At 41.5% G+C, this 129,717-nt stretch overlaps 2 protein-coding genes across 4 annotated transcripts; one reads left to right on the top strand and one right to left on the bottom strand.

The window, feature by feature from the left end:
* The first annotated feature begins 8,968 nt into the window (after positions 1-8,968).
* Positions 8,969-58,535, top strand: TRIM55 (tripartite motif containing 55). 3 transcript variants are annotated; one of them, XM_030938118.1, is made up of 11 exons: positions 9,078-9,505; positions 10,381-10,553; positions 17,396-17,561; positions 19,480-19,575; positions 32,804-33,037; positions 33,371-33,393; positions 33,496-33,620; positions 35,828-36,072; positions 37,490-37,777; positions 39,062-39,149; positions 57,514-58,535. In XM_030938118.1, exons 1-11 carry the CDS (start codon positions 9,338-9,340, stop codon positions 57,522-57,524), a joined length of 1,617 nt encoding a protein of 538 aa, XP_030793978.1. In that variant the 5' UTR covers positions 9,078-9,337; the 3' UTR covers positions 57,525-58,535. The 3 variants fall into 3 exon arrangements, with proteins under 3 accessions (XP_010369877.1, XP_030793978.1, XP_010369876.1); XM_010371574.1 differs by lacking the exon at positions 39,062-39,149; XM_010371575.1 differs by lacking the exons at positions 37,490-37,777; positions 39,062-39,149 and having other exon boundaries at positions 8,969-9,505.
* A 900-nt stretch (positions 58,536-59,435) lies between these two features.
* On the bottom strand, positions 59,436-61,622 carry CRH (corticotropin releasing hormone). The gene is made up of 2 exons (XM_010371576.1): positions 61,305-61,622; positions 59,436-60,546 (listed from the first exon to the last, which is right to left on the bottom strand). The coding sequence occupies exon 2, from the start codon at positions 60,530-60,532 to the stop codon at positions 59,942-59,944; it is 591 nt and encodes a 196-aa protein (XP_010369878.1). The 5' UTR covers positions 60,533-60,546; positions 61,305-61,622; the 3' UTR covers positions 59,436-59,941.
* Between the last annotated feature and the right edge of the window lie 68,095 nt (positions 61,623-129,717).

Raw genomic sequence — 129,717 nt, 5'->3', positions numbered from 1 at the left:
GTGTTCAGGGGAAAGTAAAATGTGTTCATTTTTCTAACGTTTCCTCAGAGATCTTTATGATGAAGTAAAATTTATAAACAACAGATTTGAAGGAGTGATTATCAAATGAACAAAAGATTTCAAGAAGTTGGCAAACCATCTAATGAAAGAAATGCCACAGTGTTAGCTGCTGTTAAGTGCTTTTCAAGTTCATTTCTCTTTGATTTTGGATTTTGTAAGATGTTTCTTTTCATTAAAAATTTAAAAATCACGCCAGGCGCGGTAGCTCACGCCTGTAATCCCAGCACTTTGGGAGGCCGAGGCGGGCGGATTACGAAGTCAGGAGATCGAGACCATCCTGGCTAATACGGTGAAACCCCGTCTCTACTAAAAATACAAAAATTAGCCGGGCATGGTGGTGCGCGGCCTGTAGTCCCAGCTACTCGGAGGCTGAGGCAGGAGAATGGCGTGAACCCGGGAGGTGGAGCTTGCAGTGAACCGAGATCGTACCACTGCACTCCAGCCTGGGTGACAAAGCGAGACTCCGTCTTAAAAAAAAAAAAAAAAAAAAAAAAATTAAAAATCACATATCCAAGCTACTTATTGCCAGGTAGACAGCTAAATAGAAAAGACTGATGACGCAGGCAGAGGGAAAACATGAAGTATTTTGTAGATGTCATGGGTCAAGTCCTCAGTGCAAAGGGATGGCAAGAATCTCTGTAAGGAAAGAGAGTTCTGGGTTATATTTTTTGGAATAACTTTTAAAGTTGTTACATGGAGGGAAATTTCTAAACCAAATAATGGTTAGAAAGTGCTTTATTTGGGCCACACCCTGAGCTCTAGGATACCAAAGGAAATAACATTATGTCTTCTGTGGTCAGATGGGTTATATCTGGCAGGACTGATAACCGAGCCTGGTGCTTGGAACACCAGCTCATTGAAATCCCAAATTAAGTGTGGCCTTCTCTCCGCTGGTCATGAGTGGAGTTCTCACTAAAAAAGGGAGGGAGGGAGGGACAGGTGGATGCAGACATGCATGTGTGAATATTGCAAGAAAGAATTAACAGCCTCACTGGCTTAGTTTAAGAGGACCTGGTTTGCACAAGATTAAGTGTTGGCCTTTGTTTTGGCATGGGATTAAAATAATTCTCAGATTATATTGGTGCTGGAGTTGACCTGAAAGTTTTGGTCCACTGTTGCCCTAGTGCTCCAGCCCAACTAAACTTCCTTCTTCAGCAATCACCAACTCTCTGCCTTCACATCCACATCGTCTGATGTTCTTTCCCTGTTTTAATTCTTTAGTCAGTTACCCCCTTTCTCACTTGCAGTGGGCACAAGAAAGCAAGAATACTTCCTTTCTACCTTAGAGGCTGAGCCAGGAGTAAGATCAGTCTTCCGACTCCTCTTGTTTTCTCTTTCATCAGGACTGCACTCTCTCTGCTCACTGTTTTGCTTCAAACCATATCTGTTTTTTATTTCCTTTTAGCTCTACTCTCCATCTAACCATAAATTCTCTGTTCTGTTTGATGAACAAATGGCTCCTTAAACTAAGGCTGGATTATTTTCAAATACCTGGAATTGCAATTACTTGCACCAAAGACACAAAAGAGAACATAGGTAAATGAAATGCTGAGGATGTTCTGAAATGTTCAGGATTCTTTGGGATTTTCTAATGTCTCCTGTTCACAGAATACTCTGACCTATTTTGACAGTTACAATGAAGAATCGGTGCTCCTCTTCTGACCACACTGGGGCGAGTAGAGATTCATATCACTCTAACCAGAGAGTACAAAATCACCAAAAGACGGTGGGTGACCCAGTTCTTGCTGGAGAGTCCTTCATATGCATTTGAATTTGCCCCCAATATTTTTTTATATCTCATGTTCTAGGACTGGTTGTCTAGTATAATAACCACTATCCACATGTGGACATTTAAATATAAGTTTAAATTAATACAGTTTAAAATTTAGTTTCAGAGCTGCACTGTGCACATTCCAAGTACTCAAGAACCACAAGTGGCTAGAGATTGGACACTACAGATATAGAACGTTTCCATAATTAGTGGAAATTGTTATGGACAGTGCCCTTCTAAAGCATGGGTGTGGTGCAGCTTAGTGGGTGAGGTCATGGGCTCTGTACTCAAAAGATGTGTCTCTTAGTCTGCATCACAGTTTCAGCAGCCACGTGACTCAGGGCAACTACTTAACTTGCTCAGCCACAGTTGACTCAGTGGAGATAATAATACCAGAGACAGGGAGCTATGACATGAAGTAATGGGTACTCAGTACATATTTATCATATTTGTTGTAGTGGTATAGTAGTAAAAATAATTTTAGCATCCCCTCCTGTCTTCCCTAGATGAAAAACACACTGAGCTCTTGCTGTATAATAAAGAACTTAGCTGGTCTTTGTCCCAAGTCCCTGAGTGGGAACCTCTAAATCCTTAGAATTTCTCGAGTGACAGACATACCTTTGTTATTCATCGCGGGCCCTGATAGTTTATGCTAATGAGATAAGTGAGGATGGGGGCCAGCCATGTCAGAAAGAACAACCATGAGATGAGAATCTTGGGGCTTTGAGCCACATGATGTCAGCCCAACCTCCAGGGAGGCAAGGAGAAAGCTGAAGATTGAGATCAGTCACATAGCTAATGATTCCATCAATCATGCCTCCATAATGAAGCCCCCATAAGAACTCTGGACACAGAAGCTCGGGTGACCTTCCCTGGTTAACAGCACTCTGTGTGCATTGTTACACATTCATGTGCCAGGAGGGTGATGCATCCTGACTCCACTGGGAGAGGACATGGAAGTTCACATTTGGGACACCCTGCAACCTTGCCCCTATGAATTTCTTCTTTTGGCCAGTCTTAATTTGTATTCTTTTTGGCTCTAATAAAACTGTAATAATAAATATGGTTTCCTGAGTTCTGTGAGTCATTCTACCAAACCAAGGAGGTAGTGGGAACCCCCAAATTTGTAGCCAGTTCGTCAGAAGTGCAGAATCTGGGAACCCCAGAGTTTGCTGCTGGTGTCTTAAGTGAGGACAGACCGTGCCCTTTACTTGTGAAATTTGGCCTAACTCCAGGTAGGTCATGTCAGAATTCCATTGCAGATCTACATCTCATTCCTGGGCCCTGGCCCCTGAAAATGCCTGGTTCCATTTGGCCCGGCAGCTACAGGTTGAAAGAGGTCAAAAGCCTTCTTTTTCTGTTGTTACTCTTCAGTGTCACATCCACCGTTGGGTGCACACTCAGTTCCTAGGGACCCATCTAATTTCCCCAGATGTGTCTGGGAGACTGGAAAACTGTTGAAAGAGGGGAGGGTGGTGGTAACTTTGCTTCAGTTTTTCAATGTGTCTAAACATACTCCAGCCCCAGGCTGGTGGGACTCAGAAATGAGGGGCAACCAGGGCTTCCAACCATGGCAGCTCCCTGTGTAATTCCTCCTGATCAGTTTCTAGCCTCTGTCCTGATATGTGTGGTGAGAGTGGGGGTGGACGTGGAGGAAGCAGTGCACTCCTTCTATATAAACCAAAATACTTTCAGGAGACTATGCTTTGTTAAATTAAGTTTGACCTAAAGCTACCTTCATATATATTTTAGGTTTCACCTAAAGGTTTCTTGTACATAGTGAACTGTCACCCAATTGGGTGTCTAAACAGACTGTAACGTGCTCTTGTAACAGGTTGCTGAGTCTCAGCCAATCCCAGGTGGTCAGCTGTTAAACCAGGTTCAAGTAAGGCAAATGCTGAGCTGTCACCAGTCCACCTAACTCTGTGCCTCACTTCTGCTTTCTGTACATCACTTCCCTTTCTCGGTCCATAAATCTTATCCAACCATGGGGCAGCCCTTGAATCTCTAAACCTATTCTGGTTCTGAGGGCTGCCTCATTTGTGAATCATCCTTTGCTCAGTTAAATTTTGTTAATTTCAATTTGTCTAAATTTTTTCTTTTATCAGTTGGTTTTCATGTCCAGCACAGGCTCAGGTCCACTCCAAATCCCAGAGCCTGAAGATGACTTAAATTCTGATTCAGGTCCAGAATTTCCCCAATCTCCTGGACCCTATGAATGATTTGGGAGTAAACAAAATGTTCTGATTTCTCCTTAGAGCAGAGCACTCCCTCCTGTGTCCCATTTCCAGCTCAAACACCCACCCCATGGACTGGTGTCTGAGAGCAGGGAGGAGCAAGAAATGAAGAAAAGAGAACGCAGAGAGGAAGGTGGTAATTATTCATGTTGTGAAGGGAAAATAAATCTTGGGGCCCCCAAATCACTAAGCTAAGGGAAAAGTTAAGCTGGGAACTATTTAGGGCCAATCTGCCTCTCATTCTATTCAAAGTCGCCCCTCTGCTCACTGAAATAAATGCATAAATGGAGAGGCTAACTAGAAACTGAAGAGAATGCAACCATTCTTCCTCTTTTCTACCTATGACCTGGAATCCTCCTCCCCGCTTCGAATCTTCCGCCTTTGCTTCGAGCTGTCCCGTTTCCAGACCAAGCCAATGTTCATCTTGCATATGTTCATTGATGTCTCATGTCTCCATAGAATGTATAAAAACAAACTGTGCTCTGATCACCGTGGGCACACGTTGTTAGGACCTCCTGAGGCCGTGTCACAGGCGTGCATCCTCAACCTTGGCAAAATTAACTTTCTAAATTAACTGAGACCTGTCTCAGATTTTCAGGGTATATTTTGGTAAACCAAAAATATAATTCTAAGCCCCCCAACTCACTGATGGATGCCCCTTCTCGGCCAAGGTCGTTCCAAAGTAAACCTAAAAAATGATTTCAGGCCATCATGGGAAGATAGAGTCACACATTCCTCCTTCTAGCTTCTTTTAGAATTCAGGCTCAGCTGACCAGCATTAACACTAAAACAGAGATCTTAAGACTGAAAAAACAGACTCTTTGTAGCAATAAGATACCAAATTCCAATCTGATGCTAGTATAGCATTATATGACAGATAGCAGGCCCTGAAAGAAATTAAAGTATTTTACCCCAAAATATATTTCCTTGAAATATTTTGAAATGGCCCTGTAACACTGTCTCTTGTGAGGAAAATCTATATTCTGTAGAGAATCCCTTGCTTTTCCAGGTCTTTTCCCTGATCCGAGAGAGATTTAACTAAGATTTAACTTCTATTCTCGCTGAAGTCTGCTAGTTGGAAGCATCTTCTGCACAAGAACCTTGGTGTCCACAACCCCTTATCTAAACCCAGACATACCTTACTGTAAATTGCAGGTCCTTAGGTAATATCTTAACTCTTTTAACCAACTGCCAATCAGAAAATCTTCGAATCTACCTATGACCTGGAAGCCCCCACTTTGAGCTGTCCCATATTTCAGACCAAATGAATGTATACCCCCACATATATTGATTGATGTCTTATGTCTCCCTGAAACTTATAAAACTAAACTGTAGCCTGACCACCTTGGGCACCTGTTCTCAGGACTTCCTGGGGCTGTCACAGGTCATGGTTCTTACATTTGGCTCAGAGTAAATCTTTTCAAATATTTTACAGAGTTTTACTCTTTTTCATTGACATTCATCAACTGGGCTCTTAGTCCTGTGGGATTCATGCTGGTTTCCTGTGTAGCCTCCAGGGACAGTTCTAAGAAAAAGTAAAAGGCAGGGAGCAAGAAAGAACAGAGAGAGAGAAAAAAAAAAAAGAGAAAGGAAGATAGAGATCAGCTCTGTAATCCCAGAGCTTTGGGAGGCCATGGCAGGAGGATGGCTTGAAGCCAGGAGTTCAAGCCTGGGCAACATAGCAAGACCCTTGTCTCTGCAAAAAAATTAAAAAATTAGCTGGGCCTAGTGGTGCACACCTGTAGTCCCAGCTACTCAGGGGGCTGAGGTGGGGGGATTGCTTGAGCTCAGAAGTTTGAGGTTTCAGTGAGCTATGACTACGCCACTACACTCCATTTTGGGCAACAGAGTGACCCTCGGGCTCTTAAAAGAAAATACTGTTTCAGAGGTTTTTGTTTTTTTCTACGAATGCTGCTGAGCTAGGTTATGAACCCCACTCACAGAGGGCAGAGCTGAAATCCTCCTAGGTGAGGTCACCTTCCAAGACCACAAAGCGAGGTAGATGCAGAAGTTGAGAGAAAGCCTGACTGTCTCTGACTCACTCTGCAGCCTCTCACTACATCATCGGTCACTCAGGCTCACGCATCTGAGTCATCTCTGTGGATTCTACTTTCATAGCAGCCCCAGGGATCATTTCCTTCTTTCCTTCCCCACTGCCATGACCTGTGCCAGGGCTTCCCAACCTCTCACCTGGACTATTGGCAACAGCCTCTGATCTGGTCTTTAGCCAGTCACCTTCATGCTAATCTAACCCAATTCTCACTGAAAGATCAATCTAACCAACCACTGCTCTCACGGAAGTGAGAAACTTTTAACGACTTCCTGCTGCTTAATTTATTAAGTGTTAAAAACTCTTTGCAGTATCCATGGCCAGCCAATGCTTGAGCAGCGTGCCTGCCCTCCAACTCAAGCCACCATGGCTCGGAGATCCCCTGCACGCCTGTGCATGCCCATGTTGCTGCTTCTGTGCCTTCTCTTGGAAAGCCCCAGCCATGCCCCACCTAACTACACGTCCATCCCTCTGAGATCCTCAGTGCAGCAGTTCAAACACTACCCCCACCCATGAAGCCCTCCTGATTCCTCCGACCCTGAATTGCTGTAGCTGTTGTGAAAGGAAAATAAATCCTGGGACCCCAAAATCATAAGCCAAAGGGAAAAGTGAAGCTGGAAACTGCGTCAGGCAAACCTGCCTCCCACATTATTCCTAAATAAGATAGCTACAAAGATTTAAAAGCTGCATACCTGCCTTACAATTTGCACACTGGGAAATTCCTTACAGGCCCCAATATCTTTACCTTAAAACAGTTTTGTTGAATTTTACCCTGACAGTGTAAATTGACAGCTTATCTTCACAGGCGTGGTACAAAGGACAGAACTCTAAGTCATCTCTCTGCTCACCTGAGACAAATACATATCTGCTTTCTTCCTCTGATGTAAAAATGCAGACTCACTGAGCTAGAGGAAGACATAAATGACTATTATTCCTCTACCTACCGCCCAGCCCCAACATGTAAATTATGTATTTGGTGAAAGACTGATCAAAGACTCGAAAGAATGCAACCATTTGCCTCTTATCTATACCCACAACTGAGAAATTTTTTTTCTCTTTCTCCAATATCCATCCTTTTCCCTTTAAATATTAAAGCCTCCAAAATCTTCTTTGGAGAAAGGCACAGACCTGCCTCCGGGCACGCGCCCTTAACCTTGAGAAAACAAACTTTCTCGATTGAGACCTGTCTCAGGTACTTTTTGGCTTGCACTCTTTATCACATTTTATTTTGTACTATGTTGTGTGTGTGCACGTCTCAGCTCCACTCTTCGACTGGGCTCCTTGAGGACAATGACCTATGTCTTGTTCATCTTTCAATCCCCAGAGCCTCACACAATGGGGACACACTACACATATCCAATGAATATATTTTGAAGGAATGAATTCCTTCTACAAGAAAAGACTCTGCTGCAACGTGCATGATTAGTTTAAGTGCTTTTACTTAGATTGCAAGGTCTTTGGCAGTAGAAACTTAATCTTTCCTAGAAAATATCTCACATATTGTATTCAGACCTCCCCTCCACAGCCCATGAATTGATAAACACAATTAACTGTCTAGGCTAGGTGAACCAAAGTAATTCAGTAAAAAAATTTTACCAGTCCCTGTCCTCACTGTAGTTGCTAAATATATATTGAAAGGACTAAGATAATTCTCTAAAGATCCCCGATATGTTTATGAATACATATAGCGTATTATTAATTAAAAGAGCTTGTTAGATTCTCAATAAGCTCTCTGTGCACACAGCACTAAGACCACACATAACCAGTCACACTGACCTACACTTCACTGGTAATGTAATTCACACCAGGGATATGTTAACAAAACGTGTTCATTGTCCCAGGTTTTTAAAATCAAGAAGAAAGAAAGCCAAATATCACATATAAACAGACATGGATTTCTTTTTCATTTTTGATCTGATTTAAAAATTTTTAAATACAATATATATTGGTTAAACTGTCGCTTCACAAAATCCCAATGAATGTCAGAATCGATGTTTATGACTCAAGAGCAGACCAAGAATATTAGAAATGACCAGGGAAACCATGGTTTAAAAAGTCACCTTGGAGGAAGGGGAAATGCAAGGGAGTATAGTTATTTTGGAGGCAGATGAAATGCAGGTATGGAAATAGGACTCCATTTATACTTCACTTGTCAATGGCACTGGTAACTGTCCCCCAAGGGATGACAAAATGAAATAATAGATTTGCCACCCCCAGGCCCCTGCCAGTTGCTACCACATTACTGATTATTGTTGCAAACTATTATATAATTTAAGAATTTAAATAATCAGTAAAAGACCATCAAATTTGCTTTGTGTTTTTGGGTGTGTGTAGGAGGTGGGGCAGTATAGGATGAAAGAGGGCCAAGGAAGAGGAAAGCAATGCGGAAGAGCAAACAGCATACTAGAGTTGTTTTATCATATAACTTTTTTCTCAAATAATTAGATCATTCACTGGTTTTGAATTTTTATTTATGCATGTATTTATTTATTTATTAGGTGGATACCTTTATGGTGAAGATTTGAATTTAGCTTTTAAATTGTAATTTTTCAAAGACCACAACCCCAGCTGACAAAGGTGAAATACTTAACATTAAGAAAGTCTTTTTGATGATTGCCCTTGTGAAGCCAGGATAACAATTTTCAAGACATGTTTTGTTCATTTTCACCTAAGAAAGCTCCATTAGGCTACTTTCGGTGACTCAGTTCCTACACTCTCAAGACAGGGCTGGCATTAGTCACACAGTCAGACTCTGTGCTACGTTCTGCCCCTTCCTGGAGAAACTGTCGCCAAATTCTCAGTGAGTGTTCACAGAGGGCATGGTTCAGTGGCTAGGCATGCACATTTGCATTTGTTGTTGACAACTGTCAGCTTTGACCTCCTTCTCTTCACAACCCTGTCTAAATGGGGTTTGTAATCCTCCTTCCCACCCACTCTCTTCACTCCCTGGGGCAAGAATGTTGACTCCTGCTTGTCACCTGTCAGGATCCATCCTCCTGTCACTGGCTTATATGGACAAGTCAGCCCACATCACGTGACTGCAGGTTGCTAAAAACAGCTCCGGCACCCACTCCAAACCAGGGCCTGAAACAATGTCCTCCACCGAGAGAAACGTAAAGGACACTTGATCACACAATCCCTGGAATAATATCCAGGAAACACTTGCTGGAGCCACTTGCAGCACCCTTCCCTGGCAGCACACTTGGGGACGGCGAGGAGATGAGCGCATCTCTGAATTACAAGTCTTTTTCCAAAGAGCAGCAGACCATGGATAACTTAGAGAAGCAACTCATCTGTCCCATCTGCTTAGAGATGTTCACGAAACCTGTGGTCATTCTTCCCTGTCAGCACAACCTGTGTAGGAAATGTGCCAGTGATATTTTCCAGGTAGGTTTGTTTGGAATTTGGTTGGGGGGAGGGGGTGGAAAAGATTCCCTTCTCTTGGAATCAAGTGCTTAACATTGAGGTGAAATCCTTTAAAAAACTTTATAAGGTTGCCAGGCGCGGTGGCTCATACCTGTAATTCCAGCACTTTGGGAAGCCAAGGCCAGTGGATCACCTGAGGTCAGGCATTCGAGACCAGGCTGGCTAACATGGCGAAACCCCATCTCCACTAAAAATACAAAAAAAAAAAAAAAAAAAAAAATTAGCTGGGCATGGTGGCGGGCACCTATAATCTCAGGTACTTGGGAGGCTGAGGCAGGAGAATTGCTTGAACCCAGGAGGTGGAGGTTGCAGTGAGCCGAGATTGTGCCATTGCACTCCAGCCTGGGCAACAGAGTGAGACTCTGTCTCAAAAAAAGAAAAACAAACAAACAAAAAAAACTTTATAAAGTTGCATTTACTTTCAAGAAAATCATGTTTCTTTTAATGATTTGGTTTGTGTCCTCTTTACTCCCAAATCTAGTTTTATTTTAATAGTAAGAATCATATATTTTTAAAAATCAAACCATTTAATGTGTTTCAAAACTATAAATAAGTAATTGCTGAAGACTTTAATGTGGAGTTTCTGGCTGGAACTTTTGGTTCTGAAAATGTTGAATGGAAAAATATCTTACGTAGACAGTGGTATGTTCGCATATGACTGTGGATAAGGTCTGACCCCGTGTTTCAGGACCACTTGCTGAGAAAGCCCTGAGGGATGATCTTATGGCAAGCTTAAAGTAGTTCATGTTGTTTGTAGTAGCAGAGAGTGAAAATAAGTCTCAGAGAAGCTACTTGTGGCATTACCCAATTCCTTTTTTCTTACTTGGCAAGAACAGGCCTCTAACCCGTATTTGCCCACAAGAGGAGGCACCACCATGGCATCAGGGGGCCGATTCCGCTGCCCATCCTGTAGACATGAAGTGGTTTTGGATAGACATGGGGTATATGGACTTCAGAGGAACCTGCTGGTGGAAAATATCATTGACATCTACAAGCAGGAGTCCACCAGGTAACACTCTTCCACTCTTCCATGTGTCAAGGCCATCTGAAACTTGTTTTTGTTTGTTTGGTTTAATGGGTTGCTACATGAATGCTTGTTTATCAATCACAGACTGTTTTATGGAAAAATGGTTTTCCGAGTCAGTCCTTCCCAGTGAGACTGAGAGTTGCTCACAGCATGAGACAGGGGAGTTGGTGCCCATGCTTTTGTATCAATTTAAGAATTAAGTGACTCATTAACACTAATCCATTCCAGATGGGGATGTTGAAAGAGACATACTGCTGTCCCCCTACACCTTAAATCCTGGTATTACATCCATTTTACACATTTTTGCACTTCATAGGTCCTTTGTAGCTCCAGATCTCTACAAAGCAAAGAAAAAAAATCTAGTAAAAACTTAATAGAAAATTAATAGAAACGGCATCTTCCAAAATAGCCCAGTTCCTAATTCAAACAGTCTTGCCTTAAGATTGTTTGGATGGTAATAATAAAAACAAAATCCTCTAACATAGGTTGTCACTGTATTTACTCTAAGGGAAGTCACAAAGCAAGGCAAAACCCTGGCCTTTAGGGACTTAAAGTTCAGAGACATGAGGAAAAAAAGATGAAATTCAGGTTATGTTTCCCTATTCCTTATACTGTATTTACTGCATGGTCAGCATTCACTTGTTGATTGCGAATAGCATTGTGATAGCATTATATATCATCCATTCATTTAAAAAATAACAAAAAAGGCTTCTTATTCACCAAACCACATTGGCTATAGAATTCCTTTCCTAGATACAACTCTGTGGGAAGCTTATTCCTAGAAGGCACGATGTGAAGAGCCCCTTTTCAATTGTGCACAGGTCAGTCCAGTCCACAAAGCTTGATAGCAATATTGAGACCATCTAGAAGTGGCCTCATTGTGATTCCATTAGGGGACATGTATTTATGGAACATCTGCAGAGCTCTAAGAGGCTTGTGCTCTTGGAAGGAAAGCTGTTCTATAAATCTAACATAATTATTATAATTATTATAGCTATTAATTTCCGCAAAGATCCAAAACTAAATTAGATAGTACCAGGATCTAGATGGGTTTGGGGAAGAATTGCTGATGACATATTGCAGAGATTGCAGCTGGCTGTTTCCCTTGCTTCCAAAGTCTCTTGACAAGAACAAAAGTACTATTGCTGTTGCTGTTACTTTACAGATTTGATCTCATTGTATTTCACTACTTTAAAATACAAATACACACTGTCTCTTAAAAACTTAACCAATCAATTAAAAACCAATTAATTATGAGATTGATGCAAAATTGCGATTTTTGCAATTACTTTTCATGGCCAAAACAGCAATTACTTTTCCACCAACCTAATATTAAGAGAGTTTATATTAACAAGAGTTTCAGTGCTAGTCCAGTGCCTTGCACAGAATAGTTGCTCCATAAAACCCAGCTGATTAAGCAATACCACAAATATTCTTACATAACAAATTTCAGAGCTAGTACAGTGCCTTGCACAGAATAGTTGCCCCATAAATCCCAGCTGATTAAGCAACACCACAAATATTCTTACATGTTCTATTTATTGCAATAAATTTATGTTTTGTTACTTGTCACAGTGGGAATATGAGACATGAAAAATAGCAATACTTGTTATGAAATCCAGAGAAGAGATGTTAAAACTTGCAGTATTAGTAAAACTACAAAACACATCTTCACCTTAACTATGAAGTTGGCTTGGTGCAGCTGCCAAAAATAGTACCCAGGGCTGGGAAGTAAATTGCACGAAAGCAATGAACGAAATTTCCAACAATAAAGCTTATAGTTGAGTGGACTAGGGATGCCTTTGTGATATTCTGTGATTTTGTTATGCTGTTTTTTCTTGAACTTGAGACTTGCTTGTGGGACAATTTTACTTGGTAGCAGAACCACAAGTCGCACAGAGCACTTGGCCATATGTCTGGGAAGAAACGCAGGTGTCCCCTGGGGGCAGGTAGCCTTACTAGACCAGAACCTTGAGCCTCAGGGTACATTAGGTAACCTTGGAATGACCTTGGATACACAGAGTGAGAAGAGTTCAGCTGTGGCCATTGGAAGGGGGTGGAGGGGTGACCAGTCACAGACTGGGATGTTATTGGTCAACTCTGACCTCCTCCAGAAAGGCTGGAGACTGTAAGTCCCCACCAAACCTAGCATTCTTATTTTATTTTATTTTATTTTATTTTATTTTATTTTATTTTATTTTATTTTATTTTATTTTATTTTATTTTATTTTTTTGAGATGGAGTCTCGCTCTGTCGCCCAAGCTGGAGTGCAGTGGCGCAATCTTGGCTCACTGCAAGCTCCGCCTCCCGGTTTGCGCCATTCTCCTGCCTCAGCGTCCCGAGTAGCTGGGACTACAGGCGCCTGCCACCAGGCCCGGCTAATTTTTTTGTATTTTTAGTAGAGATGGGGTTTCACTGTGTTAGCCAGGATGGTCTCGATCTCCTGACCTGGAGGATCCGCCCGCCTCGGCCTCCCAAAGTGCTGGGATTACAGGCATGAGCCACCGTGCCCAGCCAAAACCTAGCATTCTTATCCAGAATTCTGCATGGTGCCAGACTAGCCACAGTTGGGAGTGAGAGACGGTAAGAGAAGGTACTATTTTGGCTAATATTAATAATTATTATAATAATAATTAACTTTAAACTATAACAAGTAAAACTACTATGTGCTATGTGCCAGACACTGTTCAGGGTGCCTAACACACGAATCGTGTGCAATTCCTTTTTTTTTTTTTGAGACGGAGTCTTGCTCTGTCGCCCAAGCTGGAGTGCAGTGGCACGATCTCCACTCACTGCAAGCTCCGCTGCCCAGGTTTACGCCGTTCTCCTGCCTCAGCCTCCCCAGTAGCTGGGACTCCAGGTGCCCACCACCAAGCCCGGCTAATTTTTTGTTTTTTTTTTTTTGTTGTTGTTGTTTTTTCTTTTTTAGTAGAGACGGGGTTTCACCGTGTTAGCCAGGATGGTCTCCATCTGCTGACCTCGTGATCTGCCCACCTTGGCCTCCCAAAGTGCTGGGATTACAGGCGTGAGCCACCGCGCCTGGTCCATATGCAATTCTTTAATTCTCACAATAATCCTGTGAGGTGTTGATTATTATAATTACTGCTATCCTATTAAAGTGTTTAGTGTCTTAAAGTAACTAACATACACACTTTTTAAAATTCGGTATACGAGACCTCTAAAGAGAAATGCTATCTCCACCCTATTGTCTCTTTACCCCCAAGCCTCATTCACCAGAGTCAACCACTTTTAATTCTTTTAGCTGTTTTTCTGCTATTTATCACCAATGACATGTGCATACTACTGGTATGCTCCTATTCTTTGACTTTTCAATTTTAGACATTTCCTATTGACTTTCGGCTGTAGACGATTAGGACTGAGCCCTCACATGGCTAGACTTTACCCTCTACTGGGGAATTCTTTTACTCTCCCCTGGGTTGAACCCTTTGCTTCCTGGATTCCAGGTCTCCTTGTTTGGTGGCTTACTCTCTTGTTTCTATGGAGCACATCCTCAAGTAATCTCTTGAAATGTGCACAAAGTCCTCCTCTTTTCAACCTCTCCCACTCCCTCACTGCCTACTTCTGCCTTCAGGACTCCTGGCTCCTGCAGTTCCAGAGCCTTTCCAGGGTTCCATAGCTCAAGTCAGCTTGCTTATTGTAAGCTTCTCACTGCAGGAACGTAACAGAACTAAGATGCAACTCAAGTAGGTCATGTCCCTTCATCCGGATGTTCCTAATTTCCAATATTTGGTTGACATCTCTCATCTGCTGTCATCTGTGCTCACTTTTTGTCCTTATTAATTTATGCCCTTTTATTTCCTTATCCTCCTTTCACTGGGATTTCAGCAGAATAAATACATACACATATATATAAATACATAAATAAATACATGCTTGTGTTCATTCTGCCACATTTAATTAGAAGACCCTTAATCCGATTTTTGATACGAGTAAAAACTGAGACCAAAAGAGGTTAAGTAACTTGTCTAAGGCCACACAGCCACTACATGGAGAAGCTGAGCTGGAATGAAGCTTTAAGATCAGTTTGGCTGGGTGCGGTGGCTCACACCTGTAATCGTAGCACTTTGGGAGGCTAAGGTGGGCAGATCACCTGAGGTCAGGAGTTCGAGACCAGCCTGACCAACATGGTGAAACCCCATCTCTACTAAATACAAGAAAAATTAGCCGGGTGTGGTAGCAGATGCCTGTTATCCCAGCAATTTGGGAGACTAAGGCAAGAGAATCACTTGAACCCGGGAGGTGGAGGTTGCAGTAAGCTGAGATTGAGCCATTGCACTCCAGCCTGGGCAACAAGAGCAAAACTCCATCTCAAAAAAAAAATCAGTTTGACTACAAAGTTACTACTTGAACTGCCTCACCAAGACCAGATGCCCACTCCTCAGGAAACTTTAGGGTGGCCTCAGGAACCTCAGAGACCAGAGACAGCAGGCTACAGACTCCTCAGTCCAGCCTACACTGAACGGCGAGGGGCCACAGCCAACATTTAGCACTGGGCCCTGACCACAGCTGTGAGCTTGGCTGCTCTCACCTCATAAAAATGTATTTATGTCTTTTTTTTACATGCCAAATCTGTCCCAAGTCTGTTACATGTTTTAAGTTGTACAGAGGTCTCATTATATGCTCATCTATAAGTGGGTGGTGCCTCTGGGGCTGGGCTACAACCTAAATAGGAAATCAGTGTATACAGCACCATGAAAAAAATAAATAAATAAATTGAATCACAAACAAAACTAAATGTAGAGCCTTATGGCTGTTTTCACATTTTCAATATTTGCATATACTGCATAGACCCGTGTTCTGTGACACTATCTCTGGTCACAGTTATTGATATCAGAACAGCATGTGGGACCCAGCTGCCCACTCTTGCTTAACCCATGTTAATAATAAGGTGGAGATACCTAGGAGGGAATGATTTAGAGGGGAAGATACCTTTGACCAGGAAGAGACCAACTTGCCAGTCCAAACCCCAGAGGGCACTGTCATTTACTAAAGGAGTAATCAGGAAGTTGTCTGGTCTCTTCCTCTGCCACTCAGGAGTGCCAGGTGATCACAGGCTTTCCCCATATTTGCCATGCCTTCTCCAGCTGGGTGGTGTTACACTAGAGCACAGAGAATACTGTCCATTAATAGGTCAAATTCCCTTTCGTTGTCTCACTCATTTGTGCAACAAATATTTACGGAGTCACTGCCTCTGTGCGAGGCACCGTTCCGAGTACTGGAGATGCAACAAAAAAGAAGACTCATCATGGCCCCTGCCCTCATGGAGCTGATTTTCTAGTGGAGGAAACAGACAGACCTGAGAGGGGAACAATTTTCTCAATTGTGGAGGTGACTTTCCTTATTTGAGTTCCAAATATGTGGTCAAGTCAGAAGGTCATAGACTTCAAGGAAAGCATATTGCTGCAAAACTAGACAGAAATTCCTTTTGCAACAATCAGATTCTAATATTTTGAAACTGGAAGTCCATGCAATTTTCTTATGAGACCCAGGGATTCTCCCAATGTTTGTCCTAATCTCAAGTACTTGACATCCACCTAGCAACTTATAAAGGAACATTAGTGTCTTACAGAGGTACATCAGCATGTTCTCTGCCTTTCTCTGAGTTCTGGGGCTGCAGCTGCAAGATACCACACATCAGAAACAATGGGTTTCAACACCTGTATTCATGATTCACAGTAGGAAGTGCATTTTACATTGTAATCACTTACATATATGGATGGATATATATATACACACACATACATACATATATACACACATACACAAACACACACACAAACACACATATACTTTTGTTTCAGTCACATATATACACATGTACACCTGAAACAAAAGTTTCGAATAGCTATACTTTTTCTTACTACATGTAATTCACAGTATTTGCTATTCCTTTCTATTTTTATTTTAACAATGCGGATCATAGCTCCGTAAATTGATTTCATGGCTCATAAAAACCTGTAGTTTTTAAAAATTGGATCTGTATAGTAACAAAAAAAAATGTAGTCCCAAATCTAAGATGTTGCTAAATAACTATGTGTTTCGAAATTTGAAGAAAGCTTCTGGATTTGGATTTGAATTTTTTTAATACTTCTGAAAACTATTAGCAGCCTCAGTCATTAGATAGGATATATCAGAATTCCTGGGGTTTATATAAGGAGGTACACCCACACTTGCCTCTCATACACAGTTGCATCCAACCAGTACTTGAATTAATAATCAGAAGATTTCGGTTCCATGTGAGCCACGCCTATCCTCACTCCTTCAAGTGAAAAGGGTGTTTCCTGGGGCCAGAGGCTGGAGGGGTGTGACCTAGCTCCTCCCAAAACTTGTGCAAACTTGACTTTTAGTTCATCAACAACTTCCTGTTCTTGGTCCATAATGGGAAAGTGTCCCTTGAGAAACTCGTGAGCGTGTGGACACAGTGCTGGACCACATTCCTGACGGCTCACCAGGGTCCGATGTTCAACTTTCAGTAATTTCCCTAGCAGATTCTTCAACCTTAAATAACTTAAAATCGGCCATGTGGAAATACACCATGGAAATGGGCAAATGGTACAAATCAGGGTCTCCACGTCTCTGTCCCTACCCCAAGCAAGTTGTTAGAGATTTGCCAGCACTCCCCTGCTACACCTGCAGGGAAGCTGAATTTGGTGAACTCTGAGCACGTAAAAGGGCCCCTGGGGATCTTCTGGAATAGAGTTGCTGGGCATACAGGGACAAGAAGGAATTTGCAAGGCAGAGCAACAGTCTCTGCTCTGGCCCAGTGAGAGGTGATGGACATTTATCTGCCTACTTCCTCCCAGGCCAGAAAAGAAGTCCGACCAGCCCATGTGCGAGGAGCATGAAGAGGAGCGCATCAACATCTACTGTCTGAACTGCGAAGTGCCCACCTGCTCTCTGTGCAAGGTGTTTGGTGCACACAAGGACTGCCAGGTGGCTCCCCTCACTCATGTGTTCCAGAGACAGAAGGTAACAGAGCTGCTCCCTCCCTCCCCATCCCCATACCTCAGGGCCTTGCTGGGGCCAGTGTGAGTGGCCTCCTCTGGTGGAGGAGGAAAGCCAAGCCACACAGGGCCAAGGGACACTGGGGGCACACAAGGTCAGGCCAAGGGACACTGGGGGCACACACATCTGCAGGAAGATGTGTGCACAGTTGTGCACGAGGCACACACCAAATTCTCTGGACGGTGGGGGGAAAGGCGAGACAGGGCAGGGGTGCCCAGGTTCAGGAAGGGGCGCAGAAGGGCAGGATCCCTGTTTTTGTGCCCTTTGGAGGTTGCTGAAGATGAGCAATGTTAGGGGACCCAGCAAAAGCTCAAACTGCTCAATATTATGTGAAGTTTAGAGTACAGATAAGAAAAGGACAGCTTTTTACCCTAATCACAGAATACTTTTCTTCATCCACCCATGAAAGGTTTCTTTGGTCCTCCTCAATGCGTTTTCTCTTGCACTCTTAGTGAGGGAGGGTTACACTAATGACATACAGTTACAGAACAGCTTTAAAACACAGACTTGTGCTGGCCCTCCTGTCACTGGGGCCAGTTGCCTAAAGACCCCTCTGAGTGTGGTGCATCCCCCTGACCCCAGGGCCTCAGCCATAGCCCCCTCTACACTTTACCAACCTGCCAACATGGTTTCATGCACGAGCAGGTCAGAATTTATCCATTTGTTGCAGATAAAAGCGGAGTTGGGTACTCCAATAGGTGCAGCCACTCCAGGCACTGAGAATTTGAGCAGTTCCACCGCTCAGTTTCTTCCATTTAGAATCATCAGCTCCACATTTGATCAGTGTTTTACTGTGAAGATCAGCACTGGAATCAAATCTGGAAGTAAAACTCTTGGGCAACAGCAACTACAACTAGTGGCCACTAAGTGCTAAAGCCAGATTTTGCAAATTATCCAAAACATTTGTTTATTTTTCAATCCAGTTACAATTTATTCCCCCTTCTGTTCTGCCCACCTCCCACAAAGTCATAGCATGATAGAACTGGATGGTAGCTGTTTCACAGTCCTTCCTTCAGAGCCCATAGACTCATGTGAGATGGACAGAAGGACAGACTGGTGGGACCCTCACCCTTGCTCCTGATTGGCCAAAGTAGCTTCACCTCCATATTAGCTTTCATTTGAAGAAGGTTCTGCAGCTTTAAAATATTTTATAATCACTGTTCTGGTCCAGTCTTCTCCTTCTAAATGTGAGAAAATTAGGCAGAAATTGAATATATGTTTTGCCCAACATCACAGAGAAGTTGGGGGTAGAGCTGGACCAAGTACATGTGTCTCCCAAGTGCCCATCTAGTGCTCCCGGTGGCTCCATCAGCCAGCCTTGGGAAGGGGGTAAATAGGAACAGTAGAATCTCTTGCTAAGTCAAAAGAGCAAAGGAATTTCAAAGTTGACATTTCTCTCCTAGAACCAGTTCTTTGTTTCAGTGTGAAGTTTGTAATGACTTAGTCTAATGTGTGTTTGTGTCTATATACACTACATTCTTATGCCCATAATAAATGTATGTTGAATAAATGAGATTTACTATACACATTTCCCAAGTAAAATTGACCCTTAGTTCCACTAGGTAAATAATTCCATTTAGGTCCCTGAAATCGCATATTTGTCTCCATGTCATTTATGAACAATACTTGTAGTTCTTTAGCTTGAACATATTGATCTCAATATTAAGAATGTGATGAAAACTGTGAAACCTCTCCCTGCACAAATGTATTCATACACAAAAGTTTGCCTGCAATATCAGGAGGTCCACAGGCCTCCCTGTTAGTCCTTAGGGATTGCATGTATCCTAAATTAAGAACCTGTAAAGACAATATTATGACCAGTTCACAGTTGGGGTGACTAGGAAATCCCTAAGATATTGGGTTCATGTTTTCTCTTCATTAGTCTGAGCTCAGCGATGGCATCGCCATCCTCGTGGGCAGCAACGATCGAGTCCAGGGAGTGATCAGCCAGCTGGAAGACACCTGCAAAACTATCGAGGTGAGTCAGGTGATTCTCACAGGGTCTCAACCAAGCCTGCAATACCCGGGGTTTTGTGGCTTTCTCAGTGCCACACTAGGCATCCCTGTTCTGACCTTTCATTCTTTGCTTCTAGAATGGCCTCCTTCCTGATATGTCTCTGAAATATTCACCTCCTGCACAAAAAGAGACATTACCGCATGAGTCACTGAGGCAGATGTTACCACAATTACTAGGGCTATTGTTGCATGTGTTGTTCTTTCTTCCTTTTGAAAGATTAGCTACAAGAAAAATAAATCCCCCATCATGGAGATCAGTGTTGTTGCTGTTACAGCAAACTTTCTTGGTGGAAATCCAAACTGTCTTAGGAAATGCTCGTCGGTGCTTTAGACAGTCATAGGCAGGTCTGAGCTGCACTTCTCCACTCTCACAGCAATACTGGGAAGTGGTTGTCAGGAGGAGAAAGATCTGCCTAGCTATAGTTAGAGAATGGCTCGGGGGCTGTGAGCTCATGGAGGCCAGAGTTCAGGCTCATTCATCACCACTTGCCCTCTGCCTGGCCCAATGCCTGGCACATAATCAACACTCAAAAAAAAAAACAAAAAACTAAAAACTAAAAACAAAACTTGCTGAATGAATAGATGAGTGGCTGGTTGTTTAGCTCATGTATGTGCTTGCCGTATAGTAAGTAGAGCAAATCTGCTTGTCCCTCAAGATCAAATATAAAGTATGTCACTACTGGAGGCCTTTAAAGTGTGGAAGCCTAAAGAGAGTTAGCTATGTGGCAGATATCTTTTCAGGAATTGAAAATTCACTGACTAGTTACAGCCATGTTGCTCTGGGGCAGGTGCAAGATATCTGGGTTCAAGTCCAGGCCCTGGCTCTGTAACCCGGAGCAGTCCATTACAATCTCCCTGCTCTAAGCTTTGGGGTCATTGTTTTTGTAGTTGGACCTCTGTGCAGAGGGTGGAGGTATGATGCTGTTCAGTTCATGGCATATAGTTCTCATTGCTGGGTACAAGCCTCTCTTGTTATCTATTTATTTCCCATTATCCTCATTTCCCACTCTTGTTCTCCTCCCCATAGATCACCACTCTAACATGTTTGATGTTCTGTTTGTATTCTTATAAAATATGTATTGTGTTATATGCATGTCTTTTAATTTTATAAATGGTATTGTGCGGTATTTTTCATTCTGCTTCTTACTTTTTAAAAAACTTTATAAATGGTATTATGTGGTATTTTTCATTCTGCTTCTTACTTTTTAAAAAACCAAGCCTTATGTTTTTGGGGTTTTTGTTTGTTTTTTGGGATGGAGTCTCACACTGTCACCCAGGCTGGAGTGCAATGACGTGATCTCGGCTCACTGCTACCTCTGCCTCCCGGGTTCAAGCAATTTTCCTGCCTCAGCTCCCTGAGTAGCTGGGATTACAGGCTCCCACCACCATGCCCAGCTAATTTTTTGTATTTTTAGTAGAGGCGGGGTTTCATTCTGTTGGCCAGGCTGGTCTCAAACTCCTGACCTCCTGATCTGCCCGCCTCGGCCTCCCAAAGTGCTGGGATCACAGGCATGAGCCACCAGCATTATGTTTTTAAGATCCATTTGTGTTGCTACAAGGAGGTTCCGTTCCTCAGTTTTCTCCTCTGTAAAAATGGGGCAATCATGGTACCTACCTTATAGAGTTGCTATGAATAATTAAATAAGCAGAAGCAAAATGCTTAGCACAGTGCCTGGCGTGTGGTGAGTGTCCAATAAATACTATTCTTATTATTTTGTCATGAGGAAGGCAAATTCTATTGAAAGCTAAAGGTCATTTTCTAAATGAGGGCTTTAGAACATTAGCTATACTTATCTCATTTTAAATTTGCACATTATTAAAATCAATCTCGTTTCTTCTCCACACTCATATTCCTGAAAAGATCCATGATCAGTCTGGGATCCATTTATAGGAGGAAAGTTTTCTCTTGGTGAAGAGCCAAAAGAGATTCGGAAATAGACAGTACAAACTTTTTTCTTTGCACTTATTTACAATAAAGGCAAAATACAATTCAGTTATAATATCGTGAATCAGCACTCCAGGTAGTACCAACGTGAGTCTTGAGTTTATAAATAGGGGCATGTTGCTTGTGGGTGAGCGAGGTGATCTCAAGGCTTTATTGGAGATGTCTGTTGGAAGGAACAGGCTTTCTGTCTGGGATGGAGAAGCTGGAGGACGCACAGGAGAAGAGCCCTGGAGGAGTCCATCTGGGCCTTGAACAATTTGATTCTTGAGCAAATGCAAATGATTGGGGCTCCCTTTAGCCAACATCAGAGGACACCGAGTGGGCCATAGAGATTTGACAACAGATTTTCTTCATAGAAGCCAGTCAGGGGTGCGGTAGGAAGTGCTGTTTTTATTCACCGAAATGACAAGAAGGAACAGGTTTGAAGTTAAATCAGCAGTAGGGATTAGTGCAGATGTCAGGAAGAATGCCTGGCAGGGAAGGGCAGGATCATTACCCCCATTCTTATTGGCAATACCATTCATTGAACATGACACACTTTTCTAATAAGCATTTTCACAGGTGGCTAGGGGAGGGTATGTAATCACTCTCTGCAGGACTTTACGATGAAGCTGCAAATTGTCAGGAGTCTTAAAAGTCCATCTTTTTATCTGCTTATTTCATTTCTTTCATTTATTTCATACCTGTTTTTATAAGATGAAAAAACATAGCGAGTATACAGTCTTATTTGTTGTTTAGGATGTATATTCATATATAACAGTATAGAAAGTATAGTCATGCACCATGTAATATTTTGGTCAGTGATGATCTGCATATATGATGGAGGTCTCGTAAGATTATAATATCATATTTTATCATATTTTTACTGTACCTTTATATGTTTAGATATGCTTAGATGCACAAATACCATGTATTACATTTGCCCATGGTATTCAGTACTGTAACATGCTGTACAGGTTTGTGGCCTAGGAGCAATAGATCGTGCCATACAACCTAAGTGGGCAGTAGGCTCTGCCATGTGAGTTTGTGTAAGTACATTCTGTAATGCTCACACAATGTAACTGCCTAAGGATGCACTTCTCAGAACATACCCCATAGTTAAGCAACACGTGACTGTGGATATTTACATATAACTTCTATACATTCATGTGGAGAAATCAGGAATGAAAAACATCAAAAGCTTAAGGCCTGTGAATAGTGGGACTGTTAATAGTGCCTCCCTTTTATATTCCTGTATTCACATTTTTATAAAGTGAGTCTGACATTTTTACTAATCAGCAAAATAAAGAATGAGTGAATATGACTCACATGAGCATAGTTCTTTCAGATCAGTTAAGGTGGCTCGTCTGGAGATGTAGAGATTGTCTCAAAGCCCCATGGAGGTCTCTGACTTTATGATTCCCACTTGACACATTAGCCTTCATTTGAAGTGTCCCTGAGGACAGGGACGCTTCCAGATGGCCACCCTACGCATCTGTCATTGCTGGGGTGATCTCCCAGAGCTGGTTCCATATCAGTGGGCAAAGCCCAGAGGCTCAGCTTCTTGCCAGCCTGCAAGGCAGGACAACATGGAGCAAACCAGGTCCTCGGCTTGCAATGAAATGGTCCTAGCTTGAGAGCCGGGTGGATTCTCTACCGGGGTCAGGGCCACAGAGCTCTTGTGTCTCCTGTTCTGCCTGGAGTTCATTTCCTTTTCTGGCTTTACTCACCACCTGCCCAGAAACATTTTCTGAGAAGCTATGAGTAGTTCCTGGCCAGGGGGTGGGGAGCTGTTGTTAAAGAATTCTGTTTTCTGATTGGTGAAGATCTCTTTAGGGATGGAAATGAAGTAGTCCCTGGGGTGGGTATTATCCTTTCATAATTACACAGCCTCTCCCCGCCTGGGGCCCTGACACCTGCCCCAGAGCCCTTTGGTGGCAGTGCCTTCCTTGCCCATGTCTAATGTTGTCCTAATCATGTAATATTGCACAGGACTGGGCTGGGGAGGCACCTGTCCCAGGACCCGCCCTGGAGCCATGCTGAGCTTAGAGTAAATTACATTGTGGACTCCTTGTTATCATTTAAGAATAATGTCTGCAGTTAACATGAATTTACAGTGATAATGAAGAAGGATTTGAGAATGACTATAGTTGCAAAAGGGCGGTCTGAAAGGGGGAGCGGCATTTTCCTTCCGTGCTGTGGGCTGACGGTGAGTGAAGGAGCCATGAGTCTTTTTACTTCTGCTTCTTGAGAGTGGCTTGGCCTAAGACGGTCCCTGAACTCTGGACTGCAGGTTAATGGAGGGCTTCTGGGCTGTTCTATGAGCCCAGCATGATGTGAATATTCACTTGCCTTTCTAGGCCTGGAGATGTTCTGGACAGGAAGGAACTGGATGGGGGGCTGCCTACAGGCAGTGGAAATGTCCATGGGGAGCTCTCTGCTTCCAGGAAAACATGCTTGACTTTCACTCCTCATCCCTAGAGAACATAATCTACCTCTTGTAAACTTTACCAATGGCACTTATCCTATGTCACTGGATACTTAAGGGCACAGGCTGTTAATACTAGCCCTCCCAAAGGCAGGCTGGCAGGCCTAGAAACATCCCTGTTTTGTATGGCCTGTCTAGGGAAAATTGTTCCAAGTTGAATAATAAATATTTGATATTGAGCATTTTCAATCTCTGAAAAAGGACAACTTGAATAAAACCCTCCAATGACTTGTGCAGTGAGAACAAATTCATTGTGTTTCCAAAGCAGTGATTTTACCCCAAATGACCTTTTCTCATCTCTGAGACATTGTCCATGCCTTTACAAATATGAAGTATGAATGTAATTAAAATTGTTAAAATAGCTTTCCAGAATTGTAAAGTCAATATAGCATATGTTTAAAAGAACAGATTTCAGAGTTTGAGTTTTAGCCCTGTTGCTTAATTACATGACATTGGGCACGTTACTTAAGCTTCCTGCCCCTCGGTTTCCTCAGTGTTACAGTAGGAATGATAATATCTTCTTCACAGCATTGTCATGATGACGAAGTTGAAATAAGAGGTACATGCCAGGGGCTTGGTAAATGTCACCTAACAGCCTCAGAGTTAGCTTGGAAGCATACACTTATTCTGATGATGTGACCCAATTGGAACCTCTGACGATTCTGGAGCATGTTTTAAATGGTGTCGGAAGACTGTCAGGTCCTAATTAACTGTGATGGCAGGACTGAGCAACTTCCTCTAGAGGGAAATGTTGAGAATGAATGGAGCTAGACATGACTTCCATTCTGTATCAAAGAGGCTTTGTGGCAACAGGAAATACTGGCAACCAAGGGAGACTGAGCCTCTTCTGGGAAACGTGGTGACTACCCACAGCAGACCAGAGTGAGATAAACATCTGCTCAGCCTGACAAGTGGCTTTCGCTTAACCATGGGGCTCCACTCAGAACAGGCCCACCTGGCCCTCAGCCCTCATAATGTCTACTCAAGAAGATTCTAAATGATCTGGCCTAGCCCAGAAAAACCCAAATGCCAAGAACCCCAAGATTAAGTGTTAGAAATCCCTCAAATTATGGCATAATTATCCTTTGAACATGGAGTGGCAACATAAAGTAGTAGAAAAGAGCCTGAGTTTGGAAGACCCAAGACCCCAGCCACTGAATGGAGTTGTTTGCTGAGCACTACACAAATGGGCCGGCTGATGGAGAGCCGAATCCCAGTCTGGGTGCCCAGAAGATAGTGTCTCTCTAGTTTATCTGTCCTCTTTCTAGGGACATCCTAGTCTGTACTCATGGGACTTCTCTAAGTGCTTGTAACTGGAGCTTTATAAATGAAAGGCTGGATTTGATTTTCTTGAAAGGAACTTCTTACTTTAGTATAGTTCTTTTTTCAGTATTATTAATCTACAGGCTGCTTTTCTTTTTCTTTTTTGGAGGATTAGTGGGAGGAAATCCTGTTTGCTTAATGAAGGGAATTTTGAAGTTCCTTATTTCAAATGAAGGTATAGCTCTGAACAAGTACGTCTCAATGAATGTTGGAGGAATGTGGTGGAGATACAAATGGGCCTAATCAAGCCAGTTGCTCAGTGACAAGTGGTGGGGCTAAGAGCTTATCTTCAGCTCTATTTTGGTCACAGAGCTGTATTCCTTACATGGTAAGAGCAGTGGTCGTTGTTGCCTTAGGATTTTTCCTATTGTGGCCGTGACACATGCACAAGCTAGTGCTGAGCTTTCGGGGCTAGGACTTGTAATGTATGTCTTAATGCTGTCAATGGCACAAGACTTGCCAGGAACAGAGGGAGGCACGTCATAGCCTAGTGACTGTCTGAAATGTCTTCACATTTACCTGAAATTAGAGAGTCTTGGAGCTGTAGAGTCAGAAGGGACCTTAGCAATTATACAATTCAATCGTTCACTGTAGAAATACAAACACGCTAATGACTGTCCTGAGGGTCAATGGTTTCCCAAAGATTGCATAGCCATATTTTACTGGATTTTTTGTTTTTTGGTCTTTTTTTTTTTTTTTAACATTGAATGAAGCAGAAGCATGGAATATCCACTTAAATACCTATTTCTTTGGAACAGAACAAAATTGAAGCTTTTGCATGAGGGCTGAATGTTTCTAGACGCAAGTCATCTTTCTTTCTTTCTTTCTCTCTCTCTCTTTCTTTCTTTCTTTCTTTCTTTCTTTCTTTCTTTCTTTCTTTCTTTTTCTCAATCTATACTTCTCAAGTGTGCATGCGTGCCATATTTCTGTACACATAATGCTGGGAACTAGTGATGAGCTAAACATAAAAGGTCCTGTTCACAGGCAGTTTTTATTCTAACAGAGGAGTTAGGCAATAATCGAATGAATAACAAGATCATTTTAGAGAGTGATAATTACCTGAGAGAAAAGCAAACCAATAAAAATCTAGCCATTTAAAACAGTGGTAAGATAGTGTTATGCTTGGAAGGCTATCTTCTCTTCTAATGTAAGGTCATCTACTGTTGATTTTTTTTCCATGAAAGGTTCTCTTTGCAGTTGCATATTCTGTTTTTCTTATTACTACTAAAATATAAAGGTGACTAGAAATTGCAGTCTGCCAATGTTAACATTTCCATGATGGCAACAGTTAAACAATGGCTTTAGATCAATGTTACATGTTACCTACTCACTTCTAAGGAAACAAGCCAATGACCATTTGATTTTTTTTCTTTACATCCAGAAATGTTGGCATTGGTTAGGAACAAATATCCCACCCATCATCATCTTACCATTTCAATATAGGAAAGATAATCTTCACTTTGTAAAATCATCCCCTTTTCGTATATTGCATCCACACTGCGTTTTCCCTAGAAATGGGATGAATTTTATTTTCGTTAAAATATTATAGACAACTTTAAATTCATTCCCCCAAGAAGCCAAGAAATATAACTGTCCCAGCAGACCCAGGAGGAAGGCTGTGCAATAGCCAGAGGCTTTGCATCAGAGTATGCCTGGAGGCCAATACCTACTGCATTTATGGCAGAGTTATACTTCACTTGCTAAGCACACTTACACAGGGGCACACACACAGAGGATGTAGGAACCACAGACATCAAAAGGGAGAAAATGGAGACTATTTGAAAAGATAAACTCGAAAGCTCAAAAAGTGTATATCTTGATTGAATTACTGTCCAGAGAAGAGGGGAGGTATATGGTTCCGAATTGGTCTTAAAGATGCATACCTTTTTACTCAAGTAAATGAAAGAAGCATGCTAAAAGCAAGGAGCCTTCTTGGAAATGAGGAAGTGTTTGTGGAGAAGAGACAAATATGGTTACTTTCATGCTTTTGTAGGTAACAGCAATCCTTTAAAGTGTGCTGTCTGCAGACATTTTCACAATGCAAAAGTCCACATTTTTTCCTATTCCATTTTTCAGGCTGCTAGAAAGTTACCGCTGAAAGTGTTGCAGATTCACATTAACAAAGGCACAGTAGGGACTGAAATTCACAGTCATCACTGTCAGTAGCTAGGTGGCCTCTGAGAACGTTTTTTTTTTCATGGCACATATCTGTTCCCTCGTCAGCTTAGAGGGCAAATTGATAACCTGAGGTGTTTATTGTTCCCTGACTTTCACAGCACTTTGATGTTAGGGGGCACCTAAGTTAGTCTCTCGTGTGTGGGTTCTACCTCAAAGAGTGTGAAAAAATAGGAGACTTCATTTCATGGAGTATTTCACATTTGAATATGACGTTAGGTTAACCTGAACATTTTGAGTTAATTTCTAAAAGTCTGTAAGTTCCAATTTCATAATTCCAAGGAAGAGGCATGTATTTTTGCCGTTTCAGAAACAGATTTATCTAACTCTTACCCTTTTTTGCATAGAATTATATTAAAAGCTAATTAAACAAGAGAAAAATGTTTTTTCCATTAGGAATTAGAAAATATAATTTTATATTTATCATTTATGATACATTGTTTTCTTTATTATTCTCCACAACATTGAAAAATGATGGCAGGTTAATAGATCATACAATACCAGGTACAAAGTGAGTAGCTGGTGAATTTTGTTGAAAGAATGAACTAGTGAATATAATTCTGAAACAGTTTAAGATGCCTCGCCTTTAAAAAACCTACCTTAAGCATAGTGAATTTGCTTTTTTGGTTTTTCTTTTTTGGAGGTGGAGTCTCGCTCAGTCGCCCAAGCTGGAGCGCAATGGCGCGATCTCAGCTCACTGCAGCCTCCACCTCTCAGGTTCAAGAGATTCTCCTACCTCAGCCCCCAAGTAGCTGGAATTACAGGCACGTACCACCACACCCAGCTAATTTCTTGTATTTTAGTAGGGATGGGGTTTCACTGTATTGCCCAGGCTGGTCTTGAACTCCCTAGCTCAGGCAATCTGCCTGCCTCAGCCTCCCAAAGTGCTAGGATTACGGGCGTGAGCCACTGTGCCCAGCCAGTAAATTTGTTAAAAGGCATATATTTCATTTACAAGCACTTCATATAATTTTTTAAAGTTACTTAAAATATGGGCCCAGCTGGGTGTGGTGAGAGTAGCAATGACCCAGGAGCTCAAAGACCTTGACTCTAGGCCAGGCACCAATAATAAATAATCGGATGGCCTTGAGAAAGTGACATCTCTGCTGGGTTTCAGTTTCCACATGAGTGACATGATTGATTTGGAGCAGGTTACTTCTAATATTCCATGCAGCTTCAAAATTCCACAACTACATAATTCAGATTAAGGAATTTGGACCTAAATTTAATAGACATTGATCCAGTACCAATATATGCCAGGTAATATTATAAGCACTTTACAAAGTATTTAATGATATAATAATTTTAATTGAAACATAGACCGCATATGGGGTAGTATTTCCTGCACTATAAAGTATAAACAAATGATAATAATTGTACTAACATTCAATATAAATTATTTAAAAAACAGAATAGAAATAAAATAATGCTTGGAATTGGAAGAAATATAGGAATGAAATTAGTTATTCCTTTTTTTTCCAAAAGATAGCTGAGTAATTTAATATCAGATAAAGTAATATCAGAGCAAAGAAATTACCAGCAATAAAGAGAGGCATTACATAATGATAGAAATGTCAGTTGAACAAGCTATAGCAGTATTAAATGTGAGTTCATTTAATAACATAACTTATTTTTTAATTTTTTAAAATTTTTATAGATTCAGGTGGTATGTGCAGGTTTGTTACATGGATATATCGTAGTGGTGGGGTTTAGGCTTCCATTGTACCAGTCACTCAATTAGTGAACACTGTGCTCAATAGGTAATTTTTCAGCCCTTACCTCCTGTCATCCTCTCTGCTTTAGGAGTCACCAGTGTCTGTTATTTCCCTCTATACATTCATATGTACCCACTGTTTAGTCCCCACTTATAAGTGAGAACATGCAGTATTTGATTTTCTGTTTCTGAGGTATTTCACATAGGGAAATGACCTTCAGCTCCATCCATGTTGCTGCAAAAAACTTTAAATTGGCAAAAAAAATTATATGGTCAAAATAAGTGATTTAATCTTTATTTGACTTGAGAGAGTACACTAGATTACACATGACTTCACATCCGTCTCATTATAAATGACTTGGCTGCCATAAACTTGAATGTTCTCACATATTAAATCACACAGGAGAAAACTTTTGTGAATCAAAGACCTTCTGCCTGTATTACATCTTGATATAATACTCATTATGTTATACATGTTTCAAGTGCACGACTCATTTGGGAGAAACAAGCTGGAAACCATTGTATGTTCACAGTAGAACTTCTAAATATCGGAGAGGCTTATTTCATGTATACAGTGGGCACATGGTTGCCTGAAGGTTGGAACAAAAGATAATACAGTGAAAGAGAGTTTGGAAAACTACTAATAGGTTTCAGTTTCTAGGCCTGGTTGAACAGTCCAACTCTCAAGCTAAAGGACTGGAAATGGATGGAAATTTGTCAAGCCAGGCAATTTCCACATCTTGACATGCTGCATGGACCATTGTTTCATTACTTTGACAACTGCCAGGACTTCAAGCATTTTCATCCCCTCCCCAACCTCCTTTACTCCTACTCCTCCTTAAGGTCAAGCTCAAGAACTAATTCCTCTGAAAAACTCCTCCTGAGTCAACATTTCTGGCTCCCCTAAAAGGTCTTCCATCTTCACAAAGGGTTGGACAAAGATTCCATAAATGCTTCTAAAACACCTGGTATAGATCTCTAAAATATTTACATTATTCAACCTAACATATCAAATTACATTATTGGTCTATAGTCTTTCTCAGTGAACTGTGAGCTCCTTGAGAATAAGAGTGATGCTTAACTCTTTTTTGGATCCCCAGCATCTTGCATGATACATGACACAAATGACATGCATTGTTTGTTAAATCCATGAATGCATGGGTGGATGACAGTGGTAAGTCATTTACTATTAAAATGGTTGGCACCACTGGATCTCCATGCATTATAATTTGGTTAGGAACTGTGATGAGAATTGACTGTGCTCCAAGAAAGGCCATGGAGTGAAGGATGTATTTCTTGCACATTTGCAGAGTATCTTCATAATCAACAATTTGGTTTAGGTCATTCTCCCCCACTCCACACTGAGAATAGTAGAGAAATTGAGAGAAAATGAAACACATTAAAAAAAAATCTATTCCGCCAGGTGCGGTGGCTCACACCTGAAATCCCAGCACTGTGGGAGGCCAAGGCGGGTAGATCATGAGGTCAGGAGTTTGAGACCAGCTTGGCCAACGTGGTGAAACCCCATCTCCACTAAAAATACAAAAATTAGCCTGGCAAGGTGGTATGTGCCTGTAATCCCAGCTACTCAGGAAGCTGAGGCAGGAGAATCACTTGAATCTGGGAGGCGGAGGTTGCAGTGAGCCGAGATCCCACCATTGCACTCCAGCCTGGGTGACAGAGCGTGACTCCATCTCTAAAAAAAAAAAAAATTAAAAAAAAAAAAACCCACAAAATCTATTCAACAGATATTTTCTGAACAGTTACTATCCAAGGTGCTGTGTGTCCTAGGCAGACCCAGATTCTAACCTCAAGAAAAATATAGTTTAGATATTTAAGAAATTCACGTAAAGGAAGAAAGCAATACATGACATAAAAGACTTCAATGTTTACCAAAATGAAAGAATATGTAATAAAGGCTATAGAATGGTCAGAGATGTCAGAAATAAATTTGCTGGATTCCCAAGAAGCTCTCACTGTGCAGGAGAGCTAGGTTAGATCTTTATGGCTCACAACCTGCTCTCAGCTAGAAAGCTCCTGGATCCAGAGACAGTCAAGTCCAAGGAGATTGGCATACATGCACACCAAGCTTACCAGGGATTGAAAAACCAAAAGGCCAATGACTATGTGAACTGGATAATTAATCATGATTTAAAGATGGACCCAGAGTAAAGGGATCTGGATGGTACTGGAGATACTTCAGTCACACAATACAAACGTGCAAGCCAGACTACCAACACAGCCTTTCTCTCCAAGAGCATAGACTGGATGCAATATTTCCCATTCTTAGACAGTATTGGATAAATAAGGATCTGGTAGATACAGATATATGCTATCAGTGGTAACTATTATGAGATTTCAGAAAGTTAAAAGGTTGCATTCAGCCATAAACATCAAGGGACACTTTATGGAAGAAGTGGTAGTCCGACAATGTCTTTGAGATTGCTTAGAGTTTGCAGTGGTGACTTGGGGAAGAACATTGCAGACAGAGGGGAAAGCATGAACAAAGAAAGTGAGTGGTTTATTTTTGCTGGAATTCAGGGTATACAATGGAGGATAGTAGAAAGTTATGAGAGAAATTGGAACCAGATCATGGAGGGGTCTTGAAAGCTAGTTATGAAGTTTAAATGTTATTCTTTTTGTAAAGGGGAGTCATCATAGCAAAAAGCATGATTAAGGCCGGGCGTGGCGGCTCACGCCTGTAATTCCAGCACTTTGGGAGGCTGAGGTGGGCAGATCACTTTTGGTCAGGAGTTCAAGACCAGCCTGGCCAACGTGGTGAAACCCCATCTCCACCAAAAATTCAAATATCACCTGGGCGTGGTGGCAGGTGCCTGTAATCCTAGCTACTCAGAAGACTGAGGCAGGAGAATTGCCTGAACCTGGGAGGTGGAGGTTGCAATGAGTCGAGATCGCACCACTGCACTCCAGCCTGGGCGACAGAGCTAGACTCTGGATCAAAAAGAAAGAAAGGAAAGAAAAAAAAAAAAAAAAAACATGATTAGAACCGTACTCTGAGAAAATTAACTTGGTTGCAGCGTGTGAGTTGGCTGGGAGGAGGGAATCCTAGCTGCAGAGGCCCTTGGGAAGCTACAAAATCTATATAGGAGTACTGAAACTAGGACAATATTGGTATAGGTGGAGCAGAAAGAGACTTGAAGGTACAAACCAGGAAGTATCATAGCATTTTCCTTGCACACACACACATGCACACACACTCCAAAGCCAAATATAACCTATAACCTATGTAACCCAAATATAATATAAAAGAAAATCATTCTTTATTTCTATGAAATGCTCCATTTATAAAGAACAGAAGATTGGAAAACCATTGATTCATGTAGCCAATTTAATTGATTTTTAGATAATCTAAATATCAAATTTGTTAAAAATGGAATTTCCAAAGCACCAACATAGTGGGTATCCATACCTAAATGGACAACTTCAGGGAAAAGAAAAAAATATCCTACATAAGTAAATGTTTTTCTTTCCCAACATGACTAGGTGATTTCTCCAAATTGACTTTCTTTTAAATAGTTTCTAACGTTAGCTAACCCAACTAATAGGAATGTTGCAGAAAACAGAAACAGGAGCTTTGTGAGAAGTTTGATTACCTGTACGGCATTTTGGAGGAGAGGAAGAATGAAATGACCCAAGTCATTACCCGAACCCAAGGGGAGAAACTGGAACACGTCCGTGCTCTGATCAAAAAGTATTCTGATCATTTGGAGAACGTCTCAAAGTTGGTTGAGTCAGGAATTCAGTTTATGGATGAGCCAGAAATGGCAGTGTTTCTGCAGGTAAGTCTCTTTTTGGTACCAAAGTAACAACCCAAAATGTGGGTGCTGGAAAATTAGTTATCACATTTTTATTATTTTATGTACATTTCAGTTTTTATTTTACCAGCTAAAATATAAACCCCATATACTTATATATTCATCTATCTAACAACTTAAAAACCATGTCTATGATACTGCTTAAATCTAAGAGGGTTCTGGTATAAGACAGCAGTTATTTGTGACATTTAGAAACTAAGCTATGAGATTCTCAGAGTCAACAAACGAAATAATTGTCTTACCACTGTCTTTTATGGAAATAATTTAAGTAAGACTATCTTTTGTTTGCTTTCACAGAATGCCAAAACCTTGCTACACAAGTAAGAACTTTTTATTTTATGGAAAAATGCATATTTTCACCTTTACCCAAGGCTTTCCAGTTCTAAACAGTGACAGAAAGTGACAACTTGTCTTTGTTGCAGAATCTCCGAAGCATCAAAGGCATTTCAGATGGAGAAAGTAGAACATGGCTATGAGAACATGAACCACTTCACAGTCAACCTCAATAGGGAAGAAAAGATAATACGTGAAATTGACTTTTACAGAGGTTTGTTATTCTTTTGACCATTTGGCCAAAGCTGCAGGTGTGTGAAAGCTGCCAAAGAGTCGGGTGGGAGGAAAGCGGGGATTCAGAATCACCTCCAGAATCAGTCGACAACTTTACAAGGATCATATCCAATGTGAAGCTCTATTTCATTACAGGATCACATCGTTTGTTGACAGTGTTTATTTAGCTTTGCATATATGGTGCCTTTTTGTGTGTGTGTGTGGACTTTCACTCTGTCGCCCAGGCTGGAGTGCAATGGCACGATCTCGGCTCATTGCAACCCCCACCTCCCTGGTTCAAGTGATTCACCTGCCTCAGCCTCCTGAGTAGTTGGGATTACAGGCACCAGCAACCACACCCGGCTACTTTTTGTATTACTAGAGAAATAGGGTTTCTCCATGTTGGCCAGGCTGATCTTGAACTTCTGACCTCAGGTGATCCACCTGCCTCAGCCTCCCAAAGTGCTGGGATTATAGGATGAGCCACCGTGCCCGGCCTGGTGCCTATTTTAATGTCAGGTTGAGTATTTGACTCTGGATGAGCAAATGCTTCATAATTGATGATAATGATGATATCTCAACTTCAATCCTATGCACAGCGTTAGCCAAAATGATATTAAGTGTCAGCAGAAGCAAGGTTAAAGATGAGATAAAAACAATACATAAGAGGCATCTGGGATAGATATTGCAGCACATCAACCTAATCAAACTTCAGAGGATAAGAACAGTAACAACTCATAGAATGAGTCACGGCCAGGTGCGGTGGCTCACGCCTGTAATCCCAGCACTTTGGGAGGCCGAGGTCAGCGGATCACCTGAGGTCAGGAGTTTGAGAACAGCCTGGCCAACATGGCAAAACCCTGCCTCTACTAAAAATACAAAAATTAGCTGGGCATGACGGCCAGCACCTGTAGTCTCAGCTACTCGGGAAGCTGAGGGGGGAGAATGGCTTGAACCTAGAAGGTAGTGGTTGCAGAGAGCCGAGATTGTGCCACTGCACTCCAGACTGGGCGACAGAGCAAGACTTAGTTTAAAAAATAAATAAATAAATAAATAAATAAATAGAATAAGTCACAACCTGGACATAAACCTGGGTCTGTGTGATCAGTTATACTCCATGAGCTGTAACCACATTCCTACCTTTTGGCCCAGAAATCCCATTTCTGAAATTTTGTCCTGATTAAATAATTGAAAAGTGAAAAATAATCTTGGAGCTGACCAAAACTTTGATCACCTTGACTCATGCTAGTCCATCTAGATGTTCACACCCCTCAGCTAGACCACTAGTAATACTATGAGGCTGCACCAACATCCACAGACAAAATTTTAAAGGCAAATCTTCAGGACATATCTTTTTTAAAAATCGCTTAATATTGTCTGTCCTTAATGTCACCTGAGGGAATATTAAGATCAGTGGGTCAGGAAAAGAGTCACGGCGTTCCAGCACTTTGGGAGGCCAAGGCAAGTGGATCACTTGAGGCCAGGAGTTTAAGACCAGCCTGACCAACGTGGTGAAACCCCATCTCTACTAAAAATACAAAAATAATTAGCCAGGTGTGGTGGCGTACGCCTGTAATCCCAGCTACTCCAGAGGCTGAGGCAGGAGAATCACTTGAACCCAGGACGTGGAGGTTGCAGTGAGCCAAGATCGCACCACTGCACTCCAGCCTGGGCGACAGAGTGAGACTCTGTCTCAAAAAATAATAAATAAATAAATAAATAAATAAAAGAGTCATGACATTAATTATGGCAAAAGTTAGTATTCACTGAACAACAGAGATAGACAGCTAAAATGACAAAAGGGTTTTGTATGTTTTCTAAGATAGGGAAGAGAGTTGCACTTCCATTTAATGTGACAGAGATAAATAAGTGGCAATCCCAGGCCTCCGGGAGCTTGTAGATGTGGCAGACTGTAATAAAAATGTGGACGGGCTCTGGAAGGTGAGGGGCATGATGCACAGCAGAGGTGAAGACTTTGTATTGGGGAGGAGAACAAGGAGGATGGGGATGGTTCCTTCACATTTGTCCAGTCCACATTCCACTAGAAGCCCAAAGTCCTGGCATGGCACACTTGGACCACTGTCAAATGTCTGTGGGAGAGAACTTCCCTAGCCTTGACCTTAACTGGGGCTATAAGCACTGGCCATTAACTATGTCCATGGCTGCAGGGACAGTTATAACAATTTACAAGATACCTTACCTTACCAGAAGATGAAGATGAAGAAGAAGAAGAAGGTGGAGAAGGAGAAAGAGAAGGAGTAGGAGAAGTGGGAGGAGAAGCAGAAGTGGAAGAGGTAGAAATTGTTCAAGCAGAGTTTCCAGAAGATGAAAGCCCAGAAAAAGCTTCAGAGTTCTCTCAGGTGGAGCTGCAGGCTGCCCCTGGGGCACTTCCAGTTTCCTCTCCAGAGCCACCTCCAGCCCTGCCACCTGCTGCGGATGCCCCTGTGACACAGGTAACCCCCACTGAGTCTCTTTCTGCAGGGCACATTGGTGTGTCTCCTTACTGAATAGCCTAAACAATTTACCCTACTCTGCCTTAAGAAAAAGATAACTATATGCCAGACATCTGTATGTGGTAGATAAAAGATTTCAGGACAGTCCCCATGTCGGGGAGAAAAGTCCTCTAGGTAATTCAACAGGTTCTTCGTTGTTATTGTTAGTTAACAAAACTTAATTTAATACAACTTTCCCACCAGTAATGCCCTCAGATCTAAGGCAATCTCTGTCTGAAAATCATGTGTGTGTGTGTGTGTGTGTGTGTGTCCATGTCTGTGTGTCATATTAATTCATTGAAAGCTGATATCATGGAAACTGGGTCTGCTCTTTGCTACTTAGTGAATGTAGATGTAGGGTATAGGATGAGAAATAAACAGCATATAGGGTAAGAAATAAAAGTGATTACACTTTCAGAACTTTGAATTTTCTGTAGATAATTGAGGGGGTAAATAGAGAAACTACACTAATTTATGTTCCTATTACTTACCCTGAAATACAATTTATGTATTTTTCCTTCAGTGAGCAAACAATGAAGCCTGGTTTTCTATGGATTTGTCATTTGGTGAGATTGTGTGTTGACAGAATTGTTTAAAACATATCTTAGGAAATAATCTCACCCACATGCTGCATCTAATTGTTTGACCTCGTGTTTCTAATATGTCACTGTCCAATTTTCAAGCCCTTGTGCAGACTCCATGACACTTCAGCAGACAGGATCACAACCTGTTGAGTTTGCAGGTGATGCAGACTCATCAGAGAGGAGTCCTGCTTCTACTACTGCTTTTGAAGTGGATTGAAACTCCAGAGGGGGATCTCAGAGATGGAATTGTATTTCCATGCTCTGTCTCCACAGGAAACCAGGCTAAAATGACACTTATAGTCTAGAATTTTTCAATTCTGAGCATTCCAGTTGTACTAAAATTGAAAAAGGTATAGTAACTAAGTGAGGGTTGGACTTGATCAATAAGATTAATTTTTGTTTTTTTATAATGAGGCTTTAGGGACTCACATATAATGCCAACAAATTATTCTAGTCAATAGTTTGACCCTTTTCCCATATCTGATATTTTATAAGCAACATTCACTGAGGTTTCTGCTTTCTGCCTGCCTGGGCTCCCAACGAGTGAAAGACAAGCTCAGAAAAGAAGAGGGCACACATCCAGATGCTGGACAGAGGGGCACTGTGGGCACCATTCTGCCCTTAGCGCTTCCGGAGGGTGGGATGAACTAAAATGGCCACCAAGGCACTGCATGCAGGGAGCGCGCAGTGTTCAAACCCAAAGGGAACTAAAATCGACTGCTTTTTCTTCTTCTTCTTCTTCTTCTTCTTCTTTTTTTTTTTTTTTACTTTTGAATTTATCTGTTCTGATTAAGGGGGAGGTTGTGCCCACTGGCTCTGAGCAGACCACAGAGTCTGAAACTCCAGTCCCTGCAGCAGCGGAAACCGCGGATCCCTTGTTTTACCCTAGTTGGTATAAAGGCCAAACCCGGAAAGCCACCACCAACCCACCTTGCAACCCAGGGAGCGAAGGTCTGGGGCAAATAGGGCCTCCAGGTTCTGAGGATTCGAATGTGCAGAAGGCAGAAGTGGCAGCAGCCGCAACGAGTGAGAGGGCAGCTGTGAGTGGTAAGGAAACTAGTGCACCTGCAGCTACTTCTCAGGTTAGTGATGATGCACTTGTGTCTGTGTTTTCCCGTGCCCCCTAGGGTCCCACTGAAACAGGCCACAGCAAGAAGAAAAAGGGCTTTCAAAGGGGCAGAGAGAAACCTCAGCCAGGGGAAAAGTACAGAAATGACTCATCCCCCAAATGTTGGCTTGTTTTGAGCTCTACATAAAAGAAAACATAAAACAAAACAAATTTGAGTTCACTCTGCTGGTGCGTGGTGACCTCACACCTGGCTTCCCAGGGGAGGGACGCAAGTGAACCTGGCCCTTAGGCATGCTGCTGAGCGCTGCTTCATCTGCAGTGACTGGCTGTGTCCCTCCCTAGTCCTCCTTACCAATGGCCACTTGCCTTTGCTCAGCCTTCCCTGTGTCCTCCTTGGGCTTCCAAAGACTAATCCCCTGCTTTTGTGTCATTCCCAGCAACCCCCAAGGAGCACACTTGAATTGAGTTTTAAGTCTGTTCTGGAGAATAACCTCTGGTTCATGGATTCTTGGAGTGTGCTTGCTACAGCTAGACAGAGACAGTCTTGACTTGATTAAACCTGTGCTTCCTAAGCATGTGCTCCTGGAAATGGAAAAAGCACAGGTGCTCCTCCATAGAGATTTTTTTCAAGAGACTCTTTCTTTACATAATGAGTTTGAAGTCCATGCCTTCCCCCTAACACTTGGTTAGATGTTTGCATGTCTCGAAGAGTCCACAGAAGAACTCTTTTACAATTTCTTCACAAGGAAGAATGTTCATGGTGACTCCATACTCATGAGCATTCTTAAATGGTGTGTGAATGTTGCCCAGGCAAGAGGCTGCCAGAAAGCACTCTCCAGTTCCATGCTCCTGGGTCATCAGGTGATTGATTATGAACCACAAATAACATGTTCTCAAAAATCAGAAAATGACTTATTATTTTGTTTGTATCTGCTCAAGTAGACTTCAGTTCCAGGAGGTAATAATTTTGGAAAATTAAAAGTGACATGGTTTGGGGTTGGATGTTTATTTTCACAGATAAAAGTGACAAAAATAAATGTTTGGTGTGAAGAAATCTTTTGAGGTAGTTTTTAGGTAAAAGATGCAGTAGACTGATTATTTCTAGAAAATGTATGGCAATTCTTATTCATGGTGGTAGAAGCTGAGTGTGGAGGGGCTGTTTTCTGAAAACAGCAGTGCACTACCCCATGAAGAGCATGCAGTAGGGCTCAAACCAAAATGAAAAGTCCATTGAAATAATGTTGAAAATAATTATTTGTGATAATATCAGTGAAGCTTTCTTCTTGTTTTCTCACAGGAGTTAGTAATCTGCCTAGCGCTTTTGGCTTTTCTTATACTTCACTACATCTGGAGTCAGATTCAGTGCTTGATTTTTACTTTAATGGGTAGGAAATATTTTATTTTCCCTTGACTAACATTTCACATAGTTTCTTCCATAATGTTCCTCTTCTGTAGGCCCAGAGATTAATTTCTCCCCAAATCTTGAGGCTCAGTCCTCCCAAAATAACATTGCTCTCAGATTATACTGGAGTTCTCAAGCTCCCACAATGCAACCGCCTCAAGACCTCTTCCTGAGGAGAATTGCTCCATTATCTATTCCTGCATGGAGGGGAACCTTGACCGAGAACAGTGACTCCATGGGCAATTATTCAGTAATCCAGCAGGAGCAAACCCTCCAGAATGGTCATTAGGGGAGACCAGTTTCAAATGTCCATAATGCCATGAGGACTTACTGCTCGTAGAGAAAGGAGCAGCAAAGGACTTCTGCAGGAAAATGCAGGTTTCCATAGATTAAGAAGAAGCATTTCATCTGCTTACACCAGAGATGCTCAGGAGGTGGCCAAGTGACTCCTGGTGGGATGCTGTTCTAGGCAATTCCTATGCAGGTGAGCAGGTGGGTTCTCTTTGAATCCTCAGACTCTACAGAATTTCTACTGGGAGAGGAGGTCCCTGAGAGAAAGATGCCCTGAGTGAAGAAGTATTTGGGGAATTGCAACCACGTGAGACCTGAAAGAATTAACAGCCAGAGGATCAATGTGTACTTACCAGCCATCAGGAATTAGAACCAAAGAACTAAGCCATAAAGTCATCAAGCAGTCTGTGTATATTATTTTCTAGTCGCCCTTCTCATAGCGAAGCCTTTGCTTGATTGCTGTTATGAGATTTGCTTGAGGACTGACATCCTAATCCTTTAATACCCTTTTGAAAGTTCTCAGTTTAATTAATAATATTTAAAGAGCCCAACTTCCATGTAGTTTTGTGTAAATGACTCTGCTAGGCCTGAGACCCAGCTCCCTGTGCCTGTAACTCACAGGCAGTTCAGGGTCAGTGGTGCTCAAAGGCCTTGGCTATTTCTGGCTTGCTGACTTTTCCCTGGGTTGACACTGACTCTTCTGGAAGCTCCCATCATAGACTTTCTGCCTCATTAGCCATGTGCTTAGCAATGGCGGTGGTGTCTCCATTGGTCTCTGCCGTGTCTGCAAATGTGTGTGAGCAGGACCTGCCCGCAATGTCAGCTGGAAACCTGTGCACCCTAGAGTGTCCTGAGTGTCCTTACAGTCTGCTCAGCTGCCCAACTCCTCCAGACATTATCTTTGGTAAAGAGGAGTGGGAGGATGTATTGGCCATGGACTCAGGGGGGCAAATGGTGAGAGAGAAAACTCCATGCTTTATTGGAACCAGAACCTAATTGTGGATCTGAATAATTGTCTGAAGGGTTCTGTTTACATTCCAAGAATTCGGGTTTGGGGCTTTGTCACTACATATATGTCTTGTATTGCTTCTCTGAGGCTGCAGAGGGAGTGTCATGCTTCAAGGCTGCCATCCACTGAGCCCATGTCATGTATGCTGACATCCACATGCCTGCCTGGGGAGAGGAGGGTGGGTCAGGTGGAGCAGGTGCGGGGAGAGTGTTGACATCCAGTATTGTAAAGAACCTTGCTGTATAGTTCTTGGTGTTTGAGGAAGGGCCTTTCACATAGAGAAGGACACCTATTCATGATGGAGTACTACTCTTTGATCCCAGAAATGGGATATGGGCAGGTTGATAGAGACCTCGCTATAGCAGCAAATTCCCAGCCTCTGAGAATTTTTTGCAGGCCTGATTCAGCTTCACCACTTCAGAACCCAGTTTACCTGATTCATATTTGTCCAGTTCAAGGTTAGAGTGTTGAAATTTCACTTTTCATCACTAGGCTTACCTTGAACATTTAGGATGTGGTAAGAGTTCTCCTTGATTCAGTGGTGGTCTTACATCTCTTTACTAGGTGGTCCCATGTCAGAGTAATGTTGCCTTTAAAACTCAGAAGCATCTCAGGCTCACTTGCTGACGTGTAAACTATATTCAGCCCACAACAGCTGAACTGCAAACCTTTTAGAAGTAAATGCTCTCTTTCTTGGTGCTTTACTCATATCTATGTACACAGTGAAACATGCCCTTGATTTTACTGCCTGTGGTTTCTGGTGCTGAACAATTTCTACTTTATCATGTACCTTCTCTCTTCACCCAAGTACACAGGCAAAAAACCTTTCATGGCAAAAAACAAACATCAGCTTCCTCTACCAGTGATGGACAGGACCACTACTTCTTGTTAGATCAGAAGAGTGTTGTAGCTCCCCTTGGGCATTCTCTAAGAAAAAGCAAGGTTTGGATTCAGTCTTGTGGTGAATTTGAACTCATTAAAGGCCCCAGTTTCCTCGGGCTTCTACAGGATGCACTTGGAACCTCTGCACACCCCAGTCCTCCCAGAAAACTGTGCAAAGCCCTCGCTCATGAACTGATCTTTAGCTGCAGAGTCATCCTCTCAGTTTCTGCCCTTCTCAGCCAGGCCTGCTGTATTCTCAGTCAATGCAAAGAGAGTTTGGTAGAAGTAACCTTTGATTTACTTCATATGTTAATTTTATAATTTATTTTGAAAGAATTACACCGTGCCCTAGTCAACCTCAGAAAACAAGGCATGAATACGGTGGGAGAAGGATGCTGTGAGACGGGTTGGCTGCCTTGGAACCAGTCTCTGTGAGACCTTTTCTCTTGGGCATGACTTCTTATGGCCATTGCTTTTCCAGTCTGCTTCCACCCCCCACCCACTCCCCATGGACAGTTGGGCATTTTATTGGGGCTATGTGTGGCAATTAAATTGTATAGAGGTGGGAGCAGCAGCAATGAAAGCCCCCTCCCAGTTCTCCTTCCTCCCTTTCCAGTGCAGCTTAGTGGCCTCACCTGGAAGAATTTGCCCAAACCATTTAATGGGAACTAAGCAGGGAACAGGTGTTTCCAGAGAAATGTGTCTTTATTTGGTGGATTAACTCAGCAGCTGCTCTGGCTGATACTTGAGCTGGACACAGCAGCTGCCTCAAGGTAAGAGGATCTCCCCACCATGCGCGCGCGCTCGCGCGCGCACACACACACACACACACACACACACACAGACACAAACACTCCAGCCAGAGCCAATTGCTTTGGAGATGGGGACTTTGAAATCTTTGCAATTTCTGCCTCTATATAGAACCACAGCTCAGTATTTCACCAGAACACAAAGTTGCTGTGATAAGAGGCCCTAAAAGCTTTACTATATCATAGCGATTTGTTGTTTCAAAAATATCCACTTTTCACATTCTATTCTTCAAGCCTGAAAAATAGACAAACAAATTGGGTAGAAATTTTGCCAAAGCTCAAGACTGTGGAAGGATCCAGAAGTTAGAAGAAAGGACTTCAGATCTGGTCCTGGAGCTGCTTCAGTGTCTGACTCTGGGCATTTTAGTTCTTTGAGCCTCAGTTTTCTCATCAGGAAAATAAAGAGACTACTCAATGAATAGATTCATTTATTTTCACATGGGGCAGTGTAAAATCTACTACTAGGAATTTTATAATTGGTTTCAGGTATTTTCATTGGGAGGGTTATGGACTTAGGCCTGACACAAGTCATTATGAGTGACAATAATTACAACAGATTCTCAGTGAGATAGAGAGTCCATTGCATTTCTCAAAGTACATTTCTTGACTTGAAGCTCTTACATAAATCCCAATTTCCCAAACCATTTTCCAGATTTCTCCCTAGGCACTCATTTAGCTGAGTGTTTACACAGCTGCTATTACCTCCTTCAGATTGCATGAACTCCCCATCCATGATGACTCTACTCTGAAGTCACCTAAAGGTACTTACAGACCTCACTGCTCAGTATAGCAAAGACAGGATGTACACAGCAGAGACAGACACAGAACATTCAATGGATGAAGAAATGAAAGATGTAAAAAAAAAAAAAGAAATGAAAGATGTGATTTTTAAAATCAACTTTATTGAGATATACATACACTAAAATTTACCTTTTAAGTGTACAGTTCAGTGAGTTTGGACAAATATGTAGCATTGTATAGCTACCACCACAGTTAAGATGTAGAATATTTTCATCACCTCAGAAAGTTCCCTCATGTGTCTTTACCATTATATCTCTTCCCTGCATCCTTGCCTCTGGCAACCACCGATGCGTTTAATTGTCATTATAGTTCTGCCAGTTCCAAATGGTCCTGTGAATGAAAACATACAGTATTGTATGCTGTTATAACTGGCTTTTTTTTTTTTTTCACTTAGCATAATGCTTCTGAGATTTGTTTATTTTGTGGCATATATAGTGTCTTAGTTCTTTTTATTCCCAAGTGGTATTCTATTGTGTGGGTATGTCACTAGTTACTTATCTATACATCACTTGATGGATGTTTGTGTTCTTAGCTGCTTTGACTATAATAAATTAAGCTGCTGTGAACACTCACATATAGGTCTTTGTGTGAATACATGTTTTCATTTCTGTTGAGTAAATGAAGGAGTGGAATTGCTGGATTGTATGGTAAATTTGTGGTTAACTTCATAAGAAACTGTCAAACTAGTTTCCGTAGTGGTTATTCAGTTTTTTCTGTTTCCACCAGCAAGGTAAGAGAGTTCTACCTACTCTACGTTCTACCAGTGCATGGTATTGTGTCAATCTTTCATATTTCAGCTATTCTGGGTGGATGGTTATGCATGGTATCTCTTTATGGTTTTAATTTGCATTTTGACAAAGACTAATGGTTAGCACCTTTTCTTGTACTCATTGGTCATCTTTATATATTCTTTGGTGAAGTAACTGTACACATCTTTTGCCCAACTTTTTATTCAGTTGTTTATCTTCTTAGAGAGAAGTTCTTTATGTGTTCTTGATAAAATTTCCTTATCAGATAGATGTTTTGCAAATAATTTCTCCCAGTCTGTGGCTTTCCCTTTCATTTCTTTTAATTTTTAGTTTTTATTATTTCAGTGTGTTTTGGGAGAGCAGGTGGTGTTTGATTACATGAATAAGTTTTTTAGTGGTGATTTCTGAGATTTTGGTGCACCCAAGCAGTATACACTGTAGCCAATGTGTGGTCTTCTATCCCTCCCCAACCCCTACTCTTTCTCCCAAGTCCCCAAAGTCCCATGTATTATTCTTATGCATTTGCATCCTTATAGCTTAGCTCCCACATATAAGTGAGAACATATGATGTTTGGTTTTCCATTCCTGAGTTACTTCACTTAGAATAATAGTCTCCAATTCCATCCAGGTTGCTGCGAATGCCATTACTTCATTCCTTTTTATGGTTGAGTAGTATTCCATGATGTGTGTGTGAGTGTGTGTGTGTGTGTGTATCACATTTTCTCTAGCCACTCATTGACTGATGGGCATTTGGGCTGGTTTCATATTTTTGCAATTGTGAATTGTACTGCTATAAACATGCATGTGATGCATGTGCAAGTATCTTTTTCGTTTAATGACGTATTTTCCTCTGAGTAGATACCCAGTAGTGATATTTCTGGATCAAATGGTAGATCTACTTTCAGTTCTTTAAGGAATCTCCAAACTGTTTACCATAGTGGTTGTATTAATTTGCATTCCCACCAACAGTGTAAATTGTTCCCTTTTCACCTTATCCCCACCAACATTTATTATTATTATTTTTTAATGTTTTGATTATGGCCATTCTTGCAGGAGTGAGGTGGTATCGCATTGTGGTTTTGATTTGCATTTCCCTGACAATTAGTGAGATTGAGCATTTTTCCATATGCTTGCTGGCCATTTGTATATCTTCTATTGAGAATTGTCTGTTCATGTCTTTTGCCCACTTTTTGATAGGACCGTTTGTTTTTTTCTTGCTGATTTGTTTGAGTTCCTTGTAGCTTCTGGATATTAGTCCTTTGTTGGATGTATAGATTGTGCAGATTTTCTTCCACTCTGTGGGTTGTCTGTTAATTCTGCTGATATTTCTTTTGCTGTGCAGAAGCTTTTTAGTTTAATTAAGTCCCATCTATTGGTCTTTGTTTTTGTTATATTTGTTTTTGGGTTCTTGGTCATGAAGTCTTTTCCTAAGCCAACGTCTAGAAGGGTTTTTCTGATGCTATTGTCTAGAATTTTTATGGTTTCAGGTCTTAGATTTAAGATGGATTTAAGATCCATCTTGAGTTGATTTTTGTATAAGGTGCAATATGAGGATCAAGTTTCATTCTACTACATGTGACTTGCCAATTATTCCAACAACATTTGTTGAATACGGTGTCCTTTCCCCACTTTATGTTTTTGTTTGTTTTGTCGAAGATCGGTTGGCTGTAAGTATTTGGCTTTGTTTCCGGGTTCTCCATTCTGTTCCATTGGTCTATGTGCCTATTTTTATACCAGTGCCATGCTGTTTTGGTAATTAAGACCTTCTAGGATAGTTTGAAGTTGGGTAATGTGATGCCTACTGATTTGTTCTTTTTGCTTAGTCTTTCTTTGGCTTATGAGGGCTCTTTTTTGGTTCTATATGAATTTTTGGATTCTTTTTTCTAGTTCTGTGAAGAATGATGGTGGTATTTTGATGGGAAGTGCATTGAATTTTTAAATTGCTTTTGGCGGTATGATTACTGATTCTACCCATCCATGAGCATGGGTTGTGTTTCCATTTGTTTGTATCATCTATGATTTCTTTCCACAGTGTTTTGTAGTTTTCCTTGTAGAGGTTCTTGGTTAGATGTATTCCTAAGAGTTTTTTTTTTTTTTTCAAGTGTTGTGAAAGGGGTTGAGTTCTTGATTTGATCAAGAACAGCTTGGTTGCTGCTGGTATATAACAAAGCCACTGATTTGTGTACGTTAATTTTGTATCCTGAAACTTTGCTAAATTAATTTACCAGTTCTAGAAGCTTTTTGGATGAGTCATTAGGATTTTGTAGGTATACGATCCTGTCATCAGCAAACAGCAGCAGTTTGACTTCGTCTTTACCAATTTGGATGCCTTTATTCCTTCTCTTGTCTGATTGCTCTGGCTAGAATTTCCAGTACTATGTTGAATAGAAATGGTGAAAGTGGACATCCTTGTCTTGTTCTTGTTCTCAGGGGGAATGCTTTCAACTTCTCCCTGTTCAGTATTTTGTTGGCTGTGGCTTTGTTGTAAATGGTTTTTTATTACCTTAAGGTATGTCCCTTCTATGCCAATTTTGCTGAAGGTTTTAATCATAAAGAGATGCTGGATTTTGTCAAATGCTTTTTCTGCATCTATTGAGATGATCATGTGATTTTTGTTTTTAATTGTGTTTATGTGGCATATCACATTTATTGGCTTATGTATATTAAACCATCCCTGCATTCCTGGGATGAAACCCACTTGATCATGGTGGACTTGATTTTTAATATGCTATTGGATTCGGTTTGCTAGTATTTCATTGAGGATTTTTGCATCTATGTTCATCAGGGATATTGGTCTGTAGTTTTCTTTTTTTTGTAATGTCCTTCCCTGTTTTTGGTATTGGGGTAATACTGGCTTCATAAATGATTTCCCTTTTCCTCTCTCTTTTGGAATAGTGTCAATAGGATTGGTACCAATTCTTCTTTGAATGTCTGATAGAATTCAGTTGTGAATCCATCTGGTCCTAGACCTTTTTTTTTTTTGGCAATTTTTTTTATTACCATTTCAATCTCACTGTTTGTTATTCATTTCTTAGAATATTTTGAGGAGCAAACATTTTTAGTTTTGATGAAGCCCAATTTATTTTTTTCTTTATACTTTGTGTTTTTTATGTCCCATTTAAGAAAACTTTCCTTAACTCAAAATTACAAAGATTTTCTCCAATGTTTTCTTCTAGAATTTTTATAGTTTTAGCTCTTAAATCAGGTCTAAGATCATTTCATTAATTTTTGTGTAGATGAGGTAAGGAAAGTTTGTTATTTGTTTTTTGATATAGATATTCATTTGTTTCAGCACTATTTGTTAACAGGCTATCCTTTTCCTCAGTGAATTACCTTAATACTTTTGTAGAAATTCAATTGACCATATATGTGTGAGTCTATTTCTGGACTTTGTATTTTGTACCATTGATTTGTATGTATGATATGTAAGTTTGTCCCTTCCCCTATACCACAGTGTCTTGATTATAATAGCTTTAATAGAAGCCTCCAAATAAGTCAGTGTAGTCTCCAACTTCGACATAGTTTCTTCAATGTTTTGATTATTTATCTTTGAAAAAAAAAAAACAGCTTTTGGCTTTACTGGTTTTCTCCACTTTTTTTTTTTTTATCAGTTTTTCTATTCTATTCATTTCTGCTCTTAATGATTTTCATCCTTGTGCTTACTTTGGGTTTAATTTTCTCTTCTCTTTCTGTTTATTAGGGTTAAAGCTCTGATTATTAATATGAGATTTTTCTTGCTTTCTGATATAAGCTTTCAGTGCTATAAAGTTACTTCTCATCACTGGTTTTGCTCTATCCCACAAATTTTGATATGTTGTATTTTCATTTTTATTTAATTTAAAACATTTTCTAGTTTACTTTGTAGTTTCTTCTTTGACCCTTGGGTTATTTAGATGAGTGGCATTTCATTTCCAGATATTTGAAGATTTTCAGATATCTTTCTTTTTGACTTGCAGTTTAATTCTGTTATGGAGAGAGACTAGAATATACTTTATATATTTCCAATCCTTTTAAGTTTATTAAGATTTGTTTTATGTCTCAGAATGTGATCAACCTTAGCGAATATTCCACATGCATTTGAAAACACAAGTGTTTCTGTTGTTGGGTATGGTGTTCTGTGCTTGTCAATTAAGGCAGTTGATTGATAGTGTTGTTTAACTCTACTATATCCATATTGATTTTCAGTTTACCTGTTTTGTCAGTTTCTGAGAGAGAAATTTTGAGATCTTTGACTAGAATTGTGAATTTTTCTATCTTACTGTATCAGTTTTTGCCTCATGTATTTGGAAACTGTTTAGGTACATTCATATTTAGCATTGTTTATTTATTTTCTTGAAGAATTGATCCCAAGATAAGTGTTTTCCCTGTTGAAGTCCAGGGTTTATTTCCCAGGCTTTCAGAAACCAATACATGTGTCCCCAGACCTGAGGCTTTCTCATCACTCAAGGTTCAGTGCCCTTGAAAATATTCATATTTTCCTAAGCCAGGATGGACAATGGGCCAAAGTTCCAAGGAGGAACAACCTTTGTGAGCCCCGCATCTCTACTGAGTGTAACCTGCAAAAAGATAAAAGCATTTTTATGCAAATGATTTTTGAGACCAAGCTATGCATTCTGATTTCAAGTGCAAACATCCACTCCAGCTGCCACTAGAGACTGAGAGGTGAGAGAGGCAGGAGCCTAGAGGGCCAGGAAGCTGCTTTTCTGAGGAAGATTAATTTCACAAGATATTACAAAGCATTAAAAAAAACTAGAGACTAAGAACATGATTTCCCATGAGTGTGACTATAGGTCTTGGGTTCTTTGAAATGATCTATTTAATTTTCCAAAACAAACGGAAGTGAATGAAAATTTAACTCTGTTCTCTAAATTTAATTGAAGGATTCAGGATGTCAAATTATTTTCAAACAGAGATCCCTACTGAGAGCAATTGCTACGTGTTTTACAAATTAGGAGATTCAAGCTTACAAATTGTTGATATGCCAGGTGCCCTGACTGTGCTGGAATTTCAACTTGATAAAAATAGAGAAAAACTGATCAGCCCTCAGGATTGGCCTATATTTACTCCAAAACATTGTCCGGAGCCTAATAATCCTGGAAATTATAAGAAGCTATGGTAGTGAGATGCAGACATTCTTACCCAGAAAAAGAAAATTGCTGGAGAGGTTTTTTTTTAACAAGTAAGTTTGAATGAGACCATTACATTAACATTATTAATACTTTTTCATTTGTACCCTACAACTGCAATATTGGTTTTCTGGGCTTTTTTTTTTTTCCTGCTGAGAAAGTGCCAGATATTGGGCGCTTTGAGGAAATTTACACCCAGGCCCCCACAGCTGGGCTGCCATCTCCTCAATCTCCTCGAGGCCCCCAATATCTGTCACTGTATCTCTATCTGTCAATTTGGGGGTTTTACCAGAAGGACAAAAAAAAAAGTCAATAATAAAAGTGTAGACTACATTTCTCAGGATCAAATGGCATCCTAAGTAAATGTCACTTTAATAGGAAGCTAAAATGGATGTATCCATTTTAAAGAGGAAAATATAATGTAAATTGTGTGTGAGTAGGGTAATGAATTCATTCATTTCCCCTGGCAACCTGTGCCTACGACTCTACAATTCCATGAACGCGAGCTCTGGGAGAACTCTCTGGGGGAGCTGTTATAACATAGCTAGCTGAGCTAAGCTTCCTGTGTTTTCAAATTGTTTATTATTCTGATTTAACCTAAGACCTTTGTTAGTGTTGTACATCCTGTGGGTTTTTTTCTGTGTTTATATGTGTATCTCAGTGATTTCCATGGTACACCTTTTCTCCCACTACAGCCCACGAAGTGAAGAGTTAGTCCACCAAGGTGTTAATGCATCTCAAAAAACGATGGCACGTGGCATTGACTGTAACTAATGTGTGTCCATTGCTTTATCATCTACAAAGCCTTTCATAAGGATTCTCTCATTTAAACCTCACAACAGCCCACTACAGTAGGAACTGTTTAACTTCCTCATTTTATAGTGGAGGAAAATGAGGATTCTAAAGGAGGCGTGACTTGCTTAGGATCACAGAGTAGCTGGGAGCTTGTTGCCTTTCGATCTCTCATCCTCCACCAAGTGGGGCATGCAGTGTAACGGAAGCCAAGCAGCATCTAAGAAAAGTGGATGAATCCCCACTTCACTTCGGTTAATGGGACTGAGGCAAAAATCAGCATGACCAGGGGCTCTTCTGCTTTGACTCACCACTCAGGCTAGATCGGCACAGTCTCACAAGCACAGGTGGGTCATTTCTAGGCCTCCACTGCTGGCAGGGATGTGGCTGTCCACTGCAAATGAGGGCAAGCCGATCCTTCAGTTGCATCCCGTGGTGTCAACCAACCTGCCTGCCTCTCTGCCTTCGGTGGAGAGGCTGACTCTGTCCCGAGTCTCAGGTGTGCAGCAGCACCAGCTGCCCTCTTTCCCTTTGGACTTCTGGTCACTATGAACAAATCTCGGCACTTTATCCTAGAGTTACTTTGAGCAAGGTCCTCAAACTTCCTGAGTCTGAGCTTTTCTGTAACCGATAATAATACTGTCGACCTCCCATGGTTCTTAAGGGCAACCTGTTGGGTCTGTTTGCCTAATGAAATGTAAGAAACCCCTGTCTGTGAAGAATTAATGATCTAATTCTTTGCAATCCAGTTCTCTTTTCAGGAAGAACAAGAATACATACACACTCTCTACATGACACACAACTGTCAGCTCCATATCTGAGAAGAATGCTGGCTGCAGTTTTGCCAGGCTGTGATGTCAACTTCCATAACCTGTCCTCTCTACCCTGATCCCATCAATTCCTGGACAACACACCTGACACAAACCAAACAGTACACACCACAGCATCCTTCTCCAGGTCAGGAAGAAGTGAGTTTAATTCCTGCTTATTGGATGGACCTCAGGAAATTATTCTCGTTTCCGATTTTCTCTTAGCAAGAAGGAGGCAGCTGATGGCAACAAAGCCCCCCAGTCAGTTCACTCCACACACCCCCTTTATCACTCAGTGTGTATGGCTGTGAATCCTTCCAAGAAAAAATGCTTTTCTTTTTTTTTAGAAAAAGGATCTCTCGCTGACATCCAGGCTAGAATGCAGTGTTGTGATCATAGCTCATTGCAACCTTGAACTCCTGAGTTCAAATGATTCTCCCACCCAGACTCCTGAGTAGCTAGGACTACAGGCACGTGCCACCACACCCAGCAATTTTTTTTTAAGTTTTTTGTAGGGGTAGGGTCGTGCCATATTGCCCAGGCTGGCCTCAAACTCCTGACCTCAAGCAATCCTCCTGCCTCAACTTGCCAAAGCACTGGGATTACAGGCACACACCATCATGCCTGGCCAAAAAATGCATTTTAGCGAGTGTTTTCCTTCCAGAGCTCTTTTTAGGGGTTCCTATTTTCTGCTTCCTCTAGCTGTGCTGCATTTTCACAGCTCTACATTTCATTCTTAACATACCTTGATTGCTCTGTCCCAAGCAGAAACGTCTGCATTCCTGTGAAAGAGACACCCATGATGGCAGAGCTGTGTAACAGAGTTTCTAAGGCTTTGACCCTTGGCCGTAAGTCAGAGATAGTGCCTCAGTTACTTCTCATCATGGGTGACTGCCCTGGGTTCTTGGCTGTACTCTCCTTCCCGGTTAGGAATCTGTAACACCTAAACTATCCAAGAGCCTGAGGTTCAGGAATGCTAACTAGGGGAGCAGGCCAATGCTTGGGCTTGGTCTTTCTGAATAAACATTCTAAACATGGTCTCAGCATTCCTACTTACACCTGTTTCCAGCATCTGGCTTTGGTTCTCTGACCCAGCCTAGCAGGTGCGAGATGGATACTGGATGGTTGCCCACTCAGCAGCCTTAAGTCTAGCTGTACCCCTCCTGTCCACATTCCTTTAAGGCAAAGGCATTTCATGATAGATGGGCAAGGGTTTCTTTAAATTGACCCAGAAAGACAGGCTTTTAACATGCATTGGTAACCAGATCCTGTGTCAGGTTGAATTTCTGACTGGCATTCCCTGCAGCACTCAGAGATTGAGGAAATGGCAGCCCAGCTCTGGGGGCCTGGGCATAAATTTCCTCAAGGCCCCCAACATCTCCTCAATGGCCTGGCATCTGATCCCTCAGGATAAGGCATGAATATTTCTAGGTAAAGTATTATCTGGCAGGGGCATACATGAGGCCATCATTATCCATTAATGTCTTCATTGCAATGCATCTTCTCAGCTTGATTGCTATCGCTTGACTGAGCCTTAAGGAATGGAACACAAGACAGGTAAGCGTTAGTGGATCAGAGTCATGGATGATGTAGAGAATGATCATTTGGGAAAGGGTTGATGCTGGTATGCCATGGAGGCCCTGGGAAACTTAGGGACTCAAAGGCACTGCTCACTGATTAAAATAAGCTCACTCTTCTACTTTGCGGCAGCTTAAAAAAATAATGCCCCCGTCACCCTCAAATGTGGCTACCCAAACTTGTGCCAGAGTGAATGTCAGGAAAGCATTTGTTTAGTTTCATTAGGTAGAAGAGGTGGGGTAAGATGCATTTAGGTAAAGGGGGCTACTGGCATTGACCCCCAAGCCCAAACAAGCACATATCCACCAATCTGCACCCAGTTATGTCCCCTATGCTAAGATCCTGGGGACTAATCTGTACTCAAATGAATTTTAAAGGCATTTTCATGCTTTCACTGTCAAGAATCTTGCCATGAGACACACTTTAGCTTTAAAAAAATCACTCATCACATTTAACATAAAAATCAAGCCAAATCTCTGTTGAGCATTTTACTTTCTTTTCTTTGACACCTTCATGCTAAAAATGAACCTTCTGTTAAGAGCAGTAAGCTTGTGCGCCTTTAGGAGCCAAGAAGGTAATATGAATGAAAAAGCAGGCCAGGTAACAGAACAATGTTAATAGAAGCATAACTACAAGACATTGCTTGCTTTCCTTTTTACTCTGAGCGTAGCAACTGTGTAAGCACAATGATAAATGGCAACTGAAACCAGCCTTGCAGCAGGGGCAGCAAAGGGAGTGTTGGGCACTGTGACCCTGACCGAGATGGGCAGAAGGGAGGGAGCATTCCCAATCCAAGGCACAACACTGCTTAGCTCTCCATGCAAGTTCTGGGTTGTTCATTTCTGCTTTGTCCAAAGAACCTACAAATCCAGATTTTAATGTGATGTTGCCTGAATTTAAAAAATTTTTAATTCTAGTAAAGAATGCAGAACACAAATTTACCATCTTAACCACTCCCATTACACATTCTAAGTGTCTATAGTATCTGTTAAGAGCAATAAGCTTGTGTGCCTTTAGGAGCCAAGAAGGTAACAGGAATGAAAAAGCAGGCTAGGTAACAGAAAAAATGTTAGTATAAGCAGTATAACAGAAAATGGGAGTATATAATGTGTATGCTCCCATTACACATTCTAAGTGTCCAGTTTAGTAGTGTTAAGTATGTTCACACTATTGTGCAACCAATTGCTAGAACTTTTTCATCTTGCAAAACAGAAGCACTATACACATTAAACAAAAACTCCCCATTTCACCCTTCCGCAGCCCCTGGTAACCATCATCCTAGTTTCTGTCTATGAATTTGACTATCTAGATATGTCATATAAGTGGAATCATATAATGTTTGTTCCTTTGTGTCTGGCTTATTTCACTTAGCATAACGTCCTCAAGGTTCATCCATGTTGTAGCATGTGCCAGAATTTTTCTCCTTTTTAAGGCTGAACAGTGTTCCATTGTATTCCATTGATTATTGACAACGTATGTGCGCATGACATTTTGTTTATCCACTTCTCCATGGATGGACACTTGGCTTGCTTCTACCTCTTGGCTATTGTGAATAATATTTCTGTGAACATGGCAAGTATCTGTGCCAAGTCCTGCTTTTTTGTTTGCAACGAATTTATATTTTTTTAAAAATACCCTGCAAATATTAAACAATTAGGAGTGAGGATGTGGTAAAATTGGAACCCTCATGCATCGCTGGGAGAATGTAAAATGGTCCTTAGCAGCTGCTATGGAAAACAGTATAGAGATTCCTCAAAAAATTTAACAGAGTTACCATAAAATCCTGCAATTCCACTTCCGAGTATATACTCAAAAGAATTGAAAGCGGGGCCTCACACAGATATTTGCACACTCCTGTTTAAGCAACATTATTCTCAATAGCCAAGAGGTAGAAGCAACCTAAATCTAAAATCATTTCTTGTTGATGGGTGTTAATGAGCATGCATTCTGACAGAGCCTTGTGGATGTCTGTCTCTGTGTACAGGACAGTTCCAAGTTACGGAAAGTGTTTGCCTAACCCAAACTGAGGCTCATGTAAGTACGTTCTATAAAGTTCACATAACAACAAAATTACCTAAGGATGCATTTCTTTTTTAAAAAACTTTTATTTTAAGTTCAGGGGTACAAATGCAGGTTTGTTACGTAGGTAAACTTGTGTCATGGGGGTTTATTGTACAGATTATTTCATCACCGAGGTATTAAGCCTAGTACTCATTACTTGTTTTTCCTGATCCTCTCCCTCCTCCCACCCTCCGCCCTCCGAAAGCCCCAGTGTGTGTTATTCCCCTCTATGTGTTCGTGTGTTCTCATCATTTAGCTCCCAGTGATAAGTGAGAACATGTGGTATTTGGTTTCTGTTTCTGTGTTAGTTTGCTAAGGATAATGGCCTCCCGCTCCATCCATGTCCCTGCAAAAGACATGATCTTGCTATTTTTAATGTCTGCTTAGTATCTAAGGATGCATTTCTTAGAAGGTATCCCCAACATTAAAAAACACATGGCTGTAATATGGAACTAATAATCTGTTGTTTACCTTTGTGCGCATATCAGACCAAACTGGAATGCAGGACAAGCTCCCAAGCAGGTAGAGGAGAACAGTGCTTGTAATTCTCTGTACCTTGTTCTGCTTCATAGAACATCACTATTCCCAAGACACAGCACTTCCTGTAATAAACGAGAGCTAGCATTTAGAAAACTATTTGAAGGAACACATATATACAGCTCCATCTGGGGAAGGTTATAGGAAAAAGATCTGCTTTTGATTTGATGAGCTATGCTTATAGAAAAGAGTTTTAGATCTTTAACTCATTCTTCCTTTATGAGGTAGCCATGTATGAAGTAGGGCCTTTTGGAGATACACTGAACAGTGTCATTGAGGCCTGTGATTACAGCACACTGAAGCGATTAAATCATAGAAATGATGCCCAATTCTGGAAAAATGAGATTGCAAATACTATTGTCTTTTCTTACTGGGGGGTCAGTGCTATTGTATATGGTTTGTCATAAACAGTCCCCAGGTGATTCTGCATGGCAGAGGAGTCTCTTCACTGTTGAAAGAAAGGAGGGAGGGAAGAGGGGAAGGAAGGAAAGAAGGAAGGAAGGAAGGAAGGAAGGAAGGAAGGAAGGAAGGAAGGAAGGAAGGAAGAAAGGAAGGAAAGAAGGAAGGGAGGGAGGGAGGGAGGGAGAGAGGAAGGGAGGAAGGAAGAAAAGAAGGAAAAAAGGAAGGCAGGAAGGGAGGGAGGGAGGAAGGAAGGAAGGAAGGAAGGAAGGACCAACCTAATATAAGTGAGTCATGTGTAAAGTGCTTTATGTGTATTTCTTTATTTGTTCAGTCCTTACAACAACCTTGTAGGGTAGGTTCTCATCTCTATTTTACAGAAGAGAAAACTAAGGCTCAGAGAGTTAACTAACTTGTCCAAGTCATACAGCTAATAAGTAGTTGGTATGGGATTCAAAACTAGGCTAAGCCTCTTTGCACAGAACTTTCTTTGCTGAGCTGGTTGTTGGGTCCTCAGTGAATATAAACAAGACCAAGGAGATGGTACAATTATCTAAAGATACTCAGGATAACCTCTGCTATTGGATAACCCCCCACTCTGGTACTGGCTTTTCTTTTCTGAAAGACAGCATTGGTCCATATTGTTTGGAGGAAAACCTAATAATTTCCTGGAAATATGGAGGTGTAAGAGAAGCCAATCCAAACTATGTAATCCCAAATATGAAGGCAATAGTGGGTTAACAACTAAAACATTTTAAATGGAAGATAGATATTAATCTCTAGTACAGGAAAGCACAAAAATTTATACACATCCCAAAAGCAGTCCCAGGGGCTTGTTCACTACCAGCAGTTTCCCAAAGATTATGCCTTTTGCAGAAAACACATTACGCCACTCGTTTCACCCTTCAGCTATTTCAGAGCAGCTGCCATGGAAGTTCCCTTTAGTTTAGAAACTATCTTCAAGAAAAACAGGCCACAAAATAGACCTTGATGGTCTGTTCATCCAGGCGGAATTCACTATTCACTCAAATTGAATGTTTAAAAATAAGTCTTCTTATGATATTCCCACATCACTTGGGCTTTTGGGTTTTTGTTGTTGTTGTTGTTGTTGTTGTTGTTGTTTGCATAAACCATACATGAGACTTAAGGGTTTGTTTTTTGTTTGTTCGTTTGTTTGTTTATTAGCCAGGGTGGGAAGATTATGGTGGGCAAGGGAGGAGTTCAACATGTAAAAATAGGTGCAGGATTCTGTCAGGATAATGTTTATTTTACTTCACTTTCAAGGACATTGAGGTATCTGACACATTACCGACAGAATCTAGTAACATTCTTTTTCAAAAAGCCCAATTTCACTTGATGTTTCCACTATTCCTTCACAGAAAACTACGTACTTCAGTTTTATTCTACTGTGACTAATATAATTTCATGACCCTTTTTAACTTTCTGTCAGGAAACGATGTGGCAGCACAAAGGATTATCCCAAAGCCATAAAGACTTAGGATAATTTTATTGCTCTTGAAACATCATCCCCAAACATATGTTTAGGGTAAAATCCGGTAAAGTGCAGGCCAATAACTTGTTTTGCTCTCAAGACTATTTTCTGTGGCAGTAAAACAATGTGCTTAACCGACGTTCTGCTTTGCTTGTGCCAGGTATTATCCATTCATATCGCAGCTTCATAAAATCATCCAGTGCTTCTGAGCTGAATGCATGTGGCTACCTCATTGCTTTGAAATCAGTGGCATTCTAATCTGGTGGGATAGTTTTACCAGTGATGTCATCGGAACGTGTTTGCTTATTTATCCATAGTTCTCCTAAGAAGGACGGTGTTTGTCATGGTACCTTGAAATGTAAAGAGTTTGAGCTCATAAAATCAAATTGCATTTCAGCAAATATTGGATTTGATTTAATATGGATATGGTTATTAGATTTTATTACCTAGAGAAAAAAAATCCCATCATGATTTGCCCAAAATTAAGCCTGTAGTTTTGCAAAAATTATAGTAAGATAATATATATGTATGTACATGGTAGAAACTTCTTCAGCAGTGGAGGGATTATATTATGTCCCACAATGTTATATGGCATAGCAGTGTCATTTAAATTTGGAATTTTTAAAAAATTCTGCAAGCTTTTCTAAACCCAATTCCTAGAAGTTTCAATGAGACTCTCATCTGAATAAATCATTTACAAGTGGGCTTAAAAAAAAAAAAAGCTAGTATAGCCTGAACTCCTTTTTCCCAAGAACTTCTCTTCACTGCATGCATTACTGTTCCTTCTTTTTGTATCATGAGTGTGAATTATTTTCATGACTCTTGGCTGTAGCCAAAATAATCTGAGCTTGCTTTCCATTTCTAATGATTATGTCCCATATAATAATGTTGTTATTATAATAATAATTGTTATTATTATTATTATACTTTCTCCTCAGTAGAAAAGTGACTGGACCAATCCAAAAATAACAAATCTCTTTTTTTCTCTGATTCCCATTTTCTTCCGTTGCAGATTGGATTTGAGGCTCCTCCCCTCCAGGGACAGGCTGCAGCTCCAGCGAGTGGCAGTGGAGCTGATTCTGAGCCAGCTCGCCATATCTTCTCCTTTTCCTGGTTGAACTCCCTAAATGAATGATATTCATTCCAACTGCTGCCCCTCTGTCTGCCTGGCTGAGATGCATGTGGGCAGCAGGAAGCCCAAGTGAAATTAATATTATGCAAATGATGAAAGGGACCTCTGAACAGGATTTCTGCAAAAATAACCCAAAACTGTAATTCCAGATGACTTATCTAACATATTCGGGGGAGAGAATATTTTGAGAAAATAGTTGCAGAAAGCACTGGAAATAATAAACTTGATCTTACGCAAATCTTTTATTGTGTGGGAAACATTGTGAAGGGTGTGTAGGTGTGGTACATGTGTATGTCAGTAACAAGTGGCAAATGGTGAAAAAAGTGGTCACTATGCTCTTGTCTTTCATAGGCACTGGCTTTTTGTTATTATATTATAGTAGTTCTCATTTCCTTTACTCTTTAACAGTGCAAGTGGTCAGTGAAAATCAGTGTCAACTCAGAAGTGACTGATTTATCAATACATGGACAAAAAGTAAATCATTGACCAAAGCTATGAAATGTTTCACAAAGTTTTCCTCTTTTGCATAACAGATATCACTGGATGTACATTCAGAAATGTTCTTTGAATTTGGTGACACTTTCATGGTCCAGAAAGCTGAAGGCCTGGGCATCTCTTGTGACATTTTTCTAATATTAGTTTTAGATTTTCATATATTAGGCACTTAAAAAAGATCTTCCAGCAAGAGCTGTCTACTTTCTCTTGTATTCACTGTGGCACCAATCTGGTAAATTGTAGAACAATTGCATGTATTTAAATATATATACAAACATATCACACATTAAATATATATATATATTTAAATCATGCTTTGTTAATATTTGTCCCACCATAATGCCTCCTTCAGAACGTAAGTGTAACTTTACTCTATATGAACTCTTAAATAAATGATGTTTTTAAAAGCTTTGTCTTATAATGATTTATTCAATGTTCTGTACTATCTTATTCATCCATTAGTTAAGTGTGTTTCAAAGGTCCCAGGATAAGATGCATCTTCATACAAATTAATTTTGAAGTATTAAACATTTGATTGAATTGTTTAAAGCTATAACTAAACTATCAAAGGCAAATGCACTGTAAAACTAATTAAATGTGCTGTTCAGTTTTAGAAATGAATAAAGGTAGCTCATGTTCCTAAGAATAAAAGTGAGTAAGGTTGGCCTAGGCATAAATGTGGAGGATATTTGTGTAATTATTAAAGTCAAAATGTTCTTCATAAGAAAATTTTTCCTATGTGACATTTTATAATGACTAAATTTAGTCATCTTAAGTGGAGATGCTATTAAGTTTCTCTTATTAGAAGTAGTAATTGGAAAATAGCTTAGAAAAAATTGTTTCATGGTACCAAAGTAGTAGTTTGACAGAGTGAGTCTTTCTCATAGAGAAAGAATGCAGCATTTTGGTCATATAGTTTGGAGGAATTTCTACCTTGACGCTTCTCTTTTTCTTTCATCTTTTCCCCACTCTCTCCAATTATTTCACATCTTTTAATTGATCAGGGCTAAATGTTATTTCCATTATAAAATGATCTTCCCTTTTAGAATTACCATGTTTTAGAGCTGCTGGGAGCAACTTCCTGAATTATTAACTCAACCTCAGAGAAGTAGTCCATGGCACAGAGATGAGCCCAATGTGATTGCAGGGTCTGTGTAAGCCACTGATATATGTTTGTATTTTTAGTGGAAAAGTACAATGCAGGAAGTTTTGTTTTTCTTTTCTGGTGCTGAAGACAATTTGGAGGAAGCTAAGAGATGAGAGTATTTCCAGTGTATGAGCACTGAAGAGAAAAAATAAAGTCATGATTACCTTTGCAGCTTTTATTAAAAATATAAATATTCAACATTCTCTTACACAACCAAACTGACCAAGGACTGGAAAGATGTTTTATTACTGAAACGTTTACAAGAAAAAGTTGTTTCAAAGAGCTTACAGATTTAGTCTTACCCACCCAAGAGAATGGCATTCTCTTTGGTTCAGACCACAACAAAAACAATTGGGTGACTTCTGTCTGCTTTTTCAAACAAAACGTTTTCTCACAGGTCTACAATCTCTTTAAAACACCACTAAAAACACCTGGAAACGGAAACTAAACGTAGACAAAACGAATAACATTGTGTTGTTACTGCACGTGAATACACTTTGTGCATGCTAAGTAAGGGGTATAGGCTCTCTCCCTCTCTCCCTCTATGTTTCAAGCTATATAAAAATAAACAAATGGCGTAAGAGCAGCGCTATGGTACAGAATACTGTATTTTTTATTATTCTTTTTTGTGCTAAATGCAGAATCTTTTTGGCCAAACGCACCGTTTCATTTCCCAATAATCTCCATGAGTTTCCTGTTGCTGTGAGCTTGCTGCGCTAACTGCTCGGCCCTGGCCATTTCCAAGACTTCCCGGAGGAGGTGGAAGGTGAGATCCAGGGAGATGGGAGGCTCCTCGGACCGCCTCTCCCTCTCCGTTGCCTCCTGGTGGCCGCCGAGGGCGTTCTCGGCGCCGCGCTCCGCGAGAGCCGCAGGGCTGTCGAGCGAGCGCCGAGGCAGCAGCAGCTGCTGCAGCAACACGCGGAAAAAGTTGGCGGCCGCCTGCTCCGGCGAAGGGCGGCTGCCGCTGCCGCCGGCGAGGAGCGAGGAGGCGGGCGAAAGGGGAGCGGCCGGGCTCTTGTTGAGGTTCCCCAAGCGGAGGAAGTACTCCTCTCCCATGCGGAGCAGGACCGGCCGAGCCTGCGGCTGCTGGGGCTGCTCGGACTGCGGCGGTGGCTGGAAGATATCCAAGGGCTGAGGGTACTGCGGCGCCTGCCGGGCTCCCGGGACCGGCCCGCGGCTCAGGAGCGCCCTGCATGGCGGGCAGGGCAGGAGAGCCACCAGCAGGACGCCCGCGGACACCAGCAGCGGCAGCCGCATGTTAGGGGCACTCGCTGCGGCACAGAGGTGGGCGGAGGGCGGAATGAGAGAGGGGAAGAGAGAAAGAAAGAGTTGGTGAGAGTTCGCTCAACTGGCAGGTGCACACGGGGTCCTCCTACGGGACTACCTTAGACTTGCTGGCTTCAGTAATTAGGGTGGGCGCTGTCCGCGGTGCTGAAACACCTGGGGAGCGGGGAAGGCGGTGCCTGCCGGGCTCTGTACCTAAGCTCACGCGCTCGCCGGCCAGGAGTGACCCTTCTTTCTAGAGTCTGAAGGGACGGTCCCTGCGTCGTCTTCCTAATGATCCTCAAAACTAATTTTCCCGAGCCTAGAGAAGAGCCACAGATTTAAGATTCCACCCGCGCTGACTACCTCCCTTTCGGATATTTCAGCATTTTCTTCCAAATTGATTAACTACTGCCTCCTGGTCTTCCCTCTCCACCCCTGCCCTTGCTGCCTTCTCTCGGGGGTTAGGATAGAAGGGGGTGGAGGAGCTCCTTTACACAGCCAGCTAGGAGCAACTGGCAGCACGGGTAAAGAAGAGCAGCCGTCTAAGTTTGCTTTTGCCACATCCCAGCTACTACTGTAATCTTAAGGAACAGTCCGCGAACACGCGCGCACACACGCACGCACGCGCGCATACACACACACACACACGCACGCACACATGCATACACACGTACACAGGCAGTGGCAGCCTGCTCTGCGGCGCACATCGCGGCAGCTCAGGCAACGCAAAGTTGGTGGTGTGTTCCGTCCAGGCGCTCCCTACCTTCCCAGGCGCTTCGCAGGTGAGCCGGGTGCTGCCGCCTCTCTGCAGAGGGACGTCTCCGGGGCTTTCTCTGGAGGTTGTCTTCCTTTCTCTTTTCTGTTCCCACTTTCTTTTTCTTTCTCTCTTCTCTTTCCCCTCAGTCTCTCAATGGACTTGGTCTCCGAGTTTCTCCACTCCAGAGCCTGGAGTGGGATTTTATAGTGTCGACCCTCTTCAAAAACCACGCAGCATTTGCCTAATAAGCTGACGCTCTCTTGACAGCTCGATTGCGTGCTGCCTCTGCTCCTGCATAAATCATAGGGCCCTGCCAAGGAACGAGGGGCAGAATTTTGCTATCTCAACACTGAATCTCACATCCAATTATATCAACAGATATTTATCGCCTCTTGGTGACGTCAACGAGCCCTAAAATGGAAGGGCTTCTTATGACTTGTCCATTGACAAAAATTCTTGAATGAGATTTCCCAAGTATGAAAACATATTGACCTCTTACTATGAAAGGCCATATTAGGGGTGTGCAAAGAGACAGCGAATGGGAGGAAGAAGGGGAAGTGGGAAGGAAGGGAGGTGTCCCAGTGCAGCCCTGCCAGGAAAGCAGCAGCCAGTTAGAGGGGGTGGATTTGGATGCCCCTTCTCCTAACCTCCCTGACCAGGTGTCTCTGACAACACCTCAGTATTTGGAAATATCCCTTTGCTAGGAACAGAGTCCCACCATCTTTCTGCCCGGAAAAGAATGAAGCATCAGGAGAGGGGTGTGCAGGAACATCCAGCTTTTAAACGTCTACCTGCATTTTCCTCCCAAGAGCAAGCACATAAAGGAGTTATGAGCCTGAGGAAGCAAGACCAATAAGTCTCTTAAAATTCAGTTGAAGTTTTTTAAATGATGATAAGAGCTACTCCTATGGTGAAGGAGCACAAACCAGGGTTAGTAAGGGGTGTGACAAAGATTTCAGGTTCTCTCAGAAACTCTCTGCTCCTCCTTTGTCTTTCTTCTCACAATATAAAATTAATTGTGGACTCCCTTTTCTATTCCCAAATTAAAGAGCGAGAAGGCCAGTGAGAGATGCATAAGTTAAACAAGATTTACTTATTCTACTTAATGCAAACTCAGTGAGAGGTATCCATTCTAACGTCCTAATCTATGTTGAAAAAATCTTAAACTGCTTGACCACAGCGCTAAATTAATCAGTTACATGTTTTCATTGATCAATATTGAGTCTGTAAAAAGTAATCTCATTCATTTCACCTCCAAATACTATCAACATCCATAATAGTATCCATATCTGGGCCACCCAGGGTGGTTCTTTTTAATCATTTCTTTTTCCAAATGCAAATGTGCTTCATGTGAGCCTGTTAAATAAATAAATGCTCTCTGACATATTGCAGAATGGAATGGAATGCTAAACCTGTAAAACTATACTCAATTTTTGAATTAATTGACACTATCATATAGGTGGGAGGCAGTTACCTCTAATTCTGCAATTCAAAATGCAATTCCAAGTTCTTGTGCCTGTGATTCAATTCAGCTTCCAGATAACCGTCAGAGTTGTTTATCAGAAATTTCCTGCTCCTCATTTCTGATTACTTCTGTTGCTTCCTTTGTAGCTAATGTCACAAATGATGCAATGCATGTTTCAACTTCCACTTTGGGTCTATACCAATCCACAACTGCTCTTAGGAACAAAGGGAAGGCAGGGAGAGAAATGCTGACAGTTTGCAGAGAAGCCAACCCATAGTTGGATCACTGCACCATGTTATGTACTTTTGACACAAGAGAACAGAGAAAGAAATGTGCCTACTTGGAAAGATGTGAGTTGTTAATAGATCATGATTATGGAAAATGGTTGAGTCTCTGGGAGAAAGCTATGTTTTATATTGGTAGGAAAACACACAGAAACTTAGATTTTGTTATTGTGGGCTTTTTTGTTGTTGTTGTTAAGCTGGAATGGGTTCAACATTTTTGCTTACTTTCCTTTATAACCTGTTTTCTGACCCCGTTAGCAGATTTCAGCTTGAATGTCAAGCTGGAGGTGAAACATTGACTTGGAATAGGCAGTTTCAGTGCAGTAAATGGATACAGAAGAGAAACTAGGAAAGGGATGTGGTTATGAGTTTAGCTGGGGAGGTCTAGGAGGTTCTTCCAGAGAAGACACAAGTTTTGGTCTCTGACTAACCCCATTCCCGTACCAATCTCTCTCCCATTGGGCTATCTGGGGGATGTTGTTTTAGTATAGCTCCCTCATCACTGTTGAGTCCTTGCTGTGAGGTTTTCTTGGGGTATGTCATTAATGGAGCCAAAGTGGCTCCAACTAGGGAGTAAGGAAAAAAATGTTCCTGAAGCCCAGAGAAGGAGAAGCTATGCACAGCAGCCTCTACATGCCACAATTTATCTGTATTTGTCTGTTCTCACACTGCTAATAAAGACATACCAGATACTGGGTAATTTATAAAGGAAAGTGGTTTAATTGACTCACATTATCACATGGTAGGGGAGGCCTCACAATCATGGCAAAAGGCAATGGAGAAGCAAAGGCACATCTTACATGGTGGCAGGCAAGAGAGAGCATGTGGAAGAGAACTCCCCTTTCTAAAACCATCAGATCTGATGAGACTTATTTACTATCACAAGAACAGCATGGGAAAGACCCACCCTTACGATTCAGTTACCTTCCACCAGGTCCCTCCCACAACACGTGGGAATTATGGGGGCTACAATTCAAGACGAGATTTGGGTGCAGACACAACCTAACCGTATCATTATCCAAAATGTATATCTCATTAAAGCACCCAGTGTTTACATTAGAAATGACTTAAAGAGATCACTCGGTTTAAATGAGAACCAGAGAATTAAGTGACTTACCTGAAGTCACTCAGCTAGTTAGTGGTAAGGTGAGAATTAGGACCCAGTTCTTTTGATTACCAGCCCATATTATGTGCATAATGTAACAATAAGCTTTGGACTTTCTTTTCCAGCAGAGGCGCACAAATTTAGGTGAAAAGATGAATTTTAAAACATTTTAGAGCTAGAATCTCACTTTCTTGCCCAGGCTGAAGGCACCATGATAGCTCACTGCAGCCTAGAGCTGCAGGGCTCAAGTGATCCTCAGACTCCTGAGCAGCTGGAATTATAGGCATCAATCACCATGCCTGGCCTGAGAAGATGCATTTAAATAAAGTAATATATTCACACACCAATTGCAGAGTAGCTTTTTATACATTTTCCTTATTTGATAAACTAAAGCATGAGAATGCAGAAATTCTCTGTGCATGCTAATGTCTGTGGCACCTGCTTTTCAATGTGTGTGCATACATTGCAATTTACTTTTCAGTATTACCAAATTAAAATGCATTAATTTGATTATTCTGCCTAGGTGACCTTTGAAAAAAGTGATCTTTGGAGACAGTATGGAGGGTGAAAGGGATTCTTAAAATTATAATATGGATCTATGATTTGAGAAATAACATAATGCAGATAACTTAAATGTGCAGTAAACTAAATATCCAAATCCATAGAAATCACCCCTAACAGATCTGATCTTACATGTAGGAATAACTTCTGGAAAGGAGTCACTGGAGAATCAATTTAAATGCTTTTAGAACCTAAAAACACAATCCAAGAAACATGGGCACAAAAACAGGGATTACTTCATGTTTTAAGTCTTTTTTTAAATGGTTACATAATATACGGTATAGGTAAATTAAAACAGACCTGACACAACAGTCTAATAAAGAAATATCAGAAATAATAGGTAACTGGTGGGCATATTTTTGTCACTTGCATCACCTTGTACCTTCACAAGCTTCTATTAGCATAGCTCGTGGCAAAAAAACACCAACTCCAAGTTGGCTAACGGAAACATTTGTTGAAATAAATCTACCACTTCCAATGACAGCCTTCAGAAATGCCTAGGGTGGACAGGTGTTTGGTAATTGTTTATAACTGTTCTTTACGTAGATTAAGTACCTGTCTTCTGCTTCCACAGGAGGACTGAGGAAAGGTTCTCAAACAGCAAAATACCTAACTGCTTCACTGGCAACAATAACTTTTGTTAATCTCTTCTGATTACCAAAGCCATATGGGCTCTTTGCAGAAAACTTAGAAAAATCAGAAAAGCATAAAGAATATAAAATTCCTCAGAATATCAGAACCTAAAGATCATCACAGATAATTAATATTTTGTTGTTTCCCTTGAGCATTTTTCCTGAGCTCATAATCGTAATTTAGATAATATCATGTTCTTAATACTGAATCTCTGCTTTAAAAAAAAAACTCTCATTTTAACACTTAAAATAATTGAGAGAGTAAATTTCAAATGTTCTCATCACCAGAAATTGGTAAGTGAGGTAATGGATATGTTCATTAGCTTGATTTAGCCATTCCACAATATACACATATATCAAAACATGTTATACACCATAAACAATTTTTATTTGTCAATTTACATTAATTAATTAATTCATTGAAAAATAATTTGTTGAAGAAATCTTCCCCAGGTTCCTATATTAGGTTGAGCACCTGTGCCTTATATTTTCCTAACAGCATGAATGTTCTTCATTGTAAAGCTCGTATTTTGTTATAGTTACTGGTACAATATGTGCCTCCTTTGCTGGACAGTAAACTGTGTAGCAGGACTTTGATCGTCTTTGTAAGTTGCCATATCCATTTATCTTGCCCCAAACATGGTAGATTTCCAGTAAGCCTGTTGAATGAATGAAATGCAGAAAATCTGTTGAATGAATGAAATATAAAAATTACCCATAAACTGTACATATTATCCAGACATAAGTAAATAACATTTTATAGTTATAATTTTATAATCTACTTTTTTCCATCTAAAATTATATCTCAAGCATTTTCCTATATCCAAATGAAATCCTTCTTTTATTGCGTGGTATTGCATCAAGATGTGCCAAATTTTCTATTCATTCTTCATTGTTGATCACTGCCCAAATGACCTGCTTTTTATTCGTTTTCGTCTTACTCTTGCACTTTTAAGTAACATACCCACAGAATTATTTCTTGATTCTTCAGATATAAGCAATATCTCTTAACTCCCAGCTTGTAAGATGAGATTTTTTATCCCTTCAACTTTTCAGACACCCTCCTGCACCTTGATCTCTCAGTCTCTTTCATCTATACTTTTACTTCTAGATTGTCCATGTTAATTATTTTTATAATCATAGTTAAATCTTTCATGCTTTTGTGCTTTTACTATAATTGATTCTACACTTGATCTTAGCCAAAGGGCCAAGAAGCTCTAGATAGATAATAGATAGATAGATAGATAGATAGATAGATAGATAGATAGATAGACAGATTCTAAAAGTGGGAAGCCAATATAGTTTTTAACTATTGACTATGTAAATTGTTCACTGAAGAGTAAGATCATGGACTCTGATTACATTTGTTATCTTGTTTTTTTTCTACAATTTTCAATTGACACTTTTATATTTTTTATATTCCCATTTTGTTTTTTTCCTAGAATTATGAACTGTCTTAATTTTGTTTTTTTTTCAAATTTTCAATCATGATAAGTAATCTATTAAGTCTTCCCCCTCCCTCTTTTTAAGACCTCAATCCTTGAGCATGCTAACCTGCTGCTTTCAAACTAGTTACTTTCTAAATCTGACGCACAGGTGTCTTCCTGGGACTTCTCTTTTCTTCTTCCCTGGATTGAATTCCCTTTCCAGAATCACAGGACTTTTTCCCTCTTGATTTCTGAATTTTATTTTGCTAGAGAACATCCTCAGGTAACTTTCTAAGAAAGGATGTATGAGACACATATTTTCTGACTCCTTGCATTCCTGAAAATGGTTATATTTTACCCAGAAATTTGAGTGATGCTTTACCAAGGTATATAATTTCAGGTTAAATATAGTTCTCTTCTAAAACTTTAAGTATTATTCTCTTGTGTTGTATTATCCAGTGCTGCTGATAAGAAATCCAGTATCATTCTAATTTTCCTTTTCTTTCTTTCTTTCTTTCTTTCTTTCTTTCTTTCTTTCTTTCTTTCTTTCTTTCTTTCTTTGCGGGCGAGGGAGGGATGGGGGAAGAAGGAAGGAAGGAAGGACCGTGAATTCGGCTCGGAAGGCTTCCTGCCTTCCTTTCTCCTCGTGAACGGGAGGGGAATTCCTTCCTTTCTTCCTTTCCTTCCATTCCTTCCTTCTTCCTTCTTCCTTCCTTCCTTCCTTCCTTCCTTCCTTCCTTCTTTTATTTCTCTTTCGTTCTCTCTCTCTCTCTCTCTCTCTTCTTTCTTTCTTTCTTTCTTTCTTTTTTTCACAGAGTCTCACTCTGTCACCTAGGCTGGACAGTGTAGTGGTGTGATCTCAAATCACTGCAACCTCTGCCTCCCGGGTTCAAGCGATTCTCCTACCTCAGCTTCCAAAGTAGCTGGGACTACAGGCATGCACCACCATGCCTGGCTAATTTTTGTATTTTTAGTAGAGATGGAGTTTCACCATGTTGGCCAGGCTGGTCTTGACTCCTAACCTCAGAGGATCCACCCGCCTCAGCCTCCCAAAATTCTGGGATTACAGGAGTGAGCCACCATGCCCAGCCTGATTCTCATTTTTCACAGGACCTTTTTTCTTATTCTCACCTGAAGCTTTTAGTCTCTTCTTTTTTTGTTGATGTTCCGAAATTTTAGAATGGTCTTTGGGTCTTTTTTTTATGTACTAATTTTAATTTGGAGGCTCTTACTCTTCAAGGGTGAAAAAAAAAAAACTCCTATATTATTTATGTTATAATTTTTTTTCCATTTTTCTCTATTCTTTCTTTTTGGAGATTTCTGTTATGAGATGTTCTTCCCTCTATTGGCCATCTGTGTTTACTATTTTCTGTCCTGTTAGAACTTTTAGTTTGCGGTTCTACTTTCTAAGATATTCTTCAATATCTTCCAGCTCTTCAGTTACTTTCATTTTACAACTGTATATTCAACCTCCAGACTTTTTATTCTTTCTCCATACTTTTTCATAACTCCTGTTCTTGTTTTACAGTGGAATGTTCTCTCCGATTTCTTTAAGAATGTTAACTAGAAGGTTTCTAAGTTTTCTTTCTTTCCCTGAATTATCTATTCCATCCGTGGTCATTATTTACCTTAAATTCTCAATTTTATGCTGGAGATCTTTGTGAAATCCCTGAAGGTGACCCTGTGTATGATTGGTAGCATCCTCATGTTTAATAGTTATTCAGTACAAAGCTGATGAAGAACTCTGTGTGCAGGTTAAGGAGCCTGCTTCTCGCCAAACAGTCTTCCTTCCAGGGTGATCACACAGTGAACTAGTCTTTACTCGGGATACGCATGAATGTCATGTTGTCAATTTTATTTAAGAAAAATGTGGCCGGGCGCGGTGGCTCAAGCCTGTAATCCCAGCACTTTGGGAGGCCGAGACGGGCGGATCACGAGGTCAGGAGATCGAGACCATCCTGGCTAACACGGTGAAACCCCGTCTCTACTAAAAATACAAAAAAAAAAAAAAAAAAAAACTAGCCGGGTGAGGTGGCGGCGCCTGTAGTCCCAGCTACTCGGGAGGCTGAGGCAGGAGAATGGCGTGAACCCGGGAGGCGGAGCTTGCAGTGAGCTGAGATCTGGCCACTGCACTCCAGCCTGGGTGACAGAGCGAGACTCCATCTCAAAAAAAAAAAAAAGAAAAATGTATGTATTAGTTTTCTGAGTATGCCGTAGCAAATACCAGGCTGGATAACTTAAACAGCAGAAATTTATTTTCTCCATTCTGGAGGCTAGAAGTCCAAGATCAAAGTGTCAACAGAGTTGCTTTCTTCCCAGGCCTCTCTCCTTGGCTTGTAGTTGGCCATCTTCTCCCTGTGCCTTCACACGGCCTTTCCTCTGTGCATGTCCATGCTTCCATCTCCTCTGCCTACAAAAACACCAGCCATATTGGATTAGGGCCAACCCATATGACCTAATTTAACTTTAATTACCTCTTTAAAGGCCCTGTTTCCAAATACAGTCATATTCTGAAATATGGGAAGTTAGGATTTCAATATGTGAATTTTTCTACATCGAGGAGACACATTTAGGCCAATAACAATATATTTGGCAATGTTTATATCTTTATTTGCTTGTTGCCTAACAGGCAGACATTTGAATGTCTGGCATTCTCCACATGGGATGAGAAAAGCTGGTGGAGAGGTTGACTCTTCCATATATAAACTTTCAAGTATTCCTCATATTTTTGACCCTTTTCTCATTCCTGTCTTTGGCGAGACTTGGAGATTCTGAGCCTTGAGCCCCTCCTAGGCTCTGCAGTTGTGCTCCTCCCTCAGCTGCCTGCCTCCTACAGCCGCTTCCTCCACATTTTCCTCGGGAGACACTGCATCTTCTCTGTCCTCCACCTTCCTGTGCCTTTGTGGACCCCTTACAACTGTTTTCTCTCCCTTGCTTCCTCAAACACCATCTTCTCTGCTCTCATTATTTCAGAAGTTTGCTAAACCCTCTCACCTGCTTACATTTTTTATCCTGTTCTTTTCATCATTTGGGGTTTATACTATCATTTTAATGGAGTCTCATAGAAATGAGAGGTAAACACACATGCATTTTGGAAAGACCCCTCTGAATGCAGTATGGAGGGTACATTGGTGGGGTAGGAAGGCAGAAAAGAGACTTATGGTCTTTGGGTTATTAGCCCTGGGCCTCCGCAGAATGAACATCACAGGCCCAGGGATGACAGGAGATATGGAAGACAAGGGCAGCGTCCCAGGAGGCCAGGACTCTCTACCTGTGGGCAGCCACATCGCTGTCCATGTTTTGGTGGGAACAGTTCCCCATCAATCAAAAATTCTGTCAGCACCCATGAGTCATCACTGAGTGCCTTACCTCCTTTCCTAAGAAAATGGCAAGGACTTTGTTACCTGTGCGTCTATTTTTCCAGAAGTTGAGAAGTAACTGACCCTGGGAAGATGACTCAGAGCATCAGAAAACCAGCACGTTTCTGCTTCTCTTACAAGCCCTGGTCTTGACAGACACAATTGCCCTTTCTATTTACATCATAATACATCGATTGTTCTGTTTTAGACTCCAGGTAATGGATGGAGGGCAGTGAGAGGATGTGTGTGAACTTTCTGTCATGAAGGACAATTTACAGGAACTAATCATCCTACAAGGGTGGCTCAGAAAAAGGAAATTCATCAACCAGGCACCCCGAATAGGTATTTATATTCATGAACATCACTTGACTCTGAAGAAAGAGTTCCCAAAGAAGCCTCCTAGGAATGTTGCTGGTGTCATAAAAAGGGAAAGGAAAAGTTAAAGAAAAGTTAAATTCATATTTTACTGCAGAATTTGTTAGTGTTTTTTTATTCAGCAGTGTAAATCCCTAAGGCTTTAGCATTTCCCAGACTTATTTGACCACAGAACATGTTTATCATTGGACAAACTGGGAAATATAATAAGCCCAAAGGCATTTTATGAGGAGTCCAGCTAGACTTTTTTTCTTTACCATTTAAGTTCATGATTAGAGCTACTAGTAATTTTCTACCACTCCAAGGAGAAAATTTAGAATGTCACTTTTTGCCCTTGAAGAGAGGGTCTCAGGGTATGGAAATTTGTCTGTTTTCACTGCTTCTGAGGATTACCTGTCCTAGAAAAGGTCACCTTCCAACAAGAAGCTGCCAAACCTCTGCTCACCATCCATGAAATGGTCAACTCTGTTTGCACAATCACCCTTGAAGAGTGATTATGGGAAACCTATGTCTGAAAAAGAAAGGATCTGATTTTCCACATTCACTATTCTTTTTGCATTTTAGGAGTAATCTGAGCAACAACATGGTCAGGATAACAGAAGAAGACTTAGCGACCTTAAGCAGCAGTGATGTTTAATGAACCTATTCATATAAAGTATAGATACACAGTTGAGCCTCACATCGTTTTCCAACTTGTTTTCTTTGTATTTTAATTCCTAATAGCTATAAAGTTCCTGGTCAGAGGAAGGAGTTGGTCTCTACAGAAATGTAGCCCAGTGGAAATCCATGGACCCACCTTGCAAAGGAGAACCTCTTTGAGTAGGCTGGTGTGTCCTAGACGAAACTGTTTGCAATGGATGAAGTTGGGCTTTTCATGAGGGAAAGTCAGTTATTCGAGAAACAGCAAGCAATGAGGGCTACAGAGGTAGACAGAAACTTGGGAGGCCAACATTCAGGAGCTGCGGATTTCAAAGATGTTACAGGTTGTGGGTTCAGACCTTTCGCAAACCTTGGAACAAGATCTTTTCATCTTCAAGGCTTCTGTTATCCACCTGTAGAACGTTCTCTTCGTTTTGAGAGCTAGTTATTTCTGTTCATATGTGTGTGTTTATCTGTCTGTCCCCCAGTTCAGTTATGAACTTACCTCCCACTTCTTTTAGTCCGTGACTCCTAATATACTGCTTAGGCATGGTACATATTTGTTGTTGGGGATTGACTATGTGTGTCCTATTTAGGAGAAAGGCTACATCAATTCAAGATGGCCTCATAATTGTGAAAGCCAATGAGTCCTTGAAGTGTGATTATGGGAAACCTATGTTGGAAAAAGAAAGGATCTAATTTTCCACAGTCACTACTATTCTTTTTACATTTTAGGAGTGTTCTGAGCAACAACATTGCCAGGATAATAGAAAAAGACTTAACAGCCCTAAGCAGCAGTGATGTTTAATTCTCCTATTTATATCAAGTTAAATATAGATATATATTTGAGCCTTACCTCATTTTTCAACTTGTTTTCTTTGTACTGTAATTCCAAATAGCTATAAAGTTCTGCCTTGTGCTAAGGTACTTTTATGTTTCCAGAAACAATGATAATTGTAATAAAGGGATGTTTTTAATTTGAATGGAGAAATACAATTATATAACCTGATAGATTTATTCTATAAAAGTGCTATTCTGCTTTTTGAAGTAGGACAGTGCTGGGGACTAAATGTTTGTGTATCCCTAAAATTTGTATGTTGAAACCTAATCCCCAATGTGATGGTATTTGGAGGTGGGGCCTTTGGAAGGTAATTAGGTCATGAGGGTGGAAACTCCATGAGTGGGATTAGTGCCTTTATAAAAAGAGACAGAAGAGATGATCTCTCTTCCTCTCTGCCGTGTGAAGATACAATGAGAAGTCGTCCATCTGCAAACTAGGAAGAAGGCCGTCGCCAGACACTGGATCCACTGGCACATTGATCTTGGATGTCCCAGCCTCTAGAACTGTGGGAAATAAATGTATGTTATTGAAGCCATCTACTAGTCTATGGCATTTTTTTTTTTGGCAGCCCAAACTGACTAAAGTAAGCAGCATATCTGATTCTTGTTTGTAATGGAATTCATTCTAATATCTTTACTTAAATATTTCACTACAAACAAAGCACTTCAAAGCAGCTTTACAACACTTTTCTGCAGGGACACACTAGGGGACACACTAGACTTCTAAGTATGACATTTGTCAAGCTACCTGAATACAGGTCTGACTCTTGCTTTCTAGCTGGGTGACCATGGACAATTTATTTAAACTTTCTTAACTCATTTCCCTTTTTTTTTTTTTTGTCAAACCACTATTAAATGTAAGTCTCCTTATTTGTTTCTCTTGTGGGAGTAAATGAGATAGTGCACTCAGGGCCTAGTTATAAGTATTCAATAAACATTTGTCATTGTTGTTGGGGTAATGATGTGTTGCTTGGTACTGTTGAAGGTGGCAATTCTGTCTAATCTCAGGTCCTCCAAGCCTACATTCTGTGCTCAGTCACAATAAGTGTTTATTAATGAAATAAAAGAATAAGATAAATATACTCACTAGGTTTTTCTTCTAATATTAGAAGCTCTCAGCCACCTAGTTGATTGAAGATGTTTTTTCAATTTATAGACTTTATTTTAGATTGAGAGAAAAATTGAGGAGAAAGTAGAAAGTTCTCATAGATTCTTTCTCCCCACCCCAACACCACCCCTCCCTTTAGCTTCCCCCTATTATTAACATCTTGCATTTGTTTCAATTGATGAGCCAATATTGATGCATTATTATTAACTAAAGCCCATGGTTTCCATTAGGGTTCACTGTTGGCATTTCATATTCTGTGAGCTTTGACAAATACATAGTGTCACGTATCCACCATTACAGTATCATACAGAACAGTTTCACTGCCCTAACAGTCCCCTGCACTTCCCCTATTCATCCCTTCCTCCCCTCAGCCCCTGGCAACCATTCATCCTTTTAGTTTCTGTAATTTTGCTTTTTTCCTAGAAAGACATGCAGTTGGAATCACACAGTATGGAGCTTTTTCTGACTGGTTTCTTTCACTTACACAATATATATTTTATATGTGTAAGTTCCTCCATGTTTATTCAAACAAAGCTATGTTTTTACTTAGGAATAGAGTCATTTTTATGGGAATTATCCATTTGACTAACATATCTCTTCTTAGTAAATGCTCATTTAAGGACTACTTCCTTGTTGAAACCCCTATACTTAGTCTAATTTATTAATTTAACTGAAAACAGGCACATTCAAAGGGGAATTTTGCATCTTAAGGAGAGATTAAAAACAATAATTAAAAATGATTAGTAATTAAGTGCTAATTGGTAATGAACTGCTAATTAAAAGCAAAATTCAAGAGTATATGTATGCCTTTTTCCTTTCATGATTAGTAAGTCCATCACTTCCTGGTGGGAGCCTCGATTATACCACAGGCTGTTAGGGACGTGTCAGATTCTCCTAAGGTAACATGAATTATTACTCACAGTGAACTGGCTGGAAATTCTTTTTTTAAATTATAACTATCTATAACTTAATTGCTTCTGTATGACTTTACTATCATTCCATTCTTGGTATCTTTCTAAGGTCAAGGTAATAGAAAAGAATCATTCATCATAAATTTTAAAACTCCCCTTTTACTCATCTTGTCTGTCTCCCTGATTGGATCTCTGGAGGATCCTCTCTTTCTCCAGCTTGAGATATTGGGGGAACCTGCCCCCAATATTTCAATGTAGGTTCTATTTTCCATAAGTTTTGGCCAGCTGAGAAATAAAGAAAGAGTACAAAGGGAGGAATTATACAGCTGGGCCGCTGGGGGTCAATCACATATCGGTAGGACCGTGATGCCCGCCTGAGGCTCAAACCAGCAAGTTTTTTATTAAGGGTTTCAAAAGGGGAGGGGGTGTAAAAGAGGGAGTAGGTACAGAGATCACATGGTTCAAACAGCAAAAAGCAAAACAAAGATCACATGCTTCTGAGGGAACAGGACAAAGGCAAAGCAGAACTACTGATAAGGGTCTATATTCAGCTATGCATGTACTGTCTTGATAAACATCTTAAACAACCAAAAACAGGGTTCGAGAGCAGAGAACTGGTCTGACCACAAATTTACCAGGGAGGAGTTTTTTCCCACCCTAATAAGCCTGAGGGTACTGCAGGAGACCAGGGCTTATCTCAGTCCTTATCTCAACAGGATAAGACAGATACTCCCAAAGTGGCCATTTATAGACCTCCCCTGAGGAATGCATTCCTTTCCTAGGGTATTAATATTAATATTCCTTGCTAGGAAGAGAATTTAGCAATATCTCTCCTACTTGCACGTCCATTTATAGGCTCTCTGCAAGAAGAAAAATATGGCTCTTTTTGCCCGACCCCACACGCAGTCAGACCTTATGGTTGTCTTCCCTTGTTCCCTAAAAGCCACTGTTATTCTATTCTTTTTCAAGGTGCACTGATTTCATATTATTCAAACACACATGTTTTACAATCAATTTGTACAGTTAACACAATTATCACGGTGGTCCTGACATGACATACATCCTCAGTTTATGAAGATAACAGGATTAAGAGATTAAAGACAGGCATAAGAAATTATAAAAGTATTATTTGGGAACTGATAAATGTCCATGAAATCTTCACAATTTATGTTCCCCTGCCACAGCTCCAGCTGGTCCCTTCATTTGGGTCCCTGGCTTTATGCAACAAGGAGATGGGGACAGCACAGATACAGCTGCCTTCACGCCTTCCCAGGGTGCCAGCCCCAGACAAGCAGGCCTCTTCTGGACTTAATTTCCTTGATAATTTTGTGTTCATCCTGTTCCACTAGATACTCTAAGATACAGTTTCTTCTGCAGCCCTTCAGCCTTCCCTCTCTGCTTTTTAAAGTTTACACCCTTCAAGCACTTACAAACAGTATGTCACTCCTCTGGTCTTAATTTAGAAAATGCACAAATATATTTACTTGGCTTTTGGAGTGCTTTTTAAAAAGCCACCTTCCTGGGCCCTTGAACTTTTCATAGACGGGGAAAGAGAAGATTCTTCACCAAACTGCCTGAGACTGAGTGGTTTGGATTTCTTTAAAAGAGCTGTTGTTTCCTTCCTGCTGTCATTTCTGCATCTAATCATGGGGGCAGCTCCTGATCAAAGAGCATTGTACTGGTGAGGCACCCATTCTCCCACATACGGGCTGACCCCTGGTGCAGAGTGAGTGAGATGAGCCTGGTCAGGATGGGGTTGGGAGCACCAAGAAAGAGATGGCTCAATGCAGGGCCCTTGTGTCCACACAAGTTTCATTCACATCCCCAAAGCAGTGTCGAGCTCCTGAAGCCACATCAACTCTCCAATACTAAGCCCCTAGGTTCTTTGAGCAAAGTAGTAGATTGAGAACCAAGAAGACAATGAAGAATAAACATTAACAATGTCCGAAAATTGGGGTTTTAGGTTTTTTATGAAATACAAAAATACCAATCACATTTGTATCTGTTGGGGTTTTATCAGAAATCTTCTAGGGGAACTGTGATGGTTAATATTTAGTGTCAACTTGATTGGATTGAAGGATGCAAAGTATTGTTCCTAAGTGTGTTTGTGAGGGTGTTGCCAAAGGAGGTAACATTTGAGTCAGTGGACTAGCAGAGGCTGACCCACCCTCAATCTGGGTGGGCACCGTCCAATCAGCTGCCAGTGTGGGTAGAATAAAGCAGGCAGAAGTTGGAAGATAAGATAAGAACACTTGTTGAGTCTGCTGGCCTTCACATTTCCCCTGTGCTGGATGTCTTCTGCCCTTGAATATCAGACTCCACGTTCTTCAGCTTTTGGACTCTTGGACTTACACCAGTGATTTTCCAGGGGCTCTTAGATCTTCGGCCACAAACTGAAGGCTGCACTGTCAGCTTCCCTACTTTTGAGGTTTTGGGACTCAGACTGGCTTCCTTGCTGCTCAGCTTGCAGATGGCCTATTGTGGGACTTCACCTTGTGATCATGTGAGTCAATACTCCCCTTCACATATACATCTATCCTATTAGTTCTGTGCCTCTGGAGAACCCTGACCAATACAGGAACTAAAAGGGGCTAAGCAGTTCTCAGAACTAACCACTGATACTTTTCCTTGGGAACTTTGGGGTACTGCAGCTCCTTCTCTTTTGGTCAAAAAAACTGCAATCATGTCTTCTCTTGTTTATGATTCTTCCAGAAGCTTTATATGTTTTCTTTCTTTCTCTCTTTTTAATCTCTCATCCTCTCTCCTGGAACTCTGCTAGGAAGTAGAAGTGATTATCCACATTCCATAGAGGAAGGAGTGGAGCTCAGAAGGGGTAAGTAACTTGGCTGATGTCTCCCAGCTGATATGTGGAGGGGTGTTGGGGTTCCCAAAGAGCCCCTCCTTTCCCTTTCTCTTCTCCTTCTCAATCTGGGGAGGGGTGGGACAGCATCACATGGTTTTGAAGGGAGAACCCCATATGTATGCCATGCTCCCAGTTTGTCTCTTCCCTCAGCACTAACTACAAGGCATGATCATGAGGAATACTCACTGTTTATGCTCATGTCGTTCAAGAGAAGACTAAACCAGCAGACTCAGCCAGAGCATCCCTGGAAACTTACCTGAGCACTGTCCATAGCAATTCTTCTGTTTGCTGCTGGGTTTCCTTCATCAGTTTTAATCCTTACACCTCTTCTGTAAAAACCATGCTGAATATCCATTCTGTCCATGCTTAGTGGAGCCATTCCCAGGAGCAATGGTTACAATCTACTAACAAATGCGCTTATGCAGATCCTCAAAATAGAGTCAAACTTCCCCACATCTTAGGGCCTGGGAAAGATTTGCAGTTTCTCATTCTATAATGAAAGTTATAAGTTGATGTTGATGCCTTACATCAGTTTCCAAATTAATATTTGCTATATGGAGGCCTGCTAATTAATATGAATCTTTGCTGAAGTTTCAGATCAGCTATTTGAAATGGGAGGAAGGTAGAAAGCAACTTGCAAATTCTGTGCATAATTAGGTGAGGAACAAGCTCACATAATGAAGTAAACAATTGGGCAACATTTGCATGATTCCTTTTTCTTCCAACACAAGACAAGACACAGGGAGCTGACTAGCATTCTGCCTTTGCTGTGAGTCTTACTTCTTATTTCTCCACCATTTGGGAGGATTCTCAAAGCCAAGCACAGGTAACACTGTTTTGCCAACATTTTCTTATATTATCCAAGGGACTGCCAGGCAGCAAAGGTTACCCTTCCAAAGTCAACCTGACACAGGTGTCTTCTGTTTCTGTAACTTTTCCCACAGCTGATACACTTGCGTCCAGAGAAAGGCCACAATTTAGGTTCTGACCTCTGAATGCCAACCAGCCACAGAGTACTGAAAACAGTTATTACTCCACCTCAACACTTACTGAGCATCTACTATGCCCTAGAACCTGTGCTAGAGTTTAAGATAAAAATTAACAGGTGAATGTCCTGCTGCCTTTGAGGTATTCTCTGCCCACTGGAAGAAGACACATTAAAGACATCATTATGGTGAGCATTCTGCAGGTACAGAGGAGGGAGTCTACCTCTGGTGGGGGAAGGAGGAAGGGTTCAAGAAGAGCTCCCAGAGGAGGCAATGCCTGCCGTGAGACTGGAAAGAGGATCAGGAGCTGGCCAATGAGCAGTGGAAGGGGGCTCATTCTAGACAGGGTGCTCCTGATATAAAGAGGCAAAGCTGTGAGGAAGTTCCCTGTGTTCCAGAAACTACAAGTGGTTTCCTAGAATGTATGAAGTTGTGCACACAGGAAAGCTCTCACAGGTAAAGTTAGACAAGTCAGCAAAGGCCTGCTCCTGAACCTGAGATGTGGTTCTTGGTGGACAGAGTCAATGAGGGCTTTCAACAGGGAAAATACATGGGAGGATGTATATTTTAGAAAACACACTCAAGCTTGTTGGGCTAGATGGACATGTCAAATAAAAATGATAATGAGCATGTTGGGTGTCTACTGTGTGCCAGGTACAATGCTGGGATGGCAGGGGCACAGACACCAGTCGGAAATCTTCCAGCTGAGTTGGGTCAGCTGGGAGCAGCCCAACGTGCCAAAGAAGCCGTCAAACAGCATGGTTAACAGACCCATGCCTTCCCAGATCCAGATCCCAGCTCTGTGGGTTATTAGTCATGTGGCTACATAGCTCAGGGAACTTCTCTGTGTCTGTTTCTTCACTGGTGAAATGAGGAAAACAGGACCTACCTCATAGAGGTATTGCTGTGAGGATTAAATGCATAGATGTATGTGATGTCCTTACTTTGGCTTCTGGAAGAGTTAAGTGATTTCTAAGTGTAGTTCACATTATCTGAACAATGGTAAGGACTGATGACATAGCCGGAACTTCAAGACATGTTAAGAACAAGAGGTTTTGGGGGAACCCGCCCCCAATATTTCAATATAGGTTCTTTCTATTTTCCATAAGTGTTGGCTAGCTGAGAAACAAAGAGAAAGAGTACAAAGAGAGGAATTTTACGGCTGGGCTGCCAGGGGTGACATCACATATCGGTAAGACCGTGATGCCCACCTGAGTCTCAGACCAGCAAGTTTTTTATTAAGGGTTTCAAAAGGGGAGGGGCTGTAAGAACAGGGAGTAGGTACAAAGATCACATGCTTCAAAGGGCAAAAAGCAGAACTACTAATAAAGGTCTAACAAAGATCACAGGGCAAAGACCAAAAGCAGAACCACTGATAAGGGTCTATGTTCAGCAGTACACATATTGTCTTGATAAACATCTTAAACAACAGAAAACAGAGTTCAAGAGCAGAGAACTGGTCTGACCACAAATTTACCTGGGTGGAATTTTTCCCCATCCTAATAAGCCTGAGGGTACTGCAGAAGACCAGGGCGTATCTCAGTCCTTATCTCAACCACGTAAGACAGACATACTACAGACTATACTACAGATATACCACATACTACAGACTATACTGAAGGAGACAGGATGGTGGAATCCAGTGCTTCTGAAAGAGTTAAGCACTTTATAACCGCAATTCTCATTATCTGAACTAAGGTAAAGGCTGGAGGCAGAGCCAGAACTTCAAGAAGGAATTGGCTGACACAGAAGCAAGAACATGGATTCTTCTGAGAAGTAAAGAAAGACGTTTCACAAAAGACCCACTTTGTAGGTGGCAATGTATTGATGTGCTGGGTCTGATACAAAGTGATCCCAACAGAAAGTTCCTCTCATCTCCAGCCTAGGAGATCTTTAGGCCTTCACTCTGATCTTCACTCAGGCCTTCCCAGAACACCCTCTCAAAAATTTTCACCTGCTTTCTCCTGCACACTTGAACTCTCCCTTTCTGCTTGTTCTCTTTGGCACTTACATTCTATCTCACCGAATTATCTGATTTCTTGTTATCTTCCACTCCAGGATGTAAGCTCCACAAAGGCAGGAATTTTTGTCTGTTATGTTCACTGTTGTAACAGGAGTTAAATGCTGCTTGGCACAAAGTAGACACACAATAACTATTTGTTGAATGCCTGATGAATGAAATCCTCATGTAAGTACTATTGGAACAGAGAATAGGATGTGACTATTGGTCAACTAGCATTCAGAAACTATCTGCTGGGCCCTATGGGCAATACTGAAAAAGAAAATGGAAATTCTATCATCAAATGTTTAATATTTGAAGAAACGAAACGAATGAGCCCATGGGGTAAGAAGATGACTGAACCCCACTCTCCTTCTTCTAAAGCTATGCTTTTTCTCCCTTGCAACCTCATCTCCAGGCAGCTGTCTGTCTTCTGGATCCCTGACAACTCCAGTCCACAGCACCCTTTCTCCTCCCAGCCTAGGATCCAGTGCCTTTAGCAGCCCAGTCATGCCACTCTCTCACACCAGCCTGGCACCTGGGTGTCTCCTGAAAGCCTCCTCAAAGCTGTTTTTGATGGGCAGCTCCTGCTGCCTGTCAGTCCAACTGCGGTGAAGGTGGTTGGGGTCAAATTCCCATTGTCAAGGTGATAGGAAAGACCTCAGCATGCTCTGTGGATGCAGAGTATGAAAATCAGCAAAACCAAATAAATGAAGTGTGTGCTGTTTCTAGAGGAAGCACTAGGTAGACTATTTCAGTACAATTCTGTTTATTCTTTTCTGTGCAAACCCAAATTTAGTGTACCCAATACACATGCATATGAATGCATACCACATAGAAATGCACAGACATCACACAAACCCACAACAGGGATGTGAGTGTATGCATGAACACACACTCACACTCACACACCATTGTAAGGCTTGTCCTCATCCTAAGAGTTTAAGGTAATAGCTTTTTAAAAAAAATTGGATAAATGAATGAATGAAATCACTATTTTGTCTGTAATCATTTAACAGAGGATGGAGCATAATAGCTACCCACTCTCAACCATCACAGTTTTAAACATTTATTAATATTGGAGTTTATTTTTAAAAGAAATTCAAAAACTTACGGTAAAATATTCCCCCAAAACTTTTACTGTTGCCTGGGTTTATTATTTTTCAGAATTCAATACATTTTGGGGAACTGTTTTTCCTTTAAAGAGTGGAAACTTCTGAAGAAAATAGCCATGTTACCAATGTCATTACACTGAAGCCACAAAGTCAAGTTAGTGGCAATGGCCCTGGACTGAGCGCCAATTGAACTGGGTTTCAATCCTGTCTTTTTTTACTATTTTTAAATGCAACTGTATGCAAATTGCTTCTTCTCCCTGAGTCTCCATTTTCTCATTTATAATTTGGGGAGTGGGGTAGAGAGTCTTTACTTAAATATAGGGCATTACACATCCATACATCCATATTTATGTGCCCCCTTAAGATCCCTCTAAGATATTTTTATAAACAAAGGCTAAGCTCTTTAGCCATAAGAACCCATTGTGGGTGCAGGACATCAGTACATTTCCAGAGGGGGACACATTGGGTCATCGGGTAGGTGGAGACTGTTTAAACAAGGTGGAGGAAGCCAGAGAAAACAGTAACAAAGAAACAAATACAGCCATGCACCTTACTGAAACTTGGAGAGATTTGGGATTCTGCAACACCAGTTATGATTAAGCATTGGAGCAAGCCACAGATTGATCCTGGACTGGCATGATTTTGCCCTATCCTCAGGGGACATTCGTCAACATTTGGAGACATCTTTGAGTGTCATGACTGGGAGGTGCTCCTGACACCTGGGAGTTAGAAGCCAGAGATGCTGCTAAACATCCTACCATGCACAGGACAGCTCCCTTGGCAAAGAGTTATGCAGCTCAAAATGTCAAAAATACCGAAGTTAAGAAACTCCACTCTACACCCAAGAGTTGATCTCCCACTCTGAAACCCTCTCCATATTTGAAGACTAACAGATATCCATCTACGTCACTGTTATGGGCTGAATTTTTGTCCTCAAAATCCATGTTGAAGACCTAACCCCCAGTACCTCAGAATGTGACTGCATTTAGAGATGGGGCCATTAAAGAAGTAACTAAGTTAAAATGAGGCCTTTAGAGTAAGCCCTTATCTGATCTGACTCGTGTCCTTATAAGAAGAGGAGATTAGGACACACAGAGAGACACCAGCGATACACATGCACAGAGAAAAGTTTGCATAAGGACACAGAGAGAAGGCAGCCATCCGCAAACCACGGAGGAAGGTCTCAAAAGAAATCAACCCTGCTAACACCTCGATCTTAGACTTCCAGCTTCCAGAACTGTGAGAAAATGAATTTCTGTTGTTTAAGCCATCCAGTCTGTAATACTTTATTATAACAGCCCAAGAAAACTAATATACCCACTATGCAAGTAATGAGAGGGTTCTTCTCCAAAGAAATGGGATGAACACAGAGAAAAGACCTCGAATCTGGTAATTATGGGTCCCCAGAATTATTGCCCACTCCCCTACATCACATTAAAGGGAACTGCCAGCCTACAATGACTGTTCCCCACCCACCCACCCCCACCTCACACACACACACACACAACACACAGCTCAAGATCAGCTTATTGTCTAGCTCTTAAATGTGACGTAACAGCCAAAGAGCTCTGAGGAACATCTACAACACAAAAGAGAGAAACCAAGATTAACAAGCAGCATATGCAACACTGGAAAGAACAGAAATAATTTGGAAACACAATTTAACCTTTAAAAACTCTTTAATAAATATTCTTAAAAAGAGTAGTAAAAAAAATCATTGCATCAACAGAGTACAACTAGCTAACAAGGAAAAACTATTGAAAAATAAATACATGAGCCTGAAATTTGAATAGTAGGTAAAATATAATAAAACCAATGTTGTAGAACAAAGGCAAGAAGATGTAGGAAAGTGAGAAAGGTAAGATGTGTCGAGGATCAGTCCAAGAGGCCCCACATTGATCAACAGGAGTGACAAAAGAGAAAAACAAAAAGATAGAAATCAAAGAATTATCGCAAAGGATTGTCCCAGAGTCAAAGGACATGAGTATCCAATTAAGAAGCCTATCAAGTACCCAAGTGCTCAAACTGACAACTTACATATGTGCATACACATGCAGACACACACACACACATCTGGACCTATCACTATAAAACTTCAATACATCCATAATAGAGAGAAGATACTGAGAAGGTTTATCAGGAAAGATAGAAATTTAAAAGATACCTATGAAAACCAAGAACTTCAACCAGCATCAGATCTGTCATCATCAGCCACACTAGGTCAGAGAAGATTTATTCTGCACATGAGGTTGCCAGATGCCCTCAGGAGTTCTGGGATTCATGCCATGTGTGATTGACTTGAAGTCCTTGGTCAAGCCCTGATTCCAGGAGGGATTCCTGACAAGTGGATTGCTCCTGCTGCCCAGTGCCATATTTATTTCACAGAATCCTATGAGATTGCCAAAAAACGGCAGCGATATGATGATTTTAAGTGACTCTCAAATACATCTCACCCAGGACAAGTTCAGTGCTCTGAGTACTGATGATGGTCCATCACTGAACCTTGGCCTGAACTATATGTGTGGACCCCTAGGTCAGCTCTCATCTGGACTTGTTCCGTAGTTTCACTTCGGATCTTCAGCACCCAAGTGCAGCTGGGGTGGCAACAGGCATCCTTTACTCCATTTGACTTTACCACTGATACCTAGGGTGGTCATCCCACTGCCCCATTCATCTGATAGGCAGTCTTTTGACAATGGCTACATCTGTCTTTACCTGGTGCTTTCAAGATCTTTGCTCTGCAACAGCAAGGGGCTTTTCCAATTGATGTTCTCCCGTGTCTCCACAGATGTGGGGATGTCATGCACTCCTGGATCAGCTGAAGCCATGCCTGATGAGAGACACACGTTTCTGTACCAATGAGGCTGCTCTTCTCATTCATTTTGTCCTCTCCACTGGTGGCAGCGAGTGGAAGGCAGGAGTGAAGTTAACATTAAAAGAATCACTGTCTAGGAATGTAGTAATTACAGCATAGAGTTTAAGAGAAGATAGGGCTGGAAGATATGCTCTATGTTTAGATTGTAAAATTCTGAAGAGTAAATTCAACATAATCAGAAAGCAAATTATTGTTCACATTTTCTTGCATACTCTGGATAAGACTTGCATTTTTGGTCATCATCAATGAAGCACAGCAACAACTTTTGAGAAAGTCATTGAAAGCCAGTATTAATGGTGCAGTATTATCTGTAACACTATAACCAGACTCCAATAAATTGTATTGCAAAAGTGGTACAGATCTATATTGTTCATTGTAAACAAGTTCCCAAGAACTTGGCATCATGAGTAATGACAGTATTGCTGCTTTTCTTCATGACTGGATATATGGAATTAGCCAAGAACACAGAGATAGTGCCTGAACACTATGAAGAAAGAATTTTCACATGCACTGATTAAGTAATAAATATGTAAGTACCTCATCTGTATCCATTATTCTGAATGATTTTCAATAAAACACTATACCCCACATGGGCCCATGAATTTGGTAATACTTTCTTAGTCAAATTATTTATTTAGAAAAAGGTCCCACAAAAAAATATTTATCTGAGGCCCCACACATCTAGGAGCAACACTGCTGTTAGGGAATTACTTGAGGGTGTGCCTCAGCCCAGGAAGTAAATCAAGAAAACAGAAGTCTTGGGATCCAGAAAACAGGAGATTCAACTCAGAAAAGCAAAAAAGACAAATCTCAAGATAAAAAAAAATAAACCCCAGTCTAGAAGTCAACCAGTGTTGATCAGAAGGGAAGAACAGAGTGTCTGGGGGAGAGTAGAGAGTTCCTGGGGAATGGAGAGTTCCTGATCTTGGGAGTTTCAAGGTCAAGCTCTTAGACCTTAAATAATAGCTAATATAATTTTAACATTTTGAAATAAGTAAATGATAAGAGCAAAATTGCTATGAAGAAAAATAAAGGCAATTAGAAACTCTCAGAAAAACAAAATGCTGTACAAACCAGGAAACTAATCAATGTATTCCACTTGATTCTACAGTTAACCACATTTACTTAACTAAAAACTGTTAATTGATTTTAAGCTTTTATATACAACCTATAAACAAGGCATGAGACACAACTGTGCTCATAAATAAAATGTAAATGTCATCAACTCTTAACAACAGAGAGGTAAAAATTCAAAAGATAAAGACTGGGAAGTGAAAGTAGTGCAGAGGGGTAAAGGAAAAGTTGGATGGCCTCATCTTTCAAAGTCATGAAAAATTAAGGATTCACCAAAATGTGGAATCAAGGATTACAGTCCAATGACAAATGTAGAAATAAAATTGTATATGCTTTAAAGTTACAAAGTTATCCCATGAAAAAGACTATATTGGGAGGATGGGTAGATAAATGGTGGGTGTAATGAACTAAATACTCATATATTAGAGCAGTACATACTAGAAAACGTATAACATTGAATTCATTGAATTTATCAGGATATTACCTGCTAGGGAGTGGGATTTGAGACACAGTGGGGTAGGAAATTGTTACTTTTCATTATAAATATTTGATTTTAAAAGTATATACAGACATCTCTTTCATAAAATTAAATTCTAAATACAATTTTTTAAAAGGTGGCTATACAAGATTATTTCTAAGGTTTCTTTTATATCTAAAATTCATAGAAAGTGCTCCCAAAACTTAGTCTACTCAGGAGGAACCTTGGAACTTTTCTCTTCAGAAAGTCTGGTATATATTTAAGCTGTCTGATCAGAAGCCAGTTCATGCCACTAGGAACCTCACAAACATTTTGATGAATGTCAAATTTTCACTCCTGACCTTATTTTATCTTCTCAACAGCCCTCTGAAGCAATTATTATGATCATCTGCATTTCAAAGATGAGATTCAATGAGATTAAATTAATTGTCCTGAATGATATGAGTTTTAAATTGTTAGACCGAGATTCATGGCCTCACCATGCTAAGTCATTTTCTCTCCCACCACATTATGCTTTTTGTTTAGCAGAAAGAGAAAGTAAGAAAAATTATCTGCCCAAGAGCCAATCCTTCAGTAAGATGTCTATATAAATGCACTGCCCTGAGTTTATAGGGTAGCTCCTTTAGGAATCTGATGGAGCAGACTGGCAAACTATAGCCTCTTCTCCACTTGTGGTCATGAACATCAGCCATCCGACAACGCACTTCACCAAGGCTGTGAGGCTCATAAGGACCTGGAAAGACTCATCCTAAGTGATTGGCACCAACACAGTGTGCAGCATCCAAAGGGCAATGGATGAGACCATTTAGACTCCAACTGAGCACTGTTCCTTACGTTTGACCCACTCTCATTCTTGATATCTTTTACAAGTCCCAAGTCATGATGAGACACTCCTGCATTTCTCTCTCGTGCTGCAGTGAGAATGCCCTCAGCACAGACAGTCATTCAGAGTGGGAACTCCAGGAACACTCTGAGATGCCACTCATGCCTGCCATAGAGAACTCCCAATACCTGTCTTCCCAGGATGTGCTGTCCACTCAAGTTACCTGCATCAAACTCATGCTTGGTGCTGTTGCGCTGCAGAGTTTCTAAAGAAGTTGTTTACTGGAAATAAAATCACAGAGTCCTTTACCTGCAGAAACTCCATGAAACACTGGACAGAGCTTACATAAATTTCCACTGAAAATATTACTTATTCCAAGTGGATCTGCCACCTGGGTAATTGCAGCCTCATAGCAATCTTGTGAAGTCAGTGTGGTCCCTCAGTGTGGTCCCCCTGGCTCCCACATGGTCCCTCTGACTTCCTTTTCCCTCCTGGGATGCTGGCTGCTCAGAGATGGACTTCATGGCTCTCGTCCAGGTGGGCCAGAACAACATTGCCTCCTCAGATCTCTTCCTTCTTTCCCCTTGTCTCAGAGCTACGCTTAGGAGACAGGCCAGTGACTTGATAACTAACAACACCAGATGGTATGTATTGTTGTATTGCCCCTCCCGATAACATGTTTGCATTTTGCAGGTGATCTCTGGTACCTAAATTTAAAGGCTTGGCAGATGGAGGAATATGTGGGCCCTATGTGACATACGTCTCTTAGAAGTCCTACGGTTAATTGCCCTGTTGTAGAAATATGGAACATTTTCCTTTAGGCACCTATATATTTCTCAGTGTTATATTTTGGTATTATTTTAGTTTTATAGTCAAGTCTTATTGGTCATAGTATGATCCACTTTCTCAAAAATATACTGTTCAGTAAAATAAACTCAGAGTAATGACAGAAATCACCCCCTAACTCCAAAGAAATATATATACAAAGTTTCCTTGATATGTAGACCTCTATTTTTAATTCATATTGTTTTTAATATTCAAAAGAGACATAAAGGAAATACTTTTAAAGGCTCAAAGTCACACTTAAGAAAAACATGAAATAAAAAGGTAGCAAAATAAGTATGAAGAGCAACTTACATATAAATTGTCTAGAATCAATTTTTATATTAGACTCATATATTCTAAATGAGAAAAAACTACAATGCTTTAAATAAACACATAGGCTTTCTCTTTTTAGTAGGTAAAATACATAAACTTAGCCTAAATTTCTTGAATGGATATGCAATAAACTATTTATAACATCTTCCCTGTCCTACTTAACTTATGACTAATCCTAAACAATTAGAGAGTCAGATGGTTGAGTATTTAAAGAAGCAAACATCTCAAATAAACAGAGGGTCATTTCTACCTGAAATCCAGAGCCCCACATCCCATAAAGCTGTGGGTCCACTTAGCAATAGCTGCAAATGGAAGCTGCAAAAGTAATTCTGCAGAATCCTGCAGCCTAGAAGTTAGGAAAGATGAGGGTCCGTTAAGATCTGGATAGTGTAGTCAGCCTGTGGGGGCAAGGGGGACTCCCCAGATACCTGTAATAGCTTCAAAAGCAACTTTCAGATTTCTGTAAATTTCATGAAATTCTTCCCATGTGGACCCTCCTCTGGAAAATTGGAAAACAAAAACCTACACCCACTCACTGCTGATTCTTTATGACGCTCACATCATTGAAATCTCTCAATCCCCCCAAGGTAAAGCTTTTGCTAAAGCGAGGCTGGGTCTGCCCCCAAAGCCTATCATTTCACTAACATTTAAAAATATTTTCTCAACATTCTCAGGCAGTGTTCAAAATCGGCCTGATATATATAGAGCCTCCTTTGTGGAATAACAAGATTATTTTTATCATTTTCTGATTCTCCAAAATCTGACCTGTCACCAAAGAACTTCTAAACATATCAGGATGATAATGATATCCTTCGTCATATCCTCCTGGCTTACGGCTGCATTTGTAGAGCTGGGTTTTCATTTATTTTCTGAGGGTCCTCTCTGATCACAGCACTCATCATTTCATTGCTTCAAGAAGATGTGAGACAGAACAGCTATCTCGGGAAGGTGGTGGATTTTGCTTCCACCTTTAAAGACAAGGTGTTTTTGTGCAATATTCAGTTCAGTTCACTCACTGCCTATCTTTTAAATCTCATATTTTTGTTGGAAGTATATTGGAATAGATCCTAGAAAACAAATGCTGACTGAGGAGAAGCATTTTGTTTTTTTTCCCACAGTCAATTCAATTCAGCAGCAGCATTACTGAGTGCCTACCATGTGCCAGGAATATAAAGATGAATAGAATATTCTTTGCCCTCAAATAGCTCATAATCTACAGGATAGACAGTCCCACTAAGAAGTAACAAACTATCTTGTGAGAAGAGCAATAGTCTTATTGCTGTTTATATAAACTTATAAGAATGGGAGCTACAAATACTGCCTAGAGAAATCAGAAATGTAATGGGAAACCAAAGGTATTTTCAAGATAGATCCCGACAATTTCTTGCTCAGAGATTGTGTCCCATTCTTGATATATCTGGGGTTGAAAAAAAAAAACCAGAAAACCTTGTTTTAGAGAATTGTGAGCAGCATCTGCTCCTTGGGTAGAATTTAGAATGTATCCTTGGGGATATATTGGTTTTGGTGAGTCTTTTTCAGTCATGTTTAGATAGAAGTACCTACTCACTGGCCTTGCAGGAGCCCTGGACAGAAGGAAGTTTCCAACGGCAGATGCTTCACCTGGAGAAGGTTCACTACTCTAGCAGTGACAATTCTCTCTTCACACTGGGCACGCTGTATCAATTATCTTGTCAACTGTTATATTGTCTATCGTGTCATCAATGAGTGTTTCCTTCTTTTGGCTATAGACTTGGGGGGGATAAGATGAAGACTTCCATGCATTAAGAACCCTGGACCCTTGTTCCAGTGGCAGGAGGCTGGGGCCACAGGAAAGAGGGAACCCACAGAGCACTGCCTTTAAAGGGAAAACGATGACAGAATTCAGGAATAGTGATACATGGTATCTTGTTTTAGGTTTTCCTTTCCTCCATAGTGAAATTTGTTAAATACTATTACCTCTTCTTGTTGCGTTGGTAAGCGTTGGAGAGTAAAGAGCAAGTACAGTATTTGTGCTTTGGAGTAAAATGGACTGAAAAAGGGCTAGCAAATGATCGCGAGTGGTCATGAAGAAGCTGGGAGCAGCAGACTGGAGCAGGAAGGCACACGGGATAACCAGAATGGACTTAGGGAACATGTAGGCCTTCTCTGAGCATTCTCAGGAGTATTTAGGGAAGAAGGCAGGATGATCCATTGGCCTCAATCAATTGGACGTTAAAAGAAAGAGGCACTGTTCCCCAACTCCTCCCAACCCTGACACATGCCTTCACATTGCAAAGGCTAAAAGAACTTTGGAATAATCTTCATTTTTCAAGAAACAACAGTTCTGGGTTTTGAAGAATGAGTAGATGTTCACTGGGCAGCAGAGAGAAAACAAATGAGTAAAGACTTTTACAGAAAAACAAGCATACGCTGGAATGGCTAAAGCAGAAATCTCAACCACTGTCATGACTCATGGATCTGTTCTAAGCCTTTCCAAGGTTCCACATCCAAATTGCCTTGCTTTTCTCTCTTGCCAGCATGTGCCTTATGCAGACATGCAGCTTTCTACTGTCCCTAGTTGGCTAACCAGCCTTCCATTTTCTTTCCAACTTCCAAAATTTTGGTTTTCTTTTTCATCATATCTCCCCTGTTGTTCTTAGAGGTTCACTTATTTTAAATTATTTTACTGTGAGGCTATGGACAAGAGTGGAGATAAATGCATGTGTTCAATCTGTGGTCTCCTTCCCCAGTTATATTTTATTTTATCTATTCATTATTGTTCCACCTAATGGAGAATAGCATGACACCAGGATCTTGCTTAGAAGTTGCTCTCAAACCCTGAAAGGGCTTATAAAATCACAGTCCCTCATTCAGGGTTAGAATGAGCTGTAAAAGTCAATTTGTCTAAGCTCCTATCAGATGCTTAATTCTGGAAACTCCTTCGCTTGCCTGTTATAAATTTAACTTATTGAGTAAAAATGTTGAAAAGCTGCGTTATCATTTCACTTATCATCATTCATCATATGTAGTAATTATCAAAATAGCTGCCACTTATGATGCACATTCCATGCACACCACCCTGTGCTGAGGGGTGTTTATGCCTCCCAACAATTCTATGAGGGAGGTGTTATTCCACTCTCCCCACTCCCTGTTTTGCAGAGAAGGAAACTGGGATTTAGCTCAGATTTAACTCACTTCCCAGTCTCTTGTAGTTTGTCCATGGCAGGCAGAGCCTAGTTTTAGACCACTGTCAGGTTCCAAAGCTTATCCTCTCAGCTGTGATGGTTTCCAGATTTAGGACTATGTGACTCTGAAAGAACTGCATTGTTCTGCAGGGTGGCTGGCGTGTGCTTTCTTCTTTTCTCCACTGACAGCTTTAGTCGCTGATGTTGTTGCCATTGCCTACATTTGAATCCTCGGGGTTCTGACCCACTGTAGTCCCTGGCTGACTTCTGTCTGCTACCCAGATGACTCTTTTTTTTTTCAATTGATAAAAATTTAGCAAACAAAAAATACTTTTAAAATTCGTTTTGACAAAACAATGAAGATAAATATATTGTCAAAATGATGTACAATGCACTTTTAGGTAGTCTATAAATGCCACTGCATTGATTATCAATTATATCCATCATATCAAATCACCATTGTTAATACATTGAGTACAGTTGAATTAAAATGTTGACCAAACCAAAAATTTCAGGTTTGGTGGGTTTGGTTTTGTTTGTTTTGTTTTGTTTTGGGTTTTTTTGGTAAAATAACCACATACTTTTTCCTGTCAATTTCAGTGGTTGAGGGTCCACTGTTACAATAGGCAGTGAAAGAGAAAGTACCCATAACCCCAAAGCAGATAAGACAGGACCAAGTCATAGCTCTGTGCTTGCTGTGTCTTTTGAGCAATTCACCTAACTTCTCCAAGCCACTATTTCAAAATCTGCAAGAAAGAAACCTAACACGTGATAGTATTTTGAGTGCAACTGAGACAATATATGTATAAGTGGTCAGCACAGAGTTGGAGCTTAATAAAAGCACATTTACCAGCTTTATCCAAGAGTCTCCAGCAAGTGTTGGAGAACTGCTTTTGTAATAGATTCGATAATGGGAGATAGACATTGAGAATACATGTAAGCAAACAGAAGAGCTTGGATGTCTGAAATCTCATGCATTCATAAAGCATCTCCAAGATTCCCAGGGTTGGCCCCTCTAGTTCCGACAGCTATACTAGTCATGGGACTGGACTCAGAAACTCACAATTGCCAGCCCATTTAACTGTGTCTTGATCCACAATATTGTGTGTGGCACACAGTGTTGCCTGTGACCTCCTACACCTCCATCGCTGCTAGGTGCAAACCCTGCTCAGCAAAACTTTGAGCATGCACAGTTCAGAAGATACGAGAATTGTCTCCTGGGGTCACTATGGAGGTCTTCTGAGGATAATAAACACCATGGGAAGGGCAACTTATTAAGGTAAATATTAAAATCTCCTAATGTCTAAAGTCAGCTAGACATACATTTAAATCTCAGCAGAAATTATCTGAAAGGTTTGCCTCCACCCTAGGTCTTCCAACATTAGAAGAACTTCAGAGAGAAAATAGGACATTTTGTCTCTCGTGGGTATTTGGGAATCAAGGTGCAGACTTGGGGTAGCATTAGGGATCCCATGAAGAATTGAATACCAAGGCTTATATCAGAGCAGCCCCTATCTATACATGCTCCCCAGTGTCCCCTAGGGCCCAATATTCCAAGAATGGTTCCGGGCATGGCCAGCTCCCCCACAGTCATTTCAGATTGGAGCAGGCTCCTTAGAAGTCCTTGGTGTCTGAGTCTTAGTCCCACAGTGGAGGCTGGATATGGTTCAACATCCTGGATTCATGGAGAGAGGAGGGCATGTGCCAAAATATATTTAACTTATATTATTTCTTTCCTCATTATCCCCTCAATCGTCCTTATCCTTGAGACATGTGCCTCTCAGTCAAGAAGTCATTCTGACTCTCAAAGACTCCTACAGGAAGTGGGTTGCTAGTATGGCACCATGAACAGGGTTCTTAGTGGGCTGAGAGCTGAGGTGGAGCTCCAGTCACAGGTCTGTCACTGATGGAATACATCAGTCAAATTACGTCATCTCTCTGGGCCTCAATTTGTTTATTTGTTTGTTGTTTAATTTTTTTTAAAAAAAAACTTCTTCAGTTAGAGCAGGGGTCTTGCTTTTCTCTATATGGGATTGGATCGTCTCTCTTGGCCCCTCTAATTCCAAAGATCTCTAATGTTTCTATAAATCTAACAGGAAAGAGCTGAGCTAATAGAATCATATGGCTAATAGGGAACATTTCATAGTTAATACTACAATCAAACACTTCTGTTTTCTCTGCTGAGATTTGACAGAACCATGAGTTATAGGCTGGGATTTCTGGATCCTGTCTGTGTTGTACATGCAGAAAAAATGTTGAGAGCTGTGGCCTTTAAGCTGTTGAAAAGACATATTTCTCATAATCTAGGTAGCTTTGACACTACGCACCACAGCCTGACAATTAAATTTCTCTTTCTCTCTCTCCCTAATTTCAACCAGTTGATATGCCACATTGAAAGTTAAACCATTCTGATGTGAAGACACCTCTTTTCTTCAATCAGAACCCAAAAAGCTGTCAGTGCCAGTTTCCTCATTAGTAACCAATCTGCTTGCCCAGACAGTGCCTCACAGTTTGTATCCAGTGAAAATGCTGCTCCCTGATGACAGAGGAGCAAACACAGCTGAGGAATGGAGTCGAGGTTTGCAGATGGCCCCAGGAGCTGAAATTAAATGTGCCGCTCACCTCATTAAGACAGGGGAAGTGAGTGCTGTTGAAGCTTAAGAGAAGCGCTCCTGATCAGTGATATGTGCCTGAAGAACATTATCCATGGCTGATTCAAGGAATCACTCAGCTCAAGTCTTGGCTTATGACTGCTTTTTCCCTGCATTAGGTGCTCTTTTGAATCAGTACAAGCCATGTCGTCTTCTCCAAGGTAGCTGCTGCCACCTTAAAGTAACTAATGAACCGCATTCCTTTTCTGCCATTACACGGGAAACACACAATATACATCAGGCATCCTAATCTTCCACTTTAGCTTATTGCAGGGCACAAGAGTCTGTCTAGAAACTTACTCTGTATTCCTCCAAAAAACTTTAAGGCCCTTGAGCAAATGGACCTCAAGGAAATCTGCTGAGGGTGGTTTGTCACAAAAGACAAAGGACCCCCAAGTCAGATGGCCGTTAGTCCCAACAGAGGAAGTAAAATAAAGAGGGCACCAAAAGAAAAAAAAATGGTTTGCACAGAATTCCATGTGAATATCTTAGTCATGGTAATAGAAGTGAGCAATGGAAGGTGGAACAAAAATTCTGGAATTCTGGAAGATCCCAGCCAGAGAGAGCTCTGGATCTGAAGGGAAGGGAGGTGACTGGAGATCCTGCAGAGCCCACTTTTTTGCAGGCATCATAATGTTCTCTTCATCCCCCTCTGCCCCAGCTGATGTAGCCAGTGGTGGTTCTGCTCTGCAGTCTGAGGTACCTTCAAAGAGATGAGTGAGCAATATTCTGCCTTCAAAGGCTCCTTTATTCTTTTTTTCTCTCTTTAAACAGGGATCAGAGTTGAATTACCTTTTTGGAGATTTAGATGATAGTACCCCACTTTACTGTAAAAGAAAAAAAAAAGAAAGCAAGAAAATTATTTGTTGCATTAAAACATATAACCAGGGAGGCCAAGAGAGTGGGTCATTTGAGGGTATGAGCACTGTAAGTCTCAACAAGAAGAATGCTTACTGTGTGTCCTCTGAATACCTGAATACTGTCTTCTGTCACAGCCCCGTGGTTATTTTAATGCAGATACTTTATTTTTAATTTTTTACTGAAGAAGATAAGCATAAGGAAAAGTGCGCATATAAGTGTATAGCCTCACATAATGAGCACACTCAGGCAACTGGCACCCAGAAACAGAAAGACACAGGAAGCCCCTTCCCCTAACCTCCTCCAGGCACTCTGCCCCTGAAGAATAACTATTATCTGGCCTTAAAACAGCATAGATTAATTTTACTGTGTTTGTACCTGATACAGCTGAAATGATGAGTGTAATCTCTTGTGTCTGTATTATTTCCCTCATCATTGTTTGTGGGATTCATCCATATTGTTGTGTGTAGCTTATATCAGTCTCCTCACTGCACGTAGCACAGTGAATATGCCACAGTGTATCCATTCTGCAGCTGAATGGCATCTGGTTAGCTTCCAGCTGGGGGCTATTTCAAATAATGCTGCTATGAATGTCTTGATACATGTTTTTGGTACACATAAGTAGCAAGTCATAATTTTTAGTAACACTTGGTTTATTAGTTCATTCTCATGCTGCTAATAAAGATAAACCTGAGACTGGGTAATTTATAAAGGAAAGAGGTTTAATTGACTCATAGTTCAGTATGGCTTGGGAGGCCTCAGGAAACTTACTCATGGCAGAAGGGTAAGCAAACACGTTCTTCTTCACATAGTGGCAGCAATGAGAGGTGCCAAGCAAAAGGGGGACAAGCCCCTTACAAAACCATCAGATCTTGTGAGAACTCACTCACTATCACAAGAACAGCATGAGAGTAATTGCTCCCATGATTAAATTGTCTCCCACTGGCTCCCTCCCATGACACGTGGGGATTATGGGAACTATAATTGAAGATGAGGTTTGGGTGGGGACACAGCCAAACCATATCACCTGGCCTGAAAGAGGATGCTTATATATTTTTCTGTTTTCCAAGTTCCATTTTAGAAATCTCAGTAGGAAAGTGTGTGTTGAATGTATTTCAGAATCTATTAGAAAAAAAAATAGGAAAATAAGATGATTTGATACTCACATCATCTCTCCACAATATTTTGGCAGTTTGTTCTCCAAAATCAAGCAGCAACGACTAAGACTACACAGCAGCTCTGCTTTTCACAGCTGTGGGACCGCCGCATTCTCACCTGACAACCTCTTCGCACCTCCCAGCAACAACTTGTAATCACCTCAGTCATGTTGTCTATTTTCAGCTCATATAAAATTATTTCTCTTTTTTTCAAAAATACTTTTTCCCAGTCTAATTTTGTCCTCCTAAAAATTCTCTGGTGAATTTGAAAATTAAAATTAAAGATACACTAGTTCAGCCTAGTATCCTGTTTTCAAAATGACACTGAAAAATGTTTTATGGGAGCTAATTGAGCTAATTGAAAAACAAAACAGAAAAAGCTGTTCCCAGGCTGTGTGAGGGAGAGCTGGGGGTGAGGAGTGGGGTAAAACATGGCCCCCAAATTCTTTACCACTCCTTCCACCAAGAGGTAGAATCTGGGTGGTACGTGACAGCTTGACCAATTGAGAAGCACAGACAAGGCACTGTGTGGCTTCAAGCCTGGGTCTGAGAGGGCCATGCAGCTCCCTCTCGGAATCCAGCCGCCATGCTGTGAGATGCCTGAGTCACGTGGAGAGGCCACATGGAGAGGCCAGGTGGAGGCTTTAGTCAACAGTCCCAGCTGAGACTGGCCTTTGAATCATCCCAGCTATAATGGATTGAATTGCATCCCCAAAGCTGATATGGTGAAGTCTAACCTCCAGTCCCTCAGAATGCACCTAATTTGGAAATAAAGTCATTGCAGATATTTTTGAGACAAGGTCACATTGCAGTAGGGTGGGCCCTTAATGTGTCCTTACATAAGAGACACATTAAGTGTAAGACACAGACACATGGAGAAGACAGCCATGTGAAGATGGAGGCAGGGACTGAATGATGCTGCCTCAAGCCAAGGGACACCTGTGGTTACCAGAATCTGGAAGAGGCAAGGGAGGATCCTCCCATAGAGGCTTTGGAGGGGCATGGAACTGCCGATGTGTTGATTTTGGACTGTGAGAGAACACATTTCTGTTGTTCCAAGTCATTCAGTTTATAGCATGTTGCAGCCTTGGAAAATGAATACCCCAGTCCAGATGCCAAATGTGAGAGTAATGTCAGCCCCAGCTGACCAAGTCTTCCCAGATGAGGACCCAGCACTGGTGAACACACAAGCCATCTCCACCTTGCCCTGTCTCAGTTCCTGCCCCACAGAATGAGTGAGCATAATACAGTGGTGTTTATTTTATGCTTCTAAATTTAAGGTGGTTTGACCTGCCCTGGTAGTAAGTGGAGAAGAAAACCATCACAGTTTCAGACCCCAGGTGCCTCGGTCTACACTACACAAGGGGCAGACCGGTCATCTCTGCTCTGAAAGTGTGCTGAGCCCCAGTGTCCTTTGACAAAAAAGAGTAACTCAGTTGATCATCCCGCAGGAAGCATGAGCATTGAACCAGGAATAAGACGCAATGTGAATTGAGGATTTACTAAAAGCCAGGTAATCCTCTAAGGCAAGCTCATCCAAACCACAGCCCACGGGCCGCATGTGGCCCAGGACAGCTTTGAATGTGGTACAACACAAATTCATAAACTTTCCTAAAACATTATGAGATTGTGTTTTTTGTTAGCTCATCAGCTATCGTTAGTGCTTGTGTATTTTATGTGTGGCTCAAGACAATTCTTCTAGGTTAAAGAACCTGCCCAGAGTCACAGAGTTAGTACATGGTAATATATAGGCTTCACACGTAGGGAGATGGCACCAAGAATTCAAGAAGCTTACCACACTCATTGGAAAGAATGGATGTGATGGGGCTAGTTTCCAGAAGAGGACAATGGCCTGTGTGTTTATCCACTTAATGGGCATTTCTTGAGCTCTGCTGTGTCACTGAACCATGCTCTTATGGAAAGCACAATCTAATGGGGGATTCAGACATGTAAACTTACAGATATCTTTTCTTTTTAGTTCAGGCCAAGGCTAAATTATTTCAAAAGAAACTGTTGTAATTAGGAAAATGAGAGAAAATAATGCAAACAAGAAAAAGAGAGCAGTGAGGTTCCCTTGCTGATAGAAGCAAAGAGAAAGTTGAGATCAAAGAGTTATATAGTTCTTAAATATAAACAGAAAGTTTGGGACAAGTCAAGCAGTGGAATGAGAAATTTAGCAGTGGCCCAGTTCTGTGAGTCTCAGCAGTGCACCATAGACTCTCAGGGCCCAAGGTGTCCAATTAAATTGGACCCAGCCCAGCTGGGACAAGAACACTCACAACCACATCTAGATGAGCTCACTTTTGGACTGCATTTTTCCCTCAATCAAAATATATCTTTTGGGGTCTCAAATGAGAGGAAAAGGAGGAAACAGCAGAGATAATACCTCCAGTAGGAAAGGGCATTCTCTGGTTCTCCCACTGCTCAGGACAGCCTGGGCACCACATTCCCCAGAATGGTTACCTGTACTGATGGGAAAACACATTCCAGACTCGGAGCATGCCTGTCATGGTGGCCCTGGCTGTCATCCAGCCACTCTAAGGTGTTGCCCTCTTTTGCAAAATTGGCAGATATAGGTCAATGAAGCCCCTGACCTTAGCTCACTCCCCTGGACTTTTGTCCCGCTAGCCCATCACGACTGCGTTCACCATTTCTTCAAGTGGAATGTTTCTTCAACAACTTAAAATAGTTTCAAAAAATGTTTCACAGAAAAGAGAAAAGGTCAAGGTTACAGGGAGTTGGCTCACCCTTTTTTTTTTCTTTTTGACCACTGTCAGAAAATTATTTTGTGAGCTAAGATAAGGACTTTGATTTTTATTTCTGAAATATTTTATTACTGTTTTAAAAAGACAGTGAAAAGCACTTCAGGATGTTCAGTTAGGGAAGAAGTGATCTGGCCCCAGTCCATGGTTTCCTCATACCCTCCATCACCTCCACTCCTGCTACTCATCTGTAGGAACTGAGGAGACTGGAACCCCTAAAAGTCAAACAGCTTTCTGGCTTCTGTTTACCAGGCAGCAATCCATTACCTACTGATTTCAGAATAAGGGAAACATATTTCCAGTAGAACATACAGTATCTTCCTTTGAGGATCTTTTTTTAACCTCCATTATCTTTATTGTAGCCAATGGACATAGAGATAGGGTCACAATCACAGCATAGGTGGAAAGAGCTCCAAATTCTCCTAGTTCCCACTGCGATGTGCTCTAAAACTCTTAATGATATTTGCCCTTTCAACATAAAAGTCAATCACATAAAATGGAAGGATGGAAAGTCAATAGCTGGTGCATTGGCAGGAAGACTGTCTTTGCTCTCTTGTCACATGCAGATGAGGGACATTTCCCTCATCTAATCACCTTTGGTGCCAGAAGCAGTGTACTTCATGACTGGGGCAAACTCTGGGCCAGATCTTGTGGTTTGAAATTCTGGCTCTGCAGTTTACTAACTGTGATTTTGAGTGACTGCTTAATCTCTCTGAGCCTCTTTTCTTCATCTGTAAAGTGGGGGTAATGATGGCATCCACTTCTTAGGGTAGTTGTAACCAATAGATGAGCAAACTCAGCAACAAGAAAGAACTCTTAATACTTCTTCTCAAGTCACCAGAAACTCATAGGAAGGCACAGAAGACCAAGTTACAAACTACTCCTTTCATTCCTGTATACATTCTCTATACCTATTGACAAGCTGCCCTGTGGTGTATGATATGTAGGGCCAATTAATCAAGGATTATTTGAAAAACATTTTGGAAGAAAAAAAATCAAGCAATGAATAAGGTTGAGTGGATTTGCCTAGCTGTCAAATTGCATAATGCCAAAAAGTAGACTGAGAGGAAAGTGGGTAAGAAGAGCTAAACCATAAGGGCTCCCTTTTTTCCACTTTTGTACCAGGCCTGCCCTTATTTCATAATCAGTTTTCTTACTGGCATAGTGGCTCATGCCTGTAATCCCAGCAGTTTGGGAGGCTGAGGCATGAGGATTGTTTGAGCCCAGGATTTTGAGACCAGCCTGGGCAACATAGTGCAACCCCATCTTCACAAAACAATTTAAAATTAACTGGGCATGGTGGCATGGGTCTATAGTCCCAGCTACTCAGGAGACTGAGGTGGGAGGATCACCTGAGCCCGGGAGGTCAAGGCTGCAGTGAGCGGTGAGCACGCCACTGCACACCAGCCTAGGTGACAGAGCAAGGCCCTGTCTCAAAAAAAAAAAAAAAAGTGTCTGTATCCTCTAAAGTCTATATCCTTCCTCCTAGCACAATGTCTTACATGTATCTCTCTTATTTTTCAAAAAAAGAATGACAGGATGGATAGATGAAAGAAACATACATACATATGTGATAGGTAGATATACAGATTATTGAAAGACAGAAAGAGAGAGAGATGTGAGTTACTTCCTATTCTTAATCCATTTGGAAGATAAGTATCTAGTTTTTCACAAGTACTCACGATCACAGTTATGGAAATCTCTGGGTTTCACCTAAATCAGTTTTCTGTACAGGAATAGACTTCTTGTGCATTTCATTACACCACAAATTTTCTTTTCAATTTCCACGAAAATTTTATCTTTCATTTGATGAGTAATTTTCATACTAGCTGAGACACCAGCTGAAACTGTTTTACAAAGTGATTTTTCTTTCTTTCTTTAGAGTGTATGGCGAATTGCTTGTATTCATAGAACCAAGTCACTGCTGAATTTTACATTCCATTGTTTCATTTACCCAAGACTTCGGTTTTCTAGTTAAGAACTAAAACTGTCTTTGATCTCAACTTTCTCTTTACTTCTGTCAACAATACTTGGTCACCCTTCTTTTCAAATCTTTTTTTTTTTTCTTTTAACCACAGAAAAATCAATTTTCTTTTATTTCATGAATACCACCATGAGATGTGGAGGCCTGGGCAGTCAGCTAGATGAACTCACTGAGCATCTTGATCTCAGACCAGTCTGGAAATATGATATATCATGGAACTTGGTCCCAACTTGAGCCCCCATGACATAATGTCTCAAGTTGCAGGTCACCTTCATATATATTTGTATTACTTGTCTCAGCATAAATGAAATGCTTCAATAACAACCAAATCTCTTATGTATAACCATCTAAAGAGGGGCATCAATATTTCAAAACATTTTCTATAAAGTAAGATAGTGAGCGATTTGGGGGTTTTGTTCCTCAACATTTTTTTCCAGTGTCTATTGGAGATAACAACATTCACTTTAAGCTTTAGAGATGAAGGAATATTTTTAATAAGGAGTGATGTCAAATAGTGTATGCTATAAAGTAGTATGTGTAACTCAAATTCAGTATCCTTGCTTTTCAGTTTCCATTCAAGAGTTCAAAAACCCAGCCTGTTGGATTTCTGAACTTGATTTTGAGGCTTGAGCATATAGAGTACTACTTGCTTTTCTGGAATTACTTGGCTTGAGTTACACCCTGTGAAATATTCCAGGGATTGCTGTCTATTCGTTTTGAATCTATCTAAGTTAAATCGGATAACACTAAAGATACTTCCTTTATTGCTCAGAAATAGATTGAGCTTAAATTTCAAGTCTGTTATTAAAACTGCAAATGCTTCCCCTAGGAAATCTCCTTCAAGATTGTCCTTGAAGAATGGAAGCTTCTTCTGGGCTGAGTGTTCTTTTTCCTTCCTCGTTGGCCCTTGATCTTTCTGCTTTCATCTTGATCTCGGCCCAGCTTGCGCCTCATTAAAACCACCTCACTGTGGACTGATGAATGAAAAGGAAATCTATGCCATGTAAAAGAAACCCCTTTCTGGCAACCCAGCACCATAAAAGACAAAATCTCTTCATTGATAACAATGCTAACGTTGGGGTAACCCTTGAGTGGATTTTCAAAGCCCTCAGTTCCATGGGCATTCTCTCCTTAGAGCTCTGAGGTTGGCAATTCTCACTGTGAAGTGATGGTAATTATCCATCCAGACCTCTTGACTGTTGTGAGACAATCCTGGGACCTCCATTCAGGGCATTAGATGTAATTAAACTTCTAATTACTGCATTATGCAGCCTTGAAATAAATTGAAATCTGAGATTTCATTCAATTAGGAAAAGGTGCCCGGAGTCCACTTAGCGATGCAGTGTCGACTAGAGCTGCTCATGGCTCAGAGCCAGCTATACCTAAATGGCGATGTGGCTTCTCCACCATGCTCACACTTTACGGTGATTGCTTTGCCCAGATCAATTGGGCAGCAGTGTGTCCGTTATTAAGAGACCTGTATAAGTCCATTCTTTTTACAAAACAGACACTCTCACATAATCATTGAGGGGTATAAGCATCATTTGAGTTTACTTTACAGCAGTTTTCCCAATGTCAGAGGTCAGAATGCCCTAAGGTGCATATTAAAATATCCTACTCCAGACCCACCAAAGCAAATTTTCCAGGAGATTCTTATGCTCAGGAATCTATGGGAAACACCAGTTTCATAGCAATCTTTATCTTTGAAATGGGTGCAAAAACATAATTCACTTTTATCCCAAACATGTATGAAGTGAATAATGTGTCCTTCCTGCAATGTTCTCTGACAGATACAAAGATAAATTAAATAATAAATTAATAATAAAATATGTCCATCTTATGTACCAGGTGCTCCAGATTTTCACAACAAATATATGAGGTAAATTGTAGTTTCCCATCTTATGGATAAGAAACTGAGGCTGAGAAAGAATAAGTCACTTGCTTAGTTGCATAGCTAGTAAATGGTGGAACCCCAGTCATTCCAGCTCCTCATCCCATGTGCCAATCATTACTTTCCCTGATTTCCCTTTCTCCTCAAGCAAGATAAGATGCGTTCTTGGAGCACAATACAAGACAAAATGTGTGTGGGCCCCGTGAGGCTGGCCAAGTTCTAACAGTGCTCAGTGAAGAACTATTGGTGTAGTCTCGATCAAGTCAGAAAGACTTCAAGGAGGAAGCAAGGAGGACAGGTAAGATGAGGTAGGTGGGAAGAAGGGAGTGTTATAGCGAGGAGAAAGGGCAATAGGGAAAAGAGGATATTGCTTTTTAAAAACAGTAACAACAAGTATTTATTAAGCACTGAAATGCCAGGCAGTTTCTCTGTGCTTTAAATGTGTTCTCACGTTTAGTTTAATGCTCACATCAGCCCAGTGACAGGAGGGACTCAAAGCCCCATTTTGACTTTTTGAAGTCCCATGTCACAGAGAACAACTAAAGTTCTGTCCACTTTTTTCCTTCCCTCCCCTTGTCCCTTGTGAGGAAATTCACACTCCAGCGAGGAAATTCACACAGCGTGAACCTTCTGCAGACAGGCCAGCTGGTGCTGGGAGAGGGCCAGTCCAAACGTTGGGAACCCCAGAGAAAGTTTTATTTCATGTTGCTAAGCAAATGCCGAAGTATGTGGAGCCTAGGAAAACCACTTGAAGCGGACTAAATTGCTCATAATAATTAAATGTTCCGGGCTCTTCAGAAAGTTCCACGGTTGGGTGCAGCACACCAACATGGCACAAATATACATATGTAACAAACCTGCACGTTATGCACATGTACCCTAGAACTTAAAGTATAATAAAAAAAAAAAGAAAAAAAAAGAAAAAGAAAAAAAAAGAGAAAGTTCCACGGTTATTAGTCATGTTCTTTGATCCACGAACTTGCTTTCCTTAGAGTGTGAATCAGAGGCGCAGCCCCTTTGTGTGCTACACTGAAGGGCCCTGAGACAGGGGTGGGTGCGGGTGGTGGGGGTGGTGGGTTAGGCATGGCCAGCGCTGCTCAGGGAGACAGGACCATTTCTCGGCTTTGTAATTGCCTTTAATGTTCTTTTTAAAAACTTTACACTAAGAATTGCACAGAACTGGGGACTGGACTTTAAATGATTGAATTTGGTCTCCCTCCAGTGCCCCATCCTTCTCTTCCCTGGCACCAAAGACAGCATCTTCACGCCTCAGGCACCAAAGCTGTCAGGGGAGCCTGACCCAGGAGGCAGACTTGCCATGTGCCGCAGCTGGTATTCTTCCTCTCTCACTTCCTTGCAATCTCTTATCAAAACTCAACAGCATAGATTCCCATTCCATCACTGCTAAAAGATAATGATGAGAAAGGCACAAACTGCACCTGTTCTAGGAGGCACATCAAAGGTGCTCTTCAAATGTTAACTCTTCCAATATTCACCATAACTTTAGGAGTAAGAAATATTTTAATTGATGAGAAAAATAAGGAGGGGTTGAGTGATGGAAGGTTATGTTGTTAATAAGCAGCAGAGACAAGATGTGAATCTAGGACCGACTCAGAAGTCAAACATTTTCTACTGTACATGGGTTAATTTGGGTCCTTGGAGAAGCAGATGCAGAGTCAGGATTAAACATGTAAGTGATTTACTGGGGAGCCCATGTTAAGGAAAGGAGAGGGAGCAGGAGCAGGAGCAGGCAAGGAGATCCTGCAGGTGAAAACGCAGGTCCGGCCCCTGTGAAGGAGAGAGAGAGAAGGGCAGGATGGGCTAGGAGACCCTTAGCTGCAGCACAGTTCCTAGAAAGGTTAGGCCAGCTGATGGAGATCCCTGAGCCAAAGTGGCCTGTTGGAAGAGCCCTGCATCTCTAGGGAGATTTAGAGGTCTCTAAGAGCATTAGGACCGGGCCATGCTCAGCCCTGGGCTGGGAGCAGCCTGGGGGACATTGGCCTCACTGTGAACAGGTGGTGGATCCAGATGGGAGCTGTTGGGCTGTCAGTCAATATTCTCTGCAGCAGGAGATCCGAGGTCAGAGTTGTGCCGCTTCATGGCCACCGTGGTCACCCCATTACACGGCAAGATCTACTTTACACAGATTCGGGAAGCAGCTCCTCCATGGATCCCATAGGCCACTCTTCCTGAGGAGAGATCTGGATGACAGAGGTTAGGAATAGGAGCTACAGTTCTCCTTATTAGTCCTGGGACCCCATCTGGTTCTCATCCTCTGCCTCCTCCACTGTCCGTTCAAAGGTCCCTCATCCTCCGCTACTACCTAGGCAGGGCTCGGAGAACAGGGCTGTGGCATGTGTCCATTTACAGTCGAAATGGGGCACAGGAGTATTTGTAGGTGTCCAAGTGGATGCCCTGGGTTCTGGGTTATGCAAAGTATTCCCTGTCCCCATTGTATAGAAGCACCCTATCTCCTCTGCTGAGAGGGGCAGTGACACCCACCAGGATGGTGAGCCCTCTTCCCACCAGCTGGTCCTTGGACACAAGGAGTCCAAAGTGCCTTTGTGGCAATCTCAGCTTATAGTGCAATGGGACCCTTGTTGTGCCCTCTTGCAAGAGTACACACCCCACTGGAAACTCCCAACTGTGAGAAAAGGAATCACAAAATCCCTGTGTACCATTAGGAGAGCCACCCCTGCTTTCGCCTTTTGGTTCCAGACCCATGCATTCTTCCATAAGGAACACAGTGGCATACATAGGCCTCTGATTTAACATATGCACAGCTACAGCCTGGAGGATGGCACCAACTCTCCGAATGCTGCCTCCAAGCTGGCTTTTGAGCTATGCCTTTAGAAGGCCATTCCAGTCCTCTACAAGGCTGGCTGCTTCTGGATTTGGTGTGTGATACATGGTCATGGGACCACTCCTGTATCCACAGCTAGTTCCCTGGTCAGGTGTTACATTGTGTGTGGGCCCATGCCTATGAATAGGATATTCTGTAAGTCCAGCGATGGTGCTGGCTGAGGGACTGACATGGGAAGGCAAACCATGTCCGGAACAGGTGTCTATTCCTGTGATAATAAGTTGCCAGCCCTTCGGGATAGAAGGGGCTCAATGTAGTTGCCTTACCACAAGAGGCTATCTGTCCCCTCGAGGAATATTGCCATACCAGGGGCTCAGTGTAGTGTCTGTGGCTGACAGTTTGCATACTCAGGCAGCAGTAACTCCCATGCTAATTGGGACTCCCTGCTTCTGGGCCCAAACTCAACTTCCATCTCCTTCCCTCCGTGCATGTGCCCTTTCTGCCAGTTATGGTGGCTGACGGCGAAGGCTGCTCCCCTCATCTGGCTGAGCCACTTTGTCTACTTGGTTATTCAAGTAACCAAGTAACCAAGTAACCAGGTGAATGCTTTCTGGTGGGTGCTAATATGTGATACAAATGTCTTCCCACATCAGTACATCCATTCCCATGCCTGTAGCTCAGACCTCCTTGTCTCCAGTCTCCCAGTTCTCCCCTTACCAGATGTCCAGGCCATTGGCCACTTCCCACAAATCTACTTCTGTGATTTATATTATCATCCCCGACCTCAGAAGAGCACCATCAACAAGCCCTGTAGACTCAGATTTCCCAACAGCCATGGTGACTGCCGTGTCATCTGGGCCCTCTCCGGGAACATCATCCTCTGATCAGTCTCCTGGTCTTGCATAATACACCCACTCTAGCATGCCTACTTCCCTGTGCTTTTTTATGCCTTCCTCTGCTGTCTGCCAAGGAAACTCTTGCATTTTCACTTTGCTCAGCAAGGGCCGTCACTTTCCAGGTTTCTATGAGCCACTCTAGCAATGAATTTGCCTCAACCCCAGGGGTCATCACTAGTATTCAATCCCATGTTTCAACAAAGGGTGCCCAAGAAAATGAGCTTTTGTTAATCTAATCATACACTCCAGCCCCTTTGATCCAGCACCTTCAAAAGCTATTTCCAGGAGTACTCCTCTGATAGCAGCTACATTCTAGCAAGTCCTAAAGCCTCTTCAGTGTATAATCTCTTTCCTCCTTCTCAGGCCCAGCAAGATCTCAACCAGATAATGCTGGGATTTAACCTGATGTTCACCTGGCAGCCAGATGAGGACATGGGAGCAGCTCCTGTTGAACCATGGAGGAGAGATTTCTGCAGCCTCTCCCACAGAGGGGAAACACTAGCTTGTTCTAAGAAAGGGTGGGTTGCCTTGGCAAACTCAGAGGATTTGGGGCAGTCTTCAGAGATGTCCACTTAGATGTCTCCCTTCCATGTTCCAGGGCCCCAGGTTTTCTCATCCAGGGCCCTGATCTTAGCATAATGGACCTGCTCTGCAATTCTATGTAGCTGTCTAACTGATAGACACTGCTTAGCTGTGTCCAGTGTCAACTGCAGGAGATGGGGGGTCTCTTTGTACACTGCCAAAGAGAACCTCTGGCTCTCACATTTAGCCTTTAACTACTTGTCAAGGCCTCAGTTTCTCACTAGAAACGTTCCCATCTCATCCTCTGAAGGGCATCAGTGCTAATGAGTAGTAACCAGCCAACCTCACTGCCCTTGTAGACATCTCCCTCTGCCCCTACAATTTTCAAACTCCTGAATCATTACTCCTGCAAGGTGGCTCCCATCACTGGGGAGTTTTCCAGGTTACCATGGGCAAAAAGTTTAGTATTTGGGCCTCCACTCAGTGCCAGAGATCACTCATTTTCTATCTACCACTCAGGATGGTGCCCTCTTTGCCTTCCAGGCTATGAGTAAGCCCATCTCACAACCTCGTATTACCACCTGTCTTTTCATCCAGCTCCTGACATCACATGTGTTAGTTTGGGTCCTCCGGGGGTTAAGTGTGCAAGAGGCTTGTTGGAGGAAATGTCCCGTGAAGGATAAAGGGGAGGGAGCAGGAAGAGGCAGGCAGATCCTTCAGGCCACAGTGCAGGTTGAATGCCTGCGAAGAAGGAGAGAAGGAGACGGGGAGGGAGGGGCTTGGATAGGAAGAGTCTGGGACGGCGCACTGTTCCTAGAAAAGTTCAGCCAGCTAATGGGAAGCTGTTGAATCAGAGTCATGTGTCAGAGGAGTCCCACATCTCTCACGAATGGACCTGTAGTAGTATCACCACCATGGTCAGTCACTAGCTGGGAGCAGTCCACAGGAAATGTGGCATAGGGGCAAACACAGTGGACAGTCCAGAGTGCTAACTGCTGGGGGCATCAGCCAAAGCTGCTCCCTACAGCAGAACTTGGCAGCGCATTTTCATGAGCACCTCAGTAACACACTAATGCCCAAACTAAGTCTGGCCATGATGTTTAAAGACAGATAATGGCTTGAGATTTTAGTCACCCTAGATAACATTCACATTTTGATAGCTATATATTAAAAAATTACAACAATAGAGGGATTTTAAGATGTGTAGCAGGACCAAAGGGAAAAAAATAATTTGGTGCAATTGAATCTTCCTTTGCCCTCCTCAAATCAGATCACATAGGAGGCTACTCTGTATGGTGCCATTTTTGAAGAAATACATGCCCTTGATAACCTTATAAAATGGAAATGATACCATTTTAGAATTCAAAGGAAGATGGTTCAATTAGGGAGTTGGGAATGAAATGCTCAAAATAAAGTCATTTCTCCCTTCCTATCTTGGGCAGAGAAGTGAATAGTGTTACAGTTGAATGAAGCAATTTTTCCACCTGCATTTTTAATAGGCAGGGAAAGAGAATGGTAATGCCAGTCTGCACAGACTCTTAAAATTGGAAGGGACCCAATAAATCATGTTCATTGTACATTAACCTCCTATTTAGCAGTAAAACCTGTGCAAGATTCTCACCCTCAATTCCTAAGACGTAAATTGTCCTAGACTTGCTTGCCTCCAGTGACAGGGACCTCATTACTTCCTGAGATAGCCAATTTTGTGGTTAGACTGCTCTAGTTTTATAATGTTGTTTTCAAAAGTAATTGAATCAGCACTATTTGCCACACTTGGCCATGTATTATCAAATATTATCTCACTGACTCCCTAAAATTACCAGGGAGGAAGAATTTCTTTTCCTATTTCATAAAAGGGGAACCTGAGATTCGGAGTGGCTAAGTGGTTTGCTCAATGTCACACAACTGGAATTCAGTTCCAAGCCCGGTTCTCTTTCTCCATCTCCCCACAAACATCTTAGAGTGTGCTTGAATCTGTCTCTAATTTTCACTTCTACTGATTCTAGTTCACATTCAGAAATCTCACAGAACAAGCCTACTCTTATACATGATGTTCCTTCCAGTGTCTGGGTCAGTTCTTGCATTATACTGCATGTCATTTTAGTTTCCAGGTTAAATGCCCAATTTCAACTGTTTCTCAAATGCATTATTCCCAGATATCCTCAGAGAGTCTCACCCAGATGCATTTCAGGTTTCTAATATCCCTTTTAATGTGACACATCTTGAACTCAGCACATCCTCTAAGCATGTTATGACTTGTGCGATGTGGAAAGAAGCTATCACCTCTCTTTCCCCGCACACTGTACTTCTGTTGATGCAATGACATCATGCTATTGACTCAGAAAACATATAAGCAATTAATGCCACTAAATCCTTTTTCACACAGGCAGCTATTAAATTGTATCTTCCTCATTCTATACAGGTACAATGAGTTTTTTGAATCATATTCATTCTGCTTAACTTAAAAATATTTCAAAAATATTGTTAGACTGTTTATTGTATATTGCAATACTGTTAAAATTAATCGTTTTTTTTTTTTTTTTTTTTTTTTGAGACAGAGTTTTGCTGCTGTTTCCCAGGTTGGAGTGTGATGACACAATCTCAGCTCACCGCAACCTCCACCTCCTGGGTTCAAGCGATTCTCCTGCCTCAGCCTCCTGAGTAGCTGGGGTTACAGGCATGCACCACCACACCTGGCTAATTTTGTAATTTTAGTAGAGATGGGGTTTCTCCATGTTGGTCAGACTGGTCTCGAACTCTCAACCTCAGGTGATCCACCCGCCTCAGCCTCCCAAAGTGTTGGGATTACAGGTGTGAGCCACTGCATCCATGTTAGTCCTCTTAATACGATTTCAATGCCAGTTTCAATTTCAATTGAAGATGACCTGATTTCAGATGCTACCAAATCATGTCATCATCAATAAGTTAGTGTTTTTTGAGAGAGCCTGTCCCACTACCACATATTGCAGGACCTACTAAAATGTGATGTTTTTTAGGCCAGATGAGGTGACTCATGCATGTAATCACAGCATTTTGGGAGGCCGAGGCGGGTGGATCACTTGAGGTCAGGAGTTCAAGACCAACCTATCCAACATAGCAAAACCCCATCTCTACTGAAAATACAAAAATTGGCTGGGCGTGGTGGCATGTGCCAGTAATCCCAGCTACTTGGGAGGCTGAGGCACAAGAATCACTTGAGCCTGGGAGGCAGAGGTTGCAGTGAGCCAAGATCACACCTACAGCACTTCAGCCTGGGTGACAGAGTGAAACTCCATCTCAAACAAAATGTAGTATCTTAGTCTATTTTATGCTATTATAGTAGAATACCACAGACTAGGTAATTTATAATGAAGAGAAATTTATTTGGCTTGCAGTTCTGGAGGCTAGGAAGTCCAAGATCAAGGCAGGACATCTGGTAAGGGCCTTCTCGTTATGTCAAAACATGGCAAAAGGCATCAAACGGCAAGAGAGCACAAAAGAAGGCCAACCTTAATTTTATAATAAACTCACTCCCACAACAACATTAATCTATTCACGGGGGCAGAGTCCTCATGACCTAATCACCCCCCCTCAAAGGTCCTACCACTTAATACTATCACAATTAGCCATTAAGTTTCAACACCTAAATTACGGAGGAGACACATTCAAACCACAGCATTCTACCCCCGCCCACTTATGTGCTTCTCACATGCAAAATACACTCATTCCATCTTCATAACCCCCAAAATCTTAACTTGTTCCAACATCAAAAGTCCAAAGTCCAGTGTCTCATCTGAATCAGATATGGATGAGACTCAAGGCATGATTAATTCCAAGGCAAATTTCTCTTTAGCTGTCAGTCTGTGAAATTAACAAGTTACACGCTTCCAAAATGTAATAGTGGGACAGGCCTAGGATAGACATTCCCATTGCAAGAGGGAGAACTAGGCAAAAAGAGAGGGGTAAATAGTTCCAAATAAGTCCAAAACCCAACAGCAAAAACAACATTGAGACTTAAAGCTGGAGAATAACCTCTTTGACTCCATCTTCCCCATTCTGGACATACTGAGGTGGGAGTTGGTCTCCCAAGGCCTCAGGCAGCTCCACCCTTACGGAACTCTGTGCCAGGAATCAAGGTCAAAGACCAAATACAGTTTATTATTATGCCATAGCCCAAAATGAGAAACAGCCCAGATGTCCTTCAACAGGTGAATGGTTTAAAAACTGTGATATAACAATATCATGGAGTACTACTCAGCAATTAAAAGGAATAAACAATTTATGCTCATAACAACTTGGCTTTGCTGGGCTCAGTTCACCCAGCAGCTCTAATAGATTGAAGTCTTGTCCCTGCAGCTTTTCTAGGCTGGAGTTGCATGCTGATGACCTTACAATTCTAGGGTCTTTGAGGCTGCCACCCTCCCACAGCTCCGCTAAGCATTGCCCTCATAGGGACTCTCCATGGTGGCTCTGCCCCTATGATAAGTCTCTACCTGAGTCCCTAGGCTGTCCACAATATCTTTTGAAATCTAAGTGGAGGCTTCCATGGCCCCACAACCCTTACATGGGGTTGAATCTGAGTGTCTGCAGATTCAGCACTACATGGATGCTGCCAAAGCTTACTCTTGCACCCTTCAGAGCTATGGCATGGGCCACACTTGGGACTTCTGGAGTGGCTGGAGAACTTGAGGAGCACTGTGCCAGAATGTAAGGAACAAAGTCCCAAGGCAGTGCAGGGTAGTAAATGGTGAGGTCTTGCAGGCACTGCTCTGGAAACCTTGCCTTCAAAGTCCTAGCTTGCCCAAAAGATCTCTGAAATGCCTTTGAGGTCATTCTCCCGTTGTCTTAATGAATAGAATCTGGCTTCCTTCTATCCACATTAATCTCCTAGAAAACGGTCACTTGGCCACACCTTTAGTATTCTTCCCCCCAACATGCTTTTTTTATTCTCTTACATGGCCAGGTTGAGCCATGTAAGAGAATAAACCTTTTCCAAAACCTTTTCATTCTGCTTCCCTTTTAATTATAAATCTCATTTTTAAATAATTTCTCTCAAGATGGCCGAATAGGAACAGCTCCGGTCTGCAGCTCCCAGCGAGATTGACGCAGAAGGTGGGTGATTTCTGCATTTCCAATTGAGGTACCCAGTTCATCTAATTGGAAATGGTTGGACAGTGGGTGCAGCCCATGGAGGGTGAGCCGAAGCAGGGTGGGGCGTCACCTCACCTGGGAAGTGCAAGGGGTCGGGGAATTTTTTCCCCTATCCAAGGGAAGCCATGAGGGACTGAGCCTGAGGAACTGTGCACTCCAGCCCAGATACTGTGCTTTTCCCATGGTCTTCCCAACCAGCAGACCAGGAGATCCCCTCTGATGCCTACCCCACCAGAGCCCTGGGTTTCAAGCACAAACCTGGGCGGCAATTTGGGCAGACACCGATCTAGCTGCAGGAGTTTTGTTTTTTTGTTTTTTTGTTTTTCTCCCATACCCCAGTGGCATGTGGAATGCCGGCGAGACAGAACTGTTCACTCCCCTGGAAAGGGGTGCTGAAGCCAAGTGGTCTGGCTTGGCAGGTCCCACCCCCATGGAGCCCAGCAAACTAAGATCCACTGGCTTGAAATTCTCGCTGCCAGCACAGCAGCAGTCTGAGATCGACCCAGGATGCTGGAGCTTGGTGGAGGAGGGGCATCCCCCATTGCTGAGGCTTGAGGAGGCGGTTTTACCTTCACAGTGTAAACAAAGCCTCCTGGAAGTTTGAACTTGGTGGAGCCCACTGCAGCTCTGCAAGGCTGTTACGGCCAGACTGCCAGATTTCTCCTTTCTAGACAGGGCATCTCTGAAGAAAAAGGCAGCAGCCCCAGTCAGGGATTTACAGATAAAACTCCCATCTCCCTGGGACAGAGCACCTGGGGGAAGGGGTGGCTGTGGCGCAGCTTCAGCAGACTTAAATGTCCCTGACTGATGGCTCTGAAGAGAGCAACGGACCTCCCAGCACACCATCCAAGCTCTACTAAGGGCCAGAATGCCTCCTCAAGTGGGTCCCTCACCCATGTATCCTGACTGGGAGACATCTCCCCATAGGGGATGACGGACGCCTCATACAGGAGAGCTCTGGCTGGCATCTGGCAGGTGCCCCCTGGGATGAAGCTTCCAGAGGAAAGAACAGGCAGCAATCTTTGCTGTTCTGCAGCCCCCAACAGGTGATACCCAAGCAGACAGGGTCTGGAGTGGACCTCCAGTAGACTCCAGCAGACCTGCAGAAGAGGGGCCTGACTGTTAGAAGGAAAACTAACAAACAGAAAGGAATAGCACATCCACTCAAACACCCCATCCGAAGGTCACCAACATCAAAGACCAAAGTTAGATAAATCCACAAAGATGGGGAGAAACCAGCACAAATAGGCTGAAAATTCCAAAAACCAGAACGCCTCTTCTCCTCCAAAAGATCACAACTCCTCACCAGCAAGGGAACAAAACTGGATGGAGAATGAGTTTAACGAATTGACAGAAGTAGGCTTCAGAAGGTGGGTAATAAAAAACTCCTCCAAGCCAAAGGAGCATGTTCTAACCCAATGCAAGAAAGCTAAGAACCTTGAAAAAAGGTTAGATGAATTGCTAACTAGAAAAACCAGTTTAGAGAAGAATATAAATGACCTGATGGAGCTGAAAAACACAGCACGAGAACTTTGTAAAGCATACAGAAGTATCAATAGCTGAATCGATCAAGCAGAAGAAAGGATAACAGAGATTGAAGATCAACTTAATGAAATAAAGTGAGAAGACAAGATTAGAGAAAAAAGAATAAAAAGGGATGAACAAAGCCTCCAAGAAACATGGGACTATGTGAAAAGACCAAATCTACATTTGATTGGTATACCTGAAAGTAAAGGGAAGAATGGAACCAAATTGGAAAACACTCTTCAGGATATTATCCAGGAGAACTTCCCCAACCTAGCAAGACAGGCCAACATTCAAATTCAGGAAATACAGAGAACACCACAAAGATACTCCTCAAGAAGAGCAACCCCAAGACACATAATCATCAGATTCACCAAGGTTGAAATGAAGGAAAAAATGTTAAGGGCAGCTAGAGAGAAAGGTTGGGTTACCCACAAAAGGAAGCCCATCAGACTAACAGCGGATCTCTCAGCAGAAACCCTACAAGCCAGAAGAGAGTGGGGGGGGGGGGGGCCAATATTCAACATTCTTGAAGAAAAGAATTTTCAACTCAGAATTTCATACCCAGCCAAACTAAGCTTCAAAAGCAAAGGAGAGATAAAATATTTTACAGACAAGCAAATGCTGAGAGATTTTTGTCACCACCAGGCCTGCCTTATAAGAGCTCCTGAAGGAAGCACTAAACATGGAAAAGAACGACCAGTACTAGCCACTGCAAAAACATACCAAATTGTAAAGACCATCAACACTATGAAGAAACTGCATCAACTAATGGGCAAAATAACCAGCTAGCATCATAATGACATGATCAAATTCACACATAACAATATTAACCTTAAGTGTAAATGAGCTAAATGTCCCAATTAAAAGACACAGACTGGCAAATTAGATAGAGTCAAGACCCATGTGCTGTATTCAGGAGACCCACCTCATGTGCAAAGACAAACATAGGCTCAAAATAAAGGGATGGAGGAATATTTACCAAGCAAATGGAAGGCAAAACAAACAAACAAACAAAAAAACAAACAAACAAACAAACAAAAAACAGCAAGAGTTGCCATCTTAATCTCTGATAAAACAGATCTTAAACCAACAAAGATCAAAAGAGAGAAAGAAGGGCATTACATAATGGTAAAGGGATCAACGCAACAAGAAGCGTTAACTTTCCTAAATATATATGCACCCAACACAGGAGCACCCAGATTCATAAAGCAAGTTCTCAGAGACCTACAAAGAGACTTAGACTCCCACACAATAATAGTAGGAGATTTTAACACCCTGCTGTCAATATTAGACAGATCAACGAGACAGAAAATTTACAAGGATATTCAAGACTTGAACTCACCTCTGGACCAAGCAGACCTAATAGACATCTACAGAACTCTCCACCCCAAATCAACAGAATATACATTCTTCTCAGCACCTCATCACACTTATTCTTAAATTGACCATAAATTGGAAGTAAAACACTCCTCAGCAAATGCAAAAGAATGAAATCATAACAGTCTCGCAGTCCACAGTGCAATCAAATTAGAACTCAGGACTAAGAAACTCACCCAAAACCGCACAGCTACATGGAAACTGAACAACCTGCTCCTGAATGACTACCGGGTAAATAACAAAATGAAAGCAGAAATAAAGATGTTCTTTGAAACCAATGACAATGAAGACATAATGTACCAGAATCTGTGGGACACATTTGAGGCAGTGTGTAGACAGAAATTTATAGCACTAAATGCCCACAAGAGAAAGCAGGAAAGATCTAAAATTGACACCCTAAAATCGAAATTAAAAGAACTACAGAAGCAACAGCAAACGAATTCAAAAGCTAGCAGAACACAAGAAATAACTAAGATAACAGCAGGACTGAGGGAGATAGAGACACAAAAAACCTTCAAAAAAATCAAGGAATCCAAGAGCTGGTTTTTTGAAAAGATCAACAAAATAGATAGACATCTAGCCAGACTAAAAAAGAAGAAAAGAGAATAATCAAATAGATGCAGTAAAAAATGATAAAGGGAATATCACCACTGATCCCACAGAAAGACAAACTACCATCAGAAAATGCTATAAACACCTCTATGCAAATAAACTAGAAAATCTAGAAGAAATAGATAAATTCCTGGACACATACACCCTCGCAAGACTAAATCAGGAAGAAGTTGAATCCCTGAGGAGACCAATAACAAGTTCTGAAATTGAGGCAGTAATTAATAGCCTACCAACCAAAAGAAGTCCAGGACCAGATGGATTCACAGCCGAATTCTACCAAGGTACAAAGAGGAGCTGGTACCATTCTTCCTGAAACTATTCCAAACAATGGAAAAAGAGGGAATCCTCCCTAACTCATTTTATGAAGCCAGCATCATCCTGATACCAAAACCTGGCAGAGACACAACAACAAAAAAAGAAAATTTCAGGCCAATATCCCTGATGAACATCGATGCAAAAATCCTCAATAAAATACTGGCACACCAAATCCAGTAGCACATCAAAAAGCTTATCCACCATGATCAAGTCAGCTTCATCCCTGGGATGCAAGGCTTGTTCAACAGACACAAATCAATAAACATAATCCATCACATAAACAGAACCAATGACAGAAACCACCTGATTATCTCAAGAGATGCAGAAAAGGCCTTCGACAAAATTCAACACTGCTTCTTGCTAAAAACTCTCAATAAACGAGGTATCAATGGAACGTATCTCAAGATAATAAGCTATTTATGACAGACCCACAGCCAATATCATACTGAATAGGCAAAAACTGGAAGCATTCCCTTTGAAAACCAGCACAAGACAAGGATGCCCTCTCTCACCGCTCCTATTCAACATAGTATTGGAAGTTCTGGCCAGGGCAATCAGGCAAGAGAAAGAAATAAAGGGTATTCAAATAGAAAGAGAGGAAGTCAAATTGTCTCTGTTTGCAGATGACACAACTGTATATTTAGAAAACCCCATTGCCTCAGCCCAAAACCTCCTTAAGCTGATAAGCAACTTCAGCAAAGTCTCAGGATACAAAATCAATGTTCAAAAATCACAAGTATTCCTATACACCAATAACAGACAAACAGAGAGCCAAATCATGAGTGAACTCCCATTCACAATTGCTACTAAGAGAATAAAATACCTAGGAATACAACTTACAAGGGATGTGAAGGACCTCTTCAAGGAGAACTACAAACCACTGCTCAAGGAAATAAGAAAGGACACAAACAAATGGAAAAACATTCCATGCTCATGGCAGGAAGAATCAATATCATGAAAATGGCCATACTGCCCAAAGTAATTTATAGATTCAATGGTATCCCCAACAAGCTACTATTGACTTTCTTCACAGAATTGGAAAAAAAACTACTTTAAACTTCATATGGAACCAAAAAGGAGCCTGCATAGCCAAGACAATCCTAAGCAAAAAGAACAAAGCTGGAGGTATCATGCTACCTGACTTCAAATTACACTACAAGGCTACAGTAACCAAAACAGCATGGTACTGTTACCAAAACAGATATATAGACCAATGGAACAGAACAGAGGCCTCAGAAATAACACCACACATCTACAATCATCTGATCTTTGACAAACCTGACAAAAACAAGAAATGGGTAAAGGGTTCCCTATTTAATAAATGGTGTTGGGAAAACTGGCTAGCCATATGCAGAAAACTGAAACTGGACTCCTTTCTTACACCTTATACAAAAGTCAACTCAAGATGGATTAAAGATTAAATGTAAGACCCAAAGCCATAAAAATCCTAGAAGAAAACCTAGGGAATACCATTCAGGACATAGGCATGGGCAAGGACTTTTTGTCTAAAACATCAAAAGCAATGGCAACAAAAGCCAAAATTGACAAATGGGATCTAATTAAACTAAGAGCTTCTGCATAGCAAAAGAAACTAGCATCAGAGTGAAGAGACAGCCTACAGAATGGGAGAAAATTTTTGCAATCTATCCATCTGACAAAGGGCTAATATCCAGAATCTACAAAGAACTTAAACAAATTTGCAAGAAAAAAGCAAACAACCCCATCCAAAAGTGGGCAAAGGGATATGAACAGACACTTCTCAAAAGAAGACCTTTATGCAGCCAGCAAACATATGAAAAAATGTTCATCATCACTGGTCATTAGAGAAATGCAAATCAAAACCACAATGAGATACCATCTCATGCCAGTTAGAATAGCAATCATTAAAAAGTCAGGAAACAACAGATGCTGGAGAGGATGTGGAGAAATACGAATGCTTTGATACTGTTGGTGGGAGTGTAAGTTAGTACAACCATTGTAGAAGACAGTGTGGCAATTCCTCAAGGATCGAGAACTAGAAATACCATTTGACCCAGCAATACCATTACTGGGTATATACCCAAAGGATTATAAATCATTCCACTATAAAGACACATGCACATGAATATTTATTACAGCACTATTCACAAAAGCAAAAACTTGGAACCAACCCAAATGTCCATCAATGATAGACCAGATAAAGAAAATGTGGCAAATACAGACCATGGAATACTATGTAGCCTCAAAAAAGGATTAGTTCATGTCCTTTGCAGGGACATGGATGAAGCTGGAAACCATCAGTCTCAGCAAACTATTACAAGAACAGAAAACCAAACACCACATGTTCTCGCTCATAAGTTGGAGTTGAACAATAAGAATACATGGACACAGGGAGGGGAACATCAAACACTTGGGCCTGTCCAGGAGGTAGGAGGTTAGGGGAGGGACAGCATTAGGATAAGTACCTAATGTAGGTGATGAGTTGATGGGTACAGCAAACCACCATGGCACATGTATACCTATGTAACAAAACTGCAGGTTCTGTTCATGTACCCCGGAACTTAAAGTATAATAATAATACTTTCTCTCTTCTCTCTTTTCACTGTACGCAGCCAAAAGAAGCCTTGCAGTGCCTTGAACACTTTGCTGCTTTGATATTTCTTCCACCAGATATACTAGCTCATCACTCTTAAATTCTGTCTTCCATAAAACCCTAGGGCATTGACACAATTGCACCAATTCTTTTCAACTGTATAGCAAAAATGGCCTTTACTCCAGTTGGTTTTTTTGTTTTGTTTTGAGACAGAGTCTTGCTCTGTCTCCCAGGCTGGAGTGAAGTGGCACAATCTCAGTTCACTGTAGCCTCTGCCTCCCACGTTCAAGTGATTCTTGTGCCTCAAATTCTTGAGCAGCTAGGACTACAGGTGTGGGCCACCATGCCCAGCTAATTTTTTGTACTTTTAGTAGAGACAGGGTTTCACCATGTTGCCCAGGCTGGTCTTGGACTTCTGGGCTCAGGCAATCTGCCCACCCCGGCCTCCCAAAGTGCTACCGTTATAGGATCCTTGGGGGGTTGCTTTTCTGGTGAGAAACCCCTGTGGCTGGTGGCACCTTTGCCTAAGTTTGGCTTGGGCCCACTGGGCTCATTCTGCCCACCTGACCTAGCAGGCTGAGCTTAGCTCATGCTACCAGCCTGTATCCCACACGTGCCAAACTCAAGCCAGGCATGGAGCAGCACGGGGTGTGTGAGCAAGTGAGTGTGGGGTCTGACCACTGTGCACAGTCAGGTATGCCAGCTGCTTCAGTGGGGCAGGCAGCACCAGGTGCTGGCCCAGGCACTGGCTCTCTGTGAGGCTATAGCCAGAGCAGGCACACTGCCAGTAGCTTCCATGGCTGTCACCAGGGAACACAGTGGCACCCAGAATCTTGGAGACCCCAGGAACCACAGAGCCCCAAAGAGGGAGTCACAGCCCTGGCTCAAGGAGCTCCCAGATCTGGTCTCCCTAAAAGGTTACATCTCTTCTCTCCTTCTCTTCAACTGCAACATGGTGAGCAAGGGGCATGTTTCAGTCCTGTTTCTGTTATAGATCTTTCAGCCCTGCCACTTGGCAGGTCCCACGTTCGTGTCCTGTGTCCAGGAAGAACGAGGTACAAAGACAAGTAGAGAGTGAACAAGGTGAAGAGGAGCTTTACTGAGTGACAGAATAGCTCCAAGGAGGCACTGGGGTGGATAGCTCCTCTGCAGGTAGATCGTCCTGCCATCTCTGCAGCTCTCAGAAGACAGGAGGTCTTGGAGAGGGTAGCTCCTTTCTGCAGCTGGTCATCCTGATGTCTGCAGTGGGTAGCTCCTCTCTACAGCCAGTCTTCCCAATGTCTGCAACTCTCAGCAGAGACGAGACCCTACAGTGGGTAGCTCCCCTCTGCAACTGGTCATGTGAACATCTGCTCAGCTCTGGCGGAGCCTAGGGTGATTATGGGCCTCAGAGGGGAGGAAGTGCATGCTGATTGGTCCATGGGCAGCCATGGGCAGGCCCAGAAAAGGCACCACAAGTTCCCACTCCAGTCAGTGGGACTAGCAGCCTGGCCCCTAGCCTTCAGGCCCTCCCTAAGAGCCCACCTTTTTCTGCCCAGGAGCCTGTCTGCCTCCTGCTGCCATTCATGGCATCCAGGCTGTAGGTGCCAAGGGGCACCTGAAGGCCAGTGCCCAGCTGCCCTCAGCCCCCCATCGGCTTCCCTCCTATGCTCATCAGCACCCAAAGTCCAGAGGGGGTCAAGGCGTCAGGGACTTGGTGTGTCAGCACTGCCACGAGTGTGTGCATACCTGGCCAAGCTGTGACAGCATCTGGGTCTGGCCCTAATTTTGCTCCAAGATCAGAATGGGCACCAACAGCAGGGAGAAGCCAGGAGCAGGAGCAGACACTTCTGAGCCTGCGAGGGCAGGAGGTGTCTTCCTGGGCCCCCAAGAGTGCAGGGATGCCTGGGTCCACAGCCACAGTTTGGGCAGCTGCAGCTGCACCTAGGGATTGGGGCTCTTACCTGTTCCATGCAGTGAGAGGCCCAGGTCCACAGTGACAACTTGGGCAGCTGTGGCTGCACCCAGGGAGCTCCTGTCTCACAAACTTGAAAGGGGTGGGGATCCCACTTGTCCCTGGATTCTGCCAGCTCTGCGGAACGTGCAGCCCTGGCCATGCCTCTCCACTGCAGCTGGCATAATGACAGCAGCTGCTCCAGACTAGCTGCCATTGCCATCACTAGGATTACAGGTGTGAGCCAGCATGCCCAGCCTTTACTCCAATTTTTAATATCTTGTTCCTCATTTCCATTTAAGAACTCATCAGAATGGCCTTTACATCCCATATTTCTACCCATCTTCTGATCATAACCAATTAAGAAATTTCAAAGCAGTTTCCTGTAGCTCTTCTCTTCTAAACCCTCACCAGAATCACCCTTAGAGGTTTGTTTACAGCAATACAGCCTTTTTCTATTATTGCTTGATCCTCCTAATTCTTCTAGCCTCTACCCATTCCCCAGTTCCAAAGCTATTTCTATATTTTCAACTGTTTGTTACAGCAACAGCCCCACTTCACACTACCGATTTTCTGTCTTAGTCCATTTTATGCTGCTGTAACCTAATACCACAGACTGAGTAATTCGTAATAAATAGAAATTTATTTGGCTCGTGATTCTGAAGGCTGGGAAGTCCAAGATCAAGGGACTGCATCTGTTGAGGGCCTTCTTGATGTATCATAATATGGCAAAAGGCATCACATAATATGGCAGAAGGTGAGAGAGTGCAAACTCACTTTCATAACAAACTCACTGTCATGATAATGGCTTCAATCCATTCATGAGAGCAGAGCTTTTGTGCCCTAATCATCTTTTAAAGGTCCCACCTCTCAACAGTGTTCCATTGAGGATTAAGTTTCCAACACATGAACTTGGGGGATACATTCAAACCATAGCACCTTGTTCCCTCCCTCCCCTTCTACTATCCTACCTGTCATAATGCTTCACTCTCCCTCCCCACTCTGGGCAGCCACTGGACCAGCAGCAGTAGCTTCACCTGGAGAGCTTCATAGAAACGCAGATTTCTGGGCCCCATTTCAGTCCTGCAGAATCAGAATCTGCACTTGAACAAGATTAAATCGATTTTATTTGTTCATTAAATTTTAGATGCTCCAGTCTAACATACTTTCAGCAGGCGATTTAATTCCCTGCCTCAGTTTCTTCATCTGTCAAGTGAAGGAGAAGGATAAGAAGCTCTCTAAGAGTCCTACAGCTCCTAAGTTCTCAAATGCTCTGCCTTCTCTCCTTCACAGTTGCCTTGAATTTTCCCCAGAGTTCTCCTGTAGTTCTACCATGCAGGCAGGGGAAAATTGATGGCAGATATAAAGATACATTTTATCCCTTTCAATATTAATAACCATAAATGAGACTCTTTAACTCAGGAGGGGCAAGGCACTGGTTTTGCAGCCAAGAGTCATTTGATCTCTGTCCTAATTGAGCACCTGACTTTTAGTCGGGTTCCAGAAATATGACACTTGCACTGAGATCTGTGCCACAAAAAGGCTCAGAGATGTGTTTTGTCTTGTCTACCTGGGGTGAAAAAAACATGAAAAAGACACCTCCCCATGGGAGAAAAAAGCACAGACTTCTTTGGAACCAATTGATCTAAGTTCAAGTTCCAGCCCAGCCCTTTTTTTTAAATGCATTTTTCAGTATGCTCATCTTAAACTGGAGGAAATAAAAGCGCCTGTGCCATGGGTTGCTGTGAGGCTTACATGAGATAATCTCTGCTATGGTTTGAATGTTTCTTTCCCCTTAAAATTAATGAGTTGGAAGCTTAATCTCCAGTGCAACGGTATTGGGCAGTGGAGTTTAATGGGAGATATTTAGGTCATGAGGGCTCCATCCTTATGCATGAGTGAATGCCATTATAGAAAGGGCAATGGGAATGGGTTCACTCTCTCCTGCTCTTCTGCCTTGTGAAGACACAACGCGCCTTCACTCCTGAGGAAACAGTGCTCAAGGTGCCATGTTGAAAGCAAAGAGACCAAGCCTTAACTTTCAGTGCCTTCATCTTGGATTTCCCAGCCTCCAGAATGTGAGAAAACAAATTTCTGTTCTATATAAATTACCTAATGTGTGGTATCCTGTTAAAGCAGCACAAAACAGACTATGACAAACTCCGTGACATGTTTATCCCAGAATGAGCTCAATAAATTATCTGTGTTTTTGTTATTGTTACTCTTTCATTTCTAAAACAGGGAAGCATTTAATTATCCCAAAGGTTAGTGTAAGTATTAAATAATATACACAGATACATTTTATAAATAGTTACAAATTACCCAATATTTCCTTTTTTTTTTTTTTTTTACTTTTATTGATCATCCATAAGGGCAAATACTGAGCAAAGGTCTTAAGTATCTACCCCCTAAAAACCTGAAGATAAAAATGAAGGTAAAAGAAGATAAATAAGCTAAAAGGAGGCATGGGTCCATCCTTGATGCCCCTACATAAATTTGAAGGGTCGCCACCAATCAATATTTAGATTCACCAATAATGTTAATATTTATCAATCTTATTAATCAAAGTTCTCCAGAGAAACAGAACGAATAGGATGGGGGGCGCGGTGAGAGAGAGATGGAAGTATTTATTTTAAGAATTTGGCACGTGCATTGTAAGGCTGGCAAGTTCCAAATCTGCAGGGCAAGGCCAGCAGGCCGCAGACTCGGGGGGCTCAGGGCAGAGTCGGTGTTGCGGCTTGAATACAAAGACAAAATCCCCTCTTCTTTGGGGAGGCCAGTCTTCAACTAATTGAATGAGGCCCACCCACATTATGGAGAGCGATATGGTTTGGATCTGTGCCCCCCCTAAATCTCACGTCGAATTGTAATTCCTCAGTGTGGAAGGTGTGGCCGGGTGGCAGGTGGTTGGATCATGCGGGCATGCGTGCAGAGTTATCATCCCCCCTTGGTGCTATATAGTGAGTAAGTTCTCACGAGATCTGGTTGTTAAAAGTGTGTAGCACCTCTCCCTCTCTTGCCTGTGGTCCTGCGCCTGCTATGTAAGACACCTGTTCCCACTTTGCCTTCCACCACGAGTAAAAGCTCCCTGAGTCCTCCCCAGAAGCAGATGCTGCCATGCTTCTTGTAAAGCCTGTGGAACCATAGTCAATTAAATCTTTTTTCTTTATAAATTACCAGTCTCAGGTATTTCTTTATAGCAGTGTGAGAATAGACTAATGTAGAGGGTAATCAGCTTTACTCAAAATTCCACCGATTTCATGTTAATCTCTTCCAAAAACTATATTTGCGGCAACATCCAGACTGGTGTTTAACCAAATATCTGGATGCTGTGGCCTAGCCAAGTTGATACATAAAACTAACCCTCACACTATGTTATATATAAATAGATGCAGCATACAATTTTTATTATATCTTTGTCTTCTCAGCTCCATTGGCCTCTCATTCTTTCAGATAAACCAGTGGATTGCTTGGTTCTGTTTGTCCATACAACTACAATAAGGTACCGCTAGGTCCCTGTTATTTATTTATTTATTTATTTATTTTTAATTATATTTATTTATTTATTTATTTATTTTGAGATGGAGTTTTGCTCTAGTCACCCAGGGTGGAGTGCAATGGTGCAATCTCAGCTCACTGCCACCTCCGTCTCCTGCCTCAGCCTCCCAAAGTAGCTGGGATTACAGGCACCCACCACCACGCCCAGCTAATTTTTTTGTATTTTTAACAGAGACAGGATTTCTCCATGTTGGCCAGGCTGGTCTTGAACTCCTGACCTCAGGTGATCCACCCACCTCGGCCTCCCAAAGTGCTGGGATTACAAGTGTGAGCCACCATGCCCGGCCTTGTTTATTTTTTAGCAAGGAAGAAGCCCTCCAAGTTATGAATAATAACATAACTAACATTGTTACATGAGTACAATATGCCAGATAACACACATTTGCACACATTTTCCATGGTAACAGCAACAATCCCGCAAGTTTGCAATTACCCCCACTTCACTGATAAGAAAACTAAGACTTCTAACAGTTGCAACGCCTTGCTCAATATCATACAGCGAGTTGCCCCAGAACCAGGATTCGAATCAAGTTCTTTCTCCAGTCTTTGCTCATTCCACTATGCTATATTGCTGACAGCAATGACATCTTTTTTTTTTTTTTTTTTTTTTTTGAGATGGAGTCTCGCTCTGTCGCCCAGCCTGGAGTGCAGTGGCACGATCTCAGCTCACTGCAAGCTCCGCCTCCCAGGTTCACGCCATTCTCCTGCCTCAGCCTCCCAAGTAGCTGGGACTACAGGCGCCTGCCACCACACCCGGCTAATTTTTTGTATTTTTTTAGTAGAGACAGGGTTTCACCGTGTTAGCCAGGATGGTCTCGATCTCCTGACCTCGTGATCCACCTGTCTCGGCCTCCCAAAGTGCTGGGATTACAGGCTTGAGCCACCGCGCCTGGCCAGCAATGACATCTTAGTGTGATAATTTTCTTTTCTTTTTTTTTTTTTTGAGATGGAGTCTCACACTGTCGCCCGGCCTGAAGTGCAATGGCACGATCTCTGCTCACTGCAACCTCTACCTCCCAGGTTCAAGTGATTCTCCTGCCTCAGCCTCCCGAGTAGCTGGGGTTACAGGCACCCACCACCATGCCTGGCTAATTTTTTGCATTTTTGGTAGAGATGGGGTTTCACTATGTTGGCTAGTCTGGTCTCAAACACCTGACCTTGTTATCCACCGGCCTGGGCCCCCAAAGTGCTGGGATTACAGGCGTCAGCCACTGTGCCCAGCCAATAATTTTCTTTATGATAGAAAAAGTTTAAAAGTTGTAACAAATGGCCCTGACAACTTCTCTGTTTTTTCTCCCTTCTCACTCCTTATTCTGTTAATATTTGATATCATTTTAGGTAACAGAGAACAGATAACTACCATACCCTGTAAGTGATGATTTATTCTAACAATGTATTTTCCTAATTTCATACTAATTTTCCTTCTCCCATTAGCTATGGTAGATCTGTCAAGAGAATGTTATTGCATTAAATGATAGATGTGCCATGGCCGGTTGCAAAGGCACCTTCTCATGCTTAGGGGTCACTTAATGGAATCCATCTTCAAGAGGTCAGCTCAGCCCCTCAGTGCTCTGCTGTGACCAAAGACAGTCAGTCTATGACAAATGGGATTAGTTGTCCTATGAAGACTTCATTAGGCACTTTAAAGTCTAGACAGAAAAATGAGTTGTCAAGGAAATTGGTTAAACTCATAAAAAAAAAATCCAAGTATAGTGGACTGACAAAAAAAAGAGGAACTGTTTTTAAAGATGCTTGCTTTTAGTTACATAATGATCTTATAACCATTGCTACTGCCCCCCAGTAATGTTTGTTGTGTAAATGCTGTTAACACAGATATCCCTGTAGCATGGAACCACAGCCTACATGTGCTGTTGCTTTCGATGAGATTCTCATAAACCTTTAAGTGACAAAATTCTTCTCTTACAATATTAAAGGGATTAAATAACACATAAAAAGTGGCTTGAAACTGCAAACAAACTATTCTACAATAAAAAGTTTATTTAATTTTTTAAAAAACTGGCTTGGAAGCCCTGGGGAATCCAATCTTACCTGACACAGATAAATAACCAAGCATAAAGAACATCCAGTAACTGTCTGTGCCGGATTCAGACAACGTCCTCTGATGCTCATACCCACACCTTGAAAGGCTCCCCAATCTCATGCATAGCCAACTTCCTTAAACCAATCAAAGAAATCGTTGGGTTTACAGTGCAGGGCACAAAGCTGTACCAAAAAGAAAAAGCACATCTGTTATAGCTTCTAGAGAGGTGACTTGGCAATAATGAGTTATGAAGCTGAAAGAAACTTTTCTAAACCATCAGTAATAACAATAATACATTTTGATCAACCATGAGAAAAAAAAACTAAATTGTCTTTCTCTATTCTTGCTATAGAAAATATTACAAAATGGTCATAGGAAGAGATAGTAAAGAATTTACAGCCAAAAATGTAAGGGAAAATACTATAGCAAGTGTCAGGTATTTAATTTTGTAATGTTTATTGCTTCTACCAGCTTTTTAAAACCAGTATTTTGCTGCGATTTGTTGGTATTTAGAATTCTGTATCTCTTTTTGCATCTTTCACTTTATCTTCTTTGCCTTTAATAAATTTTAAAATTTTACCAGCTTTTACCCTTTCAAAATTGAGTTCTGGCTAGGTGCAGTGGCTCACACCTGTAATCCCAACACTTTGGGAGACCGAGGCAGGCGGATCACTTGAGGTCAGGAGTTCGAGACCGGCCTGGCCAACAAGGCAAAACCACATCTCTACATAAATACAAAAATTAGCCAGGCGTGGTGGCAGGTGCCCATAATCCCTGCTACTCGGGAGACTGAGGCAGGAGAATTGCTTGAACCCAAGAGGCGGAGGTTGCAGTGAGCGGAGATAGTGCCACTGCACTCCAGCCTGGGTGACAGAGTGAGATTCCATCTCAAAAAACAAAAAAATTGAGTTCTACACTGATTGTAGATTCTCCCATAGGAGACAATGTGATGAAAATGGTAACATTGGGAGGCAAACAGGAGATTCAGGTTTAAATCCTATCCAAGTTTCTATCTCATAGTGATTGTTCCTTTTATTCGCACAAGAATATAAATTTACCTTAGTTTGAGAAATACGTAATAATCTTTATACAAGAATTATCACAAAACAGGAGTGTCTGTCATACAGTAATTTCAATATAATAGTTACTAAATGTTAATTAAGAAAATGCTTATAATACATGCTGTGGCAGATTCTATTTCCTCATTTTCTATAAATAATAATGAGAGCATATACTTTATTTGAGCTAATATGACTTCATCATGAATTCTTAAGTGGAAGACAATACAATATAAATGTTAGCGAAATGAAAAGTGAAAATATAGCACTCAAGTAATGATAATTAACAAGATGTGTTGACCTAAATAAAACTCTCATGCAATTAATTAAGCCCTCATAATTAAAAGAAGAAAGGAAAAGAAAGGAAGGAAGGGGAAAGTAAATTACCTTTCATCAGCTCATTAGAGACCGGTTTTAAGAGAGAGTAAAGAGAGAAAGACAATTTTGGAAGCATAGTGCTTTGCGTCTTTAAACCAGAAAAGTTTTTAACAAATTAAAAATTTGGTTCCTTGAAGATGATGCAATCTAGGTGGAGATGAAAAACAAAAAACACACATTATTATATTCACAAGATGAAATGCCAAAGTATAGGTAGCATTATTAATATGACACTATTGTGATTTATTAAATCTAAAGATTGTCATGATTTCATAAAATCACTTCTAGATAAAATAGCTATGTTTGTGGATTTATTAAGAAATACCTCACCAATAGAGTTGTAATAGCATCTGAATAATAGATTCTATTACAACCTTTGCCAACTTTTCACTAAAATGTCTACATAAATACTTGGAAAACAAAAAATACATAGCAAAATTACAATAATTGTCTTAGTCTGTTTCATGTTGTTAGAACACCTAAGACTGGGTAATTTATAATAAACAGAAATTCATTTGACTCATGGTTCTGGAGGATGGGAAATCCAAGATCAAGGGCCACATCTAGCGAGGGCCTTCTTGCTGCATCATCCCATGGTGGAAGGGGAAGAAAGTGCATGTAAGAGAGCAAGAGATTTCTCAATTTCACTAATCATTAGGGAATTGAAAATTAAAACCACAATGCAATACTATCTTATACCTGTCAGAATGGCTATGATTTTAAAAGTCAAAATAACAGACACTGGTGAAGTTGTGGAGAAAAGGGAACATTTGTACACTGCTGTTGGGAATGTAAATTAGTTCAGCCACTGAGGAAAGTAGTCTGGAGATTTCTAAAAGAACTTAAAGTAGAACTACCATTTGACTCAGCAACCCCATTACTGGGTAAATACCCAAAAGAATATAAATCATTCCACTATAAAGATACATGCATGCATATCTTCATTACAGCACTATTCACAATAGCAACGACAGGGAATCAACCTTGATGTCCATCAACAGTGGACAGGATAAGGAAAATGTGGTACATATACACCAGGGAATACTACACAGCCATAAAAAAGAATAAGAGCCTGTCATCTGCAGCAACATGGATGGAGCTGGAGGCCAATATCTTTGGTGAATTAACGAAGGAAAGAAGACCAAATACTGCATGTTCTCACTTATAAGTGGCAGTTAAACATTGACTACACATGGACACAAGAAGGAAACAACAGACACTGGGGCCTACTTGAGGGAGAAGGGTGAGGATCAAAATACTACCTATCAGGTAGTATGCTGATTACCTGGGTAACAAAATTGCCTGTAAACCAGACCCCTGTGATACACAATTTACCCATGTAACAAACCTGCATACATACCCTTTGAACCTAAAATAAAAGGGAAAAAACAAAAGAGAGAGATGGAACTCACACAGCTCCAAGTGCTTTTAGCATCAGCATTAATCTACTCATAATGATGGAGCTCTCATGACCTAAACACTTCCTCTTAGGTCCCACCTCCCACACTGTTGCATTGGGGCCTAAGTTCCAACACATGCTTTTTGAGGAACACATTCAAATTATAGCAATAATAGTTGGAGAACTAAATCTATCTCTCTCAGAGGTTGGCAAACCTTGCAGACTGAAGAGCATTTGAAAAACACAATTAACAGACTTATATACGAGATAAAAAGTCACTGTGCACACCACAAAAATGAATACATATTTTTCTGAACTCCTATATATTATAAAATAAATCAATTAAGCATGAAACTAATGAGCCAGAAAGAGAACAACAAAATAAATATCAATAGAAGGAGAAAGAAGGAAAAAAGAAGCATAATGTAGGAAAAAATTAATGGACTAGAACACACAGAAGAGTAGACAAGATCAAGAAAATCAAAAGCTACTTCTTTCAGAAAACAAATGAAATAGATAAACCTTTGGCACTTCCAATGACAAAAAAGAGAAAAGACATACATTGAAATATAAAAAATTAAAAACAGAATGTAATAGCAAATAGAGATATATAGGAAGATGTTAGAATTATAAGAAAATGCTATGTAAAATTTTACAGAAATAAATTTGAAAATTTAAATGAAATGAATAATTTTTAAGGAAAAGATAATTATTAAAATTAACTCAAGAAGGTCTTAGTTTGTTTTGTGCTATTATAACAGAAACCTGCATAGATAAGTAACTGTGGTGAAAAATGAAAAAGCAGCCACAGACCTAATCCTAATATGAAGGCATTTAGGCCACTAAGTTTGGGGTGAGTTTTATAAATTGTTTGAGAAACAGAACAATTGTATGATATTCACATCCTTTCAGAGCATAAATAGGAAACATCTCAACTCATTCTGCTAATCTATCTGTGTAGATAAAGTTGATTTCATCTTGGATACTAATCTGCCATGTTGACTTCTGATTAGCCCCAGTTGTTGCGGGAAGTCAGTGACCCCGAACAGAGGGACCGGCTGAAGCCCCATCAGAGGAACATAAATTGTGAAGATTTCATTTTAATATGGACATTTATCAATTCCCAAATAATACTTTTATAATTTCTTACACCTGTCTTCCTTTAATCTCTTAATCCTGTTACCTTCATAAGCTGAGCATGTACGTCACCTCAGGACCACTGTGAAAATTGATAATTTTACAAATTGATTGTAAAACATATGTGTTTGAACAATATGAAATCAGTGCACCTTGAAAAAGAACAGATAAGGACTGAGATATGCCCTGGTCTCCTGCAGTACCCTCAGGCTTAATGGGGTGGGAAAAAACCCAGTCCCGGTAAATTTGTGGTCAGACCAGTTCTCTGCTCTCAAACCCAGTTTTCTGTTGTTTAAGATGTTTATCAAGACAATACTTGCATAGCTGAACATAGACCCTTATCACTAGTTCTCCTTTTCGTCCTTTGAAGCATGTGATCTACTCCTTGTTCTTACACCCCCTCCCCTTTTAAAACCCTTGATAAAAAACTTGCTGGTTTGAGACTCAGGTGGGCATCACGGTCCTACCAACATGAGATGTCACCCCCAGCGGCCCAGCTGTAAAATTCCTCTGTTTGTACTCTTTCTTTTTATTTTTCACTTGGCCGACACTTATGGAAAATAGAAAGAACCTATGTTGAAATATTAGGGGTGGGTTCCCCCAATATTTTTGAAGCC

Source organism: Rhinopithecus roxellana, chromosome 9 (genome assembly GCF_007565055.1).
Source record: "Rhinopithecus roxellana isolate Shanxi Qingling chromosome 9, ASM756505v1, whole genome shotgun sequence".
In the NCBI taxonomy this organism is placed as follows: domain Eukaryota; kingdom Metazoa; phylum Chordata; class Mammalia; order Primates; family Cercopithecidae; genus Rhinopithecus; species Rhinopithecus roxellana.
This window is presented reverse-complemented; position numbering and strand designations above follow the sequence as displayed.

What these genes read in the sequence shown, in the direction of transcription:
- CRH (XM_010371576.1), bottom strand. Translation starts at nt 60,532, where the DNA reads ATGCGGCTGCCGCTGCTGGTGTCCGCGGGCGTCCTGCTGGTGGCTCTC.
- TRIM55 (XM_010371574.1), top strand. Translation starts at nt 9,338, where the DNA reads ATGAGCGCATCTCTGAATTACAAGTCTTTTTCCAAAGAGCAGCAGACC. An exon ending in ACACCTGCAAAACTATCGAG is followed by an intron (nt 19,576 to 32,803) that starts GTGAGTCAGGTG and finishes CCCAACTAATAG; the next exon opens with GAATGTTGCAGAAAACAGAA. An exon ending in TGAAATTGACTTTTACAGAG is followed by an intron (nt 33,621 to 35,827) that starts GTTTGTTATTCT and finishes TTACCTTACCAG; the next exon opens with AAGATGAAGATGAAGAAGAA.